This window comes from Peromyscus californicus, unplaced genomic scaffold (genome assembly GCF_007827085.1).
Source record: "Peromyscus californicus insignis strain IS unplaced genomic scaffold, ASM782708v3 Scaffold_6__1_contigs__length_162567912, whole genome shotgun sequence".
Taxonomy (NCBI): domain Eukaryota; kingdom Metazoa; phylum Chordata; class Mammalia; order Rodentia; family Cricetidae; genus Peromyscus; species Peromyscus californicus.
In genome coordinates, this window is record NW_026294584.1 from 31,707,674 (window position 1) to 31,844,937 (window position 137,264).

The following is a 137,264-nucleotide window of genomic DNA, read 5'->3' on the forward strand; positions in this document are numbered from 1 at the left end:
GTGCTATAATCGGAGGGTTACTTGAGGAAGCATGTGTCAGGACAGTAGACAACTATCAGTCAGCAACACAAGCAAGCTGATGAAGAAAATCTGTTGATAAAAGCCCCCACAGGCTAAGCCATGTGAAGATTATGCTGTAGAGCCAGGCCGTGGTGGCACACGTCTTTAATCCTAGCACTTGGGAGGCAGAGGCAAGCAGATCTCTGTGAATTTGCGGCCAACCTGGTCTACAGAGTGAGTTCTAGGACAGCCAGCGTTGCAGAGAGAACTCCTGTCCCCCAAACAAAAAACAAACAACAAACAACAACAACAAAAGACTTATTCCGTAGAAAGCCCTAGTAAACTAGTAAAGATGTATTTTGGAAATGTATTCAGATAGTGAAAAAAATTAATTAAAATTAACCAAGGCCTATGGAATCAATTTATAGTAAGACTTTTACTTGCAGGGGATTTGAGCTGAGTGGACTGTCTCCTTATTTTAGAAATTAGTATAATTTATTTTCCTTAAAAGCCCAAGGATTTAGTGTATGTATGTCAGACTTCTAGAACATCAACCCTCTACTAAGCACTAAAGAAAGTGAATTCAAAAACCTTCACCTGTTTTAATTCTTTTCAAATATAAATGTTTTCTTTCCGAAATAAAATCAGATGAGGACATTCCATTTGCTTCTTCGGCTTCCCTCAGTTCTCTTGTGATTCTACTTACGTGGAGCCCTGGGGTTCCAGCTGATGTTTACGGGGATTCCTTCACATCTCTTGATTTTAGTTTGCCTGAACTGGAAGGAGCTGACATCCTCTAGGAATCTTCCCCACCCTAAATATACCCAAGGATTTAAGATTTCACCATTCATCTAGTAGCAAGAAGGGCTAGTGGCTGTGGGACCCTCAGGGAAGCGTCCCCAGTCCCCTGGATACTAGGAGCCGTGAACTAGTCTGACCTTCCCCATGCTAAGCCCAGAGTTGCCACTTTCCTGCTCCGTTGATCCTACTTACTGTGTCCATGAAATACAAAGAGAAGGATGAGGATGTGGCTCAGGGGTAGAGTACCTGCCTGGCACAGACAAGACCCTGGTTTGACCCCAATCACCAAAAGGGGAGGAGAAAAAGCGAGGAGGAGAGGATAGTACTGGAGTTAAGTCATTTTTAAGAAGACTGGGAGGCTAGTTAGTACTCGCTCAGACAAAGAACTCCCACAGTTTGCTTCCCATGAGCCTCAGGCCGAATGACCTAGACAAGGATGGAAAGATGAAGGCCAAAGTGTGAAACCATGAGCAAGCAGCAATTTGACGCCGGATGTATACCACGAGACGCCCTGTTAGCTGCTGTAGCTCTATGAAGAAATTATGTGTAGAACAAGAACCCAATTGCACAGCACAATGAGGCGTAGCCTTATCAAGTTCACTTCCTTCCATCCAACATTTAAAAAAATGGAGCAGGCAACCTCTTCATTTTCTCTGAATGTCATCTCCTGGCAGAAGTCAATCACCATTTCCACACTGAAACTCCCGTAACTACAGCTGGGTTACTTAAATATCGTCTCCAAGTCTCAAACTGTTTGCAATGTAATGTACTAGTGTGAGCAACTTTAAAGGCCAGGCTATGGGCTATTTTCTCTAGACTACACTTCACATCGTCTCGTAAGCCTTAAACAAACATAATTGAAGTGTCAGGCCTTAAGGTTGGTGGGTCTTAGCCAATGCTCCTCAATAGCTCTCTTGAGCATCAGAGTGTGGGAGAGGGGGTCCTAGGCTCTGCAGACCTCTCTGGCAGCATCGCACTAGTCTCACTTAAGTTTGCATCCACAAGGTGGTCAAGAACCCCACTAGTCACGTGCTTAGGGCTACATTGGGATTCTGTTGCTTTCTTTTTCTTTAGCTGTACAAGCACATTTCTGATATTTCACTTAGTAAGTTTTATTATTATTATTATTATTATTATTATTATTATTATTATTATTATTTTACCATATTTACTACATGGTTAAAGAATACTGCCAGATCATCCATCCCCCTTCAAATTCTCTCCAGAGCATAGTGAGAACTCTTATCTCTTAAGGGTCCTTACATTGAGGGAACAGTGAGGAAGAACAATCACTTTCTGAGGTGTTGGCTGACAGGAAAGTTCAAAGTAACATTGGCTCAAAGGACAAACATTCTCACCTTATTATATCAGAGGTTAACATGGAATAAAGTCTTTGAAAACATATGTATTTTAAACCTGGTGTTTATTGAAAGCCATCCTTCTCCAGGCAATTGTCAAGGATGGTAACAACAGTTATCACTTAGATAAAGCTCTTGCTTGGTCTTTTGAAAAAATACAAGTAAATTTGGTGCAGTTGATTCTGTTTTCCATACCCACCCCCACCCACACAGGGAAGCACAGACTTTCCGAACTGTTAGAATCTGTGGGAAGACCCAGAGAACGCTCCTCTACCATGTGATGATGTTTCTCCCCATGGCTAAAGAGGGAAGAGGAAATGTCTAGGTGACAGTGGTGGGGGCCTGGGACCCTCCTCCTCTAACAGCCTGTCATGCCATTTCCAAAAAGAAATCAGCAGGAAGAGAGGTGACCTCAGAATGCCCAAGAGAGATAGAATAGGGTATACTTGTATGCAGCATGTGGTCCCCAGTCCTGGGGCTCCCGGGGAGGGAATATGGGCTTCTATTGAAATAAAGGCCACATGCCTTAAGAAATAGCCCCCTGAAGACAACCCAGAGGTCCAGTGTCCTTGCAGATGCGATTGGAGTCCTTGAGGGAAGGAGGGGAGATGATGGCTTCTGCTGGGGTCATGTAGGGGTTGTCCAGTCGGCACTCTTGGGGGCCTTGCATGTGTGCACATCCAGGGCCTCCAGGCAGTCCTGACAGCGCACAGCACAGCACCAGTGGAATTTACACTCACATTTGGTCATCCGGGTGACATGGGATGTGTCGTAGCCTCTCCCACAACACATGACCTCACAGCTGTCCATGCCTCGGGAAGTCAAGTTGCATACACGGCCTGCTGTACCCAGAGAGCCTGAAAGACAAGCCAGAGAGATGTCACTGGAAATGTGTGGGCAGAATACAATAGTCTGGACAGGAGAGTCATGAGGTCCATCCTTAAGAACAGAGCCTAGCCCAACCTCCTCATAGCTTGCTGAATCTGTGTTTTATGGGCCCCTGTATTGTCCCTCTCTGCAGCTGAGAGGTGTCCAGAGGGCAGAAGCTAGGAAGGGTGGACCAGAAACTTTGGATTTTCTTTTGGCAACCTGAAGTTCCTTCTGTTAATTGGGTTGACTTTCCATATTACCCTTATCCAGGCCTCGAATGAAGGGCCATTGGGTGGACAGTGCTAGATAAGAAAGAAACAATTTATTCCAGTTCTTCCTCTTTCAACTTCAAATCACAAAAAGGAAGTGGTGGCCAAGGCCAACTTTCTCCAAGTGTAGGAGGTATTGAACATTGGAAAGGAGAGGAGTCACTTTCCCTGGACCTGCTCACACTGGCTTGGTAGAGCTGAACTGTAGCTGGTGGGGAGAGTAGGTCCCATTTGTGTGAGCCATAGAGGAGGGCGGGTGCAGCCTGGCCCTGCTCACCACTCTCCTTTTCCCTCTTGCAGTTGAGCAGACCACAGGAAGTGCCTGTTTGAGGCCACAAGTCCCATCCTTCTAAGAAGAAATGTGGCATTGTATTAATATCATCTTAGTTGTTACATTTGCTAAATGGCCATCCATATGCATGCATCTGTTTCTTCAAAAGGAATTTCAAAGACAGAGTTGGGTGTGGTGTCTCACACCTGTAATGTCAGCAACCACTTCAAAGTTCACGGCCAACCTGGTCTACATACTGAGTTCCAGGGCAGACCAGGACCTAGTGACACCCCATCTCAAACAAAGAAATAAGAATTTCAAATACACAAAGCCCTTTAATTTACTCCATCCCTGAGGAAACAGACACAGCTCTTTTACAACTTTATCCTTCCTATCCCTTTTGTACAATCAAGAGTAGTGGACCATTTTGGAGAGTTTTCTCACTTGCAATGACCCTTTCTTCATCAGTCTTTCCTACCAAGATGAGCCATTGGCAGCCATGCTGTATTTGTATCACCATCCTCATTGGACCACAGCTAGGCACCTGACTTATCCTGGGCCAATAAGGTAGAGTTCCCAGGAGATAGCTGCTGTGCATGAACTCAGTGTCTCTGGACCAGAGCCCCAGAAAGACATGGCGAAAGCAAATGTACAGAGACAGTGAAGGCCAGACCAGGGAAAGGAGTCCTGCTCAAGCTGGACCACTGTTTGGTTCTGCTTCCATTTCTTCTGGGGGCCAGGTCACACATCAATCATGGAGGTTCTAGAGACTCTGTGATCTCCTATCACATGGCCTGAACATGTGTCTGATGTATACTAGGCAAGCAAGCACTCTGCCACTGAGCTACAACCCCAGCCTAACGCTCGATATCCTTCTACTAACTGCGGCTTTTAGCTCAACTGCTCCTGTTTCTATTACAATCAACAATGCAAAATAACTGCAGACCTACAGAAGAGAAACAAACACAGGGTGAAACAAGATAATGACTGGACGATTTTTTTTTTCCCCTTACACCTCGTGACTCTGTTTATCACTCTCTGCTCTGTGTGAAAATTATCTGCGTGAGTGTCATGTTGCTCTGCCTGTGCAGAATGACCAAGGAAACAGCAGGGTTCAGGCAGGGAGTGAGGTCAAGAAAAGGAGAGGGTGGGCCAGACTTGCTGTGCGTGATCAGCTGCCGAGAGCAGGAAGACAGACAGAGGAGTTTCCTGAGGACAGGAAGGATGGCAGAGGGCCGGGCCGGGGTGGAGGGTGGGTCAGCCAGGGATGGCCCTGAGCCTACATCATGCTGAAGAAGCAAAGGGTTAGAAGAGGCAGCAGCTGGGCCTGCATTCAGGACGACCATCAGAAAAGTCTCCTCAAACATCACTGATTGTGCAAAAAGGACTCACTGCCAAAAGCTGCCTTTGAACATCACACCCATTATTTCATTTGATAAACATTTAGTTGACATAAACATGTGTAAGATGCTGTGTTGGCTGCTTGGGGTTTGGGAGGCAGGGAAGAAATAAAATAAATAGCACCAGCTCCTGTTCTCAGCAGACTTGTAATGTAGTGGAGGAAAAATGTGTGAGAGGTGCTACCTCAACTTCCACATCATTATGAAATCCGTTAGCCACAGTAGAATCCCATGCAGGGCATCATTGGCAGACAAAATTCAGACTGTAAAGCCAAGGTCTTCAGGGTGTGGGCAATTAGGGGTTTGCTCGTAGTGTTGCCATGTGTCAGCTGTACAGTTGTGTCAAGTTACTTAAGTGTAAGCAAGCTTCCTTTTCCTCTCTTGCAAAGTTGGCACAAAACCAGCTCCTTCTTCATAGGGCTTCAGTGAGGATGGGCTAAAATTATCTGTAGACGTGTCTGTCAGAACAAGTGCTCAACAAAGGTTAAGCAGCCTTTCCTTTATATAGCAAGTGTTTACTGAGACCCCCGATGTGGTAGGCTCTGGGGGTTATCCGATGCTGCCCTGAGGCACTAACATCATTGTCATAATGAGATTTCTTAGTTATGAATATTAATGGTAGGAAATGGGTCCAGGTAAAGAGTCTTCAACTTCAAACTACATGGTTTGAACAAGAAGGTGGCATTAGAGAGAGTGTGTAAAGGATGAGTTGATGTTTGGGGAAAGAATGGAGTGAAAGGCGTTTCTAGGCACAAGAAGCTCCTAGCAGACATGTTTCAGACAACTTTTTGGGAGGGCAGATTCAGTATGGCAAAAAGCACAGGAAGGAAGGCCAGAGCAACAGGTTAAGGAGTGCTTTGCCTTGGTAGAGCTTTGGTTTTAGTCTATGGTGGGTGTGAAACTAGTGTTGACTTCAATCCAGGAAAAACATACCTAAGTCTGTTAGAATGACTGGGAACAAGGAGGCCAAATGTGAGCTCTGGGATGAGTCCAGGCAAGAGGCCACGAGTAGAGACAAAAGGACAGCACATGAGAGGCCTCAGAGGGTGAGCTACTAGAATCTGGCAATCTGTTGAAGTGTAGGGTTGGAGGTGGAGGGGTCAAGTAGGAAATGACCAAAACATGTTCATTTGGCTCCATAGCAAGAAGAGGAGAATATGGTTAGGATGATGCTATGTGAAGAGAGGAAAGTGTGTGAAAGACAGTCCAAGTCCTCCAGGAGCATGATGGTAAAGCTGACTTAAAAGACAGCTGTGAGGACGGAGATGGATGAAGCTGGGACCTCAAGGTCATTCCAGGCCGTAAGTGTTTGGGTGAATCATTACACACCAACAGAAAGCTGACACAGGCTTTCGCTTCAAGCTAGTGTTCACTTAGACTAAGTATAGAATTGGGATAAACTAGCCGTGGATCTTTGATGTTGGGGTACTGGTTTTTCTTAGAGGTGGGGACAAAGAACACGAGGGAGCTCCTAGAATACTGGGCCTCTTTCAGGTCATGATCTGGGCACAAAGTGCATGGATGTGTTTAAATGAGAAAACTCACTGTATTATGATTATAGTGAAGGCAGCTAGTGTTATTTGAACGTTTCCACATGTATTATGTGTCTTAGTAAGAGGAATATGATAGAGGGAGAAATAAAGAGGACGAGGCTACATGGGCCAAGAGCTCTACGTGAGGAGCAGAAAGGCATTCCACGTGGCTGGGATTCAGTGTTCAAAGGGGAGAGTAAAAGAGCTGAGGCTGAAGATGTGAGTGGAAGCTGCATTGTTAATGGCTTTAGACAACAGGGCAGGGGGTTTGCGTGTTACTGTGTGAGCAACAGATTTCTATTGACGATCTTCACGCAAAGAGCAACATGTATTTAATGTGTGTTCAAGGGGACAAAGCAATGTGCTGGGACTGAATAGGTTGAAGCAAGCCAAAATAAGGGCAAGGAGATAAGTTAGAGACCCATACAGAACTATGACCCAGGTACAAGATGGTCTAGATTAAGACACTGATGGTGAGGGAAAGAGAAGTTAGTTGAAGAGGCAGGACCAGTCGATAGTGACTGATGGGTGGATGGGAAGAGGATGAGAAGAGTCCAGAGGGGCTTTCAGGTTTGGGTCTAAGCAGTCATGTTGGCACTAGGGATTCCCCAACGTGAGAAATGCCTGGGAAGGGAAGACTTTAAGTAAAGATGAATTTAGTTGTTAGAATATTGAGTTGGCTATAACTCAGGATTATAGAGGTAGAAATGTTCATTAGAGGCAGCTGGATTCAGGAAAGGGGTGAGGATGGAGTTCATGGGCTTGGCCATCTTTTTCAGGAGGTAGGGACTGAGGCCACAGGTCTGTGAGTGAGATCCTGGCACTCCAGTGATGACTCAATTTGTAATATTTCCAGTTAAGTCTTGTGTACCAACAAACATTCTTGCATCTCACATTAGGTTGTGGCTCCTTTATTGATTTCTAACTTGGTGGTCTTTCCCCAATGATCTGAAGTCCAAGGAGGTCTCAGACAGTAGTTTCACTTAGCCCTGGGGAATTGTCATGGTAGATTTTGTTTCTCAAATGCAGAAATCTGGACTGGACTTCCTCTGAACCCAAGGATTGCCTGCCGAATTGAATTCAACATCATCTAAACTTGGGGAGGAAAGGCAAGAGAAGGCAATGGCCATTGGAAAAACTTGGTCTCAAAGTGGTTTCAGAGCCAGGCCTGCTGGTCCTGGCCTATAAACCCAGCTACTTGGGAGGCTGGAATAGAATGATACTGAATTTAGGCACATCTGGGCTACAGAGTAGGTTCAAGGCCAGCCTGAGCAACTTAGTAAGCCCTTGTCTCAAAGTAAATTCACTGGTAGAGTACTTGCCTAGTGTGTGCAAGACCCTGACCTCAATCTCTAGTGCCCCAAAAGAAATAAAGACAAAAGGTGGCTTTGGTGTGTGAAGCAAAAACAGGCCATGAAGTGTATTAATTAGTCCATCATTCAACTATAAAATGCTCAAAGACAGAAGCAATGTGAACATGCCACTCACCACTGCTTCCCAAATGGGGCTTAATGAGGCCAAGAAGAAGAAAGATAAACAAGAGCTTTTGAAGACTGAGAGCCACTGATACGAACACAGTAGTGGGGTCGGGGCCTAGAGCTGTCCTGGGCCCTCCTTAGGTACTGGGGACAGGGAATGGGCCAATGGGGAGGCACAGAGCAGTCTAGGAGGTACAGTAACTTGCTCACAAGTACATAGCCAGCAAGTGGTAGGTACCCTCAGAACAGAGCAGGAATGATACTTCATTTTCTTCCCCGCTCTGCCCCTTAATTATTTCATCAAAAAAAAAATTTTATCAAATGAACTTGTAAGCTTCGTGTAGTTGGAAACATCTAAAATTCCAGCCCTAGGGAGGCTGAAACAGGAAGATCATGAGGTCTAGGCCAGGCTGAGCTACATAGTGAGACTATATCCCTGAGTCCAGGTACAGGGATGTAGCTCAGTGCTACAGTAGTTGCCCAGCACAGGTGAGGCTGGAGGTTTCATCCTCAATACCATATATCCCACCCCTAACCTCCTCTAAAGAAATTACCTGATTTGTAACTTTTGGGGGGTTGGGAGGTTTGGGTTTTTTTTGCTGTTTTTGCAACTCATGACATGTTGTAGGCTATTTAGTCACATAAGGTTTTGTGAGAAAATGTAGAGGGCTGGTTAACATGGTGGTTTATGTTGCATTTCCCTTGGACTGATACTCTCTCTTTCATAAAAAAAAAAAAGTATGCGTTATGTGTGTATAGTATCTGTGTATGTGTGTGGGAGTATAAGTAGAGTATATGTAGAGGTCAGAGGGCAACCTTGGATATTGGCCTCTCCTTCTACCTTCTTTGAAACAGGGTCTCTTGCTGACTTCCTGACTACATCGAGCTAGCCCATGAGCTTCCAGGGGAGATAACAAATACACTCACTATTGTGTCTGGCTTTTCTGTGGGTTCTGTGGCTCCAAACTCAGGTGGTCAGTCAGCATAGATGGTAGTTTAAAAATACCAGCTAGACATTTGAAAAATGGCTTCAGCCAATGGTCCTCTCAATCAGACCTCCCAAACTGTCATCTTTTAAGGATAAACATGTATTTAGGTGCTCTCTCTCACTCTTTTTTTAAATTAACACACTTATTTTAAAAAGACATGCTGCCTTATAACAGTCTCTTGTTATACTTTGATTTATGTAGTTCACATGCTCCTTTGCTTTGGTTGTGAAGTATGCCCAGACGTGTTGCCAGGCTGGTGACAGAGCTCAGTCCCCTGACATAGAGAACTGTGGGCTCAGACTCCAGCCTTCCTGTCATCATTACCCCCAAAGTATCATTCTGATTGGCTGCCTAAACTCTGTGACCATCCATAAGCTGACAGTCTCTGTGGATAGGGGGGGCCTATGTCATGGGAAGGTGGAGGGTGCTGCTTCTGGCTAAATGCACCTTTTTTTTCTCCCCCTGTGTTATGTCCTCATCCCAACTCACAATAAGATCTCACATATGCATGGGAAAAGACTGGAAGTTTCCAAATCGCATGTGTTTTGGACCACATATCATATTTGGTGGGGCAATATCAAGGGAACTTACAGAATCAAGCATCCCATCCCCAGAGCTATAAAATTAATAATGGAGTCAGGGTTCCCAGTGTAAAAACATTTCTGTCTCCACCAACATGCATCTTCCTGACAGCAGAGGAGGGACACAGAGGGCTTTGGCTAATAGTTCCCAGACCCATACCTCTGAAACCTGGAGGAAGGGCGCTCCTCTCTCTCTCTCTCTCTCTCTCTCTCTCTCTCTCTCTCTCTCTCTCTCTCTCTCTCTCTCTCTCTCTCTCCCCACCCTCCCTTCCTTCTCCCCCTCTCCCTCCTTGCCTCTATCTTCAGAAATTCCTGCCACTCAGGCCAACAGAGGCCCATATGTTGACCATTAGGGCATAAAGCAAGATTCACTTAAGCCTGTCATCCAATAGGCTGGTTCTCCTCTGCTTGACTTACACGTTGTCATTAATGACACAGATTTATTGGGGGAACAAAAGAATGCTGCAGAGCAAATGTTTGAGACCGCACATTCATCTACTTGCAAGCCTGCCCCCTTGCTCACGTGAAGGATTGCAAAGCTAATGCTCCTTAGGAAAGGCAATCTCTGTACTTAGTTCAGATGATTTTACTCACTTTTATTCATCTTCCTACTCTGAAAGAGCTTGCCTGGCACAGGAAGGCCATGTCCTGTTAAGCTAGCAAATTCTACAATGGAATTAACATGGTTATGGCCAGACTCAGACTTTCCATAGTCGATCTATCTAGCCTGGTCAAAGTTATTTCCTGTGCTCCCTCTCCCCACCCTTAGCCTCACCCCACGGCCTGCTCCCTGAACTCCCAGCCCGAGTACTCTCCAAACAGGCTCTCTCCTCGGCAATGAACAAAGTGACTTTCTGGCGTCACTTACAGCCATGTAGACTGTGCTCGTTAAGATCCACTGTACGTTTTCCTCTCCCTTCAATCCAAGGGAACTCTTCTCAGCTTTTCAAGATTCAGTTCTACAGTAACGTCTTCCATGGAGTACACCCTGTCTGTCCACGTTCCGCTGAGCTACCAAAGTCCTTTCTGAAATTGGGTGCATGTACCATTTTGTAATCTGAGCCCACCTTCCTTGGGATAGGGGATGGGTCTCCTCCTTTCTTTTACACACTGTATAATACTCAGGTGCCAATGCATATTTGCTTGTTTACTAAACACAAAATTAAGAACAATTTCTTAAACAATAAGAACAGTCAGTCTTTCGATTGTCTGGTGAAGGCACACTTTTCAAAGAAGTGTTTGACAGTTGCCAGGTACACAGTGGGAGCCCAGCAGTTAAGCCTACCCCTCTTTAAATGTTTTCACTTAGTACCGAGAGTACATGCCAGAAATGTGGCACATTCTTCTTTTTTAAATTGTATGCATTTTGTTAGGATTATTATTACTATTTTGATGGTATGGTCTTATATGTTGCCCAGGCTGACTTGGAACTCTCTGAGAATGGTGAGATTACATATGTGTGCTACGATATCAGAGCATGGCTTATACTGAAATGGAAGAAATTCATATTGATAAAGTGAGTTTGTGGCAGCAGGCTAAGGATCTGTACTACAAGCAGAGTAAAATGAATAATGTATTCAGTTCTCAAGTCATAAGAACCATAGAAATTACATGGTGAAGCACATATTTAGAGAAACAGAGAAGTAAATTTCTTCATGGCTTCCTAATCAGTATAAATAGCAGTAGAGAACAACTTGTAGTCCCCAAGATGCCTATTCCATAAGGCAGGGCTCTCTCTAATATTGGCTGCTCCCTAATAATGTGGAATTTACATAAGTGGGAAGAAGAGGTATCCTATTGTAAAGTGGATTTCAATAAGAAAGCTAAAAAGAAATAATCAAGTTCATAATTTTAATGTACTTTTAAAAATTCTCTTTGTCTGCAAGCATTAATAGAGCAGTTGGAAATGAGCTTTGTTATCCACCCCCCTGCCCCAAGAAAAGCCACTCACCTATTTGGTGATTAATTTGTTGTTAGTGGTTCAAATGATGTCAAAGAATTGGATATACAAAACGACTTTTGAACTTTGTTTACCAAGTTTTGCATTCATTCTGATTGTTGTATTTATTTGACATCTTTTATCCCATCCAGGGAAAGGCTAACAAGCCACATAACATCATCATGAATCTTGGTAAATGTCTTCTAATGTAAAAGTTTCATTTAACACTCAAGCTTAAGTGGGAATTTTTATAGGTTGAGCACTATAATCAGTGATAAAAACAAGCAAACAAACAAACAAGCAAACAAACAAAAACATGCTTCTTAATTCTCTGCAAGGAAACCAAGCTACCTTTAAGCAGTAAAGCTATATAATTCAGCTAGTGAATGAACAATTAACTCAATTCACCACATGCATATGCTGGGTATTGGGGTACATGGGAGTCCCAGTGAAGCCCAGTGGGGTGAAGAGGTAACTAACAATTAAACACTGACACATCCTATAAATGGAGAAACTGAGCTCTGCTTGGGCCTCTGGAATGGCAATGAACACAGAGGAGCAGAAAGGTCCTGTATAGATTGCAGAGGTCCTGATGTGGGTGATCCAGGCAAGACAGAAGGGAGTATTACAATTGGCTTGCATGTTGATGGCCTGGCCACCACAGCCGATGGTAGATCCGTTTTCCTTAGAGGAAAACAAGCTTTGAGAGTGGGACAAACCAGGAATTCAACTTTGAATGAAGCCCATCAGTCTATTATGAGAGATCTAAATGAGTCTATCAGGTGGGGAATTAAATACAGGATAAAGCAAGAGAACAAAAGTACATATAGATAGAAATATTTAAAGCTGGAAGAATAGAGATCAGACCAGGAAGAAAGTACAGAAAGAGAAGTGAGGGTCCTGAGGAAACTCTGAAAAAAAAAATCCACAAGACTACAAAGTAGAAGGAGCTAAAGCAGCCCCTGAAATGGGTTAAGATGAGCTAACAGAGCAGGATGAGAAGCAAGAGTCAAACCAAGACAATTGAGGGTTTTGAGGTGGAAAAGATTAATATATATATATATATATATATATATATATATATATTATATATCACTTACACATTTTAAACGGTAGTTTACTAGATTGCAATTACTATTAATTGTACAGCATTAATGATTTTCTCTGTAAATGATTGTTTAGAAGCCCCATTAAAATCTTCTCCATACAATCCTGGTTTGGCTCTTCTTGCGCTCTTTAGATACTAATTCATTAATTTCTGTAAGTCTCAGAGCACAAAGAGATGAGTGACTTCTTTATGTTGTCAAAGTAATAAATATACAGGAAATGCGTGTCCAGAGCAATGGAACAAGGGCAAGGCCCCAGACACGTTTCTCACCTGTCTCAGATTGAAGGTTCCCTGTCGCCTAAACTGTAATGTTGCCTGCCTGCTGCTGGGGTTACCTGTAAAGACCACATGGTAGGTGTAGCCTTGAGGCCAAGGACCAACCAACTCTGCCTTCCTGGTCTTTGCATTGCCAGCGTTTATGTCTCTGGCATATAGAACAATCTCAATATTGGTTCAGTAAAGAAATGAAGGACTTAAAATGTCCTGGTATTAGTTGCACATATTAATATTTAAGCAGAGTTTACCCACTGGTTAAAATCTCATTTCCTTGTTTTTAATCCCATCCCAGGATATAGTCAGTGTTCATGCGTATCTGCAAGCCAGGCCACAGTGCAAGACTTATCCAGAACGCCAGTCTCTGTATACTATGATTTTAGGAACTGGGTTACCATGGGCTTCAAGGGACACTTTGCCAAATAGTTTCCATAGGAATGCAAAAATGCTGACACCAGGAACAGCCGCCCGTCAGGTTTTGAGTTTCCAATGGACAGTATGTTACACAAGAGCTCCATTTGTTTTTGAACTTGACTGGAGAAGAGGTGGAGGCTTGCTTGTTCCCTCTGGTTAGAGAGGAGACCTGGGGATGACCTCTGGCCTGGGTCAGGGTTTTACATCATACCCGGTGAAAGTGGTCTGTGATTAGGTGCAGACACCTCCTCTGCAGGGGAGGGCAGCATTCCTTCCTTACAGATGTACCTATCTCTAACTGAAGGGTTGCTTTGATTTACAGATGCCTGGGGGCAATCACCGGACTAGATAACTCCAGAGCCACCAGAGTGCTCATCTTAGAAAGTCCTCTCTAAGATGTGTTCTCTAATTTGACCTGCAAAACATCACATGCCCAACCTCACACAGTTCCTAGTACTCTGCAAATCTGAGCTGCAAATGAGGTATTTATAGTTGATCAACAGAAAACATTTGCTTTCTTCAGCTAAAGAATAAGGGGACATGTTTGGTTATTGTTTCCACACTTTCGTCATCAAGCATTTTTTTCCTACGATTTATTAGGAACAATTAAAAATATTCCCTTAAAAATCTGAAGTGGTGATCTAGGGAGATGCATGAGAAGCTGAGTTCAAATCTCCAGGATTCCAATAAAAAGTCAGGCATGGCTTGTTATGCCTGTAACCCTGGTGTTGAGAGGCAGAGATGGGTGGGTCCTGGGAGCTTTCTGGCCAGTCAGTTTAGCCAAAATGGCAAGCATTAGGTTCAGTAAGAGATCCTGCCTAATGGGAATAAGGCAGAAAATGATAGAGGAAGACAATATCCTCTCTGGCCTCCGCGTTTGCAGGCACGGGAATGTACACATTCACACGTGCACACTCGATAAGAGAAAAGAAAAAGAAAAGGAAAAAGTCTTGGAGAGCTTCTAATTGAAAAGGGTTTGAATATAATTTCAATGTGGCTGTTTAATTCTGATCAGTTTTGAGCTCCCAGCTTTGTGGGAACCCCCCATTAAAGTCCCATATCTTCATACTGAATCTTTATTACAGAAGACCCCACCACACACACACTTTCCAGGGATCCAGATAGGAGGGAAATAGTATAGTGAGAAAAGTATGGATTTTTGTTCTGATTTTTATCTATGCCTTTTATTCTGTTAACTAGTTCCAGCCCATGAAATCTTGGACCAAGTACAAAACTTTGGGATTCCGTTTTCTTGATGTGTAAAGGAGGGGACAGCTGCCAAGAGTTTGGCTATGTACACGGAAGGGATGCAGAACAGATCTGACCCATCAGGGCCTCACTGTGCTCCCGCCATCCCTACTGAGGGAGATCTGTTCTCCCCAGAAACACTCAGGCTCTCCACTCTGTGAGCTTCCATCAAATTCACTCATCCTCGCATCCTTGTGTCAGGGCTTCCTTGGAGGAGTGACTTGATAACCAAGATGTTAAACTAATTCCAGCAGGAGTCTTAGTGGCTGAAACCATTTAAACGAATTACTTGCAGTAGAGTTTCTGGAGATCTTGGGCATACATGTTAAAAACAAAACAAAACAAAACAAAACAAAACAGAACAAAACAAAACAAAACAAAACAAAACAAAACAAAACAAAAAAACCTTCTGCTACATGAGCCAGGGCAGGGGACGTTTTTTGAGTGATGTCTCTTCAGAGCTCTGCAAAGAACACTTTTCACCCTTTCTAAGGACCAGAGTTGCTAAGAACAAAGAGTCTTTGGATTTCTTCTTCTCTGATAATAGGGGTAAACCAGGACCATGAACAACCAAATCATTGATTTTCCAAACTATTGTGAAGCTTGAAAAGGATGGGGATCCCATGATTCTGATCCAGCAGGTCTCTGAGGAGACCCCCACTCTGGAGAATAGTGAAGTGGACATGTAGATGTATCCACTGCATAAACACAGTTGATAAAACCCCTCAGCTCACTGCTGGGCACTGTCATTCTGAACAGGATGCAGTGGGAACAGTAGGAGCATAGCCAATTAGTTCAAACACCACATACACACCGATAACCTACCTGAGAGACACTCTTGATCTCCTAATGCCCTCCAAGAAAAGGTGCCCAGTAAATTGAATATTAAGTGTTCATTGCTTCAAATCAACCATTCAGGGATGGAAGATGAAACATAGGGAGCATGAGTATGAATTTTAATAAAGTAAACAAAACCACTAAGAAAGAAGAGCAATGTGTATGTTGATTTAAATGTTGCTACAAAGTTTTGGTCTATCCTGGAGCTTGTCTAGCCCATTTTTAATAAAAAAAAAAGTTTTAATGATAATCTGTTTTAAACACATGAGAGTTTTAAACATCAGAAAGCAGATCTTTCCTAAGGTAAGATTATTCTAGCAGAGTGTGTGTTCACTCTGTTACAGACTCATCCTGGCAGCTTCCCTCCTGGATACTGAAAGACCTGATACCTTACTTTCACCCAGAGGAAGGCTCCGGCACCCACTGTGAGTTAGATGCAGGAAGCCTCCATTCTCACGGGTTTCAGAACTATCCTTCACATCTCTCTGTCTCCACAGAGGCTGGGGGCTGCTCCGGAAGACTGAATACCCAGAAACTTTGAGTGTGGTGTGGACCAGCTTAGTAAAGCATACACCACAGGAACTTATCCCAGTCAGGGAGACCCTCATTGGAAGATGGCCAATAGTCACAGGACAATTGGCAAGACCCCTGCCAGTGTGTGGTTGAAGCGAAGCTCTCTGTATTTCACCCCTGTGACTGTTTGCATAATATTCTAAATATTCACAATCAAAAATATTCTTCTAACAAGCTGAACTTTAGCCTAATGTGATATAAAACATTCTGAACCATATTTTTTATGAAAATAATCATGTGTAGTTATCACAATTAGAAAAGAAACATTTTCAGGTCACATGGATGACTTTGGCATGTTCTTTGGCATGGCCACAAAGGGTATCATTTCTATATAGTTCAGAAAACTACAAATAATCCGGTAAACATATTGGAAATAGGATCTACTATATTGGAACTGGATACTTAAGATAATCAGGATGGCTCCTATTTGATCAATATCACCCAAGAACCAAAATATTCACCTATTTTTAAATTAGATGAGTTAAAATATTTCTAAGAACACATAGAAATAAAAGGTCAGATTATATAGCTTACAATGAAAGCCAGTCTTTCAACTGTGTGCCCTTCTGATTAGGACAACGAGAGGTAGAGCAAAATGATGGGAAGGACAGACAGGGAGTCCTGCAAGATTCTTACCCCCTAGAGCTTCAGTTTCCTCTCCTATAAACAAGAGGCCGAGAATTGGTGAGAGCAGACAGACCCTGGGATGCAATGGGCACTGAATAGATACCTATGATTTTATGGTCAAGAAGTCGACTTTCAGGCTGCCAGCTTTCAATAGTCCCTACTGCTCTTGCAGGAGATCCAGCTTTGGACCCCTGGCATGCATGCTGGGTGACTCACCACCTGTAACCCCACCGCCAGGGGTCCCCACATTCCTGGCCCCTAGTAGGTACCTACAGTCACATACAATTCACACACACACAAGCACTTAAAAACAAACAAACAAACAAACCAGAATTCCATTCTAATATAAATGTGAAGAATGAAGTCTATAAGAATAGTTAATTCAATAGCTTAAAAGGGAAGCAGGAAGTGCATTCAGAAAGTCTCTGTATGACAAGGAAGCATGGTTTTTAGTTTCCTGAATAGCAATGAGGAAGAAAATACTCACTGGATATGACTGTTTCCTTAATTATGTAAACTATTTCAACCCAAATAAGCAGAAAAAGCCTTCTGGGCAGCAGGTTTTCTGAGCTCTGATAAGAAATTTTGCTGGGCAGTAGTGGCACATGTCTTTAATCCCAGCCCTTGGGAGGCAGAGCCAGGCAGATCTCTGGCTAGCCTGGCCTACAGAGCAAGAGCCAGGGCAGGCACCAAAACTACACAGATAAACAGGAGAAAAAGAAAAAGAAAAAAAAAAGAGAAAAGAGAAAAGTAATTTTGATCTTAAGGTCTTTTCACAGTCATGTGTAGGAAGTAGGTGAAGAGGATGCATCCTCTTGGGCTGAAGGCTCAGGCCAAGTATGGGGCCAGACATGCATCTCCTTCCATACATGATGTGGAAACAGGGCGGTCAATTTTCTTAACTGCCCCATGTGGACAGTGATATGCAGAGCTGTTCACCCGACTCGGTAAACTGAGTTTGGTTGGTGCTGATTGCTTAGGAGCATCCGTCAAGGTGTCCCTTTTTCCTCGGGTAAAAATTTATAGTGCACTGATGTCTTAGGGCTGCTTAAAGAGTCAACAAGACCAACAGTGCTCAGTACACAAGTGTCTATTTTGGGACCTAAATTGATTAAAGTGACTCCATGGCCCACGGCCTGTGTAGAGTCAAATAGTTAAGGGCAGAAGAGGACATGGGTCCCCTGGGTTGATTTATGTCAAACCATCAGGTTTCACCACAGTTCCACTTAGCTTGTTGTCTGACAAGAAGGATGACTTGGTAGCAGTCCCAAAACATGACAGGAATGCAGCAGGGCACAGAATCAGGTCCTCGTGCTCAGCAGTCAGAATTCACACGCTACATGTACACACATGCTTACGGGCTGCAGACAGCTAACTCATTGAGCTCCAGAGGAACTTTAACAGCTCAAGGGCAAGAACGGGGCTCCAGGCTTCTCCTGATGCTCCCTGGTAATCTTGTCTATCAGTTGATCTAGCCTTAGCAGCTGGCTGCATCTGCGCTATCTCCCTGGCTCTTTTGCAATGATTTCAGAATGGAAAACAAACTCGGAATCTAAATTGAAGGCTATTTTTTTCTGATGGTGAACACCATTGCCTCCCAGTGAGCAAAAGGCTTGAGCCAAAGTGGGCTGTGAATTCCCATCACCTCCTGTCAACTGAGGCCTTTTCACTCCTTCTTATTTTGCTCTAGAATCTTTGCAGTCTTTGCAGCCCCATCTTGACCTTGAGGGTGAGAGGTGGAAAGCACGTATCTATGAAAGCAGACAGGTGGGGACAGCTGCTATGTCCAGGCTGGAAGAGTGATTCTTGAAATACAAGATAGAGAATGTGTTGTTTGGGAGGGAAGGGCGTGGTTTTAATAAATGAGGTGCCTCTTACAGTCACTCCCTATACACAACCCACCTATGGCCAAAGGAGTGGGGATTCATTCTTGCTTTTTAGTATCTGACAATTGTAACCTACTAAAAAGAGCAAGGGCTTGTACAGTAGAACAGGCTTCAGAAGAGGCTAAATTCCCGAGTCCTGGGGCCATGCCACAGTGGAGGGATGTGTCGTGGGGGAAGATTGTTAAAACTGTCCCCTGCTCCGCTCAGAGTCACAGGAAGAATGCTGGGCAGTTGCACAGAACGTTTCTCCATCCCCCTAACTAGAATTCCGTGCAGGCAAGAATTCTGCTGATCTGCACATTTTGACTCTTTGCCACATACATTCTTGTTAATTTGTGTTTCTTCAGTATCTGCACACTATCAACCTGTTTCTCTAGCTGCTTGGGAGAATTTTCTGTGCAGTTTCAATATGAATTAGAAAGAACACAAGCCTGGAACCTGAAGGCAGGCATCTGCAATTATACAAATGGCCTGCTGAAAAACAGAGGTGCCCAGTTGGATTGTAGAGCATTGTTCACTGAAGGAATTCTTGTAACTTACCTGCCTCTCGGTCCCTGATACAGTAGTCTGGAGAATTCTCAAAATACACGAGGTCATTTTTCGTTGGCTTCTTAAATCTCTTATTGGCTACAGTGAAGCCAGTGCCATCCTGGTTCATGACGACCTGGATGGCCCCGTTGTACTTCCTCCAGAGATAGTCGCCTGTCTTCCTGAAGTCAGCCATGGCCAGCCAGCATGTCCTTAGAGTACAGGAACCACTCACGCCGTGACACTTACATTCTTGTTTCAAGAACCGCTTTACAGCCTGCAGGAGAAGGCAGAGGCGAGCTCAGTGGGACCTGCGCCCGGGACCCAGCCTCCGCCCAGGACCCAGCCTACGCCCAGGACCCCGCTAGGAGTTCTCCACCTCAGAGCCACAGAGAAGTAGCTCTGAGAAGGCTGGATCCTGGGGATCAGGAGCATCACTTGTCACTTGGTGGTTGCTTTGGCTACACTGTGGTAACTTCAGCCTTAGGTAGAGAAAAGATGGAAGACTCCAACTGTGAACCCCATCTACGAGCCATGAAACCAAAGCTCACTGTTTTATTGGGTGCATAGCCAGCTTATTTATTTTAACGTAAAGCATTTTTTCATACAGTGTATTTTGATAAGATTCTTTCCCCTCTCCTAACTCCTCCCGGATACTGTCCCCTTCCCACCTATGCAACTTCATGACCCCGCCCCCACTTCACTCTCAAAAACAATTTAAAGGCAGAGGAAAGTGAATATTTTCTAGTACATGTAGCTTATTTATCCTAAAAATGTATACTATTACAATGGTGAGCATCCTTTATCTGAAATGGCTAAAACTAGAAGTGTTTTGGACTTTGGAGTTTTGAAATTTGGGGATATTTGCACATACAATGTGAGATGTCTTTGAGATGGGATCCTAGTGTAAACTGGAAATTCATTTATGTATAACTTTGGACACATAGCTGGAAGGCAATTGTGTACTGTGTTTTGGATTGCTTCTGTTTTGATCACAACCTATCTTGTGTAGCCAGGTAGAGAACTTTCCACTCACACCATCATGCCATTATAAAAAAAATAGGTCAAGTTTGAGAACATTTTCGATTTTAGATTTTTTTGATGAACGATGTTCAACCTGTATCCAAACCTGATTGATAAAGGAATTGCTAAGGCTCATGGTTCAGTGACCCCGCTACTGTGGCTACATATGGAATGCTTGCTGTGTACTGGGCACATAGGATTGCAGTGTACACTCTACCTCAATGCCCTTAGGCACTGCCACAGCCCTCTCCTACCATTTCAGCTTTAGGAAGAGGAAGAGGAAATCTCAGAGGCAGTAATGTTCCTGCCCAAAGGAACACAGCTAGGGAGGGATAAACCCAGTCACACTGAGACTAACCCTGTATTGGAAGTTATTCCACAGCTCTGGCCAAGTGATGCAGCCTAGACGGCCCAGCTATGCCCACTCTGCCCCTTGTTAGAAGCAAGGGAACTGGGACAAGCCGACTCCTGATGTGAAGACTGCTCTTCTGTGGGAGTGGGTATTGTGGACAGAGGGAAGGCCAGGTAGACCACGGAACTGCCCAAGGAAACTTCTGCTTTGGTGTTGGGATAAATTCCCATGTGGTACCATTCACAGAGAGAGTTTCTCCTGCCCTGTCTCATTGCCCCTCAGCATACTTAAGTGAAGAATAAATTATGTTCAAGGTGTGTAGATAAACCACAAGCTACTGTGCTGTGGGATGGTCTATATGTCAAATGTGTTGCTGATTGGTCAATGAATAAATCACTGATTGGCCCGTGGCCAGGCAGGAAGTGTAGGCGGGACAAGGAGGAGAATAGAGCTGGGAAGTGGAAGGCTGAGGCGGGGAGACACTGCGAGCCGCCATCAGGATAAGGAAGATGTAAAGTACCGGTAAGCCACAAGCCACATGGCAAGGTATAGACTAATAGAAATGGATTAATTTAAGCTGTAAGAACAGTTAGCAAGAAGCCTGCCACGACCATACAGTTTATAAGCAATATAAGTCTCTGTGTTTACTTGATTGGGTTTGAGCGGCTTGGGACTGGCGGGTGAGAGAGATTTGTCCTGACTGTGGGCCAGGCAGGAAAACTCCAGCTACACTACTGTCTTTCCCATTTTATAGGTGGGAAGTAAGGGCTCAAGGAGTCAGCATGACTATCCGAGTTTAGGGATGCATGCAGAGTGGATGGAAGCAGTCCCAGATGAGCAACAGTACACGCAGACTTCAAAACATCTCCTAATAGTGTGCTTCTGGTGAATTCTCTGTTTCACGGGATTCCTATTCCAAAAACTGACACTGATTTTCTTTAAGTTTTTTCTCATCTTTTGTTCATTGTTTTTCAACTTTTTTTTTTTTTTTTTTTTTTTTTTTTTTAGCAATTCCAAAGACCTCTCAATATGATATTGGTGCTAGTGGGTGGCGAATATTGAAAACTCAAAGCTAGAATGCCAAGAAAGGCCCGGGGAGTCACCAGTCTCTATATTTGGTCCTCATTCAGAAGCAGCACAGTGGAGCCTGTCTGCCAATCAATTTGAATCCCCAAACTAGAGTGTATCTGGAGGGAGGGCATAGATAAACGGGGCAGTGAATCCCTTGATGATATTCTCCAAAGTGCTACGTGAGCAAAATTTTTAGGGTCTCTCTTTCTAAGAAATTGAAGGTGGGAGTTTCAAGCCTGCTCGGCACTCTCTCAGAGATCTGGGTATATTGGTGGGGCATGAAGTATGGAGGCAGTTGACAGAAAGGTAGCTAAGCTGTGCTGCCCGGAGTCCAAGTCTCAGCCAGCCTGCATTGCCCCTCACATGGACACGTGTTTTCAGCTGCCCCTCCCTGGTGACCTCGCCATGGTCCTTTTGCCCTAGTGCTCGACCTGGCGTTGCCTCTTGTACAGGCTTGCTACTTGACCAAGATTCGGTAGAATCAGGTGCGCAGAGAGGCTTTGCATTCCAGAAGTCAGTCTCAGTTTATTCAGTGGCCTGGAAATGTGTCAAAAGCATTCAAGGGCTAAGAGGACAACAGTTACCGTCGTCAGGGCATCCCAGTGGCCCTAGGTTGTTTGGTTATGTGGCTCGATCGCTGTCTTCCAACACGGAGCACGGCCATCCCCATAGTGTTCCCCACTTTGCCAGGCACACACAGGACTGTGCCCCTGTATACCTGGGGTCAGTCCTGACTGTGAGTCAGCAATGCAAGGCTGACTTGGATTCTCCACATTATGAGGACCTGGGCATCTATAGAGGACATCTCAACATGAATCTTCTCTCTGGTATCACCTTCTTGCCAACACCCTTTACATTCTGGGTGTTGGATATGAGGCTCACTGGTAGACAAACATAACCTAGAAGGTATTCCGGTCTAAAAGCTTCTCTCCTAAGATCTGACGGCATCATACAGAACATGTTCCATGCCAAGTGCTGACTTCATTCACCCTTTGTCTTCTTCCTTCTGCATTCCTTTTGCAGCCAGGCTATTCACTTGTAAGTAACATTTCTAGTTCTAAAAATAACAGGACACATCATTGCCCTGCCTTTGTTATGCTAAGTCTCCAGGTGACACACTGCAAAGCTGATATTTTCATATGATTAGAGGGAAGATTTGCATATTAGCTTTGGATCTTAAAAATACACCTAAGCATTCCTTGCAGACCCATGTAGCAGAGGCAGATGCTGTTGATCTGTGTAAACACACTTCCTCTCTTACTGGCTACCAGCTTTACTCAGGGGTTGTGAAGCTGTGTGCTCCAGGCCTGGCCAGGCCCTCCCTGATCCCAGAGTGGCCTAAATCATGAATGCTCATTTCACTGCTCACACGCTGACTTTTCTTAGCATGTGGAACATAATGATTCAATTTGTATCAATGGGATTCAAGGATAAATGGTTGTCAGACTTGGAAGGAAGTTTCTTTTACTCTTTAAAAGAGATCCAAGGAGAAATGCTTTTTCTTTGTCTCTAGATGATTTCTTTTTGTACAGTATAACACAAAGGACATGGGAACAGCAGTAAGTTAGTATATGAAACCATACACACAGTCTTGAAAGATGTGAGGAACTGGGTTCTGGAGAGTGTTGTGGGGTTACTCAGCGAGCCCAACTGGGATAGTAAGTTCTCCTCATTATTTAGCCCCCTCTGGGGGATGGGAGGGGTTGTCCCTGGCAGGTGAAAGTACCAAAGTTAGTTCTTGGTTGTGGGTGGATTAGTGACAGACCTTAGCTGACAGCTCTCACTGTTACTAGCTCCGTGCCACATCTCCACTTTAGTTCACACACAGCATGTCCAACACCTGCACTCAGGAGCTCCTCTACCCTTTCTATTTGCAGGAGTTGTAGTCTTTCAAATCAGACCCTTAACCCTGAAAACAGCCAAGTCCAATTCAAGCAGAGAAGTGCAGGAAGACCATCTAGGCACTGAAGTTCTGGTCTGAACTGCTTGAGAAGAGAAGAAAGCATGGGGCCACATCGTGAGGATCTTGAATTCTAATATCCCACTGTTACAACCCCATTGTTTGTTTGTTTGTTTTTCAGACAGGGTCACATGTAGCCCAGGCTGGCCTCTACTTCACTGTGTAGCCAAGGCTGACCTTGAGTTTCTGATCTCCTGTGTCCACAGGATTGCAGGTGTATGCCAGCACACCCAATCTCTATGTGGTGCTGGCAGTTGAACTCCATCTGAGCTTTTTGCAAGCGCTCTGCCAACTGAACCACATCTCTAGTCCTACAATAGCATTATTAATCACAGCAACCATTTATTGAGATCTTAACCAGGCTTAGCCAGGCTCGACGCACAGTGATTTACATGAACTATCATGTATACAACACAATTAAGCAAAGGAAATTAGTATTCCCATTCCACAGTTCTGAAAATCAAGTCCCAGCAAGGACAGTAAAATCTCTAGTCACTAACTAGGCAGAGGCAGAACTATGTACTTCCAATCTGTGGTCTTCCTAAACAGACATGCAAAATCCAAAATCACATTGGAATCTTCCTGAAACGTTGAACTATACACACTATTCCCCTCCCTTCTTAGGAGAAATCAAAAATTCACTTTACACTATTAGCAACAGCAAACTCTGAGAAGAGAGCCAGATGACACCAGTGGGAAAATGGGTGTGTCAGTTCAGGTACCTGGTGAATAATGGTATTTTGTGGGTCTTTAAATGATGAGGCAGGTCAGTGTCTTATGCATGAAGGAAAGTCAAGTGATGAAAACAAAATGCACGACAATATATATGGTATGTCCCACTTTTTAAAGCTCTGCACATGTGTCCACACAGAGGAGGAAGGGAAAACGTTCTTTTACAACCTGGCTGTGGTCTGAGGAAATGCAGAGTCTGGCAAGAGAGGGGAAGACTCCAGCTACTCTGTGTAGTAAAGTTACAGGAATCCGAGGACTGTTCCCTGGCAACTGGAGAGAGCAAAGCAGTGGTTCTTGTTTCTGGCCGCACATTAAAATCACCTGGGGATCATTTGCAGCCCCTTCCCAGACTGAGTAAATCAGAACCTTGAGGGGGTGGGGCAGGCATGAGGCCCAGGCCCTGACAGGACTTGCAGTCCTTCAGGTAATTCTAATGCATGGCCTGGGCTGAGCATTGATGTCCCCGGACTGCAGGAGAGAGTGTAAAGAGTTTCCGCTTCACTGCAGGAGTCTGGGGGTCTCTGGAAGGCAGAGCACAAGAAAAGGCCTGGAGCAGGGGAGGGCACCACTGCATTTCGGTGGACCGGGAAAAACTAGTTATCTAATTACAGTGGTTTCCCACTCTGTGTTTCATCACCAGGAAAAAATTTCTGCAGGTAACAATCTCCACTGTGGCTGTTTGGGGGAGAATGAAAGATGGCACCCAATGGTGTGAGACCCCAATCCAATGGCTTTGCATGTTAGTAGGCCACACAGAAGAACTGAATGAGTGGTGGGACACCCTGAGGTCTTCAGACATACTGGGTAAAGAGCTAGGGGCCGCCCATGCACAGCTGGTGATGGAGGAACTGGTGACATCTTATTTGTATGATACAAGATTGAATAACCAAATCAGAGCACTACTTTGTATTACAGTCAAGTCTTCCATGATATATCTAGATGCTTATTCGAAAATTTGAAAACAATAATACTTACTGGCCCTCTATATTTATGACTTTGATGAAGTATGGAATAAAAAAAAATTAGGAGGGACTTCAGAAAATTCCTCAGATTAAAGCTTGAGTTTGTATTTGTGAACTCCATGCTGAGTCCACCCAGATGAAGGACAGATGTAGGCAGGCTGCAGCCTCCACCATCTCATATATCTTCAGTCTCTCTCCACCACTCACTGTTTGAGCATTGTTCATGCACATCTTGTTCATGTGTATTGTTAGGTCTATGATACTTGTGTCCTTAATGAACATGTACAGGCTTTCTCTGATCATTATTCCCTAATCAATATGACATAACAACTATGTATCATCTAAATTGTCAAATGATGCAAACTGAAGGAGATATAAATATGTGTGTGCATATATATGTGATGTACAAATAATGCACTATTTTATGAAAGGGATTTAAATAGCTCAGATTTGGATATCCACAGAAGATTCAGAAATCAATGGGCCACAGAAGCTGAGAAATAATAGTATTGTTAACCATGAAGTCAAGTGCAGTGATGTCTTGGGGCTGAATTTACTAGCTGCTATCCTATGCCACAGCCTTTCTGGCATGAAGGACGCTCTTAGAATGCAGGGCTAGCTTCCCAGCTGAGATTCAGCATTCGGTCCTCCTCCTCTGCACACACACTTCCCTCGATGCCATGTTTCCCTTTTGTCTGATCATTCTTTCTGCTTGTAATACATTTTTAACTCCTTTAAGGTGCACAGAGGATACATTTTCTGAATTCTTGGATGTCTAAGGTCTTACTTCAGCCTTCACATTTGATTAATAGCTTGGCTGGGTATAGAATTCTGGATTGAAAACAATTTCCCCTCAAGTTTAGAGGTGTAGCCCTGCAGGCTCTTCGCCTCCAGTGCTGCCAATGGGAAATAGGACATCTTACTGATTCTTTTGCTATGGATTCGTTTTGGCTTTTGTTTCATTTTTTTTTCCTTGCATGAAAACTTCTAGAATCTTCGCCGTGTTCTTGGTATTCTGACATATCACACCTCAGGAATTTTCCCCATGCATTAACCCTCCCTGACAGATATCAGACCTTTTCAGCCTACACTGGTAGACTTCCATGCTAAAATATTCTCTTTAAGATTTGCCTTTTTGCACTTTCCATAGCTTTTGTGACACTCTAATTGGCTCATAGACCCTGAAAAATCCATCCTCTATGCCTTTTAATTTTAACTTTTTTCTTGAAGAATTTTCTTGGGGAAAAAAATGCAGTAAAGTAACATTTCTGGTTCTTTCCATCCTTTGTTCTTTTCTCCCCAGACTGGGAAAACTGACTTGCCCAACCGGTGAGTTTGAAGGAAGGACTAAAGGCTTTTCCTTTCTTCTTCCGTGGGATCTGTTAGCCTGTTGAGAAAACACACTCTGACCAAGCCTCTCAAACCAGCCAGCGATCTCATGAATGGGATTCAATGCCTAGCCTTTAAAAGGGCAGAGTCTACGTTCTGGGATCTATTTGGAAGCACTGTGCTGCACAAGGCTCCCATCCCTCGGTGCAGCCTTTCCCCAGCCAGCAGTGAAATCAACATGTTTGCTCCATCTATCTGTTCATTTGGTACCTAGTTTCAAACTCGAGTGAGAAATGGGGGATTGTGTGTGACCTCCTCAAACTCCATTTACCACTTGGGTTTTTGCTTGACTTTTGGGAGAGTTCTTTGGTTTCCTCTTCTGATTTCTTGCTCTCTTGCCATCACTGTCTCTAGGCTTCCAGATGCTAGCCTTTTATTTACAGATGCGACCGTTTTCTTGAATCTCCGTGAGAAGACTGACCGGGCTTCATAAAATTTCTTCTCTACTTCCTAAAGTATTGATTTTAATCTGGCAGTCGTTTTCCATTTTACGGTACACACTTTTCCATTGCTCAGTTTATCATTTTTGTAGCTATATATAAATACTGTTTTCTTCTTTTGCTGTCTTCCTATTGTAGAAGAATCAATTGCAACTGTTTTCTCTCCAGTGTGAGACTGACAGCTTCATTCACAGCTTCAGATAAATATCATCATACAATTCGATCTCCACTTCTCTGTTGTCTCTTGGAATCTCTCCTAAAAGCTCTCCTGCTCTGTTCCTCTCTTTGATTCTTACTGGAGGCCACTTGTACAGTCCTATGTTAGGCATCTCTACTCAACCACACAGCCCTCATGAATCTGTATATCACCATACTGGCCAGAATGATTCTCGAGGACTCGCTCCAGCACTGCATGTCTGAAACCCATTTGATGCTCACTCTGTGGTATCTGGTCAACCTGTCACCGCAAGCTTGGTGGGTGCTACAGCAAAAAAAGGCAGATGTGGGAGAAAACTTCCAAGGACAGCAGCAGCTTTTTGGTGTTCAGCACTAGTACAAAGAACATTTTTAGCTCAATATATATCATTTTTCCTAACATTCTCCAGTGGGTTGCTGTAAGGTTAAAAATCTTACTGATCATATTTTTATGAAACCCTTAAATATTTGACTTTGATAATTTCTAAGTTTTTTACTCAGAGCCTACTTTCTACATTTAGAATTTAATGTTTTAAACTTCCTTTTATTAAAAAGAACTCCATATATTAGCATTCTATATCACAGAGAAAAATTCTGAATGCTAAAAGAGAGAAAAAGTAAGCTGGGTGATGGTGGCACATACTTTTGACCTTAGAACTTGGGAGGCAGAGGCAAGAGGATCTCTGTGAGTTCTAGGCCAGCCAGGTCTACAGAGCTGTTAAACAGAGAAACCCTGTCTCAAAAAAACAAAAACAAAAACAAGTGTGTGTGTGTGTGTGTGTGTGTGTGTGTGTGTGTGTGTGTGTAAGAGAGAGAGAGAGAGAGAGAGAGAGAGAGAGAGAGAGAGAGAGAGAGAGAGAGAGAGAGAATTATAGAAGGATATGCTATACATACATTGTGTAGAAAATTCTATTTATATTTCTTTGCCTAGCCTGCTATCAGAATATAATAAAGAGGCATAATATTCATTAGGTTCTTATTTTATGCCAGACCATGTTACATGTTGTAGAGTAGCTATTTTATTGAATCAACACAAGCATATAAAGTATATTATTATCCACCCTTTACAGGAGGTCCGGAGGCAGTAGTGAGATGTGCAGGCAGGTAGAATCTGACACCTGGGGTTTCACATTAACTCTCTTGCTAGTCTTCTTGTCCTGGGATTTGTGAAGCCCTGGGTACATGTTCTCCAGATTCAGTGAGTCCTACATTTTTCTACACACAATGTCTGCATCTATAATTATGGTCTGAAGAGCATTACTTTGCCAATTACAAGAACAAACTTCTCTCAACGAGAAGGTATTCTACATCAACTTTTATGAAAACCAAACAGAAGGAACCACTAAGGTGGCCTCATCAGGTTTCCTTAAAGAATAGAAGATTTTTTTTTTTACATTCATGTTGCCAAGCTTACAAACCCTAAATTGTGTTATACTAATTTTCCAATTAGAAAAAGTCCGTCTACTTTATATTATACAGAATGCTTGCCCATGATTGATTGGCCTTGCCTTAGAAATCAAATATACGATTTGTTTTCGGTTTACTACCTGGTAAGTACTTATAAACTGAAGCATTGGAAGACATGTTGGTGCTCCAAATTTTAGTTCGTTGTATTGCACAAAGCAGCCAACATATTTCTGGTCCTATCAGTTTTCCTGAGGAAACACACATTAAAAACACATTATTTAATTTCCAGATTGGCTTAGAGCCAAGCGCATTTATTACCAATTAAATGCTTTTGACAGGCCCACATCTCTAAGATAGGAGTTACTGAACACTGAAACAATTTATATCCTTCAACTGTGCATGCACTGGAACCAGGGAAGCAAGGAATGTTTATTAGAAAAGGTGCAATTGGTTAGCTTATGCAAACATTTATTAAGTTCAATAAGGTACTGTGATTTCTTCAGTTCTGTCATCTATTAAAAACAGTGACTGTAGGTGGGCTTAGGAAATATAAGGTGTGGGGTTTGTATTTGTAGGATTTAGCATTCCCATAGACCAACCATATATACAATAATTCTAGTTGACAAATGATGCAGGGCTAAGACACATTCTCTAATAATAGAACTTTCATGGAACTGCAATAACTTTGTTAAGAGTTAGCCTCTGTTTGAGAACTTTAACTTTGATTGGGTTGCGATTCATGTAATAAATAGTGTATCAAATGCATATTAATTTGGGATTTAATGAGACAGAGGCTGGTGCTTACTCTGACTTTTCAAAATCTGAGTTTTTAGTATTATGAACTAAGGGGATCAGCTGGGAAATGGGGGTTTGCAAACTGAACTTCATGCGCTGTGAAGATGCTGGAGGTTGTTAACGGGAAGGGCAGGAGGAAGAGGAGTGCACACAGTTTGGCTCTGCAGTACAGCTTGGTTTGATTCCTTCCTTGCCTGTTGATATTCCTTACTTTTTAAGAGTGGGATTTCTTTTTCATCATATGCCGGTTCTCTGAAGTCCGATCCATTATTTGTTTATTACCTATTTCAAGTGATATCAGGGGATCTATTTTTTGATATCATTATTAGAACTTAGGTTTTGTTGTTGTTGTTTTGTTTTGTCTTAAGGTTCTGCTTACCAGTTATACAACACTGATTTTATGTTTCCTTTGGAGGCATTTCCTGTGGATGAACTTAAAAGTGTTTGCTGTGTCCCGGCTCTCCAGAGGGCCACTCAAAGGGCCTTGGTGCTCTCCCTTTCCAGTCTTTGCCTGGCACTTGTTTGGGCAGAATGCTGGAGTCCCTCACTCCAGAAGGTCCTCCCCTACAACATGCAGGGTACCAACGCAACTAGGATTTTCAGATCACTTCAGTTAGTAAATACAGCCAGTTTGTGTCCGGATTCTGACTACTTTATCATACTCCTGTCTCCTCACATGGAAAATGCACTTAATTTTCAGGTTTTCTTGAAATCTGGTGCATATATGTGGGCATCTTGTTTTCTACGGCAATGCTAGTTAGGGAGCCTGTCCAAGGATGTGTTCAAGTCTTAGAGAATCTTGCCTTCTTATTGCCCCAGTCAAGATGACATCTATAGGTAGAATTGCTCACATTACCATAGACAATACTATGTTTTATTATTACAAAAATCAATATAAACAGTTACCGAATGCTCTGTTTTATAGTTCATTAATATCAGAGAGCAAACTATAACATTCCTGATGCTGATACTCAAGACTGGTCATAAAATTCAAGGAGCTAGAAGTAGGCTTGCAATTTTCTTAATAAATCTATTTTTAATCATTAATTCAAATATATTATAAAATGTTTTAACTTTGATACCCATTACTCTTTCAAAGTAGACTTAAAAGGAATTGAAAAATACATGAAAATTGAGCTAAAGTATTGTGTCTTTCCAGTGACATTCAAATGTCATGGCCCAGTACTTAAGGATCTCTAGGTGTGGCAAAGATACATATGCAGCTTTTGCTCCCATTAAGTCTGTCAAGAGCTTTTCCATGGAACTCTGGTCATTCCTCACCTTTATACCTTACATTCCACCAATCCTGAAAGGCACTTCTCTATGGGAAATCTATCTCTAGCTTGTAGGCTTCCTGTGTGTGTGTGTGTGTGTGTGTGTGTGTGTGTGTGTGTGTGTGTGTGTGTGTGAGAGAGAGAGAGAGAGAGAGAGAGAGAGAGAGAGAGAGAGAGAGAGAGAGAGAGAGAGTGTGTGTGTGACATTTATCTCCTCAGTTAACAGATCCCGCCCTAGTCTGTCACTTGACACAGCTTGTCTTGTACTTAATTGCCACCATCTCCCTGACTAAAAGTTATTTTTGTGGCCACGCACTTCTTCATATCCATTTTCTTATCTGACTCAGTACTCCCAAATATGTTTGTGCAGGGAGCTTTGACAGTTGTCTTTTGAACTAAGTAACACATCGTGCTTTCAGTAAGACATCGTGCTTCCAGACTTGTAGTGCCATTCATTGAGATTCTGTGAATCTCTCAAATGAGATCAAATGGCTTAAGCTGAGCTCACAATGACCCATGGCAATGTTTTCAACATTAAGACAACATTTCCCTGTTAAAATGAATTGCTACCTAGGAATCTTCTTTGTAAAACAACAACAACAAAAAACCCCCCAAAAAACCAGGTGTCCCTCATTGTGTGGATTTATGTCCAGGTCTTCAATTCTATTCCATTCATCAGCGTTTCCGTTTTTTATTACCATAAATATTGTAATATTTTATTATAATGTCATGTTGTTTTTATTACTATAACTTTCGTACTACAACTTGAAATCTAGGGTAGTGAAAGACACCGAAGGAGTGAGCACAAAGTCTCACCTCTAGCTAAGGAGGTGTTTGCAATTGAGACCTCCTGGGAGAGGGAAAATTAGTTTTCATCACTGTAGTGACACTGGCTATATCAAGCACACTCCAGGGAAAGCCTCGTGCTCAGGAGTAGTCGACAGATACAGAATGTCTCTATGCCTTGTTTTTTGATATTGTTGGCTTTTTTGTCTTCTATTTGTTTTTGTTCTTTTCAGGGAGAGAAAGAGCACAGTCGGGTGGGTGGGGTGGGGGAGGAGCTGGAGGAGTGGAATTTATGATCAAAATAGATTGTGTGAAAGAATTTTAAAAACAAAAAGATTAAAGAACAGCGCGTAACCCCATGCTCACTGCAGAAAGTCTGTGAGATGAAGCCACATGAGGGACAGTGGTATCGTCAAAGCCACCTTCCCAACACAGCAGCTGCTGCCTCTTTTGCTTTTTAATTAAAAAAAAAATAGAAATACCGTTAGTTTCTCTAGAAAATTCAGAAATAGAGACAATATGGAAATATTGACATGTGCCTTTGGGCAGACACGACTGCATTTGAACCCCAAGCCAGGTATCCCATTATCACCTGACCCTATATTGCCCCCTTATCTCCTTGTGGACAATTTCTTACCTGTAATTAGAAATATTCGTGCTACTTTTTATTCCTATTAATATGTAGGAAGACCCTATTATAAAACATTTAAAAAGACTTTATAAATTAGCAAAACTATGCCCATTTTATTAGTGCATTAAACTGTACAGAAGATAAGCCTGTAGGCAGAAAAACTGATTAAGCCCTAAAGAACAGTTCATGTTGGGTTTGGGCCAGCTTCTTTTACCCAGTTATAAACAGCTTTGGCTCCACAATGGGTAAAGGACTTTTGCTCAGCAGCTCATACAGGCCAGCGGCCTGAGCTCCTTGCTTATACTTATCTTCCTATACTCTGCATATTTCATCTAACATTACATCTGACAAAACCAGTGAGCAAACTCACTGTTATTGCAAGAAGAATGCTGAGGTGTGACTGATAGTAAATTCCATGTTCTTTCTGTTTTCATTATAATAAGAGATGGATTTTGGAGAAAATATTTTTATAGAATTCTGTTATGGAAATTCATATTCTTAAAGAAATTTCTGGAGTTGTTAAAGAGCAGTATTTGATTAGATTTAAAGATTATTTTGATTCAGATTCTCTTAAGACAGTTTAATGAACTTGAGATTATTTCTTCTTAGAAAAAGAATGGAATAATTAAAAAGTCCCCTGCAAGCTCATGAAAGAGGATAAATGGTGGCTCTTGACCAGGTATTGTTTGCTGGTCATTCACTAAAAATGATCTTACTATAACTTGCAAGTCTTCACAGTGTGGCTTCTTCCACCTCACAGCCTGGGGGAGCTGTGGAGGTGGTTTTGAACCAGGTGAATTTACTTCCTAATTCTATCTGGAACCAGAAAACGAGACTCAATGAAAGACAAACCTCCAGTGAACATGAAAGGAGCAAAAGAATTATAGAGTCTTTTGAAAATGGTTAGAATGAATAACGCAGACTGAGATGGTATTACAGAAGAGAAACACGTGAGGGCGCTCTAACCAGCGGTCATAATAAATTAATTAAACTGTAGTTATTGGGGGGAAATTGAGGTCTTACATGGATGGCAGTGTTGAATTGTGACAGCATTGGCTAAACAGATATGTCTTGGAACCGATGACTTTTCTTTCAAACAAAATATATTACTCCCCCCCGCGCCGGGCTCCCTCCCCGCGCCCCCCCGCCCCCCCCCCCCCGCCCCCCCCCCCCCCCCCCCCCCCCCCCCCGGCCCCCTTACTCTCAGTTTTAAAAGTAGATGGTGTTCATATCAGACAATTTGGAAAGCACTAAAAAGCAACAGAATAAAAAGCCTGGACTGATGTTCCTGTGAGTCCTGGGAGGCTGGGGTTTCTAGACTGGGCTTGTTGGAAACTTAGCTCAGGAGGACTGCCTTCAAACACGAACCCAGCCTGTTCTCATTTTGATTCCACAGACCTTCGGTTGCGAAGAAGGGGGAGTTAGTTCTGGGGGCCTAATGACCGCAAGAAGAGAATTAGAGACGCATGTTTATCTCAATACATTTACTCTCATTAAAGTTCATATTCACTGACATCATGCATCTCCTTGAAAAAGTCTGCCCACCCACCATTAATTAAAGCCACATTTTAAAAAGCCAGCGTGTGCACTTTTATTCCAATCAAAAGTAGCCTCCTAAGTTTTGTGGAGTAGGCAGGAGAATATCTGAGGCCTGACAGCTGTTCACCTCTTTGCAGTGAGCAATCATGTGATTTACATTAAAACACTTGTTTATGTAGGACCTAGTATGTGATAGCTAAGATCTATTGTTTTGAAGATTAGAGCTATGCAGTGTCTAATGACCTATTATAAAAACTTCACAAATATTGTAATAAGTTGACACTCTTTTGGGTACAATGTTGAGTCACAGAGCCTATCTTTCCAAATCGAGGAGTCTAGGGAAAATACCCCCATTCAAATCATTAAGCAGTGCACTCCTATCAAAGACACCACACTTTATAACTTACATATGCTCTATCGATGCCAAAACAAAGGTCAGCATAGATTATTTTTATCTAAATCATTGCACAAACAGTACTTACCAATTTGGGATTACACAACCATAGTCTATAGTCTTGGCAGTGGCCGCCAGAAGTTCACAATTTCACGCAAATAAAGAATGTTAATGTTTAAGTTCAAAAAAGGTACTATTTGTAAACAGCTCAGGTCACACTCATCCTATTCATGTGCCAAATAAGAGTCCCTCTTCTTCTGCTTCTTTTAAATGAGATTTGTTCCTTGCAGGAGCACAGTAAGAGGATTACATCCAAACCGATCTGTAGTCTTTTTCTATGCTTCTTCATATCATTCCCTTCTCCACATCTTTCAATTTTTTGCTTACCTTTTTTTTTTTTTTACAAATTAATATCAGGTATATCTGATGTTTTATAGACAAAAGACAAATTATAGCTATTTCTTCTGACAATTATATTATCTTATAGTGATTCAGACCAAATATTTGATTATCTCGGCCAGTTTCTGCTTTCTGTCCAAAGGCACCAATGACAATACTCTGGTTCTCTTGTGACTCTGGCCAAGCTGCCACCTAAACAGTCCTACCTCATTAATGCATTGACCATAGGCATTGAAGCAGTTTAATACCAGGTTGAAGTACCTTGGCCTAGTAGTTAATCTGAGTTCTAGTCCTGACCTCTGACCAACTCTTGGTGAGAACCTTGGGGACTTCAACTTCCTTACACACCAAATGGGTGTTTGAAGGGGATTGCAGACCAGAGTCCGATGGACTGGGAGGTTCATCAGGATGAAAGGATAAGGGTGTTTCTTTGGTTCTCTTATTCAACCAGTAACATAAAAAGGGAGGGGGCCATTATAGCTAGTGCTGGTTCTGGCTTCAAAAGAGTACCCTTGCATTCAGGAGAAGCCAACCCACCATGCTTGATGAATTGCTTTCATGAACTATCTAGAAGATGCTCTGGGTATTGATATACCATACAAGTATTCAATGTGCTATTGCGATTCTGGGTGAAGAACTATCTGGCAGATGATACCTCCTGCCTGGACTCCACACTATCCAGAGGGATCATAAAATACTTGACTCACTAAACTGCTCCAAGCAATGGAGTGGACTCCTTGAACTCAGCTGTGGGAAGGAGGTGGGGCATGGGTGGGGATGTCTCAGTCCAGTTGGTGGCACTCTTTAGAACAAGTGGCCCTGGACTGGGGGGGTCAGTGGAAAACCATGTCTACACTGCATTTAGTCAACTCTAGGAAATCTGAAGACAAGGCCCCAGGGCCCTCAAGTGAGCAGGGGAGCAGATCATACCTTCCTTCCAGCTCTGTTGTTGTGAAGATTCATCAGGGCTCTGGCATCCTTCCCTTTTCTCTCCTTGGCATCCACAAAGGCACGGGCGAACTTGATCCCATAGTCAATGTTGTCGCTGCAGCCACCCCAGTCGAAGGTGCCTTTGCTGTCCTTGGCACTTCCTTTCTTCTTGGGGTCACAGGAACAGGATTTTAGTTCTCCTTGGCTACAGGCCCTGGTGATGGCAAATACAACTCCAGCTGAGGAGATGGCGTAAACAAAGGCAGATTCCCGACTACCTGCAACAAAAATGCTTTTCTTAAAAGTGGCCAGAGAGCCTCTCTTAAAGTGTCCCGCATTGCTCTCATATGGTAAGCTGTTGGGCATTTCATCTCCTATGGTGTTCAAGGGTTCTTTTCTAGATCCCAGGCTATTTCTTTAATGTGAATCATTTACACTTAATGTAGGATTTGGTCCATTTAAATATCTAATGTCCAACTCTCCTTAACTACAGAGTAGAAAAGATAAAAGATGGACTTGCTCCTGGTTTCAGCAAATCACATTCACCCCAAGCGCTGGATGTCCCAGAAGTGTACAACTGGCATGAGTCATCTTAGTTTCTCCATCTATAAAACAGTCTGAATTCTACAGCCCTATCATTCATTCCATTGTATGCTTTTGAAGTCATGATATCACAGCTTGGAAAAAAGCTGTTAAGACAGACACTTGTCTATAGTCTTGGCTACTCCAGAGGCTGGGGTGGAAGACTGCTTGAACCCAATAGTTGGAGGCCAGAGCAAACAAACACCCTCCCAGACAGTGCAACTTACAGACAGTGCAACACTGAAATCAAGAAAATCTTGGGACTAGAGTAGGAAGAGAATTCAGTCAGCCACCAGCCCCTGACATTAACACTGGAGAGCTGGCTTGCCATCAACTCTCACAAGTAATTGGAAGATTGTTGAAGGTGATATGCAATATCCTTGGGTTATATACTGTGTCTGAGTACTAAGGTGATTTCCCTTTCTTCTGGAACACCTGCACTAATCATTGGTATCGGGTCAGAGACAGTGAAAAGCTTTTCCTTTGGTTTTTCTGGAAAGAAACAAATTTACCGCCTATAATTAGACTTGGGCAAGAACTCTTTGGGGGCTTTTGTAGACTTGTTCTTTATTAGAGAGCAGCCTACTTTCACTTACAGGCTGAGAGGTACATATTTCAGTGCAATAACTACATTAAATTATTTTTAATAATCTGTAGTAACTCATAACACAGTGTTGTGGTAGAGTGACAGATATAAGGCTCTTTGGGGTCTGTGTGCACCTCATTTTTCAAGTGGAACTGTATTTCATTGTTATTAGCATAGCTTTTTATTAATGGTTGCTGCAGCAAATATATTAACAATCAAAATAGAAGCTGGACAAGCTAATGCCAATGTAAGGCAGAAAGCAGAGAACCATTCAGTGATTCAATCTGTCAAGACTAGTGTGACTTTTTGAACCACACAGCTGGGAGAACAGACTACTTTTTCGCATTGAAACCTTACTCATTTCCACGTGTCACTCTGTGCTACAGCTTCCTGTGCATCCCTTGCAAAATTTGCATTGATAATCTCATTATTAAAAACCAGGAACACATATCTGCGCCATAGTAAATGGCACTTTAAGAATATCTCCAAAACTCTAACCATCTAAAAGGGAACCAGTTATTTCCAGGGATAATCACTTAGATGAGTATTTGTCAAAGGTGTCAAGCAGTGCTCTAGAGAGAGAACTGTGGGATCCTAGGAACTGTTTCAAAAGTCCCTGCTTATGCTCTACGGCTCACACAGCTGAAGAAGAATTGAGAGGTGCTGACTAATATGGCTTAATTTTGTCTACGGGCTTTTAGATAAATAACACTTATTTATTTTTATAGTTTTGAAAAATTCCTTGCTGATAGTTGTTTGTTTTTTGCTCTTTGAGACAGGGTTGCTCTGTGTAGTTTTGGTGCCTGTCCTGGATCTTGCTCTGTAGACCAGGCTGGCCTCAAACTCACAGAGATCTGCCTGGCTCTGCCTCCTGAGTGCTGGGATTAAAGGCGTGCGCCACCACCACCCGGCAGTTGTTTTATCATTGAAAATCTAGTTTGGAATTTGGAACCCAGTGTCCATATTTACAGATATCATATGTGGGAAATAACCATACATGATTAATGTATTTGCCACTAATCTTATAATTTGAGCAAGACATTTTGTAAGTGAGGAAAAGTATTGAAGATGTGGATCATATCATGTTAGGAACTCACAGTATTTTAAAAGCACTAGAGAGGTTTTTGAGGCACAAAATTCATCCTCATGCGACTGCTGAACAATCACATTAACTTGTTGACTTGACCAAAAAATAGTCATTTTCTATAATTCAAAAACAATTTCCGAAAAAGATCATCTTTGTAAATATTTGTTGTTAGTCAAACATACTCCTTAATGTCTAGCTATTACCACATGACTTTTTGTTTTACCTCCAGATGTCGCGGGACATGTAGATATGAACTTAAGATGTTTTCAGTTAAGTGTTTTAGATGATTCACTACAATGCTATGTGTGAAATAGTAGCACATTTTGAGATCTGGCTTCATAACAAAACAAAGTTTGACCACGGGGGTTCTTAGAGAAACTGGTTCTCCTTCAGCTCATCACAACTGAAATAAGATCCTGATCTAAATGGTGATATGGATGCTTCCTGGTGTGTTACTGTTGAAGCTGCTATCATTTGAGGATTGAGAGCCAATGCCAACTAGGTAGGCAGGCAGGGTTTGTTTGGGTTCGGAGGCGAAACACTGAGCTAGAGTTTCTTGAGGGTCATGGGTTGTCCAACTCTTAAAAAAATGCTTTCTTTTATCCTTACTTTACTTTTCTTACATTCTGTTGTCTTTTCCTCTTGTAACTTACAAGGATGAACCCTGATCACCTTTTGTTTTTTAAGCCTATTCTAGAATCTCAGAGATATCTACTTAAAAGACTATATTTGGGTTTTTCACTACCTGTAAGAGTAAATTCCAAATGTTCTTAAAAGTCATTCTGAGCTGGGCGGTGGTGGCACACACCTTTAATCCCAGCACTCGGGAGGCAGAGGCAGGCAGATGTCTCTGAGTTCAAGGCCAGCCTGGGCTACAGAGTGAGTTCCAGGAAAGGTGCAAAGCTACACAGAGAAACTCTGTCTCGAAAAACCAAAAAGAAAAAAAAAAAGTCATTCTGTTTTACTCTTGGTCTCTAGGGTGCACAAGGCAATTGTTCTCCACTTCTGAATTATCATGGGGGGTTTTAGTGGCAATAATGATGTCCCTACAGCGATGTTAGCCTTCGTCTTCCCCGATTGATCGCCTAAAGGCACATTTAGGTTTCTAACAGAGAGTTCTTCACAACTGTACATTGAAATGTCCCTCTAAGTAATTAACTGTAAGAGGTCTATGGATTACTTCATTGGAATTTCATGATTATTTCCAGGATAGGCTGCTGTAGGCCAAATTCAGCCCTCCACAAACCAATACAAAATCATCACTGACAGTTGAAGGGATCTGTCTGGGAAGAAGTTGGCCTTCTGTGAAGAGTGGAAAGAAATGATGTGCTGTGAGGGTTTTAAGTTTTTAGCACCTTGGCAAAGTGCTCCATGTCATCTCTAGGAAGTCCCAATTGGAAACCTTTATTTACCTGGGGCCATAGGCCAAGTCAATTCATTCAGTTTTCTCCATTAAATCTCTTCCCTCTCAGTGACTGCAAAGTGTTCTATGAAACAACCCTCAGCTTGGCAGAGATGCCATCTTTTGGATCATTTGTTGAAGCTGTTTCCTTTCAGGTCAGTGTCATGGCTCAGCAAGAAAAGCCTCAGTTGACCCTCTGGAATGCACAGTGGGAAGAGAGACCCCAATCCTGAACCTTGTCTCCCCACCTTCACATGCCTCCACCCCTGCCCAGTAATAATACATTTCAAAATTCTAAATTGCTTCCTTTCACTTGTGATTTAAAGGCTGCTTTTATTTTCACCCCTCCATAAGCAAAGGACTTAATGGACCTACAAGTTATCACTGTATAATGGGAATTTCCTCTAATTTAAAACCACTGGAAACTCTTGATCTATTTTAATCAGGGAAAACCTACAAACAATACACCCTGTGATGACTTGTGATGGATATTTGCAAATTCCCTTTGACAAGGTCCAGCACTAATTGATTTACTGGTGAACTAATCTAGGTGAAGTCTTAAAATTCCATGAGGCTGACATTTGCTATTATCCTTTCAAAAATTTGCGATGTCATCTCGAAACTCTAAAAGGAATGCATAAGAATATAGTTCTTAAACGAGAGAATAAAATTGCAGAGTATCACAGTAAATTAACTTTAGGGATACTCTAAGAGTGAGAGTACTACGCCCTTGGGGGATTTTAGAGACATTCATTTATGCATTTGGCCTCATAAAACCCTGGGGCTCTGATGATGACATGGTAGAAACACCCTCTTAAGCATTACCAAGTGCACAGCCTGGATGATTTTCTTGGGAATGGGAGGGAGTGAGTGGGGTGGGCAAAAACAAGTGTAAAGTTCTCTGTTTCTGTCTTTGCACATAAACTGTTGTGATTCTAGTCAAATTTCCAACCAACAAGTTGGACAGAGTTATTTCTTGAAGAATGCTACTCCTGCCAGCTTAATGGATGAATATTATTGGAAAGTAAAACTTGACTTTAATTTATTTTCTCTTATTATATGAGAATAGATCACTAGCTTTGAGTTACTTTCAATATTCAGACACTTAAAGGCTCCCTTTATCTAATTAGAAAAATGAATTAAATCTCCCTCTAAGAGAAAAAGAAATCTCTGTATTCAGGGTTCTTAGTCCTCATTCATAAATATTCTTACTGCCTAAAATGTAGTTGGAAAAGCAACAAGTTCTCACTATAAGTTTACCTAGTCATTCATTATAACAAATGAGTGGGACCTACAATACACAGGCACCAATCAAAGTGCATAAAATACAGGCTAGTTCCTGCCCTTGTGGAATTTACATTCTATGGAAAATATTGTTAAGTAGATGCAGAGTGAGCCTGACCTAGTTAGTCGAATTCTCAACTAACCAGTCAAAAGTGAGGTGAGATTTGTCTCTACCCACAAAATTTTCACAGTGTATTTTAAATAATAGCGATAGTCTTTGGATGATCAAAGATTTGAACACACTATCTTGATCGTCAGGTCAAATTCTTCCAAAAGGCTCAAGCCTCAGAAATACATTTAAAAAAAAAAGTTCAAAGAGTCCTATGGTTGCTTCTTTCTTTCCAGAGACAAAATTTGATCCCCAATGGTCATGAGTGTCGAAGTGATAGACAGAGCAAAGAATGAAAAGGCACCAGCCTGCAGTCCTTCAGCCCATAGTCTCTCAACCTGCTCCACCAAAGGCATACAGACAAGAGATCGGTCCTTGACTGCTACAACTCTCATCTCTGGAAGGAGATGATGCTCCCCCAGAGCACAAACTCCGCTCAACAGAATGCCGCTAAGAATGAGCAGGGGTTTTGAGCACTCAAGTGGGGAAGGTCAGGAACCGGGAGCTAGGGGAAGGCAGGAGACTCACTTCGGAGGAGGACCCGGCCAAAGAGGCTGTGATCTCTGTCCAGGGTGTTGCAGTTCCAGCGGTGCTGTCGGAACTGGTGCTGGCACTCAGCAGTCCACTCAGCCACGCCCAGGCCGATGGCACGCATCACATCTGGGTGGCGGTGGCACAGCTGACGCTGGCGGCTCACCAGGCCTGGCACATTGTCGCACATCACCCTGGAGGAACCACCTGTAGCTCTCATGTACCTGTGCGAATCCAAGAGAAGGCGGAAGTGGTGTGAACAGAGCTCGGTGTTCTGCAGGAGACCAGCACCGTCTGAGTATGAATTCCTAGTCCTCTGCTAACACTAGAAGGCAGGGGCTATTTCATTTTCATTCCGTGCAGAAGCAGGCAAGGGAAGCATGGCCAATGACCTGGTCAAAGCTACTTCCAAATAGAGTGATGACTAGCTCCCGAAGTTGGGGCCACCAAATGATGCTTTGGACGGGGAGGCAGAGGCAGTAGCATTGTGAAGATCAGAGCCTGAAGGGGGGCAGTGTGTTTGGGAGAACACAGAAAGAATTTCAAAGAAGTCTCTGCTCTCAGTGAATGCCATATGTCTGCTTTTGGCTTTGGAGGAAGCTGACCTTTAGAAGTTCCTCACTCCCATTTGTTTGACCTAAATGTCTTCACAACTGCCAGCACCTATCCTATTAGCACCTGCTGGGATCTGATGCTACATTCTTCTTACAAGCATGCCATTCTTTCCACACTAAAGAATCCTGAAAATGGTTTCATTTTCTAGTCTTCTGGCACTTATAGACACTTTTTTTTGGAGAGAGAAAAAAATCTTTCTGTTGTTATCAAGAGCACTAAATATTTGGAAGAATCAGCATTATAGCTCCATAAAGTACGTCTTGAAAAGAAACTTTAACAAAAAATTAGATCGTTATCTCTGGGCAGATGTTCTCCATTAGTTGGGAAACGTTTAGAAAGGTACCCTCTATACAACCCAAGCTGCCACGGGTGTCTTTCGGAGTGACCAGACAAGGGGGTTATCTTTTTCTTGTATTGCCATTATTTTATACGATCATAAAATCATTACAGCTGTGACTTACAAAAATATATGTGACAGCTGAGAGACAATGTGACAAAATGCTGGGGCAATAAATAATATTTATACACATATGGAAACAGAAAGCATCATTTTATTGAAAGAATGGTCAATCTGGCAAGTCATTCTTTGATCCGGTGTCAGCAACGTCAAGTTTACCTAGTCACTCATTGTAACAAGGAAGGAGCTGACACACCCTCACCTCACCCCCGTTAGCATCAGTGCCTTGCTCTGCTTCTCTCAGGCACTCTGATGTCTAAATAGTCAGTGACTTTGTCCTGAATTTGGCTGAGGTCCTTACCTTTGTCCAATACAATAAGCTGTGTGTGTGGGGATAACCAATCCTGAATTGGTATCAGAGTACTTTAATATCTGCCCTGGTACTCTATGTACAAGAAAGTTACAGGGCTCTCAACTCCATCTCTTTTCAAGGTCATAAAGTTGAGAGATGGGGACGATTTCTGGACAGGCAGAGAATGCTCATAATAAATCATAGACCAGCCTACAAAGACAGCAGCCTAGTGACCCTTTAGGAAAACAGTTTTGAGTAGGGTAGCATCTTGGGTACCTGAGACCCCGTAGTTTTGCATGGAGGCAATAGTCCGTACCTGGAGGCTGCCTCATTGGGGTGAAGCACCAGGAATGTGGAAGGACTGTAAATAATACAGAATCACAGGCTTCAGGTTCTACAACTCCAACTGCCTGGATTGATTTATCTCGAAGCAGTTTTTTTTTTTTTTTTTTGAGAATGTGGGGTGGGGGGTGGCAGTTATAGTTTTCAAGGTGAATCACACACACACACACACACACACACACACACACACACACACACACACACACGTCTCTATTAGAGTTAGAGATCAGGCTAGCACATTTCTCAGCGGAATAAGATATTGGCTGCTTTTGCTGTCACTCAGCTGGATCCAAACAACCAAACATTAGAGCTCTCATTTGTGGTGCATGTGAATTTTTTGGAGTTGTCAAAGCTAAAATGGGTTTTTGAGAAAAGCGAAGGGGTTAGACTCAGGGTGCTGTGATAAGATCTTGTTGCTCCAGAATCCACAACTGCCAGGACTGAGAAACAGCCAAGGAGGGTCTATGCGACCAGTAGGGTCCCTACTCCCATCTCCAAAAATCCATCAGCACCGCGCCCATATACGTGGACTTACCACCATGAAGAGCTGACCTCAGGGGTGAGCCAGGTCAAGAGCAGAGGGAGCCAGAGCCAGATTCCACCGAGAGGGACGTTCATATTAACCCCCTTGCGTCTGCATCAGGTCAGACTCCGTGTGCGGGCGCCATGCGTGCCCGGAGCAGAAGCGCTCAGCTCCGGGAGCGCCTCGTCACGGCTGCCGGCGCCTCTGCGCCCCCGCCCCCCCGCCGCTCGCGTCTGCGGCTAGTGGTGAGACTCACTGATAAAGTTTCAAAAGACGAGCCCAGCTAGCGATAAAGGGCAGCCGGGACCGCCTCGCCCACAGCCAATTCCCCAGGCACTGCGAGCGCAGGCAGCCCCGTGCTCTGCGTGCCTCCCGCGCACCCTGTCCTTTCGGTTCCCCTCCAGGCACAGCCAAGGAAGGGGGCGCTGCGCCGGGCGGGGCGTGGGGGGCACCAGGTTTTATAGAGGAGTGGGAGAAACGATGGCAAGAGATGCCTCCGGGTGAGGAGGAGCAGAGGAGGTTGGCAAATCTCGGGATTACCCCGAGCATCATTGAGGCAAAGGCACCTTTGGGGAAGTTCCTAGCCAAAGAGCTTCGGTGGACTAGGGCCACCACCGGAACGTAGGCTCCGTTTTTGCCAAGGCTAGCAGTTTCTGGTAAATTAAGGTCCCTGATCATGCAATATTGGGAGACAGCGGGGGCCGGGAAGGGATGAGGAGATAACTGCGCACAGGATACAAGAAACCAAAAATGATTTTCAACTCATTGCTTTCAATACTGGGAGGTAGTACTCATGGGAATTGGGATCTGCAGTGTCTGAGTGGGCTAGGTTGAGAACAGATAGCCTTTGGCCTTGATTCCTGAGTTCCATACACGAAGGGAGTCGGAGAGAGGGGCTCGGACCCAGGAGATCTCACTCAACAGTTTCAGCCTAAGCGTCCCTGGGAAGGTGCGGCTTTTATGCACACTCAAGCTCCTCTTAGCGCTGTCGAGGGAGCGCAAAAGCTCACAGAGGGGCTCCCAGGCATCCAGGTGTCTGCTCCTTGGCTTGGACTGCACCTCTCCAGCCAGGGTGCCCAACCTGTGCGTCTGGCCAAAGTACAGTGACGCTGGATCTCGGACTTGGGTCCGCACAGAGTAGAGATGGGGCTTGGGCCCGAGGGTGGAGCATCTTGAACAGCAACTGGCTTGTAGCCTCGAGGTTTATCACCGGAAAGGAAGACCAGGAACTTACAGGGACCTTGAACTGTTCCATTGCTCTTTTCCTGGGGCAGGGGGCCACCACCCAGGAGCATGCCTCGGGGAACAGGGAATATAAAGGGATTGTATGGTCACTGTGTGTAGGGCAGGCATGCTGATAGGAAGGACGACGGTACTCCCCACCCGCATCGCCCACCTCTTGGGCCGGATTCGCCAGAACGTCAGCTATCGCCCAGCACCCAGCGGTGAGAGGCTGGACAAGGCACAGCCCAGAGATGCCAAAAACCTGAAAGATGCTGTCATCGCCACCCCCTTCCCCCTCGCTGTCCGTGGCAGGTCCGGCCCCTCCCAGGCTGACCCAGATACATCCCCTTTTGGGTCCGGAAAGGGAGGAGAGGGAAATAAGCACCGCGCCACCCACGACTCGGGAAGAGCAGGGCTCCGCGCCAGAGCTGCTCCATATCACTGGGCTGCAACCCAGGGGAAGTTCTGCTTCGTCTTCTCTGGGCGAGGGAGGGGGTGCGCTGCTGTTCTGAGGAGGAGCACACGCTGGCGGGGGAGGGCCGGGATCACTCCCAACAGCCTTACCTCGTGCACCTCAATTTATGGTCACCAGCCTTCTTTTTGAAGGAAGCAGAGGGACAAGCTAAAATTTATCTCCATTCACCATTGTCTCAGTTTCTTGAAATACTGAAGTTTCACTTCTAGCAGTAAATAAACCAGGCAATATATGTGGATTCCGGGAAGGTAGGCAGGCTACATGGACAATGAGAACGCTAACTACTTTTGAAACTCCAGCTCACAAGTTCCGCCCATCCCAGCACATCCTGTCCTCACAGCTCAGGGGCTGTTAGGCACACATGGAGTGTGACCATCCGTTTGGGTTCCTTTCCTCTCCGCCCAGGGAATTATATGGCCAGGAGACCTGCCCTTCAGTTGATGGTGAGGCCAATGGAATGACCTAAACCTGAAACAGGCCTCCTAGAAAAGGGATGGACCATCCTTCGAGCCAATTAAATCCTCCCCAAAGAGCTTCATGGGAGGAACACAGGGAAGCGCCACATGCCTTGCAGAGTACAAATCAGTTTGGTCAAAAGCAAAAGGCTACAAAGTTCAAGGGAGGCTAAACCCAGATGTGGAAAAGGTCCACCCAAACACCCCTCCTGACCTGTCTGGAGGCAGTCTGGACCCGATGATGATGACTGCTCTCTTCCAGATCTGACTCCACTTCTCTTCCTACTCCACCCCTACTGACCCATTACATAGTGTAGTCCCACACAGCTTCTCTTCCTACCTTCCTTCTTGTATGCATCTCATCTCTTAAACGCTCTTGGACAGGGTGATGGGGAATGCTCAAGGCAAGCAGCAGGAAAGGCAAGCCTTTCGTTCATCATTAGAAATGACCATGGAGAAGTGAGTTAACAAATGGTGAGGTAAATTCCACACGTCACCCTGGGTATAGCAGAGGGTGACAGGCAGAATCCACAAGGCTTTATATCTATCACCTTAAATGTTTGACTTTTCTATTTTTTCAATCAGAAATATCCGAATTGACCATAAAACTTACTACAATATACAGAATCCAGTTCTTTCCACCCCCAATTAAAAAAAAGATTAATGTCAGTTTGCTTATAACTTCAGTATGGCATTTTAGCCAAATGAGTCAGTCTGTTTTCTTAGTTAGATCCATTGTTTGTCTAATCTCCCAGGGCAGAGAAGAGAACTAATTTACTACCAGACTATCCCCACCCTTCAAGAGTGAAGTTACTTCTTCAACTTCATGGCCATTTGTCTTTCAGTCTGAGTTACTTCTTGAGGCAGTGATCTCCAATATAACCATTTATTTTTTAAAGGTTTCTTTCTTTTTTTAATTATTTTAATTATGTGTGTGTGTGTGTGTGTGTGTGTGTGTGTGTGTGTGTGTGTGTGTGCCTGCACGTGGGTATGTGCACATGACTGTAGGAAATCTTAGAGGCCAGAGTTTTCGGATCCCCTGGAGCTGGAGTTACAATTGTGAGTCACCTGACCTTGGTGCTGGGAACTGAACTCTGGTTCTCTGGAAGAGCAGCAAGTGTCCTTAACCACTGAACTACATCTCTAGCCCCCTATAACCATTTCTTAACCAAAGGAAAAATCATTTAGGTCCCAGTGTGTATTTCAACAAGTTGATGCCAAAGACTTGTTTCTAAGTCCAAGAGAGCAACAGGTACCTGATATTTTATACAGATTCGAAGTATATAGCTGGGTAAAACTATGAGACACCTGTCTCTCCAGGCACTGGACAGTCAGCAGCACACAGTGGACCCCTCAGAGAAAGGAAAACACATGTTATGATCCCTACAACTATCTCATGAATGGCCTGCTTTTTTCTGCTAAGATTACCACCCCCACCACTCCCCGTGTGTGCAAAACAGAACCCAAGAAAAGCAGGAGTCTCCGTTAATGAAGGAGAGAAGAGTTTGTGCTACAGCCCAAACTGACAAAGGTAGAATTTCTGAGTTGAGCAAGAAACAGAAAATGTAAAGAGGGACCAGAAAAATCTTATAATTGAAAAATAGAGTAACTGAAATACCTATTTTACCAGATAGGAAAAATCACAAAATTGAGAAGACAGAAGAAACTTGAAGATAGATTGAAAAAAATACAATGCAAAGAAAATTCTGATAAATGGCAATGACAAATATTTTATTATTACCCATTATTATGAAGAGAAAATGGAAATGAGAGTGTGAATGACTTCAGTTTCTCATAAATTACAAAGGGAGAGAAAACAGGAAGAACTTTGTATAAAGCAATGAGAATCATCAGCCTAGAATTCTATATCCGGTGAAAATATTCTTCATGAATAAAAGTCAAATATACATGTACTCAGAAAAAGGAAAACAAAGAGAATTCACTGTCAGAAACCCTTGAGAACTATTGCTAAAAGTGGTTCTGCAAGCAGAAGAGAAATGTTGCAAAAAAGAACCTGACCGGAGGAGATGTCTCAGCTGGTAAATTGCTTGCTGTGCAAACATGAGGAATTGGACTTCAGATTCTCAACACTCATTAAAAAAAACCCAGGCAAAGTAGCCATATATGTAATTATGGTGATGGCGAGATCCCTGGGTCTTGCTGGCCTACCTGCCTAGCTGCATTGGTGAGCTCCGTGTTTAGTGGGAGACTTATCTTAAAAAAATAAGGTGGACTGTGATTGAAGAAATCCTCATCAGCCGCCTCTGGCCTTTATATACACCTGCACTCTTGTGTACATGCAATGCGCATGTGCAGGTGGGTGCACAAGGACGATGCATGAACACACACACACCCCAAATATAAGAAATAAAGAGAAATTTAGAAAAAGGGAAAAGCATGAGAAATGATACACGTCTATGTAAATATAATGGAGTGTAGACTTTTCCAGGTCTTTAATATATTTTAACAGGGAGATGCTTAGTCAGTAAAAGCCCTGGCTGCATAAGACTGATGACCTGAGTTTGATCCCTGGAACCTACATAAAAGGCCTGATGTCATGGCAGTGGCATGCATCTGCAATCTCAGCACTCCTATAGTGAGATAGGAGACAGAAGAATTACTCAGAAATTTGTGGGCCAGCTAGCCTAGTGGACAGAGTGCAGGGCAGGGACAGAAAGAAGAGAAATTCTGCCTCAAAGGCAAGGTGAAGGCAAGAATTCACTCTGGAAAGTTGTCCTTGACCTCTACACATGGGCCACAGCACATTGTGTGCACTCCAGTACCAGCCAGCCAGCCAGTCAGTATGTTGATAGTTGAAAGCACACATTCTAACACTGTCAGATAGGGCATATGTTGTGTGTGGAGGTAATACCTAAAAAGGAACCATTTAAAGAGGGTGGGCAAAGGGAGTGACACGGTGACAACTTCCTGCATTCTATTTTAAAAATGGTAAGATGTTGATTCCAAATCCACAGCAATAAATTAGTATACATGACACACAGTAACTACTTAAATACTATACAAACATTCAAAAATATAGTAACTTGACATGTTCAATCAAATTCAAAAGGTGGTAGAAAGGAAAACAAGGTTGAAACACTACTAGCACAAAGAAGAATCAAATAATAAGATGGTAGATTCAAATCCCAACATAAGAGTTAATTAAAACATATATAGTTAAAAGGCAACATTGCTAAAAGTGGTAAAAATATACAAAATATCCATCTGTATACTCTCTATAATAAATTCTTTCCAAACATTATATAAGTAGGAAAATAGAGGCTAGAAAAGATAAATGATGCAAATCTAATTTAAAGAAGGCTTAAATTGACCTATCACTATTAAACTAGATAGGTATATATGAAAAAGTTACCCAGGATAATGAGACTATAACACAATGATTAAAGTTCAACTTATTCTGCAATAAGAAACAGTCTTAAATGTGTATACACTAAACAACAGGTCTTCAAAATATGTGAAGCAAATTAACAGAACTGAAAGAAAAATAGACTAACACACAGTTATAATTGGAGATGTTAAAGCTTCTACTTCAGTAATTGCTAATACCACTACACAGAAAAATCATTAAGTTGCAGAAACTTCAATAGTACCAGTAACCAACTGAGTTTGGCTGATAATTACAGAACACTTCAGTCTACAACAGCAGCATACACATTCTCAACTATATGTGAAATGTTCACCGATAGACTGTATGTTGGGTGATAAAACATTAACAAATTAAGGGACTCAATCTTTCATAGATTGTCCCATGATTATAATGGAATTATAAGTAATCTTCTTAAGAGAAAGAATAAGAAGGACCTCTTGGTCTTGAAAACGAAACAATATTCTTGTAAAGATCTCTAGGTTAAGGGAGAAGTCTTAAGGGACATTAGGAAATGTTTGAACTGAATAAAACTGCATTATTATGAAGCAAAATTTATTTGTAATTTAATAAGTCAAAATGTATTATAATATCCTAGATAATTAACAAAAAGCAAAATATTTAGCTGCTTCAGTTACTTATTGCTTTATAACTAAATATTTCCAAATTCAGAGCTTTAAAATATAAAGATACCTTTCATAGTTCTATGGACTAGACTTGGCTTGGTGATTTTATGCAAGGGGTCCTCCACGCAGCTGCAGCTGGGATTAGATTCACCTGAGTTTGGCTAAACTTGAGGGCCCATATGGCTTTCATATATTTAGATATCTGGCAATTCTGTGACCCTCTCCATATCATGGACTTCTTACAGGCTGGCACAAGACTAATTAAGAGGATGTAAATGTTGGCAAGCTAGTTAGGAACTGCATTTGGATCTCATCAAAGTAGGCACAGGGCCTGTCTAGATTTAAGAGGGTAAAAAATACCATCTGTTTTTTGATAGGAGAATAACAATAGAATGTGGCAATAGAAGATATTACAGCACTATCTCTAGAAAATACAACCCTTCCCAATGTTCCCTTTGGCACAACAATTCACATTTTTTCCACATGCAAAACAAACTGAATTTCTCTTGTGTCCACCAAAATCTTACTGTAATATTGTAGTGGTCTGGTGTCCAGGACCTTATTATCTAAATGATTTTCAGGTGGAAATGAGGTCCCTGAGCTTCTGATTCTAAAATGTACTAGCAAATGCAATAGGTTTAGAGCAGTCAAGACTCTTTCAAGGGAAACAAAACAAAAAACAATTTGGAAGATTTACGTTGTGGATAGGAAGCTTACTTCTCATAAAGCTACAATAATTAGAAAGTGAAAATATAAGACTCAGATTTGTTAATAATACTGTATTAATGAAGATAGATGTTTATCATGATCTTTAAGAAGAACTGTGGGGCCTGGCGGTGGTGGTACATGCCATTAATCCCAGCACTCGGGAGGCAGAGGCAGGCGGATCTCTGTGAGTTCAAGGCCAGCCTGGTCTACAGAGCGAGATCCAGGACAGGCCCAAAGCTACAAAGAGAAACCCTGTCTCAAAAAACAAACAAACAAACACAAAAAAAAGAAAGAAGAAGAACTGTGGGTCACAAAGAGAAAGACACTCTAATTATAACATGGATAATTATAACAAGTCTGAAACAGGCACTCCACAGAGGAGGAAGCTGGTATGTGTTGGTGCCTAAAACACCACAGAACACTCCAGGCTAAGTACACTCCAGGCTAAATAGAACTGGAGAAGAATGATAGAAGCTAGGGCTTCCCCACCTGTAATCTTAAGGGAAAGGGAGAGGAATTGTCTCCTTTTAGATTTATTTGATATTGTGTCAAAGATTTAAGGATAATCCCATAAAAATGAAAATTTACATGGCAGCAGGGACAAAAGAGAAGGAACAACAAAACTTCCAAAAATCTGCAGGAAAGAAGGTACAAAAAGAGAAAAGCCTTTAAAGAAAGGGATGGAAGAAATAAATGTATGCATCAATAATCACAATAAATGTAAATGAACTAAACTTTCTATCTCTGTTTAATGGCAGGGACTGGGAGATAGATTTCCTTCTAAAACCACTTATATGTTTTTTAAATAAGAATTAAAGCATAAGGACACAGGATCAAAACATAAGTATTAGAATCAGTTTGATTTTAAGGCAAAATATTAGAAGAGATAAAAAGATGAATCATACGACAAAGATACCTTTAACCCACATGGCAGTAATAATTTAAAATTACTAATAATTACAGTCTCAAAATTTCACAGAAAAATTTAATAGAACAAACAATAATTTTAGTGAAAGTCTAGTCCAGTCCATTTCTCTTATTAATTGATTGTATCAGTTTTTTTCTGTCATTCATTCTTTTCTTTTCTGTAACACACAAACCTAAAATTAAGGTGCTTAAAAGAGCAGTAATTTGCAAGCTCATTGTTTTTCTGGGTCAGAAATTCAAACTAGGTCCAAGTGGACAATTTTTCTTCTGGTGTAAGTTGAGAAGATGGATGGATGTATAATGGTCAATATTCCTATGAGTTTTGTGGAATGAGGAAATAAGTTGGTGGTAGTTGTTTATTATCTATTAGGTTGTTGGAACTTGTTCATGCAATGAAAGTTCTGAAAAGCAGGAAGAGAGCAAACCAAAAGGTAAAAACAACTTTTAAGCTTTTACTCATATCTGTTAATGTCCCATTGACAAAAATATTTCAAAAATACACCTGGCCTATCTATATAGAAAAGTTAAAGACTTTTATCTGCTATCTTACTGCAAGGGCATGGAGCAGGGGAAAAATTTTTATAATCTACATATTGAGAAAGCATGAAAGCAAAATGTATTAGTAAGGCTGTAAACAAATTTAAACAAAAAATACTTGAACAACCAGGAATGTCATGTAATTAGTGTGCATAAAACATGTCTTCACAATTAAAAAACACTAGAGGTTTAAACTGGTGATGACATCCTAACAAAAAATTGTTCATGGACCAAGGTATATCACAGTATCAGTAAATGTGAAATAATCATTTTGTTTTTCTGAGGCATGGTCTTGCTATGTAGCTGTTTGCCCTGGCAGCTCTCTGGCTTTTGGCTTGCAAGTGAGAGTAGGATTACAGACATACATCATTGTATTCAATTTAGAATTGTTCTTTTATAAACCCCATTTTTATTTTAAAACTCAATCAAACCCGGGATAAGTCTTAAGGTAATTATTTTGTAAGATAACCTTTTGAAAATCATACTAACAGACTTTAAAATCTTTCTAAATACATCCTTGATGTGAACAGAATCCATAACAGGAATCATAACATTTAAAATGGGACACTAATAAAAACAGTATGGCATAATTATACTTTAATGAAAATATTACCGCTAAATCTTTATATTGGAAAAGAAAAACAACAACAACAAATCATTGTGAAGTAATGGGTTGTACACCTCCCCTCAAGAAAAATAACAGAATAACCCCAGGACACTAGAAGGCAGAAAAAGAATATAAATTAATGAATTGTAAACCACAGATGCATTAGGAGGGTCAACAAAAACAAATGCTCTTTGAAATATTAGCAAATTATACAAGTTTCTACAGGAAATAACTAGAAAAAACAACAACAAAAGACAAAAGCATTCAATATTAGGAAAGAAAGAAAATAATTACAGATTTTGTAAGGTACGGAAACTAGAAAAACTAACTAGCTTTTTGAAGTACTATTACCTTAACAATAAAACTAGACAAGTATGATGCAATTACTTTTATAAGAGATATAGATAGTAGGCACAAATTATTAGATGTATGTACAAATCTTAATCAGCAAGCCAAGAATACCTCAACATCTAAAAAAGTCAATGTAATTTGATATATAAACACAGGAAAGGGAAAATTTGATTACTTCAAAATAAACAGAACAAATACTTGATTACACTCAACATTTACATAAACTATGCATGTATATATTAATATAAAATGCCTTCCATGCATCCCATATAAAAACTATTTTAACTAGTTGAAAAGAACATCATATTCAATGATGAACTATAAATGTAGTCTTCAGAGAAATCAAACAAGGACATCTATTAGAACTACTATTATTAACTATGGGGCTGAAATGCTAAAATTTCCAAGCAAGGTTGGAAAATAAACATAAGAAATGGAAAGAGGTAAATTTTTATTATCCACAGTGAATATTTCCAGAAAACCTGAAAGTCTTAACAGACAGAACAATTACAAGTCAGATGTTACAACTGGCTCACAATGGGGAAATAAGTGCAATTCAATTAGCATTTCACACCACATTGGAAATATTGTATTAGCTACAGAAATATTGAAAGTATACCTTTCAAACACAGTATAGGTAGATATTTTAAAGATGTGGACAACAATGACTACCACAGACAGAAGAAAAGCCGTGAGTGTGTGTGGTAGACACCTGGGGTGCCAGCTACAGAGACCAAGGCAGAAGCCTGAGGAGTCTGAGACCATTGTCGAGGCAGAGAGAGAGAGAGAGAGAGAGAGAGAGAGAGAGAGAGAGAGAGAGAGAGAGAGAGAGAGAGAGAGAGAGAGAGAGAGAGAGAGAGAGAGAGCGCAGTAGTGTAACAGTTAAGAGACGTGCATTAAGATGATGGAAGACAGTTCAGTAGAAACCTAGGCAAGTGAAAGTAAAACACTCAATGTGTGGAGGAAAATGACTTGTGGACACAGAAGCTTCATCTCACTAGGAAACAGAAAAACACCAAACTCCCTTCACTGACTGCAGCAGACAGGATAAAATTTAAGTCCATTGATATTAACAGTTGGCATGCTGTGAGGATAATGAACACACGTACTGCTAGTAAGCCTGTAAATTAATGTGAGCTCCTCTAAGAACCATATAGCAGGAATGCTGTCAGGCTCTCACCTGGAAACAGATGGCAGGATAATTCAAGGAGGTTTGATTTACAAAGACATTTTAAGAAGGTGTGAGCCAAGGAGCTGTTACCACTCCCAGACCCAAAGGGGCAAAGGGAAGGGAAGAAGGGTCCTGGGAGCCAGAAGGAGCAAATCTTACAGACTCTGTCAAGAGACGAGCTGTGCCTGTCAGTGAAGGGACACAGGCAGCATAAAAATCTTGCAGGGAGGGAGCCAGGTGAACAAATTAATGGCTGGATCACATGTCCAGCAGTCATTTTGCTGGGGTTCCTCATTGGCTAAATCTAACCAGCAGGTGAAGGGTGTGCCCTCCCCCCAGAGTGGGGGCAGGTACAAAGAGGCTCTGGAGGGGGCAAATATGATGCCTGATAACAAATATTTGGTGTTTATACAGAAAAGAAATGGTCACGTTTGTTCAGATGTATGCATGGAGTATAGAGTACAGGTCTGTTGAGAGGACTAGAGGAAATCTAACACAAATTTATTAGTGGGAATAGGCAGGTAAAATGGAGTGGGGTGGACGTGTGATGACCTACAGTCCATCTTGCTGGCTCTAAGACCACAGATGGCTTAGATTTTATAGAGAAGTGTTTTCTGTTTCAGATCTGCAATAGATGGCAAATCTCAGCCTTTGAGTTCACACAATTGACTGAGAGGGAGAAGAGAAACAGAGAACACCTTATCAGATAATTTAAGCTTCTCTTGACCTTTGAGTGCTGTCTTGTGGATTCTGATGTATTTGTGTCAGTTTAGAGCATTTAAGTATTTTTAAGGCTGGCAACTCGGAGATGAGCTCTAGCCTGGTGTACACCAGGTCTTGGGTTTGATTCCCAGCACACGTGGGAGAGGAGAGAAAGACAAAGGAGAGGCAGAGGGAGAAAAGGAGATTTTAAATGTTTTCAATATTATATATCACTTATGAAAAATACTGGTTCTGGCAATTTGCCAATTTTAACATCTCACATAGAATATAATTTTCCCACATAAAGCATTGTTTTATTAGAACAGCAATAAAAACTACAAGTGCCACCATTTATTCAGTGTATACCATATAGAAGGTATTGTCAAAAAAATCCTTAATCCACTGAATTCTTATAGTCATACTGGTTTCATTAAATGTTTATTCAAATACAGGTTTTATTAAATAAGCTAAGTGACTGATGTTAGCTAAATGCTCAACTAAAGGCAATGGTTTTAATTGGTTTTCTTCATGTGTGTCTCTGTGTGGGGTGTAGGAGTATGCATGTGAAGAACAAAGGTTGACATGAGAAGTCTTCCTCAATTGCTTCTCCACCTTATTTTTATTTCTTTTCTTTTCGTGTATGGAAATTGCTGTTTCTTTGAAGTTGTCTACCACCTCTGGCTCTTACAAACTTTCTTTCCCCTCTTCTGCATAGAGCCCTGAGCCTTTGGGGGGGGGTATAATGTGAACCCTTTAGGGGAGGGGTATAATGTGTTCCCTTTAGGGGAGGGGTATAATGTGGACCCTTTAGGGGAGGGGTATAATGCGGACCCTTTAGGGGGAGGGGTATAATGTAGAGCCTTTAGGGGAGGGGTAGAATGCCGACATCCCATTTAGGCTGGGCACTCCATATTCTCCTACTCTCTACACACTGTCCAGTTGTCTCTGTTAATTATCATCTACTGTAAGAAGCTTCTCAGAAGAGAGTTGAGTGGTGTACTGATCTATGGATATAGCAATATGTTCTTAGGAATCATTTTATTATTAAGTTCATTTAGAAAAGTAATCATAGTAGTTTTTTCTCCTAGGGTCCATAGTCTATCTAGTCTCAGGTTTCAGCCTCATTAACAGTATCAGGTATGGATTCCATCCCATGAAGTAGGCCTTCAACCCAATTAAAAAAAAGTGGTTGGTTACTCCTACAGCGTTTGCGCCAATATTATACCAATTGGCATGTGTTATGGGAAGGCTCTTGTAGCTCACAGGGTTCATAGTTGGGAGAGATTGATGATTACTTTTCTCTTTTGGTTGCATATATCAGCATCTTCCAGCATTATGAATGCTGGCTGGTAGGGGCTCCATCTTATTTATTGAGACAGTGTCTGTTATTGCACCTGGAGCCCTCCATTTTTACCTAGCAGGCCAGTGAATCCCTTAAATCCTCTTGTGTCTGCTTCCTTAATAATGGCTTATAAGAATACACAACTGCACCTGGGCTTGACATTGGTGCTGGGGATCTGGCCCCAGGTATGATGCTTGCTCAGTAAGCATTTACCTTCTGAGCCATGTCCTTAGCCCTTGTTGTTCTCTTCATATAGCCTTTCTATGTTTAGTCTTCCTGGAGATATAACATGCTTTGGCAACATGGCTCCTACAAGCAGAGGAAATTTTCAAAGTATTGGCTGATAGGTAAGAACTGTCCTAAAAGATGATTTGGAGGGCACATTGTGCATTCACTTCAGGATGCTTCACCAAGAACAACAAATGCACTCCATTTTTTCTATGCTATTACTTCTATTTTATCTAGAAAATGATGTAAAGTCTTTGCACAACTCTAAATTTTGTTTGTATTTCAAGTTCAGTCTTGCTACAGAAAAACTATATGTTAATAGTATTATCACATTAGCATGGTGTTCATTGTAACATTGTTACTCACATGGACATTTATATATCTTTCCACTGAAATTCTTGCTGTAATCCTTCTACTGGCAGCAGGGAAAGCTGTGCATATGCAGTTCCACAAATTGGCTTAATTGAATAAACCTTGAATCTGTGATGGGAATTTGCCTTTACATTTGGCCTATATCTCTTCTAGAGAGTTCCCACATAGTGCTCTTTGCCAATTCCCCTTTGTTTAAGCTGTTTTTGTTCTGTAGGAGGGTTGTAGACTGAGATTGAGTTCTATTGCCAGGAAGAAAGATAACTGAATTTATTGCCACACTGTGGAAAATTAGTATAACAAGACAAAGATAAAACAATTCTTTCCTATAAAAGTCTTATACATTTTTTTAAAATTTTACATTCTTAACACTTACCTTACTGTTTCTCTTAACAGCAATAGTACTTAACTCTTCTGATCACTTATGAAATATAATATGTATGTAGCTACAGTACTTATACATAGTAAACCGTAATTGTTTGAATGAGTTGAAATGCTACTACAGGTTGTAAAATACTGGCAACAACCAGTTATTAGCAATAAATCTCACAATGTAATAACTCTGAGTGTGAGGGCAACAAAAACCACAAAAGCACTTGTGAAGGGTTCAACTTGCCTAACCATGAACTCTAATGGTTCTATTCTGATTTCAGAATTCCAAATTGAATCTGTTTATTAGGATGACATGACTCTGGATCATTTAGTGTGAGAGACAGTCTATGTTAAAGACAAGGAAACCAAGACCCAGAAAATGTACAAGGTAGTGACATGAGAGCTCAGCCCCAAGATTCTTCTCATTTGTCTCCCTGTTAACACTGAGGCCAGCAGCAGATCAGGACTTGTGAGAAAGCATGCAAGAGCAGACACAGACTGCAAAAAGAAAAGACTAAAATGTTATAAAGAAACAAAAAAAGGGGAAGAAAATTCATAGAATAGTCACAAAATGGCCATTTAAAAGAAAAGAAAATGATGAAAACATTAGCTAGTGGGGTGAGCCCAGAGATGGTGCCACTCTTAAAATTCTTCATAGAAATATCCCACAGAACTAAAAACAGGTTCATTTTGTTTAGGTTAATGATAAGGTAATCTGCATTTACAGGTAGAGAAATAAAGCACTGCTCAAACGGTTTAGAATTAGTTTCTCTAATAACTAACAAATGTGTCACATAAGTCCAGTATAACATTTTTGTTGGCACTTGAAGTGAATGTATTACTCACTAGTGGATGTGCCAACAAGAAAATCCCCACCCTATTTCCACCCCCTCAGAGCCACAAATTATTATTTATTAGGCAGTGACAGAGGGACTTGGAGTGTAAAACAGAAGTCATCATGGTTATCTAGGTTCTCAAAGATTAACAGTCAGTTTAGTGTTAAGATCAAATAAATTCTGGCGCTATAAAAACTTCCCATTAAAAAAACCCTCAATTTTATTTGGTACTTGAAAGTGTGGCTGGCTTCATTTTTGGGCAATACCCTTTTCAACTTTTAACTACCTTATTTATCACACTGAATTGATTTAACTCATTTAAAATCAGATTTCCACAAGACAGCCTTTAGAATTGAGTTTTTCTTTGCCTACCACTTACCTAAGCCTTATATAATATTTTAACATATAAATGCTAAACACGCAACACACAAATACCTACATACATACATACACACACACACACACATATATGCTAAAACTTAGTGTTTTAAGGTACTCTTTGAATTTTCACTGTCTTATCAGGCTAACACAAACTTTACATAAGAATATTTAGCTAATGTTTAGAAAATACTTTCCATGATAAAAGTGAAGCTACACCATGCAAACACCCAGAATGCATTTAAATAAGTACTTGGAGACTTGTAGCAATAAGTACCAATGTTAAAAGCTATCAGTTGCTCAACACCAACAAGTTTCCACTGGAAAAAGAAGAGCAAATTAAACCCAAATCAAGCAGAAGAATATGTATAACAAGGACTGAAGTAACCAAGGAAACAAGAAAACATAAGAACAAGAGAAACGTGACATGACCCAAGGTTGCTCTTTGAAAAAACTAACAGTAATACCCAGAACAAGGGTCGGAAAGGGTAGAGGATGTCTCCCAACCTTATGAAAAGGAACTCTAAGAATGAGTTGGGGGAATTAGAACACTGGTAAATTTCTGAAAAAGTGTTCTTGTTCCTGATGACCAGGCAGTTGTACTACATCTTTGCTTGCTGTGGCCCATGTGGCATCTCTTAGGCTAGCTCTGCTCAGTGTCTAGTTTCTCTTGGTAGATAATCCATCTCTCTAGGATTTGTAACTTTGTGGTGTCTCCCCCTGCAGGCCTGACTTCACAGAAACTCACATAAAATTCTCATGTTTCCTGGAAGTACTCTGATCCTGTCACACACTGCTGGATCTCCCAGAGTCTCTTTTGAAATCTGAGGGGAAGCTCCCATAGCTCCTGTGTTCTGTATGCCCGTAGAGCCAGCATCACATGCACGAAGCCAAGGTTGGCCAACAACTCAGGCAGTAGTTGGGCTCAATTGGGCCATCTCTGCAGTAGTCTCTGAGGGCCTGGAGGGTAGAATTCAGACAAAGAATTGCCTGGACAGTCCGGTGTAAGCAGGACATCCATGTGCTGAATTCTCAAAGCAAACTCTTGCAAATGAAGTTTTAGATACTTTCTCCCCCAGGAGTCTACAATGGGTGGTGCTGGACAATTCCTGAGAAACCTGTAATGCTTTCTCTTTCCTGTTGTTCTGGTTTCTCTGTGGTAACTAATCTCTCAGCAACTATACCTTCTTTGGCCTCAACTTTACAGGCTCCTTTCTGGCCAACCTATAACTTTCCCCACTCTTCCTCCTCTGCTTTCTGCTCACAATTCTCACAGTAAATTTAGCTAAAAGCAGCTAGCTGTACTCATACTACAGCTTGTACATTGTGAACTTTTATATTTAAATTAAGCTTCACACAAAGTCTTAGAGATACAGAGAAACTTTAAGTTCTTTATAAGAATTAATACAAATGCCAATCCACAGCAGAGTTCTCATTGCCACGTGGAACCTCAAGGTAAAGCCTTTATTGTCTACATGTTTACTGGCAAATCTGGTTCTTATAGGCTCCCACCAAACCTGTCAGCCAAGCTCTGCTTCTAGCATTCTGAGCTTTTTCTAGCCGGCTTCTCTAAATTTCTCTGAACTTCATATGGTCAGACAGGGTATACCCAATTCCAGTACTTTTTTTCTCTCTTGTATTAGATTTCCCATGACTATGACAAAGTACCTGAGCAAAGCAATTCAAGAGCAAAATATTTTTGGCCAAAAGTTTCAGAGGTCTGGCTCTATTGCTTTAGGCTTGTGGAAAGGTAAAACACCATGGCTGAGAATGTAGACAGAGTGAAGCTGCTCTGCCTATGGCAGCCAGGGAGCAGAATGAACCAGTAAAAATGTGCTGAGGACAACAAATCTGTCTTAAAGATGGTGGTAATATGGTAGAAGCAAGTGTGTTGGCTAGTTTTACATCAACTTGACACAAGCTGAAGTCATTTTGGCATTTTGTTAGAAACCTCAATTGAGAAATGTCCCTATGAGACTGGTCTGTGGGCAAGCCTATGGTGCAGTTTTTTGATTAATGGATATGGGAGGGGCCAGTTCACTGTGGGTGGTACCACTCCTGGGCTGGTGGTCTGGTTCTGTAAGAAAGCAAGCTGAGCAAGCCATGGGGATTAAGCCAGTGTGCAGCAACCCTCCATGGCCTCTGCTTCAGTTCCTGCCTCCAGGTCCTGCCCTGACTTCTCTCAGTGATGGAGTATGACCTGAGAGTTTTAAGTGGAAATAAAATCTTTGTTTTCTAAGTTGCTTTTGATCATGATGTTTTATCACAGCAGTAGAAACCCAAACTGAGGGGAAGTGTATTCACTTTTCAGATACTTCATTTCAGCACCTGGCTATAATCCCAAAATTGGTTCCAAATACAGGAACACTTTCTGATTCAGACTAATTAAGGTAACTTCCAATGACAACATCTGTCTCTGTGATTGAAGGAGGCACCAAGTTCCCTATTCCAGGAGCAGTAATGATTTATACTCCTTCAAGCCCATAAGGTCAACTAATCAGAATGAGAAGGGAATTACATTCCAGATATCAACTGATTTTAAATCATAAGGAAGTCCTTATTAATTCTATTGATACATTACCTGGAGAAGAATTTCAACAAATATAAAATGATGCCCCAGTTATTTTTAGCCTGTAATCTGGAAATCACACTGTAATTGCCAAGGTAGGAATAAGACTTTCAGAAGATGTGGCTGCCACTAAATCTATAGTATTAATGTCCTCACATTTGAAGAACACTGGAACAGAGTACTTCACCATTGTAAAGAACTATATTGATAACTCTGGAAAACAAGTAATGTAAATTCACAACTGAGAGCTGAATATTGAGCTTGATTTTGTTAAGTAAAAACAGCAGTAACACATTCAACCAAAAGAAGACCAACCATTCTTTTTAAAGTGCACTGAAGTAAAAGACCACCAAGTGGTTAATCAGGTAAAATGCCTATCATTTCCATAATTTATTTTTAAAAGAAAAATAAGAGTAATGTGTATTAAATGACTTCTTGTAAGTATGTGTTGGGAGTGATACACCATGTGCTAAAACAAATCCCATGTTTCTGTCTATGTCTTGAACTTGCTTAAATAGGAGATATCACAACAAGCAGGCCTGCTTTAACAGTTGAGTGTTGGATGCCCTTCACCATGTAATTACGTCCCAATGACACACAACCGAGTGCCTCTGCAGAACGCTGGTTTGAACCTAGCAGCTTTGGGATTAAGACTAGGCAGAAACTGCTACTCATTCTAGTCCTTACCCTCTCCTCTCATCCTGCAGTTCTCCCCCTCCATTGGCTGTTACTCTTAATTAGATAACTGCCCTTTTCAGTACGGCACTAAGTCAGCCAAGATTTGGATACCATACTACCTGCTAAATGGGACCTGCTGTTTTTACAGTTCACTTTTAAAATCTGAATATCAATATTTCAAATTGAAAAATAAAATATGTACATTCTTAGAGATGAGAAATTATATACCAAATGCCATTCATTTTCATAATATTCCTAAAATACTATATATAGGATATTTAGCAAAAATACTTTCCATAATGCTAACATATTTTATGCCTTACATACTTTTCCTTAATTTTATTTTTTTATTCTGCATGTAAAATTTTTAAAAAGTATTTATAAAGATTTTCATGTTTTACTATTATCTTGTTTTCTCTGATACTTTCACAATAATTCATAATTTTATTAGCAATGTCATATAAATAAATGAGCAGTAAGATGATCCTTATTATATAATAACCAGAAGTGAATAAGGCCTAAAAGGAATATCAACTTATGAACTCTTCACAAACACTCTAAACTTCTTTATGACAAGTGAACACACTTTCTCTGAATGTAAAGAATACCAAACGTTTATTTTGCATGTGATTTAGTCAGGTTTAAATGAAAGAATTAGCCATAATTTCTTGATTGAATTAACATAAAAATGTAATAAACTATATAATTCAAACTGAAGTCACCTTCTAAAGAAAAACTCTGTTTTATGTTATCATAATTTTTCCTATGGAGTATGCACAAGGAAATAAAGCTGTGTTGTACCACAAATGATTAAAAGCAATGCTAGGATACTCTGAATAAGATGTACATACATAACTTAAATCAATATTAGGATTATTTTCTCTGGCAAGTTAGCTTGCAGATGAAAAGCAGCAGCCCAAATCCACAGACTGTAACTGCTGACCTCTTCAAAATTCGACTCTTCCATGTAGATACTTCTTCTACTAGTGGGACATGAGTTGGATCATTTTCCCGTTCCTTCTGCATCTGATGTTTAGTATGGGAGACAAGAGTTAGGGGACAAGATACTGAAAATTAAAACATCTGAAGAAAAGAAAAAAGTTCATATTAACTCACTGGATTTAGAAATTTTTTCTCAGGACTCCATGACAGATTTAAAGTGAACATATATGCCTCTTACCAGAATCCTTTCATAGATGATTATTACTTTTACAGTAATAATAAATACTTTTATAGATTATCACACTTTAAAATGGTGTTTTTATGTCACGAGGCAAAGTTCCTTTCATGTCAACTTAAAGTTTCTATTTTAGCTCTAATGAATAACAACTGGAATTTACTTCCTTCTGTATTAAGTTTGACTAGTATCCCATAAAAGACAGAGCCAGTTTTATAGCAAGTCTACAACAGAAGTTTAGTAAACATCAGAAGACACGGTGCTGTAACTGCAGGAACAAATGTGTCCAAGAATGTATAGAGCAGTTCTTAGCAATGAGAGTCAATTTCCTAGACTGCTTCTACACTCCCACAGAGAGAGAGATTGTCTGTGAAGCAGCCTCCCAGGGGCGGGGGAAAGAGGTGAGAGACGGCTGCTGGAACGGGTCAAGAGGAGAATGAGCAGAAAGCAAAAGATCTTTAAAAGATAAAAAGAACTGGACACATTCATGGAGTGATATTTACTAGAAACATCCTGCACTGGGGTGACGATAGAAATACTTTCAACAATAGCAGGAATAATGACTTTGAAATTCTACAGTGTAAATATTTAATTTAAAAGTCTGCAAAATTAATTTCAAATTTATAGTAGAAAAATAGACTCTGAAGCCAATCTCATTAAGACCATAATCTTGGTTTAACTTCCAAATGGCTTCATTCAGCAACAGATTCTTTTTTGACACTGATGCTCCATTTACTGAATCCTGGGACAGTCATTCCTTTATTAGCCAATGACCCTTCCTAACAAGAGTTGTCAGTGTGTTGGTTTGAAAGAGAATGATGTGGTGTTAAAGGCTAGCCTTGACCTCTCCTACCCTCTCTGTTACCTCTATCCACTTATCTGTGATAACTCGTATACTTCTTTGAAAAGTTCCTATTAATACATTTTAAACTTCCAAAAGCTTAAAAAGCATGATAACATATTCCCCAATACAAAAGGCTCTCCAATTTTCTGAGTAAAGTCTCATTACAACAAGTACTGTTCATGTAAGATTAGTTTAGAAAAATCAGTCCATTCATTTGCTCAAAAATTAAGACTTTTCTGACTAAAGAATAGTATGTGCCAATGTTATGGGCCAATCAACATATTTCCAGGCCAGTTTTTAAACAGAAATTTTGAATTCTAGATAGATAATGTTCACAGAAAAAATACTACCCATGTAGTAAAAAAAGATGAAGGTTCTTTTCACAGGCATATATTATTAAATTAAATATGATGGTATCTAATCATATCATGTTTTAGATTCAGTAAGTTTTAAAACAATTCTTCTTACTTTTATCTGACAAAGAATTCTTGGTTCTTTCTTTCTAATTGCATCTAACTGCTCTACCTACATCCAGGTTTTAGTTTGAAAAGTTAAATGAGTACCCACTCCTGCCACAAATAGGTTTTCAGGAATTTCCTACATTTAAAGTGATGCTTTCAAGGAAGTTTCTATACACAAATCTTTCGGCTTTTCCTTGGATTCTCATGAAGAATATCATGTTGGGTCAATCCCACTTTCCTTCCATTCTAGATGAGATGGAGGAAATAAGGATGAATGGTGCTGTCATTTTTGTGTTCTCGGCAAATTCAGGCTCTACTAGCTTGTGTAGGCTCTCAGCATCTGGTCAGCGAATGACTGTCACACACAATACAACTCCCGAAGCACCTCTGTCACTGGAAAGGAGTTGATGTGCTTCAGAGGTTGAAATGTATTTCTTAGTTTCTCATTTAAAGCATCCTCATTCCACTATTACAGAATTTGCTTCATAACTTTGTTCTGGATTTAAAAGATTTCTGTTGATTAAATATATTTTAATAAGGGAAATGATATATTACCTTGAACATGAAGTTTGCTTTTAAATATTTTTGATAAGACATTGATGAAAATATTAAATGAATCTTAGGCTAAAACTATAAATTTCAGATGTATCACAAAAGTTTTGCAGACATCAAACTTATTTATTAAATTGACAGCGACTCACAGTGAGTTTTTTTGGAAACTCAGAGTGTTTCCCTTTATTTTCTAGCTTCAATAAAGGTTGCTATTTCAGTAGCCTGCACCTAGGTATAGACAATTTTTTTTTTTTTTTTTTTTTTGGTTTTTTTCGAGACAGGGTTTCTCTGTGTAGCTTTGCGCCTTTCCTGGAACTCGCTTTGGAGACCAGGCTGGCCTCGAACTCACAGAGATCCGCCTGGCTCTGCCTCCCGAGTGCTGGGATTAAAGGCGTGCGCCACCACCGCCTGGCTAGACAATTTTTTTAAAGGTGAAAAACAACCTGCCTTTAAATCCAGACATATGCCACTCCTATATGAATATAAAGACAGATAAAAATGCCCACATTCTAAAAACGGTTAAATGATAAGAGATGATATGGAGTAGAAATAATACTTCAGTACCAACCTTATCTCATTAACAGAGCTAGTAAGTATTTCATGGGACCTTTTTGCATTTGTACAGTTGTAAGTAACAGTGTAATTTCTATCTTTCACAAGTGGATAAATGGTTTCAATTATTTTCCATTAGTTTCACATTATTTTTTCTGTTTTCTGTGCTGAGGATTGAACCAAGGGCCTGGCATGCGCTAAGCAAACACTCTACCCCTAAACTCTAGCCCAAGCTCCCGAGTGCACAGATTAGTAAATAAACATACCATAATTATTATACTACCTGCCTTGTATAAGACACCTTGTATGGTCCATACAATTTTGGAATAAACTGTTACCAAGAGGTAGCACTATTTTCTAGGTGCTGTACAAACAGCTTTCCATGAGGGTACGTCTAATGAACTCTAGACAGACCGTCACTGGACTGGGACATTTTCTTGCTGATCAGAAGCACAGGAAGCACATGTTCATTAGCACGTGCTCCTTTAACGGCTGCCAATACCTGTTTCTTATGTGAACCTCTCCCTCTGCAAACTGTCCTTGTACCATTTCTCTATGTGCCTACTGGCGCCCTTGTTAAACTGCTTCATGTTCTAACATTCTGCTGTGAAAGAGTCCCAGCCATGCAGAGGTTAAATCTATACCTTCTGAATCAAATCCTTTAGCTTGCAGACCTCTTCATTCAAATCTTCAACATTACTGACCAGTTCTTCACAAACGGAAGTAAAACTTCTGGGAGAAGCCCACTCTAACACTATCTGTTGAGATTTCCAAAAGTTACATTAAAAACAGAAATGACTTTTCACAATTTATATGCACAAAGATTATCAGACATTCTAAAAGACATTATATAATTGACCTTTTTTTGTTCACAGAATAAATCCTGGCAACAAAAATAAGTCAGTAATTTTATACAAACAGTTGAATCAGCTTGCTATATTAGTTTCCTAAATATATATTTATGTGTAGAAATTAATATTAGTAATATCTGTGGTGAATAAATAAGTTTTTAAAAACTTAAAAAGTGACATTCTTAGACTAGTACACATTAACACAGGAAAACAAGTCTGCTTAAAAATTTTCCTTCTAGATAAACAAGCACAACAAAATAAGGAAAGAATCAAAAAGTCTGCTTCTTTAAGTCAGTATCTATTTACAATTTCCTTAATTAAGAAAAACTATACGTCAATGTAATTTTTAAATAACATTCATTTTGCCTCATCTTTCACTTGGGTCTCCTAACACTTCTCATTTTAATCAATTAAATCTTCATTAACAACAAATGACAAGTTCAAAACAGAGATCAGTTTAGATTTTGGTTTGCCTTATTTTCCCTTTGCTTGAGGCTGAGAGTACAAGGTTTTATAATACATTAAATGTAGAAGAGAATATGAAATTTACTGCTTTGGTCTCATGTTGAACAACTGGTGGGATAATATATACAATTATATAATGGAGTCTTTTAGAATGTCAGAATGCCTAATGGGTTATCATGAATTCATCTAGACTGTTCTTCAACACTCACACTTTGCATGAAGCAAATCTTGCTTAAATACCTTGTGAGAATTTACAGGTAACTCGGTGATAATATTCTGCACAGCTGTGATTAAATGGCCACACTGCTTGTTTAATTTCAGAAGGAAGTTGAGGAACTCATCACCACTGAAGAAAGGAGACAAACAGGAACCAGTGAGAGTGCTTTACTTCACTTTACCAGCCTGCTTCTAACATTAATGAGGTCTAAAAAATTATCGACTACCCACTACGTATTTGGAACTGAAATATGCACTACGTGTAAAAGAAAACCAAGCCTTGACTCCCAAGAACGATGGATTCCTTTACCACTCCTTATTTATTACAAAGTTTCTGTGGTATGGAAATTGAAGCCTGGACTTTGCATTTGCCAGATAAGCTCTGCTACTGAGTCACAGCCCCTGCTCCAAGAATCTCAAATTCCAAGGTGAGATACAGACATGAAATTATTATGTGAAGGGATACATGAAGAAAGAAGATTAAAGAACCATTATTTGAGTAGCTATCATGGAGGATACTGCACTGATTATTTTTACATGAATTGTTTTATTTATCCCTACCAGTGTCTGAGGTGGCTAACACATGTTCATTGGTGAACGATCTAAAACTCACAGAGAATTAATTTAGTACTACACACTATCATGGGAATAAGGAATTAGAAACAGCTGATAGAAATGATACTTGGACTGAACTTGGAGCCAAATAATACGTTTTCCATTTAGGTAAGGAAGGGAAGAAGTTCCAGACAGAAAGACTTGGTAAATATGAATGTACAAAAGTGGAGGAGTGATTAAGGCCTGACTAAAGTAAAATCATCAGAAGGAGTAGCGACAGGCTGAATGTAACTACCTTCCAAAGGATTTTCTGCTTCTCATAATGTAAGGTTACTAAAGGAGTTCAAACAGGAAGGGAGAAAGTCAAAACTTGGTATAAATTTTACTTGGTGATTGTTGTGGATTAAAGTAACATAAAAATGGAAGAACTGGGAAATTCCATATAAGAGCGAGACAGCTTAAGGTAAAGAACTGAAAGGAGGAACAGAATTGTTTTTAGAAATTTTTAGGAAATAAACCAAAAAAAAAAAAAAGAAATAGAAATGCATGTAAAACAAAAACAACCTAGGATGGTTTTCATTTTTTGTTTCACTAGATGGACGTATCATGAAGCAAGGAACTGATTTTGGGGATGGATAAGAGCAGATAAAAAGATGAAGAGAAAACATTATAGCCTAACTAAGGACACAGACTCTTGAGTTGGGTTGATCTGAGTTGGGACTCAGCATCCACGTGTAGGGAGCTTTCACATCTTGGGCAAGCCTAATTTTAAGTCAGAAAATTCCAAGTCTCTAGAATGGAGACAAGACTTTCAGGAGGACAGAAGAAGACAATATAAAGTACCTGGCATTCTGTCTAGCAAAAGGCTCACATCCAAGTGAGATAAGTCACGGTGTAACTTCAATGATATGAGACGTGCAGGTGATTAACAATTAGTAAACAGTAGAAAGTGTAAGTCTTCGACCCATGTCTATTCTGAGATCTATAGACTCTAAGAGACGAGATACAGTTCAGAGACAGTGAGGGAACATCAGTAAGAAAAAACTTACCTTATATTCACTAGCATCTAACTAGACTAGTTAGTCCTTCTGGCATGACTGTGAGCACAAACCAGGTAGCGGTGGTATCAAAACTATGATTCTGAAGATGACGGAAAAAAAGGATACATGAGAAGAGAACTGAGAGCAGCAAACACAGCGTTTGGGAAAAGAAAGGTAGCCTGGGAAGCAGAAGGAAATCGGAGCTGACCAGTGAAGGGAAAACTTTCTAGGAAAGATGGCTGAGTAACTTAAATATCTAGCAGTTTAGACAGGAGACGAGAGGACTAGACTGGCTTTAGTAACTGACAGGCCAATCTATAGTGGAAACCACAGTGCAACCCACACAATCCAACAGAACAAATAACCGTCAAATTAAATAATTCAGAGAAATAGGAAAGACACAATTTGAATGGATAAAATGGGAAAACATTACCATAAAATGCTACTACACTTTAGAAAAATGGGGGAAAATCTGTATAATGTGTCAATAGTATCTACTAAAACAGAAATCATAAAAAAAAAATCCTCAACTATGAGACCAAAAACTACTTTTAACTCCAAACAACATTCTTCTATGTAATCTCTGGCCAAATACTGTAGAGTTTTACACAGTAGGATAAAAGTCCATAAAGAAACAGTGTCGACTTCCCACGAAACTAAAAACAAACTATTCTCTACAGCACTTCAGTAGGATATACACAGCATTTTCCTTTCAAGAAAGCCTGTTAGCTATCAGACTGAAAAACAAAACACAAGAGTACAGACTCTCTCTCTAGGCACTGACTCCACGGCTGCTTCCTCTCTTTTGTGTTTGGTCTCATTAGCTAGCCTGGCCTGGGACTCACTATGTAGCTGTGGATGCATGGAATTCCTGACTCTCTGTGTCCACCTCCCAAGCACAAGGGCTATAGGTCTGGTCCACCCCCTTGTTTGGATCCTTTCAAAACCAAAGTGAAAAATACATAGTTTTAAGGTCTTACTACTTTATTTTTAGCAACAGAAACAGTGTTTATAAAAGTATTCTCAAAATGCATATTCTTTTTCTTTATTACATGTTCTAATTTTTACTCTAGAAAGAACAGAAGAAAATGCAGAGCAACAAGAGTGATTACTCCTGTTGATTCGTGTCTATATGATGTTTGTATAAAGTATGCATATAATTTAGAGTTTAGTGCTCTTCTGATACTTGAATTTTGTTTACTATCAATAAAAACAGTAAGTATTCAACAGGTGATTTATTAATGCCATATGTATTTAATGTAACAAGTTCAAGGAAATTAGTATTCACTGAGAATTATAATTTAAAACATCAAATGATAGTAAGTATAAAATGATAGACAGTTTATCCATAATATATGTGAAATAGAAAGTCTTAAGCACTTTCTGAACACAGTAAGCAACTCGACTAAAATAAGTGAATAGTACTACTTACAAAATTACAGTCTTATTAAATGTGGAGTTTTGCATGAGAATGGCCCCAAATCTTAAATGGCTCACATATTTGAATACTTGGTCCCCTGCTGGTAGAACTATTTGGGAAGGATCAGGAGGTGTGGTCTTTTGTATCACTGGAGACAGGCTTTGCGATTTCAAAAGACTAGTGCCATTCCTAGTATCTCTCTCTCTCTCTTCCTCCTGCTCAAGAATTAAGACATAAGTTCTCAGCTGTTGCTACCTTCATGCCTTTGTTCTGCTATCAGGGACTCTAACCTTATGAAACCATAAGTCCAAACTGAACATTTTCTTTTATAAGTTACCTTGGTCATGGAGTTTGTCTTAGTGTTCTATTGCTGTGAAGAGACACCATGACCAAGATAACTTTTATAAAAGATAGCATTTAATTGGGTACTTGCTTATAGTTTCTAAGGTTAGTCCATTATCATCATTTCAGGGAACATGGTGGCACACAGCCAGATGTGATACTGGAGAAGTAGCTAAGAGTTCCACATCCTGATCAATAGGTGGGGGGGAGAGGAGATAGAGAGACAGAGACAGACAGAGACAGAGACTCACTCACTGGGCCTGGTGAGGGCTTTTGAAACCTCAAAGCCCACCCCAAGTGACACACTTCTAATCCTTTCAAACAGTTCTACTCTCTGGTGACTAAGTGTTCAAATATATGAACCTATGATTTTATTTAAAGCACCACAGTGTCTTATCACAGCAAGAGAAAAGTAACTAAGATAATAAATGAGAAGAAAACATGAGACTTTCTTTTGACATATTTTTTTTTCAGACCACTGAACAGTAATAGGCAAGTTACATAAATCACAGCTCTAGAGAGCACCAATCATGTCATATAGCATGCATATGGTATCTTCTATCAGTGCTGTACAATACACAACCTATAGAATGTTGCATGCAGCCCTAACAATTTGTTTACATTTAAGGAATTCTAAATAAGCAGATATGACAAAGGTATGGTAAGATAAATTATTTGATCAAGTGTGTGTGTGTGTGAACTATCTTTTCCTTTTCACGGGATTGTATTTTATGTCCCAGTAACACAAGGATTGACAATGTGATCTATGTTGGCACATAAAATAAGACTGTGAAGCTTTCTTTTGAGATTATAATACAATTACATTACTTCCCCTTAACTTTCTTCCTCTAAACAGTCTCTTTGATCTCTTTCAAATTTATGTCCTCTTTTTTCATTAACTGTTGTTATATACATACATATAAGTATATACACACACATACACACCCACACCCCCCCCACACACACACTTCTAAATACATATATACAACCTGCTCAGTCTGTATAATGTTATGTGTATGTATATGCTTTTAGGGGTAGCCATTTGGTATTGGATAAGCAATTGGTGTGCTCTTCCCCAGGGAAGACTCTCCTATTCTCAACATTCCTAGTTGCCTGTAGTTCTTCATGCAGGTTGAGACCTCATGAAACCTCCCCCATCCACACTAACATGTCTGTTGGTATAATCCTTATTCAGCTCCTGTTTAGGCAGCCATGTTTGTGAGACTTCATGGGTATAGCTTCTGACATTCCTAGGAAACATGATCTCACAGCAAAATTCCTATTCCTCTGAGCTCTGAGAGCCACTGACTAGTTCTGCTGGTTGTTTATGTCATATCTCTTCTCTTGCCATGGAGGAACATGCCCCAAATTGGAGCAGCTCCTCGAGCCTGGTCTCAGAGTAACAAGGAGGAAAACTAATGATAAGAATGATCAAGAACTGAGGCCAGGTGGTGGTGGCGCATGCCTTTAATCCCAGCACTCGGGAGGCAGAGGCAGGTGGATCTCTGTGAGTTCAAGACCAGCTAGCCTGAGTTACAGAGTGAGTTCCAGGACAGGCTCCAAAGCTACACAGAGAAACTCTGTCTTGAAAACCCCCCCCAAAAACAAAAAACCAAAAACCAAAAACCAAACTTCACTGTGGCTGATGTTTAACATTTATAAGCAGATTAGGCCATATCTTAAAAATGTGAAGTCTAGATAAAATTTATTATCTGTGATTAATGTGTTATAAATAGAAGTACTATATACTTATTGTAGAATAAATGAAAAAAATCATACCACTCAAAGATAGATAAATGTGGCACTATTCTATCAGGATATTTTCTTATAGTTTTATTTCCAGTATTTCTTCTATGGATTTCTAGAACTAATATAATATTTAATATGCCAGTTTACATTGTGCTTTTAACATATTATGGATATTTCCCCATGACATTAAGTTTAAATCTAAGCCAATCATTTCTTTGCTGTTAATTATTTAGAAATTCCAATTTTTTTTTTTTGGTTTTTCGAGAGAAATTCCAATTTTATAATGTTTAGAAATAACAGGCATGAACAGTATATTTCACATAACGCATTGGACCTATACAGATTTTTGCGAGGGTGTAGTTTCTTGATGAACTTAGTTGTGAGATACTTTTGACACATTGAAGTGGATTTTAGGTAGCTCAGAGATCAAAGAAAATGGCTGAGAAGAAACTGCTGAATGCTGGTTAGTTTGTTCAAAACTAATATTTAAATTTACAATTTAAATTCTGCAAACATGCCAAGGCATATCAAAGTAAATGAACAGTACATGTGCATTCTCATAACAGATTATTTTAGAAATATGACACACGCAAAAAGTATTTTAAAATAAATCAGTGGCTTAATTGTTGAAATAAAATTATCAGGAGATTACAATCAATCAATTCAACTTTTCCTGCTGTTAGTTTTTTTATGACTTAATGACTAATTTCTTCTTTAAAGGATGGTTTTAAACAAATGGGAAGCAAAACCTTGTCCTTACAATCATGTAAACAGTCTGTGATTTAATAACAAGGTCAAATTCCTGGAATATGTGCTTGACATTTTTATTTTTTTAAAAATTTAGCAGTTTTAGTAAGTGAGCTAATCATGATTCTACACTTTTTAAGTCTATTAAAGCCCACAAAAACATTTATATAGGCAACTCTCATCATAAAAATAAGTAACATTGGGGGTTCCAATCTACAAGTTAGTCACCAAGGACCTGAAATACTGCCTATTAGAAACAATGACGAAACAACAGAGATATTTAAGAAGGGTTGTTGATTTAAAAACCTCATGCCTGAGAACCAATATAATGCATTTAAATATTTAGAATCTATGATATTATCTAGAAATGATAACATCAAATACTTAAGTCCTTCCTGTTATATGGAGGCAAACTAAGACAAAACAATGGGAAAAGAGTATTTATAACATGGCCTCTTTAATAGGCTTTAAGACATCAGGATCATATAAATAGGTTCTTGGAAAAATTCTCTAAGCTCTAAAACAACACCGAAGTCTACCTGAATCATAGTCACATAAATGATGCCAAGGCTGCATTTGTAAGTATTTTTCTATAGTACAGAAAGGCTGGTTATCTGCTGTTGTTGCTAAATAGGTGTTCAAAGTTACCACGCTGTTGGAAGGAACACAATTGTTACGTGTTATTTAGGATTTCAAAAATCTATGTGTTTTATTTTTAAATACAGGTAATATTGACATACAAAAATATTTACAAAATGTACCAGATAGTCAATCATAACTTAAAAGTCAGAAGCCTTTCAGCTTTTCTAGCCTATGTTTACATTCTATCTATTCTTTGTAGCTATCACACAGTTACTAGGCTGAACCAAACTAGAAGTCAATAGGAAAGTTTCTAAGCATACATAAATCAAAGGACATACTTTTAAATAATACATGAATAAAGACAAAGTCTTGAAGGAAAAACACTATATATAAAAGTATATGAAAATGACCATCCAATGTATTAAAATTTTTGTGACTTTCAATTACATCCATGTTGGGAAGAAAATACAAATGGCCACCCACATGCTTATATAACAAAAAGAAATATCAAGAAATCAAAAAGAAATATCAACATTACAAGGTGGTATGCACCTGTAATCTCTACTTGGGAAGCTAAGGCAAGAAGATTGAGTGTCTGAGGCCTGTTTAGGTTATAGAAGAAGATCCTGTCACAAAAAAAGGGAGGGAGGGAGGGAGGAATCAAAATGTTTTATCTCATGCACTTATAGAAATAAATTCAAAGCAGGCAGAATGAAGAAAACAACAAGGGTAACAGCATAAATCAATGAAATTAAAAGCAGTAATGGAACAAAAAGAAAGTGTATAGGCTGGTGAGGTGGCTCAGTGTATAAAGCACCAGCCAAGCCTGATGACCCGAGTTCAAACCCTGGGATCCACATGGTGATAAGAGAAAACCAAATCTCATATGTTGTCCTCTGCTCCCACATGAACACTGTGCCATGCACAAATCCTACCCCCCACAGACACAAAATAAACATTAAATTAAAAAAGGAGCATCTATCTAAAAATTAATAAACCTCTAACAAGATTAAAAGAGATAAAAAAGAGAGGAAAGCATCAGTATTGGTAATGAAATGAGATATTATAATGGAGTCCACAGCTATTAAAAGGATAGCAGGAAATAGCACCAACCCTGCATACTTGTGAGTTCAACCACTTAGTAATGGACCAAGTCCTTGAGAACCACAAATTACTAAAATAAAGCCAAAATAAAATAGCTATAGCTTCAATAGTTTGTAACTACTAAAGAAGACACAATCATGATGAAAAGCATACCCTAAGGAAACCCCAGGCACAACAGTTTCAGGGGAGAAATCTATATAAATGTTTGAAAAAAACGCTAGTCTCAACAAGCTTGTCCAGAAAGCAGAAGAGAATATTAATTCCCTAATCAGTTTGTAATGCTGTCACCCCAACACCTAAACTAGACAAAACACCAAAGAGAAACTTAGAGTAATACTCTCATAAACTCAGATGTCATTCTTACATAGTGAAGCTTGAAATGGAAATGAACTCAAGAGAAATGGTTTCTTTGTGACCATTGCAAAAATATTACCATTTTTTTCTTTTCTTCTTTTTGTTTGTGTGAGTGTCCGTGTATGTATACATGTGTATTTGTGTGCATGTGTGTGTATGCATGTGTACATATACTTCATATGGAAGCCAGAGGACCGCCCCAGGCATCTCAGGCATTGCTTCTTAAGAACATCTTATTTTCTTTTTTTTAAGACAGGATGTCTTGCTGGCCTGGGACTCACTGAGTAGGCTATGCCAGAGAGTTCCAAGGAGCTGCCTGGCTCTTCCTCCCCAGTACTTAGTTTACAAGTGTACACCATCATGCAGGGCTTGTTTGGGGAGCTTTAGGGACTGAATTCAGGTCCTCATGTTTGCATGGCAATCACTCTACCAATTGGACAATGATTCATATTTTTCAGTTTGGCATCTAATATAACTTAAAGAGAATGAGAATTATGTTAGGAAATTAATATGTGGTACCTTTATATGGTTTGATTTAGGAAGATGCAATAAAAAAGACATACAAATTGTTTCTATGCAAGTTAACAAGATAGACTGCTTTGATTCTTTGTAAAATAATTTTATGAAAATTAACTTTATAAAGTGCATCTGGGTCTAAATAATAGATACACTACTGTATATCTAAAAACCTATTTCCTGGGAAAATGGTAGCATCAAATCAAATACTTAGGCACTAAGCTAAAAAAAAGAATACTTGATTGTAAATGACATCAACATAAACTAATAATTTTACCTGATTTCCAGCTTTGCTACTTCAGGTAATTTCCCAAAATTTATCTCTTCTACTTCCAGTTCCTTGAGAGCAGCCAGAATTTTTTGCTGATCTTTACTGGTAATTCCATTCTAAGGAGAAATAATCGAAAGTTTCAGTATGAGAGTTATATTTGAATAATTTCATTAAGACTACTAATGCCATTTTCTAGATTAATTTATATCTTGGAAAACAGACAAATATTAGAAAATAATACACATAAATATATTGTTTGCACTTCAACAAAATTATATCATAAATGGTTTAGGCATATAGTTAACTATAGTCATTTTTTTGCAATGTATAATGATAACTGTGATGGATTCAAAAGTGACATTATTAAAATTTAAAATATTATCATTTTAAAACACATAGCAAATAGTTTTCCTTCAAAATATCGTTTAGTATGTTATTAGTTATAAGTGAAAATTAATTTTTTTACCTGTATTTTACCTTCAATGTTAAAGTAAATTTCTTTCCTGGATTTAGTTAAGAAATTTGTTATTTTGGTTTTTAGTGATAATAGAGATTTCAAGTATCCAATGTGTTATTAAGGCAAGATCATTACTTTAAAGTATCCTCCTTATCAAAGTACCTCTAAAACGTCCCACACCTACTCTGAATTTATTAATGATAATAGATGACAACATAATTGGTGCTGATTTAGAAGATAAACGTATATGCCCACATTAAAAATTGCCTCTTACTTCTTCTTCTTCTTTTTTTAAATTTTATTTTACAATACAATTCAGTTCTACATATCAGCCACGGATTCCCTTGTTCTCCCCCCTCCTGCCCCCTCCCCTTCCCCCCAGCCCACCCCCCATTCCCATCTCCTCCAGGGCAAAGCCTCCCCCGAGGACTGAGATCAACCTGGTAAACTCAGTCCAGGTAGGTCCAGTCCCCTCCTCCCAGGCTGAGCCAAGAGACCCTGCATAGGCCCCAGGTTTCAAACAGCCAACTCATGCAATGAGCACAGGACCCAGTCCCACTGCCTGGATGCCTCCCAAACAGATCAAGCCAATCAACTGTCTCACCCATTCAGAGGGCCTGATCCAGTTGGGGGCCCCTCAGCCATTGGTTCATAGTTCATGTGTTTCCATTCGTTTGGCTATTTGTCCCTGTGCTTTATTCAACCTTGGTCTCAACAATTCTCGCTCATATAAACCCTCCTCTTTCTCGCTAACTGGACTCCCAGAGCTCCACCTGGGGCCTAGCCATGGATCTCTGCATCCAGATCCCTCAGTCGTTGGATGGGGTTTCTAGCCCGACAATTAGGGTGTTTGGCCATCCCAATGACGGAGAAATGGAAGAGATCTACATGAACAGCCTGGACATGAGTGGGGGTAATGGAGGGCGAGGGTCGAGGCAAAGAGAGGTTGGGGGAGCGGGCGATCTCAGCTGGATCAAGAACAGAGAGGGAGAACAAGGAATAGGAGACCATGGTAAATGAAGACCACATGAGAATAGGAAGAAGCAAAGTGCTAGAGAGGCCCACAGAAATCCACAAAGATACCCCCACAACAGACTGCCGGCAATGGTCGAGAGACAGCCCGAACTGACCTACTCTTACTTCTAAGTCGTCTGTTTTACAAATCCACTTCCCATCTGCAAACGAGTAGTAGTTCTAGTTGAGATATAGTAACAATCCTAGGAAGCCCCATGCTCTAACTCTGTAATGTTCTTTAAGCAACTTAGTATTGCAGTACAATTTACACATGGTAATCCACTGTTGTTCCTAACCAAGAATTTACAAAAGACCAGTCTACACAGCCCTAGAATTTTTAAAATAGAAAAATAAAAGAATATGCAAGAAAATAAAAGAATAAATCTGGCAATTTATAAGTGATACTTACCTTTGTAAGCTCGTCTTTCTTCATGCTCAGAAGTTGTCTTAAAGTTATATCCCTTTCCTGTACAAAAGGCAAAAATCCCACCACCTTTCAGTGTGAAAAATTCAAAGCAAGATAGGAAAGGAAACAGCAGCTGTCACTCAACTGCTTTCTCAACAGTTCCCGGTTTTGCAGAGAGTATGCAGCTTAAAGGCTACATCACGGGCTAGATAGTATATACATACAAAAGCATGCAGTATCTAGTTTCCCCGAATCAAAGAAAATGACTAGCACTCATATTTGCTTAGAAAAAAGATAATGTTCTGGAAATTGGACAGAAATTATATTTTACGAGTATTTATATTTCACATGGCATCAGACTAAGCTATCAATATGATTTCTGACCCAAGGTTTCCTCAGATAGAAGTTTCAGCATTACACAATGAATCCAACTCTGAAATACCTGAACCAACGTTCATAATCCTATGAGAACCTATCTTGAACAGTTCTTTGCTTCAGTATCCTTATCTACCTGGTAACAATTGTCATCTACTCAAATCCTGCTATGTATGCTTAAAGCATAGATAGTTATTGGTGTGTGACCTAACTTAATCTTCATGTAAACCTATAGTTGTCCTTAAGGAAAAATTGATATTTAAGTAGAATATTCCAGTTAATAATCAGAGCAAATATCTAATACAGGATTGTGTGGTTAAAAATCATGCATGTATTCCACACAAGAAACACAAGAGCTGTAAACATAGGGCTTAAATGTGTAAAAATATATCAGATAGATGATGTGAAATTCATACAGATTCTAATTTATATAAATTCCTAGGTTAACAATTTCTGGAAGTGCTTATTATAAATTTAAAACAGGGTACTCTACAAATGAAGGAGAAATAAATGGTATGCTTGTGAACTAAAATTTAATTTTATTCTAATATAAGCACACATATATAAAACTTACTCTGCTTTATATAAAATCCTACCTTTAATAAGTCTGTCATATGCTCAAGTCCAAGACCATGTAAAAATATTTCCAGATCTCCAAACGCTGTATATGGACTATAACATATCATAGCAAGGTCAGTTTCAGAATAGACTATATATGCACAGTAATATATGTGCATGTCTATTTAACAGCAAGCATAGGAATGGGCAAGAATGAATCCAGGCAGAATATATTTTTAAGTTTACATAGCACATTTAGATGCTGCATCAAAGGAATAAACTAGGTTCTCTCTTTGTCCCCTTGTCTCCCCCTCCCCCTACCTCTTCACCCTTTCTTCTCTTTCCTTCTAAAACTGAAAAATTAAACTCAGGGCTTCCCATAATCTAAGCAGTGAACTACATCCCCAATCCTAAACAAAGTTTCTTAAGCAAATGAAGGGAAGACATGGGTGGTAATATTCAGCTCATCTTTCATAAGGTTTAAAGTATTCATCAGGATATATTTGTTATGAAATATTGCAAACAGAAGTGTCTTTCAATTCAATAAACATAAATTAGATGGTAACTACAAATGTAGTAACTAGATGGTTTGTAGCCATGCATTGAACAGCAGGATTTAGGGATTTGTTCTTTCAAATTTTAGCTTATAACTAGAGAGATGATAAAAATAATTAGAAAATAAGATCTAACACAAACAAGTGTAAACACTGATATAATCTTGAGTCTCTTAAAAGTAAAATTTGATATTATACTAAAAAATGTATAGTAAAGTCAGAGTTAAATAAAGCAAATAACTAAATAAAATTCCTCTAAAGTTCTGGAGAGCAAAGCATCTAAAATCCAGACATTTTTAAGTGACATTTTAAAATGCTTATAAAAGTTTGAAATACCATATATTTTAAAACTTGCAAATTTACTATAAGTAATAAAATATGCATTTTATATACATTCTGTTGAACTCAAACATGTTACCTAAATATGTGATCTTTTTCTTTATCAGAATCTGTGGCCAACAGTTTACAAATAGTCTCTTCTTTGGTTAGCTGCTGAAGTTTTCCTTCCAATGGATTTAGAGTGAAAGAAAGAAAGTTGAAGATCTGAAAAAAATTCCGAGCCATTCAAATACAGTTAACATTATTATTATCCCTTACACTAAAAATAAAAGTGAACATATTATTATTTTCTATCTAGAAGAAAATGCTAACAAGGTGAGTGGTTCAGAGTTTTTATAACTCTATATTCCAAGAAAACCTTTTGTAAAAAATCAAGTAAATTCTTCTTTAACCTAAAATAATAAAAGCACACTAATTCCGAAATTTAAAAATCAAGGATAGTATTTTTACTTAATATTTTCAAGATAATATGAAACATTTTAGAGAAATTATTTATAAATTAAATAGGCAGTACTTGAAACACATGGCTAAGCTGAGGTGAAGTAATCAGCATGACTACATATACACATACCCCAAGTATACATCTCAAAGCAGTCTATGCCATTACAATGTTACTTACAGGGACAGAATAGGAGTTTATTGCCTTTTCATATGACTTAAATGACTGCAATATCAATGCTGTGATTTAAAAGATGACTGTTCTAGCAAAATAAAATTTCCCTTACTTGCTTGGAGAAGAAAACCTATTCAAGTATTTAATAATTGTTCAAAATGTTATTATTATACTTAGGAACTCTAACAAATAAAATAAAAATTCTGAATGATAATACAACAACACAGAAGTACACAGGTGAATACCTCAAGATGTTTATTTCTTTTTGCAATCTCGCTTGGTGTCCTGCCATCTTTGGTCTGTATCATTTTATTAGCTCCAAGTTCAAGCAACTTCAGAATTACATTTTTATGACCCTGACGTGCTGCCCATGTTAAGGCCTGTAAGTGTGGGAAAGAGGACTGTTTAAAAAGGAGTGCATGTGAGATAGATAAGAAGTATTTTCACCGGTATTTATGGCACAGTAAAAAAGAGCAGGGCTAATTAGCAGAAGGATGCAATCTCTGCACTGCAAATATAATGTAAACATATTTCCAGCTGTTCTCACTGATCTTATGAACCAAGCAGTTTTACACAGTTAAGTAATGTCATGGAATAAAGAACAAATCTGTCATTACAGGTACTTTCTGGGAAAGAACTCATGTGCGTTCTCTACAGCCCTGGTTTTTGTTGTGCATTATAGCCTCTTTTATCAAGTATCAAATCATTCCTCCTTTCTCTAAGCTGTTGCTCTCACAGAATTTTCACCTAGCGGTGACTACAGCCCAAGTCTTCTACAACTTTCCTTAACTCATTGATAAACATCACTAGCCATTTGTAGAGGGTATTGGTATAAGAGCAAAGTCTCAATGTCTCAGAAAAAGCATTTCTCACAGTATAACCATTCTCATCCTGGGCGTTAACTTCTGCTCCATGAGCGACAAGCAGAGCAACAACCTGCGTGTGACCGTCTCGGGCAGCATACATGATTGGAGTCATAAGTCTCCTACAGAGAAAGAAGGAAAGAGACATTTGTGTCCATGCTACCACTAGCAGCCACTCAATTTCACAGAAGTATGCACACACAATGTCATCAAGAATGAAAAGAGAAGGAAACAAAAACTTTAGATATAGCAAGTGATGTTTAAAAACACAATTGGGTGTCACAGGTTTATCAACCACATTCCAGGGCAGGCCCCTTGCCCAGGAGTAGATGTCCAAAACAAATTCAACTCCACTTTTTATGCATGATTTTTGTTTTGTTTTGGTAGTTTGTCTTATTAGCTATGTTTGTTTTGACTTTTTGTATTGTTTTGTTTTGTTAGAGGGGAGAGAGAAAGAGAGAGAGAATAAAGCATGAAGTTGTGTGGGAAGGATTTGGGAGGAGCTAGAGGAGGGGAAAAGAATATGATCAAAATATACTGTATGCAAAATATTATAAAATTAAAAGGTCCAGTCTTGTAGTGAATAAGTAGTGAATATTTATACCATACCCTGTACTGAATAAATGTACACACATCTTTAAGTAATCCCTGCCTTCTAACATGAGTAGTGAATTTACCCCTTCCTTCAGAATTTAATCAGAGAGCCCATTCTGAGTATGCTGGGAATTCAAAGATCTCACTGGATCTTTTCATGTTTTAATCCAGTCTATTATTATTCTATTTTAGTTTAAGATAGAATTTTATTCTGAGCTAGGATTTATGCCAATCCAGAAAGAGATCAAATCATTCATTTAATTTGCCAACTGTTTCTTGAGTATTTTCTGAGAGTGATTAGTGGTTTTTCTATAACTTATCACTTCCTCAAGTTAGAGATTTAACCCCTCTACTCCCAGAAGTTAGTTTCTGGGCCAATTCAAAGGAGACCAGAATCATTCTATTTGTTGTGAGTGGAATGTAACAATCTCTCTTAAGGAGGATCTGACATTCTGGGCCCAGTGCTTTGGAGTCACCCACATTATCTGACTTATATATGAAAAACTTCAGAGATTTAAGAATTTTGACCTGAAGTTTGTATTCCTATTCACTTTAGTTATGTTATCAACAAGTAGGCTATCTCTCCATAAAGTTTATTAGCAGAAGGTATATCCTGAATGTGACTTCTTCACACCAATAATTTTAGCAAAAACACCTGTCCTCTTTTCTTCTCTGTATTTTGAATTCAAATATAAGTTTTTAAGTTCCAGGAGCTATTTTCATGTTATATTCAGATCTTCTTATGTAATCATAATTTTTAAAGCAGTTTTTTCCATTCTCCTTGAACAATTTTGTGTGCTGTGAAAACTCTGTCAATTCTTTCCCCAGATTTGGGAAAGAATCATTCTCTATTTTGTCTCTAGGTGTCGTCTCATTGTTGAAATAGTTTTAATGCAAAAATCCATGCAGATTCTGAAAATCAAGTTTCTTTTGCAGTAGGTCTACTGGTTCCCTCTAGTGGTCAGCATAATCACCAGAGGGAATGAGTTTGAATTAAATGGATGAATGGATGAAGACCTGGACCAGCCAATGTGTCCTGCCGCACACGGGATGATCTCACTTAAAATATCAGTAGCGTCTCCGCTGAGGAAAATTGTTTTGAGTTCCCATATACACAACAAAATATTTACCTTCAGTCTTGGATGATACAAAGACTAAATACATACATAATTTCAGATTCAAATTGATTTCTCAGACCATTTGTCTTCTTCCATATACAGTTGTTAAATTGTCAAATAACAATAGATGGTCATTTCTTCATAGGAAGTATTTTGATATGAAACTTATTTCCTTAATAAGTTTAAATTTCTTTAAGATATTTGGAAGTTTATTGTAATATACCTATGTATTTTAATTCTTAGTTAAAATGCACATACTACTTGATTAGTTTACTTTTCTTACTGCTGTGAAGAACACCTGACAAGAACAATTTAAGGAAGGGTTTATTTAGGCTCACAGTTCAAGAGCACAGTTAATTATGAGGTAGTCATGGTGATAGGTACTTGAGGTATCTGGTCATATCGCATCTATAGCACAAAAAGAAGAATGCTAATGCTCAGTTCACTTCTTCCTTTCCACTCAGTCTGGGACTTCAGCCCATGGAACTGTGTCATCTAGTCAGGGGAGGTCTCCTCATCTCAGCTAACCTGACACAGAAACTCGCTCACGGACATGCCAAGACACTTGTCTCCTGGGCAATTCTAGATCCCGTCAGTTAACAATCAATATTAATCATCACACCTACATGTATTTACTTATTGTGTAAACATTTTGTCATGGAAATAAGAATCCTTTCATATTAAGGAATGGTGTCTTCAGTATATGATGATTGCTGGCCATTAGTGCTTTAAATGCAGCAAATCTACCTTCTATTTTCACATGGAACCTTCTGTTTAGATACAACCCAGGTCTTCCCTGAGTTCAAACCTTAGATTTCTGGAAGCTTATTAGATAGACAATAGAACTTCTGACAATGTTCTTCATGTTTCTTATCTTTTCCTGATAGATTCCATTTCTATTACCTGCTGTGTTATATCCTAGAAAATTTCCTAGCATCTAGCTTCTAACCCACTTAGTTGCTCTCTGCATCGATACACTTAAAATTATGCAGCTATGCTTAGCTTTACTACAGGACCAGTTCCACACAGCGTCGTACTTGTTTCCTAAAGCCTTTTGTTATTTTGTGGCAGCACATCCCTCTTCCATCCCTCAGAGTGGTAATGCCCTTTTCAGGTTCTACTTTTCCTTTCTGTAGTCTAAGTCACTTTTCTTGGCTTTGTGTGCCTATTTACTCTTATGATGCTGGTATTCTCTGGATTTTAGTAACTAGTGGCTATGTACCCTATTTACTGGCCTACCAGCCTGATCCATTCAAAGACAGAAGACTGAAGTTATCTGTCCTGCTCTTGTCTGAAATAATGAGATATTAGGTATTGCCACATGTCCCATCTCTTTCTCCAGAGTTATGCCTTTCCAGGCCAGAGCACTCCCCTTTGCTTTAAATAGAACATTATTAAAAGATTTTAGTTGTATGACATCTAAATTTGCTGTGGAAGGTCAAGACATATCCTCAGCTTATATGTTTCAGTTATAATTTCACCCAAATTATTGCTATTTTAGTCAGATTTTCTTCTAGAAATTTTATAATTATTCATAAGGTTGACACAATTCCTTTGGTCCTTTGAATAGGCTACTTAATTTTATAAATTATATAAAGTATCTTTTTTAAATGGTCTCATCTCAGCAAAGAAATGACAAGATTATTAAGTCTTCTAAAATTTCATGGAATATAATTTAAAATTGTTTTCATTTAAGTCCTTCAATTTTCTTTTCCACTTATCTTAGACATTTATGTTTTCTCTCAAGAATGGGATCTATGACATCACTGTATTTTCTAGATAATCACCTGAATTTTGCACATTAGCATTAGAAAATGATATGCTTTTACTTCTACTATGTCTAACAGTTTATGAGCTGATTGCTTTGGACTTACCAAGTATAAACCCAATATAATCTTAGCATTAAAATTTTGTTATTCCTTTTATAACTGAAAACAAATAGGTAGTAGCTCTACCAGAAACCACCAAGTTCAATGGTTTAGGTCAGAGTTCACCAAACTTTTCCTGCAGAAGACAACAGAGTAAATCCCTTAATCTTTGTGAGCACACATAGATATGCCACGGTGGTGGCATTGAACTCTGTTCTTACAGTATGAAAACTGCCACAGATGATACATAAATAAAAGAGCATGTCTGTGTTCTAATAAAGTCTCGGTGCACCAACTTCTGGTTTAGAGTATAAGCAGTAAGGTCAGCTAGCTTAAGTTCAAAGCTAGCCTATGTGCATTTGTAACATAAATCATTTTTCTAAACCTTTTATCAAGTCTGACTTTATGGTTATTTCATTTCAATAAAACTTCCACTAGAGGGCAACAAAACTCAAGTTCATAGGAATTTTCATTCACAATGATGTACTTAACTGCTTCTTTGTACTACAAATTAAATGACTAGTTTACCTTCATACTATGGAATATTCCTTTACGCTGTGTGAAGATGTGTCACTGTGACTGGTTTAATAAAAAGCTAAATGGCCTGTAGCTAGGCAGGAGGTATAGGCAGGACTTCTGGATAGAGAGATCTGGGAAGAAGAAAGGCAGAGTAGCCAGTTGTACACAGAGGGAGCAAGACATGCAAAAGGAAAGGCAAAAGCCATGAGTCACATGGCAGCATGTAGATGAATAGAAATGGGTTGATTTAAGTTATAAGAGCTAATGGGATAAGCCTAAGCTGTAGGCTTTCATAACTAATACTAAGTCTCCATGTCATTTTTGTTTTATTAAGCTGGAGGCCCAAAGAAAAATCTGCCTACACCTTCACATACATATTTGATGCACTTTTTTTTTTTTTAACTCTGCTCACAAGTGTAGCTGAAGAATAATGAAAACAGCACAGTTTGGGCAATGACAAAGTGCTAGGAACTGGACATCTACGTCCAGGAGTAGGACAGTTTTCGATCAGCACTGAGCGGACTACAAGATGTTGGAAGGGTGCTCTAGTGGTTGAGGTGTTCACTAAACAGTCAAGTATTGCAAGCTGGTCTCCTCCTCCAGGGAGAGGGTGTGGAACTTTTAAGAAATGGGGCACAGTAAGAGGCCCTCAGGTTAACTGGGGGCAGTACTTGATGATGACCAGGGTATCTTGTGGGAATCTTGTTAAGTTTCATAAAAACTGGGACAACCCTTAAGCCTGGCCCTATGCAGATACTGGCTTCCAGTTTGAGATGAGATTTCTGCTGGCACATGAGATTCTTCCATGTCATTAACTGCATAGACCCTCACAGAGCTGAGCTGTTAAGAGAGTGCCACATCTTTGAAGCTTCAAAGCTGCATGTGTGTGAGAATCCTAACTATACTTCAGATCGATGTAATTAGTGTTCTATGAAACATAGTGAACTTCAAAGGGGGGGGGGGAGCTATCAGAAACTAGGATTCCCGAAATACACATGCACACTCACCCACACACACTTCCCTCTAATCTTTGTAAGTAATCCACCTCAGGAATTTGTATGGGGACAGAGCGGATCCAATCCATGTGAAGGTAGAGAAGCAACACTAACTTATACCATGAGTCACTTGGAAGACAGAGAGAGTATCAGGGATGGAGAACAAGATAGATGGAGAAGAACATCAAGACATCTATCAAGATAAAGTAAGAATGTACAAAAATAACATATAAAACCCAGGGGACACCATTAAAAGACAAAATTTATGAATCATGAGGATGAACAAGGAGAAGAAGAACATAAAGACTAGAGACACAAATAATATATTCAATAAAGATCACAGAGGAAAAGACAGCAGATCAAGAGAATGAGCTGACCATCCAGGCAAGATTCAGGAGACATTACAGTACCAAACAGACAAGACAGGAAAAGAACCATTCCATGCTACATTCTAGTTAAAATGCAAAGCTTAGAGGACAAAAAGATGAAAGAGAGAAGAACCAAATCACAGACAGAGATGAATATGCCAGAATTAGAGTAGATCCAAAGACAGGACCCTTACGAGCCAGGACAGTATAGATGATTTACTCTAAGAACTGAAGGACCAACCCAGATTACTATGTGTTACAGTTGAAGAAAGAAAAACTTCCTATGATGAGCACAAACTGATGGAATTCATGACTGTTAAGTCAGTACTACAAAAATACCCAAAGGAATCCTTTGCACTGAAAAAAAATCCCTGAGATTACAGCAAAGAATAAACCTTACTTTAGGACAGAAATTTGGCAAATGAGGAATGGGAAAATACCAAAAGCTACAAAATGAACTAAATGACAGACATTAATAGAATCCTTTCAATAATAACTTTAAATATTAATTGTCTCATTAACCCAGTCAAAAGACACACCTCACCGTCAAAGAGAAGCAACCTTAGGCAAAGGTTGGAAAAATCACTCAAAGCAAATGGAACTATGAAGAAAGCAGACATTACTGTTATAATATTGGAAAACTAGACTTCAAGCCAAAATTATTCAAAAAAACATAAAGAAGGTTACATCATACTGATAAAGAGAACAATAATTCAAGATGATATTACAATTCTAACACATACACATAAAATTCTAATGCCTTCAATTTCATAATAGAACATTACTGGATATAAAAACAGGGAAGTGGGTAGGGTAGGATTTAGGGAGGAGTTGGGGGAAGAGAAAACATGATCAAATGTATTGTATGATAAAACTTTTTCAATAAAAGGAGAAAAACTAAAAGAAAAAATTAATTAGAGACCTGAATATCTGGCAATAAAAAGTACTCAGAAAATTTAAAACTGAAAAATGTAAGAAGTTAATAAATGGACTTAATAGCAGGTGCACTAACTTATGCAGGTTTAGTGATAGGAAAATATAGCAGGAGAGAATATCCACTGTAAACTGAGGAAGGGAGTGGATGTATCAAGAAGGAGAGAGTGTTAGTAAAGTTAGTCTACATGTAACAGACTAAGTGTAATGGTCTCAAGTCCAGTTACAGAGAAGAGAATGAGGCAAAGACAGTATCTTATTGATGGGTGAATTTCTCAAATTAATAAAAGACATCAAGCAACAGACTTCGAGAAAGAAGTCTACGATTCACAAGTGACAGACCACCTGCTCTGCACTGCTCAAAGCCACCTCTCTTAAGGAGGATACATTTTTCTCTCCTGGAGTTGAAGTGTGGGAAGGATGGGTAGCAAGGAAAACAGCATCTTGTGGCAATAACCCTCCTCCCTACAGATTCTGGCACCAAGAATCTAGGGCTGGGGAGGAAACATTTAAAAGATCAATGATAAGATCAACAACTGACTTTTCTGTTGAAAACACCAGAGGCTAGGAAGCAAGAAATAGTTTTAAGAAAGTAACAGTTAACCTAGAGATGGAATAAAGGAGACTCAGGTTAATAAAATGTATTAAGAATGTGTAGGGCCGGTGAGATAGCTCAGTGCATAAAGGCACCTGCTGCTGTGTGGTACAAGGTTTATTTCCAGAACACAAGTAAGGGTGGAAGGAGAGAATTTCTATCACAGAGTTGTCCTCTGACCTCCACACAGATGCTGTAGCATGCACCTGCCCATGCAGAGACGTCATACACATGTACAACAATAAACACATTTTAAAAAGAACGCTCAGGAAATTAGCAGAGACGACTGCTTTTAGAGTCTCATACTTACGCCTTTGTTTTGTTTCGTTTTAATCTTTGACCTTGCAAGAAGATACAAAGGCAACATTAATAATATTGGGCTTCGTGTCTAAACACAACTTAGTATGTTTAGACTTCCTTTTATTCTGAAAAGAATATGTACTTTAATTTTCTCAAATCAGGAACTTCTGTATTTGAAATGGTGCCTACGAGTATTGAAAAAGGGAAACTTAAGCACAAATTTTAGAAAGGCAAAAAGGCATTCTCAATTTCTATAATTACAGATCTAGACATGCAAGGAAACCAATAAGTAATCACCACAGGCAATGAGCTCAGAGGCAGAACTCATTCTGTATCTTCTAGAAAACATGTTAGTGTGCTTGTGTATACACATAAAATATTGTATATGGATATACTGTTTTATGTGTACAAACTGATACATAACAAAAAATACAATAAAACAGATTTTGTTGTTGCTATTATTTTAAAGAGCCAATAGAGCTGGTATGGTGGTGCACATCTGTAATCCCAGTTCAAAAACCCCCAGAAAATTAAAACAACAATGAGTAAATTTAAAGTATCTTAGAAGGATCAAATATAAGGATGGATGGCCTTTTCAGAAGAAACAGCAGATGGTACAACAACAGAAAGTTTTGATAAGTATTAAAAAAAAGTAACTTTCAAATTCATGGTCCTGTTTTTCATTAGTTATTGTTACTTACACATATGCATATGTATAGACACATGTTTCTAAATACACAAATACAATTATATTTGTATGTTACTTGTATGTGTGTATTGTATTGCATGTATGTTTTCAGGGCTGACCATTTGTTATTGGTGTGCTCTTCCCTAGGTAAGAAGGAAATACTGTATTTATATTCTAATTTCAAAAAAATAATTTAAGAATGAAAGTAATTGATAACCTAGAATTTTAATCTCCACTAAAAAACTTGAAATTGTAAACAAAATTTTTTCAAAAAAGACTCTGCTTCTTACAGATTGTGGTGTTTGAAAGAAAATGGCCCACAAAAGGAGTGGCACTATTAGTAGGTATAGCCTTGTTGGAGTAGGTGTGGCCTTATTGGAGGAAGTGTGTCACTGTGGAGGTGGGCTTTGAGGTCTCATATACGCTCAAGCTACACCTAGTGTCTCAGTTCACTTCCTGTTGCCTGTGGGATCAAGATGTAGCTCCTTCTCCACTCTCAGCTCCTTTTCTTGCACCATGTCTGTCTGCATGCTACCATGTCCCACCATGATGATAATGGACTAAACTTTGAAAACTGTAAGTCACCCAATTAAATGTTTTCTTTTGTAAGAGTTGCTGTGGTCATGGTGTCTCTTCACATCAATAAAACCCTAACTAATACACAGATGTACTAAGAAAAGGTTTTAGATGGAAAATGATTCTTGATTGAAACAAAATACAGGACAGAGTGAAGAACACCAGAGAAGATGATTACGTGGGTAAAATTAAAAGTTAACATCATAATTGCCACTAATACTAAAATAGTAATAATGAATTATGAGCATCATGTAAATATAAATTTAAATACATGACAATACACTCAAAAGACAAATGGAATCAAAACATTCTAAGAATCTAACAGTATCCATGGATTGATAAAAGCACTAATTTTTAGTAGATTTTAATAAATAAATAATTGGTGTGGTAATTTCTAGGATAGTCACTCAAAGAACAATGAAAGAACAAATAACTGACAAGATAAGGAGTAAAATAATAAAAAAACCTGGATTTTCAATCAAAATTAGAACAAAAAGTTCATTCACTAAATTACATATATATATATTATATATATATATCACATATATTAAATGATAATGGACTAAATAGGCCAATGAAAAGAAATATCATCAATTAATCTGTATTTAAAAGGGAAGCTATAATTCTTTTTTTTTTTTTGTTTTTGTTTTTCGAGACAGGGTTTCTCTGTGTAGTTTTGCGCCTTTCCTGGGACTCACTTGGTAGCCCAGGCTGGCCTCGAACTCACAGAGATCCGCCTGGCTCTGCCTCCCGAGTGCTGGGATTAAAGGTGTGCGCCACTACCGCCCGGCTGGGAAGCTATAATTCTTATTTTAAATAGAAGCAAATAAAAGTTAATCCCTAGCAGCAGCAGCACACACACACACACACACACACACACACACACACACACACATACACACACACACGAAACTTATTTATACATTGACGAGGATATAATGTGGATATTCTTTCAGAGAGCTTATAATATGAATTGCCAGACAGGTTTTGAGGATTCTTTATGCATTTTAAATGTATGAACTTTTAAAGCAATCTACTTCTGGAAGTCTTTTATATAATTCATGTGTACATCTTGTTAGGAGTAGTACATCCTTATTCCCTAACTAGGAACAGTTCAAAACAGAAAAACATCTTTATGATGTGATGCTTTTATTATAAAAAACAAAGCTGAAAAGATTAATAACAAAATTACAGAGTTAGAAAAAAATAAAGTGGAAGCTCAAACCTTAGAAATCTAGTTCATGAGACATTCCTCCTAACTATACAATAATGTCAAACTGCATATAGCTTAATGCTGTCAACATGATAATGTGTAATAAGGACAGTGTACAAGCAATATGAATACAGTAGAGATCTCAAACAACATAAAGTTATTAAGTATGACAGAAAGATCCCACACTCGTTTTTGAGTGAAAAAAAATTATATGCACATATACATTTGTATGTAAATACGGTTTGGTTTTTAAAAGGATTGGGATCTTCATTAAACTATTTAGTTACTATCTGAGAGAACCTAACAATTTGCTTCAGTTATAGAACACTTGTGTTTACTCCATGAACTTATTTGTTATTTGAATATTCACAACAAAAATGTGCCAATTATTTATATGCAGATTTAAAAAGAAGAGGAAAAATATCAGGAAGTTAATGGTCATTTCTAGTAATGTTTTCTAAGTTAGTAATTTAAGAATTGCTTTTGGAAGAATACTGTCATGTCTGCCTGCGTTGTCGGAAGCAAGCTGTGCTACACATTTATTTTAAACTAGAAGCATGCTCTCATTACAAGACTAGTATTATACTCACTCTACCAAGCTGCTCCAGTGAAATTTGTAACTAAATTTATACTCTGAGAAAGGTGAAGTTTTTCCCAAGGTTTCTTCTTCTTTTTCAAAATAGGCAATACTATTCAACAAGTTAATAACTATGCAATGATTACATCAAAACCTTGAGCATTGGTTAATGTGTCCTTATTTATCAATGGTAATAAAACATTTACTGAAGTTAAAATGCCACACAAGTTTATAAAACTCTTATCTCATGGCTGAGAAATCTGAATTCAACATAATTCTTTGCCAGATAAAGTACCTTCTACATATAAGTATACTCTTTTTTTTTTTTTTTAAAAAAAGAAAACATTTCAGCAAATTAGGGGGAAATCTCACAAATTCTGAAAACAAACAAAAAAACATATTAAGTTACATATGATTTTACAAAGCTTATTACTACTTTAACAATAAAAATGTCAGCTCTATTTACCACTGATTTATAATCATTATTTAGACCACATATTTAAAAGCAATTAACACAGGACTTGGGAGGCAGCAAATGTTGAGACAAATGTTTCCTTTAAAGACAGCATGTCTGAGAAGATGCTCAGTGGGTATCAGCCCTGGCTGTAGAGGCCTGTCACAGAACCCATATAAAGATGAAAGAAGGTAACACACTCCACAAAGCTGAAATATTGAAACTTTTAGGGGAAAGCATAGGAAATATACTTAAAGACATAGGAATAGGTGAGAAATTTCCACACAAAATTCCTACAGCACAAGACATTACCCAGAGAATTAACTAAGGGGACACAGGAAAGGCAAGAGTGTCTGCACAGCAAAGGGAAAATCAGCAGAGTGAAAGGAATCTGCAGAGTGAGAGAAAACCTTCGCCTGCTAAGCACTGAAATCAGCAATGTTGAAGAAAAACACAAGTGTGATTTCTGTCTTGGAGTATTAACTTCAAAAATTACTTTCAAGTTGTTAGTTCTTTGCAATTAATCCCAAAGAAAGGAGAGGAAAAAAAATAGGGAAAGTGATAAAAGAATGATGTAGATTTCTTTGTACCAATATGGAGAACCTATGAAATGTTAATTTTTGAAAAAAAAAAACTACAAAAGAAATCCACAAGGCAAGAGTAGACACTAAAACAGTCATAAAAACAAATTATAATTAGAAGATGCTAATTTCTCCTTGTAGACACGGTGAGTTAGATAATTTGGACCAAAGCTGCGAAGGCACCTAAAACAGCTGTATTTAAAAATTTTTTAATTTGCCGGGCGGTGGTGGCGCACGCCTTTAATCCCAGCACTCGGGAGGCAGAGCCAGGAGGATCTCTATGAGTTCGAGGCCAGCCTGGACTACCAAGTGAGTTCCAGGAAAGGCGCAAAGCTACACAGAGAAACCCTGTCTCGAAAAATCCAAAAAAAAAAGAAAAATTTTTTAATTTTCTTAAAAACAAAGACACCAAGGAGTCACTGAGCTGAAATCCAGAGAGCAAAACATGAGAGTAAAAGCGAACATTTATAATTGCTTTTGCCTCAGGACCCTTGCTACTTCACAGATCAACAGGAATATGGCTCTGAATATCAGAAATAAGCCAACAGTCCTGGGATATACATGGTAAAGGGCTTTATCAGTCACACTTGAAAAGAATTAAGTTGAGACTCAAGGTATGGTATCTTCTAGGTGAAAAAAAATATTGCCATGTTCATACCTCCAAGGGAACCTCAATCTCCAATATTAGATGACATGATTCCAGAACTAATAATATTCCAGGCATCTTTTAGAAAGAGCAAGTTTCACTGACATATGATTGAATGCCTCATATTATTCTCACAGCAATTTTTTAAATCTAATGACTGGCACCTGGTCATTAAGAAGAGGCATGAGAAATGTTACCAACAGAAAAAAGCTCACAAAGATTTTAGATAATGGTACTAATCAATCTAGATGACATATTTACCATATTAAAGAAGTTTTAACTTAGAGTTAGAAATATTTTCAGGGAATAAGTTATAGAAAATAACACTGCAAGTTTAAAAAGAAGCCAGAAAAGTACTCACTATTTTAGTAATAGATTGAAGGTAAAATGAGATTTGGGAAACTAAAGGAATGTGTATGATGAGTGTGTAAGTGTGGATGAACCTGTACCAACAGGCACTTGGCAATCACACATTCTCTCTTTTCACATTATGTGGGTTCTTGGAACTCAGGTCATTAGGCTTGCTGAGCAAGCACTTTGATTTGCTGAGCCGTTTTATCAGCCTCAGATTTATTTAAACACTTATTTACTTACATAAAAATTCAGCAGCAGCAATATTGAGAATTGTGTTATAGCTGGGCATGGTGATACATACCTTTAATACCAGCACTCAAGAGGCACTGTGAAGCCGAGGCTAGCCTGATCTACACAACCAATTCCAGCCAACCAGGGCTGCAGAGCAAAACTCTGTCTCAAGAAAACCTTGGGTATTAAATGTTTACCTTTAAGTGGCCAATTTTCCTTTTTAAACGAAAAAATAAAAGGCCCACCACAAAAAGGTTAAGCTAGATTTGTTTTGATTTTTAAGCTTCTTTGTAAAGAGGACTGTTGGAAAGCTTTTTCTGCTGTCACCTGACCAGTTCGGTGAAGAACATCATCAGAACTCAGACCAACAGGCATGTTAATGTAAGGGCTGTTGACTCTGGAAACAAGTTAGAATTCATAGATCTGTGAGACAAGAGAAACTCTGATAGGGATATTCTATGCTCCAGGTACTGAACATTTACTGTGTGCGTGATCTATTTTTTTTTTTTTTTTGGTTTTTCGAGACAGGGTTTCTCTGTGTAGCTTTGCGCCTTTCCTGGAACTCACTTGGTAGTCCAGGCTGGCCTCGAACTCACAGAGATCCTCCTGGCTCTGCCTCCCGAGTGCTGGGATTAAAGGCGTGCGCCACCACCACCTGGCCTATTTTTTTTTTTTTCCCTCTCTTGATGGCTACAATACACCCGAAAGTAGAGACTTCCAGCAAACAATGAAGGTAGAACACCACCTACAAGAGTTCCCTTTACTACACACCAACAATTCGATTTGAATTTTATCAAACAATAAAATGGTAATTTCTCTAGACAGTCTAAAAAATTAATCCAGACAGAAAGGAGGGAGGGAAAGAGGAAGAGAAGGGGGAAGAAAAGGAAGGAGGGAGGAAAATACACCAATGAACTATAATGGTTAAAGAAGAGAGAATCTGAAAACATATGCAAACACTTGGTGGTAATAAGCAGCACCCATACAAAGTGGTTTGCTGAAGTAGTACAAACAACAGTCACAACAAGCACGAATGGAATCTCCTAATAAGCAACTAAGGCAGGTTAACTAGAGATGTGGGGAAGTCAGTGGTGCCCCCGGAACCATGCCAGGGGCTGTGTCCACTTAGGCAGGTGGGGGTTAGGAAAGGTGCAATGCTGGCAGCAATGCCCTTCCCACCCATGCTCCCTGAGCTTAGTCCTAAAATGCTTTAAATTCTGCCTTTCAAAGTCAGCAAGTAACTTCATAGAAATTTACTATATATTTGCCCTTTCTTTCAATATCTAAGCCAATAAATTTTGTTTGATTTTATCAGCTATTTTTTGCCAGTGTATTAGTTTCTTTTCTATTGCTGTGATAAAACACGACTTCTAGCAAATAAAGTAATAGAAAATTCAACATTTACTCTTAACTTTTATTCTTTCTATTCATTTTTAGCAAAACTGACAAAGCGATTTGATTAAAATAACTCATTTCCATTGTAAAAGTCTACAAACTCCTAAAGAATCTTCTTTCTAACAAACAAGTGAATTCTTCATTTTCTTCACCCTGCTAGTTTATCTACAAAGACTGTATTTAGAGCTGTTCCAACAAGGTGTACATGTGCTCTAGCCACACCAGACATCAGAACTGAAAGTTCAGTTTTTAGCTTACAGCTTGACCTATAAGGCTTTGCTATAGGCTTTTTATTCATGAAAGAAGTCTACAGATCTCATTTTAGTTAAAAGAAAATCTTCCTAAAAGAGTAGTAATTAGGTGATCATCTAGCTTTTACAAAATTAGTCATTTATAAGCTTTATGTATCTCTTCTATCACTCTAAGAGGTAATTTTTATGAGCAAAACAATTTCTTAAGTCAACAGACTGAAAATAAATTCATCTAAAAGTCTGTTTTCCCTCTGACAGCTGGATAATAATTCCTGTTACATTTATTTTTGGTATATTTTGTACATATTACATCAAACTAAAACTCCCAATATTCAAACAGGTTTCATGTTTTTTCCTATTGTTAATGATTTACTTATCCAGTTCCCTCCAAACCTCACTATATTCTCCTGTGTCTTGAGATTGTTTTCCTTTTATATGACACATCACTTAAGGTCTATCCTATGTATCTGAAAGATGATATCTAGTTCTTAAGGAGGCAGAATAAACCCATGACACCATTTGCCTTGATGTCTCCTTTAGTATGCTTATAAGTCAGTCAGTAAGAAGGCAAAGCTTTCACCACTTGCTATTGGTACACAGTCTTCCTGTAAGTGGTACAGGCTTGACCTTGAACTCATAAGTCCCTTGCTTCAGACTCCTGCATGCTAATAAGACTAACAGGCATGAACTGCCATGCCTGGCTACCTATAATATCTTGTGAAAGTAATGAAAGAAAAAAACAGCAAAAGCAAAAGCTGAAGAACACACCACAAAATAAAATATTTTACTGAATCCAGAGAAGCAAGTCTTATTTCAGGCCATTTCCAAAGGTACAAATCTAAATGACAGCACACTTGGATTCAATTCAACTGTGTATGTGTGTCTCAATCTCAAGGTACAACCAGATTTAAAATTTACACTTAAGAGTTATTCTCTAAATAGAACAAAAGTATTCCCATGAAGTGTTGCATTAAACGTTTGTAGATAGTTTTAATATCTACTCTTTTTAATCTTTAATTTTTAGGTGATGATTATCTGTATAGCTTGGCCTTTTTAATACTATATCAGAGTTTCTTAACTTCAACACTATCGACATTTTGGGGTTAGTAATTCTTTGCTTGGAGGGGATATATGAATAACAGGATATTTTACTGGGCCATCCCTGACCTCTAAATACTAAATGCTAGTGATATTTTTGAAGTGTGACAATCAAAAGTATCTTTAAAGATTGCCAATATGGTATGGAAGCTAACACAGATATAGCTTGAGAAGTACTCCAATGAGATAAAAATCTTTTTTATTTTAGAGGAGATCTAAATATGCTATCTAAGTACTTTCCAAGGCTTCTATTTTAGTCTCATAGGTAGCAAACTAAATTAGGAAGAAAACTTTGAGTTAAGTATAATTGTTACCACATTTGAGGCCATGGAGAGTAACTACTAGGAATAATAAATTATGAATGATTCTATCCACACTAGACATTTATTTTATGTGTACTAATTCCTATTTTCTTCACTTTGAAGATTAGCTAAAACAGAAAGAGAGATTTAATAGGAAGGCTGAGTAGAAAAATGAAGCCAGGCAAGAAGTCAATTGAAAATTTTAAGCAATTTATTTTTATTAGTAGTAACTTTTCAACATATATGTGGTATATTTACTGTTTGTATCTAGTACTATTCCCTATACACAATTACCTTACTAACTGATGAAGTCTTAGGAAAGAGAAACACTTCTATGTATTGTTGTGGAATAATCTTTTTGTACACTGCGAAGATTTGTCACTTAGGTTGGTTTAATAAAAAGCTGAATGGTCAATAGCTAGGCAGGATTTTGGGGCACAGAAAACATTGGGAAGAAGAAAGATGGGGTTGCCAGGAGACACAGAAGGAGCAAGACATGCTGGAGGACAGGAGTAACACGAATCTTAAATGGTCTTATTAATAAAAAACCTAGAGCCAGATATTGAGATAAATTCTGAAAGATCAGAGGGACAGAACAAGCCACGGTCAACCTCACCTCGCCAACTCCTCAGCCTTTCCTGTTTCCACAAATCCTCAGACTTAAAGCCTCTGAGTCCTCACCTGGAAGGGATCTCAGCTGAATTGCTTAAAAGCCTCCAGTTCCTGGTCCTCCTGCCTTATATATCTTTCTGCTTCCTGCCAATCACTTCCTGGGATTAAAGGTGTGTGTCCTTCCCAAGCAAAGACATGAGATCCCGAGTGCTGGGATTAAAGGTGTGTACCACCATGACTGGTTCTGTTTCCAGTGTGACCTTGAACTCAGAGATCCATTTGGATCTTTAATCCCGAGTGATGGGATTAAAGGAGTGTGTGCCACCACTGTTTGACCTCTATGTCTAATCTAGTGGCTGTTTTGTTCTCTGATCCCTAGGAAAGCTTTATTATAGTGCACAATATATCAACCACAGATAGGTAAAGCCATGAGAAATGGGTTAATTTAAGTTTTAAGAGCTAGTTAGTAACAAGCCTAAGCTATTGGCTGAGCTTTTAAAATTAATAAGAAATCTCAATGTGGCTATTTGTTAGCTGGCAGGTAGGCCAGAGAAAAACTGCTTACAATGTGTTTTCTTAGTATTTGTATAAATAAAACTATTAATTCTTTTAAAAAATACTCGTTATTCTTTTTAATTATGTGCATACATGTTTTGTGTGGGTATGTACATGTGAGTATAAGTGCCTAAAGAGTTCAGAAGAAGGTGTTGGGATTCCCTGTTGCTAGAGATTCAGGTTGTTGTGAGCCAATCAATGTGGGTTCTGGGAACTTCAAGAGCAGTATATACATCTCTTAAATGCTGAGCCATCTTGTCAGACCTAAATTCTTTTTTTTTTTCAGACTCCAATTCTTAATTCTTAGATGGAAAAAACTTAAGAAACCTTATTTATTTATTTGATTTATTTTATTACTGTACTATAGTTGAACCACCATGTTCTTCTGAGGCTACGATTCACAGAAAATAGGCTTAGAGTTCTTTCCTTGTAATTACAAATTCTTAGTCCTCTAAAATTTAAAAGTCAAAAAGCTTACCTTCATGTTATCTCCTTTTGATAATCTTATACAATGAAACTATGACGTTATGATGCATTTTCATTCACTACTTGGCCAAGTAAACAATGTTATTGACTTTTAAAAATTTATTTTATCAAATATAGCAGGTTGATAAAGTATAATATTTTCATCAGAGAATTAGGCTCTTACCTACAAGCAACATTTGGATCTGCGTTTCGTGAAAGTAGTAACTCTACGCACTTCAAGACATGCTCCTCTGAGCCACGAGCAGAGCATGCAGTTATCAAGATGGTTAACTTGTCTATATGAGTAGAAAAGCAAAGAAATCCCCACACATTAGGAAGCATCTCTAAATGCCTTCTTTACCATGCTAAGCATTTACTGTACTCTAAAATTCCCAACCTCTTCCCATCTCTATCACTCCAAGCAGATCTCACCATCTCAGCAATGGGCCTTCTGCATCTCTAAAGTGTATGTTCAACTCATATCTTAACTTTCTTCTATTGACATTTCTTCAAGAAAATATAAAGTGGTTAAGCACAATGAATTTGTACATCCACATAGCCTGCATGTGAAGTTTTAATTTAAAAAATTAAAAAAAAAATGCCTTGCTCAATTCGTGATTGGAAAATAAGGGTAAGTGTCTGGCTTTACTTCACTTCTGACAATCCTTGAAATTTGTTTGTAAACTGTACCAGTGAGGTGGTCAGAAGACAATCCCTGGAAATTGGTTTTCTCCTTCCATTGTGGGGGTTCCACAGATTAAACTCACATAATCAGGCATGGCTTGGCAGCAAGTGCCTTTACCTGCTGAGCCATTTTGCTGGTGCCTCCATCCATTGGTGCTTTTTTAACAGTCATTTCTACTCTGTGAACTCACCCTGTTTTCTAAAAGTGGTGGAAATGAGGAATGATTAAAGACATACAACACCACCACACCAAAAACCCTTCTCTAGTATTAGAAGTATAAAACAGGACATCATAACCATGCTTTACACTAATGACTCAATAACAGATAAGCCATAATTATACTAGACCCAGTTTTATCATTACAGTGTTACTACCAGGATGCCCAATATTTTGTTAGAACCAATTGATGGACATGAAATTAATACCTGGCCTCACTACCGAATGAGGCTACATAGACACAGAGGAATTTATGTGCACATACTGTGAAAATAGAGTGCCTTTAAACCACAGTAGTTCTCTGATTTTACACAAAAAAAGAAAACCATGGTTTTTGAACAGAGTAGTCTATGTGTTTTAAAACTCTCCTTCTTAAATATGGCTTTCAATTGAGTGGTATTTTCAAATGACATAATGAAAAGCAAAACCTAAGAATGCAACAAAGAGAGGAATTTCTGTAAAATATATAGAACATTATAGTAATATTAAAAATGTAAAAATTAATTCTGAAACATAACATATCTGAAATATGAAATGAATTCAAATGCCTATTAGAAACATCTTAATAAAATATAATTACTGCTTCAATGTAGCAAACTGGATATACATATATACTCTTGCTCTTAAGAATGGACTCATAGCACTAAATGGAAGTTGTTGAATAACAGGAAAATATGAAAAAACTTTAATATAATTCAGTTTTCAAGCATACAAAGTGATTTTCAGGTAATTTTTCACAAAATTACTGCTTTTTGATATTCCTTTCAGTGCACTTTTCATTTAAAAACAACCAAAGTCATCCAGCATATTATTTAAAAGTACATAATAATATAACCTGTTATTAAGATAACAAAAAATAATAGGTTGTAAAGCTATCTTCTTGGAGAGATAGTTTTATAAAATATGCATGTTTTACATTTGAATTTTCATTTTTTATATAATACAACTGGTAGATGCTTGTTTAAAAAACTTTAATTTCTCATTTAGTATAACCATTGCTTGGAAATCAAAGAATCACAGTACAGTTAATCAAATTTTCTTAAGCATCTTACCCTTATCAAAGCTTGCATTAGCACCTCTGTCCAAAAGGAAGCGAACCATCTCTACATTGGCCACACTAGCTGCATACATAAGAGGGGTCCATCCATACCGGAAGCTGGAATCTACATTAATGCCTGTTGATGTAGAGACACATTGTTTTAATGATCTAATGATCTATCCATCCATCTATGTATCCATCTATGTATCTATGTATCTATCTTATGTGAACTGGTGTTTTGTTTGCATTCATGTCTATATGAGGGTGTCAAATCATTTTGAGCTGGAGACCATGTGGGTGCTGAGAATTGAACCTGGGTCCTCTGGAAGAGCTCTTAACTACTGAGCCATCTCTCCAGCCTAACACTGTTGTAAAGACTTATTTTGTACACGCACCACTGGTGTGCTGTGTCCACAGAGGCCAGAAGAGGGCATCAGAACTCCAGAAACTGGAATGGAGTTACAGATGGTTGTCAGCCACCTTATGTGTGCACAGAACTAAATCTGGGTCCTCTGTAAGAGCAGCAAGTGCTCTTAATCACTGGGCTATCTTTCATTCAGCCCCAGAAAAAATTTTTTTGAAAGCCCTACAACCAAAACATGGACAAATAAAAAGCCTATTACCTCAGTAAGTGTAAAATTATATGGATATATGTATATGGAAGAATATTTCTTCATAAGAAAGTATTATGGAAGAATATTTCTTCATAAGAAAGGCTTCAAAATTCTTGTATTGGCATTGTTAAAATTTGCTACCTTCAGTTTTATGGTGGCACTATGTTCCATGAGACCCGATATGAACAATGTTTACCACATAATAAATACAGTATCTATAATCTGATAGGGACTTCCATGCTACTTTTTTTGTAGTGACATTGAGGAAGATTTGAGCAGTATTACACATCTATATGGTTGCAAATACCACATATGCCCTCAAGACATCCTTAACTTCTTACCAACACAAAACTTTTTTTTTTTTTTTTTTTTTTTTGGTTTTTCAAGACAGGGTTTCTCTGTGTAGCTTTGTGCCTTTCCTGGAACTCACTCTGTAGCCCAGGCTGGCCCCAAACTCACAGAGATCTACCTGCCTCTGCCTCCCAAGTGTTGAGATTAAAGGTGTGCGCCACCATCGCCCAGCACCAACACAAAACTTAACCCATGGATAAATTGATAAAGCATGAAACTGAAAGTTAGTGTTGGACCATTAGAGCTCAATTTGTAATCCAAGGATCAATATTATCATTTATTTATCTTATAAACACAACACACTACTGTTGAGAATGGGACAGGAGGCAAGGAGACCAATAGGAAGACAGAAATATATAATACAAAAATGAAACCAAGAACAGGGAAGAGAAAAAGGAAATTCAAAGATAGCAACATTATAATTTAAAATTACTTTGAGGAGGTGTGATTAAAAGAACAAGCAGAAAATTAATACCAAGTTTTACTTTAGAAAAATGAATAACAAGCAGTGAACTAGAATAAGGAGAGGAATGAAATGGCAGGCCTTGAATGTAAAATAAAGTTTAAATTAGTCACTATTTAGATGGGAAGGGCTGGAGGGAGGGATAAAGAGGACCTTGTTCAATTCCCAGCACCTACCTGGCAGCCCATAACCATATTTAACTCCAGTTCCATGGTATCTGATGCCCTTTTCTGACCTTGGTGGCACTGCTTGCATGTGTTACACAGACATGCAGACAAAACATCCACACATATTATATATTAAATCACATTTAGAATGTGACAGAGACAGGTAGTAACTGCTAAGAAAGGACAATGGTTAAACCTTCAAACCATGAAGGCAGCAAATCCCTTGAATTATTAGGAATTTCCTTAGTAATACTGGCTTGGCAATATAAAGTAAACAAATAAAAAAAGGTTGGGCTAATCTAGGATTAAAGAGTATAGAAGCTGCGTAACAAGGACAAACATACAATAAGGCAATGATCCCAACCCATTAAATTAATATAAACCTTTTCCTTTAAAGAGATTAGGAGTAAAGTGGTCATTTCTCATTGACACTTGCAGGGTGGAGAGGGTGGAGGAGTGGCTCAGTGGTTAAGAGCACTGACTGACTGCTTTGCCAGAAGACTTGGGTCTGATTCTCAGCACCTACGTGGAGATTCATAACTGTCTATAACTCCAGTTCCAATGGATCCAATACCCTTTCCCAGCACCAGGCACACACATGGTACACAGACATACATGCAGGCAAAACATCCATACATATAAAATTAATAATAATAATAATAATACTTGCCAATTTCAGCAAAGAAAAGAGAATGCTTTTGTTTCAAAGAAAATTGTATGGGTAACAGCATTGGCATTAATGTTTTATAATTTACAGATTTTTATGTTTTTTAGCTACAGTATTCGGTTTAGAAAGCTGGAAGTCCTATCACTGAGGAAATGCTCTGAGGCTCACATTTTTTTATGTTGAAGCAGTAAGTCACTGAAGACTATAAAAGTAAAATCTCCAACTGTCTTGTTAAATTGTCATAATGTATATGGGAATTACTGGGGAAATGCAGTACTAAATTATATATATTTAGAGCATGTGTGTGGGGAGCTTGAGTTTGTTCTTGCTAACAATTTTTCCTTTCTAAACCGCTGCAATATTCAGAAAATGAGTTCAGAGTAACAATCATTTTTCAATCATTTTTTTCAATTTTAACAATAATTATTTTCTTATTTGTATTTATTATTATTTGCTTATTCTTTGCTGTGATAGATGTTACCAAAACTGTGGCATCAAAGATAGAAAGACAAAGTATGACAAAAGAGAAGTAAATGTTGACTTTTGGTACAAAAGTTCTTACTGATGATCAATTCTAGTACTTGTTTTGTGGAAGCAAAGGTAAAATATCCGCCAGGTGGTGGTGGTGGCGGCGGCAGCTCATGTCTTTAATCCCAGCACCTGGGAGGCAGAGGCAGGTGGATCTCTGTGAGTTCGAGGTCAGCCTGGTCTACAGAGCAAGATCTAGGACAGGCACCAAAACTACACAGAGAAACCCTATCTCAAAAAACTAAAAACCAAAAAGCAAAACAAAGGTAAAATACCTTTCTCCTTATGCCTATACATTTATTACTGGCTTTTTAAAATGAGTTTTAAATTATTTTGTAATTCAGGAAAACTTTCCAATGGCTAACTAAGCACTTACAGAGCAGCAAGCTCTTTTCAAGAGGCTGAAAAATCCCCACTTGCCAGTGACCATATTAAGTCCTAATACTTCAAGTTCCTGTATCACCTTCAACACACCTGGTCCCACTATTCTGAGGACAAATTCTCGTCTCTAAAACTTCTGCCTGTTCTACCCCATCATTACTATGCTCACTACACATACATATTCATATTATATATCCAGTCCTCTTATTTCCTTATTTCAATCATACTGAACTTCATCAAGTGAACATCAAGGTCCAGTGTTTGTTCACAAAGTGAGACAGAGCTTCCTCATCTGTTACAAAAATAACAGTGAAGCTTTATATACTGTTTACATATATCTTAAGCTAACAGTGACATAAAACTATATGTTCTAACCCATTATTTATATATTGTCTTATTTTAATTCCAATAACCTTGGGTATAATGCTGTGATTCTTTTAAAAAGGAGGAAACTGAAGCTTACAAAAGTGTGACAGCTTATTTAATATTACTGGACCATCAAGTGTCATGGTTAGTAATCAAAACCTGATCTTGTTTCCCAATGATGTATTTTTAGTAAATGATATATTGTCTCTAGCAAAGAAGAAAAACACTTGCTGTTCATGACCTCTTAGGTCTTATTATGAGTATTTTGTATCTTGTAGTTGTTTAACACTTGTTAGTCCTTGGATAATTTCAACCCTTAGAGTCAACAATTTAATTTGCATGTATAGGTAATCTAAAAATAAGTTTTACTTACTCTTTAAGAAAGCATTATGGAACCCAGGATAAAATTATATTTTACATAAAGAAACTGATGCTCTGAAAGTTTAAGTGACATCCCCAAGGAATCACACCCAGTAGGCCATGAAACTAGAAGAAATACATAGATATTCATTCTGATACTGAACTCAAGCCTTATGCAACAAAACACAGAAGGAAACAGAACCTGAAGGAGATCTTAAGAAGCATATGAAAGCCAAGTAAATTTTTTTTTTCAAGACAGGGTTTCTCTGTGTAGCTTTGCGCCTTTCCTGGAACTCGCTTTGTAGACCAGGCTGGTCTCGAACTCACAGAGATCCGCTTGCCTCTGCCTCCTGAGTGCTAGGATTAAAGGCGTGCGCCACCACCGCCTGGCTGCCAAGTAAATATTTTAAAAGAATGATCAAGGTGGGGTAGGATTAGTCAGAATAGGTCTCTTAAAGAAGGTGCAAGAAACCAATGGAAGGTAATTGGTGACCCATTCCAAATAAAAGAGTAGATGATGACGAAAATTGGTCAAGTAAACAAAAATGCCAACTAAGACATGGATAATACAACTGATACGCTAACACTCATCAGGAAAACAGCACAAACTTTTAAAAATAACGCACTCTAGTGAACTTAAACAACTCTGTTCGCTTGACAGGATTTCTTAACTCTCACCAGAATCTAGGAGTTCCTTCACTAAGTTAATGTCTCCGGTGGTCAGTGCTTTCTTAAATGTTTCGTTCTTATCTTCAACGGGTAACGACCTCTTTAATTTCTAAAAAAGCCAGAAGTTAAAATTCTCGTTAGGTGTATTTTCATTCCCATTGCCTCAGGAAATAACAACGTTTGGTTAAGTACATAGGGTTGTTTCGCTTTGGCCAGCAAATAAAATACACGAAGAATCCACATCTCAAATCATCTTTAACGGGAATGGGTAACAATGAGCCAAATCCAAGCCCAGCACTACGTCTGAGGCCCAAAAGATGCCACTGATGAAAACAGCAGTTGGCGAACAAGGGACCCCTTTGCTGGTTTGCTTAATAACCCGAAACACGCGTAATTCAAAATCCTAGGAGAAAGTTAGGGAACTGAGCATGAGGAAAAAAGGGGTTCGTGTGTCTGGGCCTGTCTTTCGAAAGCCACGCTGGGCCCAAATCAAGTGCCGTCAAGACGTCGCCTTTTCTACTACCTGAGATGACCGGTCCAGATACCCAATATCCCAGCCATCGTCCTCACTATCGCTGCTCTCGCCTCCGCCAGCCACTGACAAGGCCCTCAGCGTGCCCGCCGCCATGGCCCCAAGCTGCTCTTCTGCGCCTGCGCGCGACCAGAGCCGGATGGTGACCTTGCGCAAGCACGTGGGGCCTCTGACGCAGGCGCAAAGCTGCGCCCAGGCCACTTCCCCTCCCACCAAAAGCGTGCTGGGAGGGAACTGGCCTTTCACACCGGAACCGGGGGCCTCATGCCGCACGAAGAGCCACAGCCTCGCTCCGCCAGGGACTTCAGGGGGCTCTGTTTCATTAAAAAGAAAGAAAGAAAAAAAGAAAGTTTGATTACGGCATCAAAGAATGCCGCACTTGTGGAAGGAGCCACGTGCGACTGAGCTTTTCCCGACATACTGTCCGTGGGCACCTGCCAAACTGTCTCGGAACAGTGTGCCGGGTCAGACGGACTCCTGTCTTGTAAGAAGAACCTGTTTGCTAGAGTATGTCGCGACCGAGTACCGCAGACTTTCCAGAAGCCGTCAGAAGAGTGAGGTGTACCCCCTCCTTCCATTCTTTGCCTTTCACGTGATCAGAGGTCTCCCCTTAGAGTTAGAAACTCGACCCTCAGAACATTCTCCTGCTGTGACTCAGGTGCTCCAGCAGAACAAGTCAGTCACGAGAGAAGAATGTAGGGGCAGAGTGGATCCAAAACCTTGAAAGGACACACTGATTCAGATACCCGGAGAGCGACAACTTCGAGTGAAGAAACAGCCAAAGGTCAGACCCACTTTTCTGCATCCCATTGATCTGTTATCTTTGCCACTACAGAAAAAAGTTGATTGATTAAAAAGTAGAGTATTTATCTCAGCAACATACAAGTAGCCTTGTCCCATTCTTTCTCAGTACTTTTTTTTCCCTTGAAGGTTTTTTCATGTAATCACTTCAGAGAGTCTCAAAGGTCTTTTTAAGTAGGTTAGTTAGGGTTGGAGGGAACACTAGTTCATCTGAATGTATTAATTCAGTAAATGTCATGGATCATTGAGTACAGCCAGGCATAACTGGAGTTTGTGTGTGTGTGTGTGTGTGTGTGTGTGTGTGTGTGTGTTTCACAAGATTGTCTCACCATGTAGCCTAGGCTTGCTGTAAATTCTGGATTCCCTTACCCTGGCCTCCAGAATACTCACCCTAAGTCACACACCACCATGATCAATTACAGTCCAAAACTAGGCTTTAGAGGAGACAGCGTTAAAGACAAACTGTGGTGCCTGATGGGGGCCACATTTCAATTAGTGGGGAGAGGGAGAGGGAGGGAGAGAGAGGGGGAGGGGGGGAGAGAGAGAGAGAGAGAGAGAGAGAGAGAGAGAGAGAGAGAGAGAGAGAGAGAGAGAGAGAGAAAACAAGAGAACAAATATACAACTAAACAAGACTGTTGGAGATTATAAGTGCCCTCAAAGCAGACTAAGTAAGTGTGCTTGATTTCTGGAACCAAATCAATTAGGTTCTTTACTGGTAGAATCATTAGCTGTAGCTGTGTGCCCTTGAACAATTTATTACCTTCTTTCTCCCATTGCACCACTTACCTTTTCTGAAAATTGGAGATACCTTCGTGTCCACGAAAAGAGTTGGTGTGAGGGTTAAATGGAGGGTTCAGCATAGAGCCTCTTTGAACCGAAGAGAAAAGTAGAATGTAGCTGTAATTATTTCAGTATAGTGGTTCGACCTGTACAGAGAGACAAAAAATAAGCTACACAAAAAACATGGGTGAGAGACTTGGAGTCAGCCAGACTCCCTGGTAGGCAGACACAGGGAAAGGGGCCATGGCTAGGTAAGAAAGGTGACAAATTTCCAAGATATCCAGCTTCTTCGTCACCCTCCTGACTTGAGACAGAAGCTTCGGTCTCCCACCAGCAGTTCCCCTGCTGATGGGCTGGTCAAGGAGGGGTTCAAGATTGGATCAAGACATGTCACACCACAGAGCTGGGCAGATCAACGACCCCAGCTTGCTTCAAACTGACCAACACTGAATTAGGGGAGGAAAACTTTTCAAAGGCTTTAAAGCCCTGGCTTTAGTGTTCAACCCAACCCCGCTTTGTGGAGGGTGTCTTTTTCTGTGTGTCTGCTGTGTGCTTGTGTTTCCTCACTTCCAATAAATGCCTTTTTTCAACTGCTGATTCTGTCTGAGGTGCTTGAGAGTTTTTCTGCAGCTACCTGTTGTGCTTCCGTTTTTTCCTGCCTTTTAATTCTTTAACTGGCAGAGAAGACAAACCTGATCAAGATCCCTATGATGTGTGTGTGTTATGATTGGGTGTGCTTTTGTGGGCCATGATACTGGATTTTACTTCATGATGGATTGAATGTTAAAACATTTCTGAGGTACTGAAAGGCACGTGTGTGCGTGTGTGTTAAAGATGCTTAATCCCTTTTGCAGAGGTTTTCTGCTTAAGCAGTTGACTAATTAAATACTGGTATCATTTACTAGGATAGGAGGAAATTGCAGGATAAATGTGAAGATGTGGTGAATATCCCCAAGTTAATTAAAAACCAGATGTCCAAGGGAACCTTTAAAATAGGTGGTTGGATGTTTAAGCAAGGAGCTCAAAAGAATCTACCTTATACATATACATACTAGGAAATTAGCTATATACAACTTGTTTTAAAGACTTTGGGATTTACCCAACAAGATTATTTGTAAATATAGATTAGATTATTCTAAAATTTATGTGAAAAGTCAAATGAACTAGAGTACCTAAGAACATTCTGAAGAAGGAAGAATAAAGTGAGAATTACATTTCTTGATTTCAAGACATATTTATCCTTGCATTTAATGCCTTTGTAGTATAGCTTAATGGAATAGAAAATGGACCTACAGATAGCACCATGAAAGTACACTATGGCCAGCTGAGGGTGGACAAAACTGTGAGATCAGGTCACTGGAAAAGAGGATAATATTTTTAATGAGATAACATAATTTATTCTAACCTCTGCCCTATTTGGACCAAAACAAAGGTCTGATGCTGGAGTTTTATGAAGATAGGAGTATATGATGGGTGTGCTTTTGTGGGCTATGATACTAGATTTTACTAAAACCAATTGAATACCTCTGTCTTCCTAATTTCTCTGCTTTTCATTATATAATGATTATATATTGTACTACATTTTATGAGGACATTTTCATATAAGGGTATAATGTGCTTTGACCATATTCTCTCTCCATAACTTTCTTCATTCTGCTAGACAATTTTGTTCCTACTTTCATTTTATTCTACATACATGATTTTATCTCTATATAAAATCAAGAATTCCTAAATAAGGGAAAACATACAATGTTTATCTTTCTGAGACTGGCTTAATTTGCTTAATAAAATCCCCAGTTTCATCCATTTTCCTGTTGCCAACATAATTTTGCTCTTTATATTTCATTATTAGATTATGTAGATAAATTTTCATATATATATAATTTATATAATGTATACTATACTACAAAGTCGTGAAAGCAAGGGTAAATAGGTCTTGAAATCAAGTAAAGTCACTCCTATTATATAAGTTTAATTATTATACATATACTGGGATGTAGCACCAATTGTTAGAAGTTCTTATTAATTAAAACAAACCCAGAGCCAGGTATTGGGGTGAATGCTGAAAGATCAGAGAAACAGAACCAGCCACAGCTAACCTCACCTCGCCAGCTTCTTAGCCGATCCTGTTTCCTCAAACTGGAAGCTTCTGAGTCCTCATGTGGAATGAATCTCAGCTCAACTGCTGCTAAAATCCTAAAAGCTTAATAGAACCTAAAAAGCCTCTAGTTCCTGGTCCTCACACCTTATATACTTTTCTGCTTCCTGCCATCACTTCCTGGGATTAAAGGTGTGTGTCACTATGCCTGGCTGTTTCCAATGTGGCCTTGAACTCACAGAGATCCAGCTAGGATTAAAAGTGTATGTGTGCCACCATTTTCTGGCCTCTATGTCTATCTAGTGGCTGTTCTGTTCTCTGACCCCAGATACGTTTATTAGGGTGCACAATATATTGGGGGACAAAATATCACCACACTGGGATATATATATATATATATATATATATATATATATATATATATATATATATATATGAATTAGCCCCTAATTTAATCATAAATAGCCCTTTATATTGAGTTATTTTGAGAAACAGCTGAATTCCAGGGAGAATTTCTAGCTTGTAGAAGACATCTCTGTTCTCTTCTCCATTGCCTGACACATTCAATTGGTTACCAAATTTTGATGCTTTCACCTTAAACTTATACCTTTGATCCTTCTATTCATTTTTCAGCATTTTAGGGCCTTATTGTTACTTTTTATGCTATTTTCTCCAGAATGTCTCTCTATCTGCTTTGGTCCTTCAGTTTATTTAATAATTACAACTATGAGATTATTTTTTCCAAAGCCATGTTCAGACAATGTCAGTCCATATTGACTGCACAAGACCTCTGTAGACTTTATACTTTCTAGTTTCTATGCTTTTGGTAGGTCTTTTTTCTTAACTTAGAATATCTTCTGAAGTTTATGAACATCTGTAAATTTCACCTAGCATTTATAGTCCAGTTTATCTGCCATTATAGAATAACCTTTATCTTAATCTTTGATATTTTAGGGGCCCTTTGCATTTATTTTTGTCATGTATTGTAATTTGTCTTTTCTCTTTTTTTAAAAAGTCATTCTTTGAAGTATTTGTACAATGTATTTTGCTCATAATCATTCCCCTCACCGTCATCCCAGATTCATCCCTATTTCCCGACCCACCCCAATCTGTGTGATTTTTGTTTTTCCATTTTTCTCAACCATCAAGTCCAATTTGCACTGCTGAAATATCCTTGGCTATGTGGCCTTCTTGGCGCATAGCCGACTTATCAGGAAGAACACTGTTAAAGAAAACTGTCTCTTCCTCTCCTAGCTGCTGTCATTTGCCAATAGCTCCTCAGGTAGGGGTTGAATTTTGTGACTATCTTCCATCTCCATGATGGGCTTTGATCTGGCTTGAACTTACACAGGGCTTGTGCATGCTGTCACAATCACTGAGTTCATATGTTCAGATACTTTGCTGTCTGTGTACAGAGGACACTATTTCTTTATTTCCATCTACTACCTCTGGCTCTTACAGTCTTTTCATCTTCTCTTATGAAATTATTCTTGAGCTTTGGAAGAAGAAGATGTGATATAGATAGCCCATCTATCTATCTATCTATCTATCTATCTATCTATCTATCTATCTATCTATCTATCTATCTATCTTGTCTTAATACTATGTCCATTTAGCATAATAATAGTAGTAGCTTCTCCCCTATGGCCAATACCTACCTAGCCACAGGTTCTTGGTCTACTAATGGTGTATTAGGACTTAAATCCCAGTAGAAAGTGGTTAGTTATGCTGATGATGTTCATGCCACTATTGCAGCAGTGGGCATGTCTTGTTGTAGTTATAACTGGTGGGGATAATACTAGTGTAAGATTGACAATGACTTTTCTTCTCTGGTAGCATGTATAGCACCTTCCAGGAATATGAAATCCAGCCAGTAGGAATGAAGCTTCCAGGTCAGTACCAGTACCAACTTTTTATCTCCATGTTTTGTGACTGAAGTAAATCATATTTTCAGCAATAGGTCTTACTGTTACATTCCAGAGGGTAACCGATAGGATTGGCAATGATTTGTAATGTTTGGGATTCTATGGGCCCTCACTGGTCAACAACACCAGAGGAGTTGTTGTTAACCTATTCCTGGATATGAGCTTTTTATTTGTTAGCCTGTGGTGTCTAGTAGGGTTTTTTCATCCCATTGTAATATAACTCCATTTTTAACTCTTAGACACACTATCAGTATTAGGTACATTTCCATATGACTTTTTCTTTGTTGTTATTTATCCCTTTCTGTATTCCATTCTTTACCCTGCCCTTCTGCCCCCTCTAATTTAAACCTATTCCATTAAATCCCCTCAAGCCTTTACACCTGCATTCCGTGCCCCTTCCTCTCCATTGATCTCCCCCTCCCCGGTGGCCCCTTCCTAAGTCCCTGCCCTCTATCAATAGTCCAGATGGAGGAAACATATCTAAGAATTGACAGCTAACACCCACAAATGAGAGAAAACATGAAATGTTTGTTTTCTGGGTCTAATTTACCTCACTCTGAATGCTTGTTTCCAGCTCCATCCGTTTATCTACGAACTTCATAATTTTATTTTTCTTAATAGCTGAGTAGTATTCCACTGTGTAAATATACCATGTTTTCATTATCCATTAATCAGTTGATATAAATCTAGGTTATTTCCATTTCTTGGCTATTGTGAGTAGAGATACAATGAACATGGATGAGCAGGTTTCTTTTTAGTAGGATATAGAGTCATTTGGTTATATGACCAAGAGTGGTATAGTAGAATCCTATGGTAGATCTATTTATAGCTTTTTGGGGAACCTCCACAAAGATTTCCATAGTGGCTGAACCAGCTTGCTCTCCACCAGCATTCAATAAGTGTTTTCCTTTCTCTGTATTCATGCCAGCTTGTGTAGTGATTTTGGATTTTGGTGATAGCTATTCTGACTGAGGTAAGATCAAATTTCAAAGTAGTTTTAATTTGTATTTCTCTGATGACTAAGGATAACAAACATTTAAAAAAATGTTTCTTAGCCATTTGTTTAATCTTTTGAGGTGACTTGAGCTTGTTTTCATTTTTAAATTCAGTTTTTTGAACCAAGCTATGGCTATGTAGTTCAGACTGCCCTGGAACTCACTGTGTTTCTCAAACTGCCCTGGAACTCACCGTCTTCCTACTTCTTCCTCCCAAGGGCTGGGATTACAATCCTGGGCCACAATGCCCAGCTCTATTTGCGGTGCCTTATATTGAGCCACTCTATATCTAAGTTTTACTGTTAGACAAACCTCAAATTCTAGAATGTTACATTTTATGTATTAGAGATGCTCCATGCATATTTGCTAAATGATGAAGTAAATTTTTGTCTTTAATACTCCATCATGAGATTTGCATCAGCAATTCCCCAGTTCCCATTCTGAGAAAAAAATAAAGTCTTGGATTTAATTTTTTTTTTATTGAGCTAGAATAGTAACAGTGAAAAGTTGTAATAGAGTTTCTAAATGCTCTTAGGTTAAAAAACAGACCTCAAGCTACTTCTTCTAAGAAATTAACTAAAAATTGATCATGGATATATGTAAACATTATAGAAGCAGTATTATTAGTTAAAATGAAAAGCAATGTACAGCAAATGATGAAAACACAAAAAAATTATATATATCACTATATGAAATTTGTACATATATGCCGTTAATATTAGTTTCTTAGGAATACTGAACCAAATTATCACAAGCAGGATAGCTTACGATAGCATAATTCTTTTCAATAGTTGTGGAGGCTGAAATATCTAAAATGCAAGTTTCAGTAGGGCTGTAATTCCCCTGAAGGCTATAGGGGAACATTCATTCTTCTTTGACGCTTTGCAGCTTCTGGTGATTGCTGTCTATCCTTGGCAGTCTTTGGCTCGTAGATTTCTCACTTAATGTGTGTCCCTCTATTTGATTACATTCTGGTTGCATCTCTAAATATCCCCTTCCTACAAGCACACTAGTTAGATGAGATTTAGGACTCACCACAGATCCAGCATGGCTCATCTTTACTTAATTTACTACAATGACCCAGGTCAGATCCCATTCCCAGGTTATAGATGAACATGCACTTTTATTGTACAGTATGGGACAGTACTTAGATACCATACATGCCACTCAGCACAATGCTTTAAGACTCATGTTGCATATATCCATATTTTGCTTTGCTGAATATTATGTGGTTTCATGAGGGGTAGCATGTCCTATAAAATGCTATTATAGTTGCAAAATAGAGGATGGCATGAATATGAAGAGGCTTGCTTATTACATATGGAGGATAAAGAAGAGAGGGAACCCAGAACTTACATGGCAAGAACAAAGAGAGTACAGGTTCAAGGAAGCAAGCAGGGTTTTCTGTAGTGATGGCCTAAGGAACACCAGTGTTCAGATAAGTTTGCAGCTCTTTGTGAGGTCATGGCTATTGACTTAATTTTAGAATTCATCTTCCTAAGACATAGGAATTGACAACATGCAAAGGGATTATTACCAATAGAAAAAGAAGATGAAATCAAGGAGCAAGGAAGAGATCCTTATGTATCTACTGTTCCTTTTGGAAACAACAGAGAAAAGGCAATGCTAAAGGGACTTAAGAAATAGTTGTCAAATAGGCAGTGAGATAAAGAGTCAGTACTTCAAAATGTTCTGTTAAATCATAATCCACAATAATAGTAAGCAGAGCAACAATAACAGTCATTTTATGGTGCTTTCTCTATGCCAGTGTCCTACAAGTGTTACATACATTAAGTCAGCTCACCCCCATACAATCCTGTTGAATAAATGCTACACAAGGAGTATAGAGGCCAGGTAGTTAAAGTAACCTGCCAAAGGCTGCCTACCTGAAAGACAGTAAACTGTCCATATTTTTTTTTTTTTTTTTGTTTTTTGAGACAGGGTTTCTCTGTGTGGCTTTGGAGCCTTTCCTGGAACTCACTCTGTAGCCCAGGCTGACCTCAAACTCACAAAGATCCTCCTGCCTCTGCCTCCCAAGTGCTAGGATTAAAGGTGTGTGCCACCACCACCCGGCAACAGTCCATATTTTTAAGTCACTACTATCTATAATATTACTTCTGCAGCATTCTCATGTGTCATGACACTTCTCTAAACACTTGAGGTCCACTAATTCACAGAGTTCATGTTGTAGTTTCGTTCTGCTTATCCAGATGATATTAGTTCTCCATTTTCTAAATGAGGAACCTCAGGTATAGGAAGGTTTTATATAAATGGCTCAAGATCATTTAAGTGGGATAACCTGAATTCATTCACAGCCTTCTGGCTCCAGAATAGAGGTAAAACTTAATTGGGAAAAGTTTAACACCCTCCCAAAGAACTCTCTCCTTTGGGAGATACTTATTTCTACTATGTGTTTTACCTACATGTAAGAAGGATACATTCCTTTCCAAAGATTTCATCTTTTCCATGGAAACTTATACAGAGAACCAACTATGATTCATCTGCAGGTACGTCACAAGTTTTATTCCTGGCCAGATAAGAAATTGGTAAGTAGGCTTTTGTCTGAAAATATTTGGGAATTCCCCCAGGGGACTTCCTGGAATGGATCAGAAACTACTTACCCACTGCATTGAAGACCACAGTGTTCTGCTTGCTTCAGTGATGACAGGAGTCCGGTAACAGAAAGAGGCCATGAGCACCTGCATGCCAGACATACACATTCCTCCAATTCGGGCTCTTCCTAGTTCCTGAGTTTTGAAAATTAACTTTCAAGCTTTGGCTCAGCCATTAGTGGTGAATAGGTAATACAGCTAATTCTTACCATGGCAAATGTGCTGTGTTTTGTGGCAAACTTGTCTTTAAAAATCAATACTGTGACAGTTGTGTAGTCCCTGCTCTGTTCTTTGGGAGTACATATGGTTTGTTTTCCAGATATTAAAAAACAGTAACAACAACTGGGGTTTTAAATCCTCTCTGAAATTATTTGTGTCAGAGACATAAAATTATTTAAAACATTTTTAATTATTAGAATTCATTTTCATAATATAGTTAGAAGATGAGAAATGTAGTTAGTTTTTATATAGCACTGACACTACAATTGTTGTCATACTATTCTATTTTCTGTGCATCAGAGAAGTTTTAAGAAAATCAACCAGGCCCTGTGGGTAAGTGAGACAGTTGATTAGCTTGAACTGTTTAGAAGGTCCCCAGACAGTGGGACCGGGATCTGTCCTTGGTGCATGAGCTGGCTTTTTGGAACCTGGGCCTATGCTGAGACACTTAGCTCAGCTTTGGTGTAGGGAGGAGGGGACTGGACCTGCCTCAACTGAATCTACCAGGCTGGGCTGACTCCCCAGGGGAGACCTTGCCTTGGAGGAGGTGGGAAAGGGGGTGGATTGGGGGGAAAAGCTAGGGGGTGGGAGGAGGGAGGACGGGAATCTGTGGCTGGTATGTAAAATTAAATTAATTATAAAATAAAAATATGTTAAATTAATTATAAAATAAAAATATGTTTTTTAAAAAAGAAAATCAGCTAAGAGTCTTGATCTCAGAATATTTTTACTGTAGCAAAAGAAACAAACAAACAAATCTATAATTAAATATCAGTAGTGTCAAGTCCTTTAAAGAAAAAAAATCATCACCAAAGAAGATAAGAGGTAAGGGAGGCAAGGAGGCATTTAAAATCTTAATTTCAGGACAGCTTCTCTGAGGTACTCTTTTTAGTGTGATGAGAAGTTACAAGGTTCTGATTTGTCATTATACAAGTTGACTGGCTACGAGGTGAACAGACTGCATGGATAGAGCAAATTAATGGACTGAGTCAGTGCATTTAAAGTGCGTAGAGACTCCAGAACACCAGGCCAGTATCTGTGCTAACAGTGGAAGTCCCCAGCTTGGCTTGCATATTTGAACTCTGGAGATAATTCTATCTAGCCCTTGCCTAAATAGTTCTAACAAAATCCTACTCAGTCTAAGAGTTGACATGCTCTTGTCTTGGTCCATCCATTTACCGGCACCTTCATAGTGGCTAACAACTGTCTGTAGCTCCAGTTCCAGAAGATGGAACACCCTCTCTGGCCTCCACAGGCACTGCATGAAGGTGGTAGACAGATACATATGTATCTCAAAAACAGGTAAATTTTTATTTTATTTTTTAAAGAACAAGGCTGTATCAAAGAGATTTGAATGAACCGTAAACCCAGTTTACATGGTATCAGACCATTCTTATTTTTAACTAGATATCAACTGGAATAGACATTTTTCTTTAGGATAATACTGTTTTCTTTTTGTGTGCCTATGCATGTATGTGTCGTGTGTGTGTGTGTCTTGTGTGTGTGTCTTGTGTGTGTGTCTTGTGTGTGTGTGTGTGTGTGTGTGTGTGTGTGTGTGTGTGTGCATGAAGGAGGGAAGGTAGAGGTCAGATGATAACCTCAGCTGTTCCTCATACTGTCTGCCTTTCATTTTTTTGAACCAGGAGTTTACCAATTAGGCTAGGCAGGCAGGCCAGGGAGCACCAGGAATCTTCCTGTTTCTGCTGCTCCACTACTGGGATTACTAGTGTGTGCTGCAACACCCAGATCTTTTTTTCCTTGGGTTCTGATGATGAATTCAGATCTTTACACTTGTAAGGTGATACTTTCCCAGCTCAATCATCTCTACAACCACTTTTTTCCATTCTTTAAAATTGGTACAGGAAAGCATAGGATTTGTATACTTTAATGAGATAATCACATAATATAATACAACATCTATCTATTCATCATAGAATGTTTAAATGTGGTTAAACATATCTATCTAAATATATCATCCTCAGTCACTTTGAACATTTATCTTTTTTTATGGTGAAAACTTCCAAAATCCTTTCCTTTAGCTCTTTGGAATCTGTAGTATATTACCATTATCTGTGGGTCTACTATGCAGAAATAAACTTTAGGCTTGTATTTAACTATAACTTAGTGCCCTTTGATTAACCATCACTATTTCTCTTCCCTCTCTTCTCTCAGCATTTGGTCGACCTCTGAGCCTCAAGTTCTGTGGAGTTCACATGAGTTTAAATATGCAGTACCTTTTGGTCCTCAACTTCTTTCCCTTGATATAATGATCTCCAGTTACAGCCATGTTGTCACAAATGATAGAATTTTATTATTTTTATGCCTTAACATTGTGTGTGTGTGTGTGTGTGTGTGTGTGTGTGTGTGTGACATTTTCTTAATGTGCTCATAAGTTGATGGACACTTAGGCAGTTGTGTTTCTTGGTTGTTATGAGTAATACTGTAATGAACCATGACATTCTAATTTCCTTTCTTTTGGATATATACTCAGGTGTGTGACTGCTGGATCTGTGGATACTTTTAAGTTTTAAAAGCATTACATATTACTCTCTATAATTGCTAAGTAATGCATTCCTGCCAATAATGTGCAAGAGTTCCTTTTTTTCCTATATCTTTTAGAATAAACTTTAAGAAGAATTAGAACCAGTGTTACATTGTCGTCTTTTTCCCTATACAAAAGTTTAAAACTTTAAAACTAAGCACTGAACTGTTTCTGTTAAATTTCTTGACAATGGTCTGCAAGATACCATATTTTATGAAAGGCATTTCCATTGATTACTTACAATTTTGCAAAGAAATCCTGTTTGTTATGGAAGGAAAATGGCTGACAGTAGCCACACATCTGCTTCTGGTATTTCTGAGCAGACTGGTAACTCAGTAAGGACAGCTATCCTATCAGGTGAGTGATAAGGGAAAGCACTAATGTGATTTCAATGTAATCGGCCCCCATAATCTCATAGGGAATAGGACGATTAGGATATGTGACTTTGCTGGCATGAATATGGCCTTGTTGGAGGAAGTGTGTCACTGTGGGAGTGGGCTTTGAGATTGACTATGCTCAGGATTCCACCCAGTGTCTCAGTTGACTTCCTGTTGCCTGCAACCCAAGATGTAGCCAGCACTACATCTGCCTGCATGCCCCCATGCTCCCCACCATGATGATAATAGACTGAACTTCTGAAACTGTAAGCAAGCCACCAATTAAATGCTTTCTTCATAAGAGTTGCCATGGTCATGGTGTCTCTTCACAGCAATAAAAACCCCAACTAAGACAACTAGCTTCAGTAACAAGGAAAGAAGAAAGAATAATAATAATAAAAAACCCTTTAGTCAGCAGAACAGGCGAATCTGTTTGGTTTACTCAGTCCTGACTGGGTGTTGTATTTCCCAAGCTGAGTAAGAGCAATCACAGATGGTTGGAACCTCAGATTAAGTCAAAGGAAAGCCCTGGGAAATTTTTACACTATTCTTAGTATTCTAGATAGTTAGATAATTTACATAGGAAGAGAGGGGGAGAGAGAGAGGATGAGAATGAGATATGAGAACACAGGGAGGGGCAAAGTCTGAATCAGAGACTCAAACAGCACAACCAGCACAAGATGATCAATGAACATATTTGCTGTCCAACCATATTGGAATATTGGGGTCCATAGACTGTATAGATGCCAGGAAAATTCGTATTCTTTCTCTTGGCATTTTAACAGAGCAGAAGTGAAAAACCAATAAAACAACAACAACAAAAAACTCTGCTGAGTTAAAAGCCAAATAATCTAGATGCAAAGGTCTCCTCTCTACACAGCTCACAATAGGAACTCAGAGAAGTATCTGTTTCCTGAGTGCTGGCATGCAGAATAATTCTACCTAGAGGATAAAAACCCAGAGACAGAACTGTGCAGTATTTCATATGGTAGAAATATGGTCTGAACTATAGACTGGAATGAGATTCACTAGCTCTATGTTTGAAGGACAAGAAGTGATGAGTGCTTAAAAGGACTAGATGTCGGTGGAAAGCTTTCCAACAGCCCCTTTCAAAATCAGAGCGTTGAAAACACCTGCAAGTATAATACCCACCACCTGACTCGTGAACCATACCTTGTGGTTGCATGGCAAACAACAGAGATAAAAACATTGGAAGCTTAGTACCACAAAGGTTCTGCTCTCATCAAAAGATACAAATCCAAATAGACAAGGAAAAGGAAGAGAGCTTAAGGGTAGGATGACTAGCTATGCACAGACAAATGATGGCATAGAGACATTGCACCTATGCTCAGACTTGGTTACACAGAGGCAGTTTGCACTTTTCTTTTCTTTTTTTTTTTTTTTTGGTTTTTCGAGACAGGGTCTCTCTGTGTAGCTTTGCGCCTTTCCTGGAATTCACTTGGTAGTCCAGGCTGGCCTCGAACTCACAGAGATCCGCCTGGCTCTACCTCCCGAGTGCTGGGATTAAAGGCGTGCGCCACCACCGCCCGGCCAGTTTGCACTTTTGCACATGTTATTGTCTGTGCACACTCGAGCAACCACATAGAGATAATCTACCTTCACACATGCTAATAATGATGAAGTCTGCACCTGTGCTTCACACATGCTAATAATGATGACAGTCTGCACCTGTGCTTAGGTAAATGCGCACATAGGAAGTCTGGATCTACTCTTATACTAATGACTGCATATAGAGACTTTATTATCTGTGTGTAAGTTTGTAGACTGTTTTGTCCAGCTCAGTGAGTGTTTCCCTCCCCTACTTCATTAGGTATGCAATGCCAATGGGCACAGGTTGCCTAGAGCTGAGGAATTCCATTGATCAGCCTCCCAAGTTGCTTTAGGTTATGTGATGAATTTCCTTTATTCCTTCCTTGTGTTCATTCTATCCTTACTGTTGGTGTGTTATCTCCTCCTTTATTCTTAATTGTTCTCTCTTTCTATTACATTTCTCTCTTCTATTTTTATCTATTCCTCAAATACTAATCATTAGTATTACTAAGCTTATGCTTACTCATAGTGACTAATAATATTTTACTATTGACCATGATAAATTGTTCCTTTATCCCCTAAAGTTACTAGATTGGAAAGGATATTTTATATTGGTTTTTATTACTCTAATTCTACACTAAGCCTGTCAGTACATGCTGGTTGCTTTTGTAGTTAGTGTTTGACTCTCTTGGGAGGTGCTAGAGATTGTGCTTGGTTTGTGAGCATGTGGACTGGGGGTTTAGTTAGTCCAGTGATGATGAGTGACAACCGACTGCAATCTAGTCCCACTTGATCATTGCAGATAACTCAACTGAAAGAATAGAGGTGGTCAAAGAATAGAACCAATGGCCTATTCCATATTCACAAGTCCGTCACAGAAACACCAAGAAACATGACAAATAAAGGCAACATACCTCCCAAAGTTACTCATTTTGCAGTAATGAATTCTAATTAGAGAATTAGATGAAATTAAAAACAAAGGAACCAAAAGAATGCGTATAAAAGCAATGTTCAGTGTAAGATTAGTAAGAAGGCTCAGTGGTTGAGAGCACTGACTATTCTTCCAAAGGACCTAGGTTCTATTCCTAGCACCCACATGGTGACTCATGGCTATCTGTAACTCCAGTTCCAGGGGATCTAACACCCTTTTCTGGCTTCTGTAGACACCAGGCGTGTAGGTAGAATAAAACATATATTCAGGCAAAACAGAATTTTCAGTGAAATGAAAGTGAACCTGCATAAACTCATAATTAAATTCAAAGAGAATTCAAACAAAAATAAATCCAATAAAGAAATAGAAATATTGGAAAAATTAAATTTTTAGAAGTGAAAACTTCAGTGAGTCAAACCCAGTGAAAAATGTAACCAGTAGAATGGAATGAGTTAGGGCCTGAAGGCAAGTTAGATGAAATAGAACACCAGAAATTATGAAGATGAAATAAGAAAGTATAACTAGAACATAAATACCTGTGAGAAACCCAGAAAAGAACAAATCTGTGAATAATAGACATAGAGAAGTGAAAAGTTCAGGATCAAGGCATAGAAAATATACTCAATAAAGCCATAGATAATTTCCCAGACCTAGGGAAGGAAATGGCTGTGCAGATTTAGGAGACAGTTATAACATCAAATAGATAAGACAAGAAAAGAAATTCCCTCATATATATTAAAAACACTAAATGTATGGAACAAAGAAGGAACATTGAAAGTTTCTATAAAGAAGCAAGTTACATATAAAGGTAAACCCATCAAAATGACAATAGATTTCTTAACAAACTCTAATTCAGGAAGGCATGGAATGATCCATTTCAAGCTCTGTAAGACAGTAATTTGTAGCTTAGATTACTATATTTTATATACAGTAAAGCTGTCCTTTATAACTAGAGAACACATTTCCATAATAAACATAAACTCAAGGAATTCATAACCATTAAACACCAGATAAGATAATTAAAGTAGTCTTACATGTTAAAAGAAAGGATAAACAGATAAACACATCTATGAGGCCACAGGAAATAATACACCACACAAAACTAGAAATGAATTGGAGAATGGTAAAGTATCAGATACTTCAAAATCAAAATAATAATTCTAAATGCTAATGGCCTGAATGATCCAATCAAAAGACATACACTAGCTCATTAGATTATTTTAAAAGATCCATGGATTTGTCTCCTGCAAGAAATGTACCTGAGACTAATACAGACTTAGGGTGAAAGAATAGTAAAAGTCATTTCAAGCAAAAAGAACTACAATGCAATGATATCTCGGAAAATAAACCAATCTAAATTTAGAAGATATTAAAAAACGTCACTTCGGCTCTCTGCTTCTCACTGTTCCAGAGACAGCTGCATCTTTTTGTGTAGTGTCAGCCTCATTCCTGAGACACGATGATGAAGATCGGAGTGAACAGATCAGGCCAAATTGGATGCCTGGTTACCAGGGCTGCCATCCAATATGGCAAAGTGGATGGATATTGTTGCCATCAGTGACCCCTTCCTTGACCTCAACTACATGGTCTACAGGTTTCAATATGACTCTACCCATGGCAAGTTCAATGGCACAGTCAAGGCTAAAAATAAGAAACTTGTCATCAAGGGGAAGGCCATCACCATCTTCCAGGAATGAGATCCCACCAGCATCAAGTAGGGTGAGGCTGGTGCTGAGTATATTGTGGAGTCTACTGGTGTCTTCACAACCATGGAGAAGGCTGGGGCTCACTTGAAGGATGGGGCCAAAAGGGTCATCATCTCTGCCCCTTCTGCTGATGCCCCCATGTCTGTGATGGGTGTGAACCATAAGAAGTACAACAATTCACTCAAGAGTGTCAGCAATGCTTCCTGCACCACCAACTGCTTAGCCTCCTGGCCAAGGTCATCCATGACAACTTTGGCATTGTGTAAAGACTCATGACCACAGTCCATGCCATCACTGCCACTCAGAAGCTGTGGATGGCCTCTCTGGGAAGCTGTGGCATGATGGCCATGGGGCTGCCCAGAGCATCATCCCTACATCCATTTGTGCTGCCAAGGCTGAGGGCAAGGTTATCCCAGAGCTAACGGGAAACTTATGGGAATGGCCTTCCATGTTCCTACCCCCAATGTGTCCATCATGGATCTGACATGTCGCCTGCAGAAACCTGCCAAGTATGATGACATCAAGAGGGTGGTGAAGCTGGCATCAGATGGCCCACTAAAGGGTATCCTGAGCTACACTGAGGACCAGGTTGTCTCCTGCGACTTAACAGTGACTCCCACTCTTCCACCTTTGATGCTGGGCCTGGCATTGCTCTCAATGACAACTTTGTGAAGCTCATTTCCTGGTACAACAATGAATTCGGCTACAGCAACAGGGTGGTGGACCTCATGCCTACATGGCCTCTAAGGAGTAAGAACCTCACCCTGGACCACCCACTCTAGCAAGGACAGAGCAAGAGAGAGACCCTTGGTTGCTGAGCAGTTCCTATCCCAACTTAGCCCCTGACATTGAGCATCTTCCCCAGTTTCCATCCCAGACCCCCAGAGTAACAGGAGGGGCTTAGGGAGTGCTAATCTCTTGAATACCATCAATAAAGTTCACTGCACCACCACAAAAAAGGTCACTTCATATTGATTTAAGGGATAATACATTGAGAATATATTGGGAGGGTTTGGAGGGAGGAAAGGGAAAGGAGAAATGTAATCAAAGTATAATCTCAAATTGTTAATTATATAAAAATGCATATATTCTTAATATAGATGAATTTAACATTGGCACACCCAATTTTTAAAACAAACACTATGGAATATAAAGACATGGATTGACCTAAAAGGGTGGTGAGAGAAAGCATGATTAAAAATAGTCATAGGTAACAGATGATAGTGTTACAGTTTGTATAAAGTATTCCCCTGAAAACTCCAAGTCATAATAGCTATAGTTAAGAAAGCAACAATAAGTGCTAGAAAGGATGTTGGTAAAATGGAATCCTTATATATTTCAATACATAGGTTTCCCAGATGCCCTAGAATTACCATGGGATTCAGATATGCCACTCCTAGACATATACTCAAGGACTCTAAGTCAACATACCACAGATATGCTTGCACATCCCTGTTTCTTTAAGCACTATTCACAATAGCCAAGTTATGGAATCAGCCTAGGTATCAGTCAGCAGATGAATGGATAAATGAAATGTAGATATACACAGTGGAATTTTGTGCAGCCCTAAAGAAAATAAAATAACTGGAGATCATCCTATTTAAGTAAATAAGCCCAACTTAGAAGGACAAATATCACATTTGCTCTCATTTGTGGAGATGATGGGGGAGGTAAATATAGTCAAAGGGAGGTGAATATAATCAAAGTGCATGATGAATTTGAAATGAATTGTGTTTATTAAAAGAATATGTACAAATTATTCTTAATTAATTTACTATTAATTATTTGTTAGTAATAATTAATATACTATTATATGTGTATTAAATTATTGCAGTCTTCTCTAGAAATATGTGCAATTTGAGTGATAAATAAAATGAAATAAAGCAATAGTAACAATAGAAATGAAGAAAAGGATGATGAATAGAGGCATACTAGTTTTGTAGGTCTATTTTATAAAGGAATTGCCCCACTAATTATAAAGTGTATGCAGGAAATAAACTATATATTTCATTGTTATTGTTTAAGGAATTAAAAAACTCTGATGCTTTTTATAAATATAATTGAAATAATCATTCCTTTAGTAGATTTCTCTTATATTTATACCATAGTGTCAAAATAGCTCTCATTCTCAATGCTTTAAATGTATAGAAGATTGCAGTTTACTCCAAAAAAAAAGGATTTACACAGTTATTTTCACCAAAGAATTCTCATAACACAATTTTATTATCCTGAAGAAAAGGAACTTTGTTGCATCTAAAAACCTTGTGTTTGTTTATATGCACATTGTAATTTTACCTGAAGACATTTAACTTAAAAGCATGTTTAGAATTGTCACAGTAAAATAGACCAGTAGTATAGGTTTTGTTTTTATGTCTGGGAAAAATTTTAGAAATGTGTCTGTCATAATTTGTTATTTAGGGAAGAATAAATCTTCAAAGTGGAACCATTTGAGTACTATTTATTATGTTTTAGAAGAAAAGCATCTATCTTCTTGCTGTATTCTGGTCTCATGGGTAATGTTTTCCTTATGTTCTTAAAGAAACCAAATAGACCAGACATATGTAAAGCATTCAGCTGGAGTAAGAATGGGCTTTTTGAGTTTTCACAGGTCCATGCTATTATGAGCAAGGTAAACTGAAAACAGCACCATGAAAAGAAACAATATTTAAGGTAGAAATGGAGTTACTATTAAGCACGTTGTAAAATGTGGGAGCTTTTATATTTGAGAATCACCCTGAGAATAATGAGTCAGACTCTCCTTGCCAGTCGGAAGCCTGAGTTTATGGATTTCAGTGACCTTACCTGGAATTACTCTGTTTGAGCATAGATTTGAAATGGAATCCTTTTTCCCATAGCTGTGCAATAAATATCTGTCCACACTATCTTTTGAAAAAGATCAAGGAAGAATATTATGCCAATTTAAATATTATATGTCAGAATGTAGTTCTCTAATCAAATGATCCATTTGCTGGAAAGCAAAGGTCAATTTTTATTGTTTTGGTTGAAGATGTCTGTAAGAAGCTTGAAAGTCCTATTAAACTTATTTATATATTATTTGCAGGGACCTCAAGAATACAGGATGACTTTATGTTATTGTGATACATATAATAGAGGAAGGTCATTCTTGGGCCAGGCTAGTATGGTGGTATGGAAAGTGGGAAGGTTGAAGGATGGAGAAAAAAAAATGTTGGTTGTAGGAAACCCTAAGAATATCACAGAATTGAGTAGGAATTAGCAGAAGGATGAGGAAAAGGGTAGTAAGACATGACATGGTTAAAAGTAATCATAGGTAACAGGTAGTAATAATGTTTTGGTTTGGGTATGAAGTGCTTCCTCAAAAAAAAACCTAGTAAGTGTTAAAGACTTAGTTCCCACCAGTTGGTGATACTATAGGGATGTTATTAGATCATGAAGGAGCTAATTTCATCAAGGGGTAAGTCATTCACTATGCATTCATAGTTGAATGGGCTATCAGGGCGTAGGGCGTAACTGGAGGCACAATGTTGGGTTCCTGGATTGTACTTTGAAAGGTGTATCTTTTCCCTGGTTCATTTTCTCTTTTCATCCCTTCTCGCCATACCCTTGTCTCTTTCTCCTGTTTATAGGAAGTGAGTACCTTTATTTCTGCTACATGCTACCCTGCCATGATGTTCAGTTTCTCCTCAGAAACATAAGCCAAAAGAAGTCTTCCCTCAGTGAAGGTGACAGGTATTTTATCACAGCAACAGAAAATGAGCAGCACACTCGACAGGTGAGCAGTGGCAGCTCACTTCCTCTAATGTGGCAGGTATAAGGAGCAGGAGCCTGACTGTACAGAGTCAATGGCATCAGACAAAGTATCCCTCCCCACTTTTCATTTCCTCGGGTTACTCATTCCTTCCTCCTCTTGACGCCTTTGTGACCTCATTTCTTAGCACTCGTCTTGCTTATCCTGTCCTTGTCTCCCCTAAACTACATTTTTGCCCATCTGAAGTCCTTTACTGTAGCTCTTTCTTCTGTCCAAAATATTCTCCCCGGTTGCCAGATCTTAGACTGGTTCTGCATTTTTTTTCATGTTTTTGCTCAAATATTGTCTTCTCAGTAAGACCTATCATAGCTCCTATATTTAATATTCCAGCCTTTTCTAATATTCCAACCCTCTGTTAGGTCCTTACCCTGGCTCTTATTTTTTATAGTGTTGTCACCTTCTAACATACTACAGGATATTCCTTACTTGGTATGTTTATTCCCTACTGCAGTATAAAGCTCATACAGTTTGTGTTCCATTCCCGAATATAGTGTTTCAGGCAAGGGGAATGAAGGTGATGCCAACCAGAAATCACCACTGAACCTGGTCTGGACTTTAAGCTGGTCAAATATACGCAGCACCAGTAAAGAGTGTATCAGCTTTTCTGTCATTGTGATGAACTACTCAAGTAAATGAAGAGAAACTAACATTTATTCTGACTCAGTTTTCTGAGGTTTCACTTGATCCTATTGTTTTAGGCCTTTGGTGAGGCAGAGCATTGTGGCAGGGAGAAGCAAGGCTGCTTTCTTCACTTCATGACATTGAGGAAGTGGAGGGGCGGGAGGAGGGAGGGGGAGGGAGAGGGAAGAAGTGGGGGGAGAGAGAGAGAGTGAGAGAGAGCACTGTTTTCATAACAAAATCCTTCTGCAGAAATACACTAAGATCTGAATCTCTAAAGGTGTTAATTCAGTCCTGAGATGGTCCTTTCATCTCCGAAAGCCTCATCTCTGATTATGGCTGCGTTAAGGACCAATGCTTCAACATATGAGATCCTGCCAACACTTAGATTTGCAACAGTGCAGCATTTCCTAGGGATTTAGGTCTAACCTGAGCTAACTCAGGTCTCTTGTATCAACCTCCCTTTCCTGCTCTGGCCCAGTCACCAGCTATCCAAACAAGTTTTTGTCAATTATTAAATGGGCTCCAGCATTTGCTCTGTTCTCTAAATCTAGTTCCTTCTGCTAAGTGGTATAGCCACTGATAATAACCCCTATCTGTGGGCCAGGTGGCAGCAGTCATAGCTCTCACAGCATCCATGTCACCACGTGGGCTTCTTCACTAAGTGCCTCCCCTTTCTGCAGACTTGGTGATTTCACAGACGTATGCTAAATGGGCAAAAATAGGTTGTTTGTGTAATGCTATCCTGGAAAGAGGCCCAGAATTATTCCTTTACTTGAGGAGTTTTGTCAGGCATTGTGTTTAACTGAAGAAATCATAGTATTCTTTTAATCATTTCTTCCTACTAGTCTACATTGTACTTTTTTCTGTATATACCTATTTATTGAGTCATTTTATCAGTACCAGCTCAACTGTGACATATGCATTGTTATATCTTTTTATTTTTAGAACAACTTTGAGAAATGAGAAGAGTTTTCAGCTTTATACATATGGAACCCAGAGCAAAGAGTTTAAAAGTTGGCTTAGTCACGTGGTAGAATTAAAAACCAGAACAGTCAGACCCTGTAATAAGTGTTGATGTGCTACTAGATTCACTTTATCTTGTTGGAACATCCATCTTCTACCTAATAGGACTGTGAACTGATGTCTCACACAATTATCTCTTCTGGGAGATTCTGACTAGTGGATTTTGACCAATGACTGCCTAATAGGGATCAACAAAGGCCTTACCACTGTTTCAAGGGTCTACGCCCTGAGCTTACCTATGGGATCAAAATGATGCTCATGATTAACTCAGCTACATTCTTGCTTCTCTATCCAATTTCCCTCACTTATCTTGAGAAATCAGCCTAATAAGTCACTTGGAAAAAATCTCATTTCAAATATTCCAGTGGACCTGAGTCCCATTGTTCAAAGCACCATAGTACACTGCCTTGTGTTAGCTCAGGAGTATACACTCATCTCTGTTGCTTTAGGATAAGGTTCCTTAGGTGTAAATGGATCACTTGAAAGAGTGAATTCCTATAGTGAATGCATCTTAGGATCACATTCAGTACCATCGTTCTTTGTCCTTTCCATTGAGCATAGCTTAAAGCTGAACATAGGCAAGTTCTTGTAATCATGTAAACTGCTGCCCCAAGCATGTTGCTCTGAGTAGACTTAGTTTTCATGTTTTTGCATTTTCATAATAAATTTTATATTATTGAACAAAATATAAGTACTTTTGCTAATAACAGTGATAACATCAAACTAGAATTAAAGGAGAATGTGTTTTGTGTCCCTTCCAGAGAATTGTGGGTTCTGCCTCTAATGTAGAGTTTTGTGAAACATATTTCAATGTATTTAGGATTTTAAAAATAGATAGTAATAAGATATGAATATTGGACTGAGTTGTGGTGGTGTACGCCTTTAATCCTAGCACTTGGGAGGCAGAGGCAGGTGGATCTCTGTGTTTGAGGCCAGCCTGGTCTACAGAGTGAGTTCCAGGACAGACAAGGACACATGGAGAAACCCTGCCTTGAAAAACCAAAAAAAAAAAAAAAAAAGGAAAAAACAAAAAAAAATAAAAATGAGAAAGAGAGAGAGAGAGAGAGAGAGAGAGAGAGAGAGAGAGAGAGAGAGAGAGAGAGAGAGAGAGAGAAAAGAAGGAATATTGAATGTATTGAATGTCTGGTTAGGCATTAGTTTTTATTTCCTTGTGATTCACAGAGGATTTCATTTTTCCAAGCACACATCAGTACTCTATAACTAAGTGACTAAAACCTGAATCTTATCATTACAAATAACTTCTGTTTAATTGACCAACATGAAGAATTCCAATGAACGTCCTTGTTGATTATAGATTGTGCATTTTTACTCCAAGATCAGAGTGGCAGGCAGAATTACAATGAATGGGATAATTGTTGAACTTTTAAGCAAACATAAAATCTACTTGGGAATAAATAATATGATTTACGTAATGGGAACTCATACCAACCAATCAAGTTTATCTCAACAAATGATAAACAGTTCCTTTAAAAAGGAACAAGTAGATATAACTTATTAACATTTTTATTGGACAAAGTCTCCATTCTCCTTGTTGTACTCCGTGTCCCCACATCCTAACACACACACACACACACACACACACACACACACACACACATAGACTATGTCTTTAAAAATTGATCTATAGGGCTTTATTTGCTTTATTTGGAAATTTAGAGACCAGTAGCAGAGTTGGGATAATTACTTATCTAAGAGAAAATTTTGATACTTGGTTCCCTCAGTAAAAAGGTGCATATGTGAATTTATTAATTTTATTTTTTGTTTTTTAAATTAAAACTATTTTGTGTAGATGGATATTTGTGTTCATGTGCGTGTTTGTACCACATGCATGCCTGGTGCCCATGGAGGCTAAAAGAAGATCAGATCCCTAATGAAAAACTTTATAAAACTAAATTTTTCCTGTTTAAATTGTACTATTTCACATGCTGTCTGAGGGGCTTTGCTTTTAATTTTAATTTTTCTTTTTGACCAGCAGAGGGCAGATAAGAAAGAGAAAAGAGATTAAAGGCCTCTAACTGGCCTCAGTTCAAAGTGGTTAACACTTCTTTTTTAATCATGTACAAAGTGAGCTAGTGAGTGTTTCTTTTAAAAATAATCTAATAGCAAAATCTAGTTTCTTATACAGGTATTTAACTTAAAGCATCTAATAAAATAACTACTTTGAATTTTTAATTGTTTACAAATCAGTGAGTTATTTTTAAAATCTAAATCCTCTATTTTTTTTTTTTTTTTTTTGGTTTTTCGAGACAGGGTTTCTCTGTGTAGCTTTGCGCCTTTCCTGGAACTCACTTGGTAGTCCAGGCTGGCCTCGAACTCACAGAGATCCGCCTGGCTCTGCCTCCCGAGTGCTGGGATTAAAGGCGTGCGCCACCACCGCCCGGCCTAAATCCTCTATTTTTTAAGTGATGTGGTGAAGCAGCGCCTCTTTGGGCAGAATTAGACTTCTCTCTTTTATGAATTCAAATTCTGGTAAGTTTATGTGACTCTTCTACAGTTTAAATGTAGCTGCTAGCTATTGTTGCAGTTTAATTAATTGAGTAATGTGTATCTTAAAAATAATTGAAAGTAACTCAAATGATGCACAATAGATTTTTTTTTTCTTTTTGGCAATAAGTACTGTTGTAGGAATGTACTAAAATGTTTTCTCTTGCAACTTTGAGTTTGTTTAATCAACAATAAAAGATCATTTCCTGAACATTAGATGGTATGATAAACTATGTCATCCAACAGATCAGTTCAGCTTGCAAGTAAACATTTTCAGTCAAAGGTAAAGGTGCAACTTGGACTTTTGCCTTTTTCTTTTTCTTTTTTGGTTGAGATCAGAGAAAATAGAATATTCTCTCTATTCCTGGGAAGATCAATCATTCTACCTACTAGAAATATCCTTTCCTTTTCTTGCTGAGAGTTTCATCCTTAAGAATCTTCTTTTTAAATGACAAACAAGGTTACTTACAGAATCACTAATAACATAGAAAATGCTTTGTATTAGTCACTATGACAAAGTCAGATATTTTAGTTGAGCCCATTTATTTAACTAAGAGCAAATAAAATATAGCTGAAAATTTATTCTTCAATAATAAGAAAAGCTAGAAAACATTCTAATTCTATCCTTACTGTATTTGATGAGAAAAGATACATTGAACTGGCGTGAGTCAAACACTTCGCTCCATTTGAGCAACAGGAGGAATGAGGCCATCATGTACTTGTCTTAGCATAAATGCTTCCTGGTGTGGTAAACTGGTGTTGGAGTTCTGATGTGTAATAAGTGTGCTAGGATAAGATACGGTTCTTTAAAATAAGGGAACCAAGCTGGATGAGAAAGACGTTTTACCTTTGATAAAGAAACCTCTTGTTCTTAAAAGAGAATTTTAAAATATTGGCAGGAAATAAATCCCCAATGCTATCTACTGAAGACGAGCTTGTAGCTTGGGACACAGGTGTGAACTTGAGGAGAGAATCTTGAGGTCTTAGTGAGCAGGAAATCCTGGTCAGGTCCACGGGGAACTTCTCTCAACTATCTCTTCTTGTACATTGCCAGTGTGCCTGTTGAGTTCAGTTTTACTTTTCTAAAAGACAACATGATTTTATTTCCTTGATCAAAACCCCACAAACTTCTGATGTTTTCATTTTCCGATTTTTGACTTTTTGTGATGACACAAAAGTGTGCTATTTAGTAGAAACTGTTTCAAGGTTTGAATTTTTCATTCTCTTAATATGCAGTAAGACTCTCTTCATGCAGGGCACCTAACTGATACCCTATAGTGAACTATGTTGCTAAGCTGTGGTCCAGGAACTTAAATGTGTTACATGCACACTTTTGACTCATGCTTCTTTCCACTTAAGGTGGGCTTACCTGGATGTGGCCTTATCAGAAACCAGGTGCTTCTGTGTGACTTCCTTAGCATGGTTAGTAGGTATTGGCTACTTATTTGGCCAAGTGTGATTCTGAAGAACACAGTCCCAATCTGTTTTACTATAACCACCTCCTCCTTCACCTTCATAAAGTCTGCCCCTCTCTGCTCATAAACTTCTAAGTAATCTTTGCCTTCCAGTGGCCCCTGTCTCTCAAGATTCATTTCCAATCGTGTCTTTTCTTGAAGACATCCCAATTCTTAGCTGGAAGTATCTTAGGTATCATTGACTCTCATGGATATTTGTATTTTGAGAATGGCCTTCATCTTACTTTACCTTTCAATAAGGTTATTTATATATGTGTTTTTCTTTCTATGCTGACTATAAGCTCCTAGAGAATAAAGACTGTGCCATTCCCAGAAATCAAAATGGTGCCCTGCAGGAAGCAGAGACATTTGGCCAGACCAGAGCTATTAGCATTTCCCAGGCCTTCAGAAGAAAGAAATTCCAGAGTCACAAAATTATGTATTTTAAATGTCACAGTTAACAAATGGATACTATGAAAACACATAAATATTCATAGTAGTCCCCAAAGTAACTGTGATATTCATGAAACAATCATAGACTTCCTAAAAATAACTAACAGTGTCTGTGTAATCTGAGGTAATGCTTTGACCAAGGAGCCTTTCAGACTCTGTGAGGTGCCATCATGCCTGATGAACACTTGATACCTACTATTTGATGAGAAGCAAATCTAAATTTGTTCCCAAAAATTGCTGCATACAAATAATATGCTCTAACTCCTATTTTTCAATGTGATCATACTGTTATTCATAAACAATATTGAAAGTTAACATTAAAGTCTAGCTTGATGCTTGAATTTAAATTTTTAATCATTTTTCATTTAGCAGCCCAGGAAACTAGATATGGAGAAAAACAAGCTCATTTTCACCACTTTAACTACAGATTACTCTGTAATACGAGACACATAACCCGATGAATTGTGTTCTCTGTGACTCACCTTCTAAGTTAGTAAATGGTTTAATGACTCATGAGAATTTAAATTATTTATTTTTTGGAAATAGTATAGGGGTGAAAATAAACTTTAAAATATTTGGGGAGCTAGAGAGATGTTTAAGCAATTAAAAGCACATATTGTTCTTGCAGAAGACCTGGGCTTGGTTCTCAGTACCCATGTCTGGATGCTGGCAACCATTTGCTAACTCCAGCTCTGGAGAATACAATGTCATCTTCTATCCTCTACAAACTTTGCCCTCCCATGCACAAGCCCCCCCACAGACATAAACATATGCACATAATTAATTAAAAATAAAATAAATCTTTAAAAATAGTTGGTAACCATTTTTATAAGGGTAAAAACTGATGTCAGCAGTCAAACTTTCTTTGTTATTTATTCGTTACTAAAGCTTAAATTTGCCTAAGAAATGTGTCTATATGCTGAGGAGCAGAGATACATAGATTATGTGTCTCTCTGATTCTCCATAGTATAGTGTACCAAAATCAGGCATGCCTAGAAATTAGGAAAAAAACAATTATCACTGTTGTATTTTTTTAGACATGTACATATGTAGGTATTTTCCTGATATAATCTCTTTCCCTTAGATGAATTACTAGAATGGAGTGCTTCAAGTGCTACTTTAATTGGACCCATCTGTATTAGTGTGTTTCCCATTACTGGAAAACTTACAAGGAAAGTAATTATTATTGGCTCATGGTTCTAGTTCAGGGTTAAGGACTTTTGTCTGAAGTACCCAATTGGTGCAACACATGACATGACAAGAAACATAGAACCCATGTGAGCCTACATCATTTAAGCATATTCTCTCTCTTTCTCTCCTTATAAAACTGCCAATATTAAATTGTGGTACTCCATCTTGATGATCCTATCCAATTGCAGTCACCTCCCTAAAGCCCCACCTACAGCTGTATTCAGATTATCTGACCCTCTTAAAATCTTTGCAATGAAGATTGAATTTCAATACAAGAATACATAAAGAATCCACTCAAATCATACCTAAACCATCATAACCAACAGTGTTTATAAAATTATCTTATAATGAAAAGGAGAAATGAAGACTTTGTTACTTGTAATTCAGCATTAAAAAATGGTTATTTAAATCTTAAATATCAACATTTTCTTCTTTTCTAATATTCTTAAAAGACTGATATTTCTTTAAAGGAGTTGGAGTAAGTTACTGAGCAAGGGCAGAGTGGGACTTGAAAGCAGGAGGGTGAAGTTTGAATTAGTTAATTTACTGTGAATGCAGAGATTTCTGTTAATACGTTTTCCTAGTTAAATTGTTAAGACATAGATGATTAGGAATGTGAAAAATGGAAGGACAAAGTTGTTTTTGAAGTTTATTAAGTTATTTAATATCTATATTAAAATTTATGTATAAAACATTTAAAATCCATATGAACATTAAAAGTTTTTCTTTGACTAGAATGACTTGAACTATGAATCAGTTGAATAATTCAAACCTATACCTCTGTCATATTTTAATTTTTCACCCAAATATTTAAAAGCTTTTTGAGACAAGCTTCACTTTGTAGCCCTGATTGGCCTGGGACTTGCTATGTAGACCAGGCTGGCATCAAACTCACAAAAAATCTGCCTGTCTCTGCCTCCTGAATGCTGAGATTAAAGATACACACCCCACCTTCTGACCAAATATCTTTAAATTTATCAAAACTAAAAGGCATTTTTATAGCATAAAATGCACTTTGTTGTTGTCCTTTCGTTTTTTGAGACAGAGTTTCTCTGTATAGCCCCAGCTGTCCTGGAAATTACTCTGTAGATCAGGCTGGCCTTGAACTCAGAGATCCACCTCCATTTGCTACCTGAGTGCTGGGATTAAAGGTGTGTGCCACCACTGCCCAGCTCATAAAATTTTTTTTAAGTAAAACACATAATTTAACATTTTAACTACTAGTATAATTTAAACATAGGACAGCGACGTATTAATATGCAGATGTTAGCAGTGTAGAATGTTATGGAGGGTACTGAATGTTATGGAAGTAGGGCTGGTTTTATAAAGCCCGAGGACAAAAGACAAGATAACAATTTATATAGACAGAAATATGCCTGGATGATTGCTCCCAAACCGACTAGTACTTTTCATTTGACTGGATGTACAGTATGGTCAACAAGCTTTTGTTTCTATAAAAATCCTGTTAATTATTTGTGAAACGGGCAACATAATCCCAACCATTTCAAAAGTTTCTGTGTGAATTTAAAAGTCACTTATTTTAAAAGACCGTAAACTTCAACCTGTCTTTGGAATTTAACAAAATAAAACAACATTCGGTATGTATCTGTATTTATACATAGCTATTATACCTGGAATTCCATATGCAAGTCCAACACAGTTTGAATTACCATTCACTATCATGGTTTAAGCTTGACTCTTTCTGCCAGCCATGACTTGGGCTCTGGTATCAACTGCTGAATGAGAGCTACCCCATCAGGTGGGCTTTCTGGGAGTGTGGGAAGGAGGTTTCCTTCCTCCACACCTTTGGCTCTGTAATGTGGACCTCACTGGAACCAGCCACATAGTTTTCTTTGCTAAATGCCAAAAATACGTATAAACTGAATATGCCAGTTAAATTTTCTATTTCAAATTATTTTTCAGGTGATACACAGTCACAACTCTTTTTCTCAGTGTAAGATCTCTTGGTAAAAATTTTTTCGATGATTTTAGTTCACCAAATGCATGTATTTTACTCTATAACCATATTGTGAAAAAAAGTGGTCATGATTAGACCTAATGCAATGTGGTCTGTGTTAGAGGTGAAATTATAAATGGGTATATTAAACTTTTATTTTCCTCAATATTAAATGTTATAATGACAATTATCCCTTCAGAGAATGACAGTACTAAAACCACAAAAATGCCCTAGCATATTAGAGAGTTAACAAGTCAATTTCCTGCTTTTAGCTTACCCCGAGTTTGTTTCAAACTGGGAAAAAAGACAGGAATAAAATCGCATGTCCATTGTTTCGGTGACTTATAACATCAGTTGTTCCACCAAGAAAAAGGTTTAATTTTCTAAGTATGTTTCCTAAACCATATTTAAACAGTAGAGGTAAAAATTCTTACTATACAACTCAAACTGTTTTCAAAAGTATGTTTTTTGTGAGTGGAATATGATCCGCCTTTGTTAGTTTGCAGCCGTCCTGTGTAAGCACTAAAGGTGAAAGTATTGGCAAACGGGAATGGAGGGTGGGAGTCGAGAAATGGAGAGAAATGATAAAACAGAATGCAATTATTTAAGCAAAGTATTTTCCTGGAAATGAAACAAACCTGAAACTCTTAATTCAGTGTTTCTGGAATCCAAATCTAGAACACAGTACAATGGGAATGGATATTTGTCACTACTTTGCAGCCAAACTTATTCTTCATAGTGAAACTTAGTCCTGGTGTATGAATTCCGTGTTTTATTAATGACTGCAAATTTTGAATAGCTATAGACTACTCTTTTATGGGGGGTGGTTTTGCTATTTATTTCCCACTGTTAAAAGAGATTTTTCAAGGTCACAGAATAACCCAATTTCATATCAGTTGTTTGACTTTCATAGTTCATGCCTAAACCTGGACCCTATGGTCACTTTTGCAATGAAAATAATTGATTGAGAAAAATAAATAAGCAGGAAATTAATTTTGAAAAAGCCCCAAATGAAAAAAATCGCACTGGAATTGAGATATAGTTATTAAATATTATTAAAGATTTATATTGTCAATACTTGCTTGTTGCATAGAAAGATGGGCCAAAGGTCACTAAAATATTTTTATTTTTTTAAACAAAAGTTTTAAGATAGTTTCAGACTTAACAAAAATTGTGACATTACTAAAACCACATCCAGTTTTACCTGGTAACTTTTTCTATTAGTGTGCTACATTTGCTATGATTAATGAAGCAATATCAATATATTAAGTATTAACTAAAGTTCATATTTAATTTTAATTTTCTAGTTTTACCTAATGACCTTTTCTGGTCCAAGATCTTCTTCAGTATTCTACATTGTATTTAGTCCTTATGTCTCATTATATACACTTGGATGTGATATATCTCAGATTTTTCTTGACAATTTTGAAGTATACTGTTCAGATATTTTGTAGAATATATATTTATTTGGATTTGTCTTTCTCAGGATTAGCCTGGGACCATAGGGATTTGGGAGGACAAAAGTGCCATTTTCATCGCCTCCTATCGAGACTGTCAGGATGCAGCTCTTGGTGTTGCCATGGATGACCTGGATGAGGTGGTCTTGTTGAATTCCTCCACTATAAAGTCATTCGCTTCTCCTTTGTCACCAATACTGTATTATTTGGAAGGAAGTCTTTGTAAGTAGCCCATGCTTAAGGAATGAGGAAGTGAGTTCCACCTCCTTCATAAGAAAGTATCTCATTAAGTGTTTGGAATTCTCTATCAGAAGTCAGTTTATTCTCCTCTGTTTATTCAATTGTTGACTTATATTAGTATTGACTCATGGATATTTATTGTATACTTTTGATTATAATTAAATGCTACTTGATTTATTGTCAAAAATATTCTGGCTTTGGTGATTGGAAGGTTTTGTTTGTGTTCTTGGCTCTCTTTGAGATACTCCTAACACTGTGAATTTCCTTTTTTCTTTCCTCACTTCCTGACATGACACTATATTCTGGGTCAATTTGCATATTTCCTACCTTATTCCTAAAAGGAGTGATGGGACTTTTTATTGGAGAATGATATTTGAAACGGTGATCCAGACATTATGGTGTACTGGGACCTACTGATGAGGTGTCATCGATTTTAGGTGTGTGTGTATGCGTGTGTGTATATTTCCACTGTTCATTAAGTTAACAAGTTAAATAGGAGTTCATGACGTATTTTGAATTCTAATTTATTACCATTTTATCTCTTCCTTTTACTTATCTGTAACTTCCCATTCCAACAGTGAGAAACCTGGCTTCCAATATCCAGTATCTACTGACTTCAGTTTTCTTTTTCAGAATGTGTATTTAGTGACATCATGATTATCACATGTATTACTGGCAGATGCAAATTCATTGAAAAGAATAGTAACTATATTGGTTTTCATTCCTCTAACTTGACAAGATTTACTCATTTCCAAATCTTTCTCTTAAATGAGGTTATTTCCTGCTTTTAACAATTTCCTTTGTTGTATTCTGCCTTGCATGCTGGTGTCCCTCCTTCTTCTATCTTATAAATGATTCTTTTTAGTCACATCAAGATACAGTGTTTGTACTGTATAATTCAAATGGCTGAAACAAATGCATAATGTCATATAGGCATTATTACAGCCATACAGAATAGTTCCACAGCTCTGAACATCCCCTTGTGCTTCAACTGTTCTGTATATTCCTTCTCCAAAAACTCCAGACTTTTTTTTACCATCTCTTCATGGTCACGAATTTCCTAAATGGTATATAATAAAAATAATACAGTTATGTAGACTTTTCCTACTGCTGGGTTTATTATTATTATTATCATTATTATTATTACTACTACTACTATTATTATCAATCTGTCTTGAAGTTTAATCTATGTTATTTTCTGGCTTTATAGCTCATTCCTTTTTATTCTATTATGTAGATGTGGCAGGTTTTTTTTGTCTACTTTCTGATCAAACAACACCTTGTTTACTTTTAGCTTTCAGCAGTTTTGAACAAAGCTGCTAAATACATTGGGATTCAGATTTTTGTTGTTGTTGTTGCAGACAAAGTTTTCAGGTCAGTTTGATAAATACTTAAGAGAATGACTGTTGGATTATACAGTAAGAGAATGACTGTTGGATTATACAGTAAGAGAATGACTGCTGGATTATACAGTAAGACTATATTTAGTATTAGCCGTACCATTGTATATTCTAACCTCACTAGTATTTGTTATCATACTTTAAAATTTTCAACCTAATAAATTGGACTGTTTTCTTGTTGAGTTTTATTTTCCATTATTAATGAAGAAAGTCAATAAAAAACAATTGTTGAGCCGGGCAGGGGTGGTGCACGTCTTTAATCCCAGCACTCAGGAGGCAGAGCCAGGTGGATCTCTGTGAGTTTGAGGCAGAGCCAGGTGGATCT

At 38.9% G+C, this 137,264-nt stretch overlaps 2 protein-coding genes and 1 pseudogene across 3 annotated transcripts; 1 reads left to right on the forward strand and 2 right to left on the reverse strand.

Annotated features, from left to right (window-relative positions):
- Positions 1 to 2,207: 2,207 nt before the first annotated feature.
- Positions 2,208 to 43,474, reverse strand: Wnt2 (Wnt family member 2). The gene is made up of 5 exons (XM_052721279.1): positions 43,084 to 43,474; positions 40,840 to 41,066; positions 35,262 to 35,539; positions 18,995 to 19,259; positions 2,208 to 3,016 (listed from the first exon to the last, which is right to left on the reverse strand). Exons 1-5 carry the CDS (start codon positions 43,164 to 43,166, stop codon positions 2,787 to 2,789), a joined length of 1,083 nt encoding a protein of 360 aa, XP_052577239.1. The 5' UTR covers positions 43,167 to 43,474; the 3' UTR covers positions 2,208 to 2,786.
- An 18,410-nt stretch (positions 43,475 to 61,884) lies between these two features.
- On the reverse strand, positions 61,885 to 104,410 carry Asz1 (ankyrin repeat, SAM and basic leucine zipper domain containing 1). 2 transcript variants are annotated; one of them, XM_052722027.1, is made up of 14 exons: positions 104,306 to 104,410; positions 103,792 to 103,891; positions 99,230 to 99,352; positions 97,461 to 97,572; positions 79,999 to 80,110; positions 79,371 to 79,505; positions 78,592 to 78,716; positions 77,658 to 77,733; positions 76,690 to 76,746; positions 74,816 to 74,925; positions 66,154 to 66,259; positions 65,843 to 65,844; positions 65,242 to 65,326; positions 61,885 to 62,037 (listed from the first exon to the last, which is right to left on the reverse strand). In XM_052722027.1, exons 1-14 carry the CDS (start codon positions 104,408 to 104,410, stop codon positions 61,885 to 61,887), a joined length of 1,401 nt encoding a protein of 466 aa, XP_052577987.1. The 2 variants fall into 2 exon arrangements, with proteins under 2 accessions (XP_052577987.1, XP_052577986.1); XM_052722026.1 differs by lacking the exon at positions 65,843 to 65,844 and having other exon boundaries at positions 65,242 to 65,355.
- A 16,194-nt stretch (positions 104,411 to 120,604) lies between these two features.
- On the forward strand, positions 120,605 to 121,605 carry LOC128099479 (glyceraldehyde-3-phosphate dehydrogenase-like; annotated as a pseudogene).
- The last annotated feature ends 15,659 nt before the right edge of the window (positions 121,606 to 137,264 follow it).

What these genes read in the sequence shown, in the direction of transcription:
- Wnt2 (XM_052721279.1), bottom strand. Translation starts at nt 43,166, where the DNA reads ATGAACGTCCCTCTCGGTGGAATCTGGCTCTGGCTCCCTCTGCTCTTG. An exon ending in TGGCCGGGTCCTCCTCCGAA is followed by an intron (nt 35,540 to 40,839) that starts GTGAGTCTCCTG and finishes TTTTTGTTGCAG; the next exon opens with GTAGTCGGGAATCTGCCTTT. An exon ending in TATCAGGGACCGAGAGGCAG is followed by an intron (nt 3,017 to 18,994) that starts GTAAGTTACAAG and finishes CTTGTCTTTCAG; the next exon opens with GCTCTCTGGGTACAGCAGGC.
- Asz1 (XM_052722026.1), bottom strand. Translation starts at nt 104,410, where the DNA reads ATGGCGGCGGGCACGCTGAGGGCCTTGTCAGTGGCTGGCGGAGGCGAG. An exon ending in GAAAAAGATCACATATTTAG is followed by an intron (nt 77,734 to 78,591) that starts GTAACATGTTTG and finishes GATATGTTATAG; the next exon opens with TCCATATACAGCGTTTGGAG. An exon ending in GTAGCAAAGCTGGAAATCAG is followed by an intron (nt 66,260 to 74,815) that starts GTAAAATTATTA and finishes TCCTTTCTTCAG; the next exon opens with TGGTGATGAGTTCCTCAACT.